Source organism: Osmerus mordax, chromosome 2 (assembly GCF_038355195.1).
Source record: "Osmerus mordax isolate fOsmMor3 chromosome 2, fOsmMor3.pri, whole genome shotgun sequence".
NCBI lineage: Eukaryota > Metazoa > Chordata > Actinopteri > Osmeriformes > Osmeridae > Osmerus > Osmerus mordax.
Genome location: NC_090051.1, coordinates 17872128 through 18012677, shown reverse-complemented (window position 1 = coordinate 18012677; position 140550 = coordinate 17872128). Strand labels below are relative to the sequence as shown.

At 44.3% G+C, this 140550-nt stretch overlaps 11 protein-coding genes across 14 annotated transcripts in view; 6 read left to right on the top strand and 5 right to left on the bottom strand.

The window, feature by feature from the left end:
* The window catches only part of kalrna (kalirin RhoGEF kinase a), a 107293-nt gene extending 93241 nt beyond the window's left edge, over window positions 1-14052 (top strand). Inside the window, exons 37-62 of the mRNA XM_067229403.1 lie at window positions 481-609; window positions 1151-1246; window positions 1996-2111; window positions 2354-2420; window positions 2828-2931; window positions 3052-3121; window positions 3230-3316; window positions 3419-3511; window positions 3627-3677; window positions 3798-3875; window positions 4742-4927; window positions 5102-5273; window positions 5512-5723; window positions 6089-6348; window positions 8066-8204; window positions 9388-9450; window positions 9982-10009; window positions 10123-10285; window positions 10520-10641; window positions 10731-10862; window positions 11076-11240; window positions 11376-11454; window positions 11590-11641; window positions 11745-11893; window positions 11979-12117; window positions 12223-14052. Coding sequence (XP_067085504.1) covers window positions 481-609; window positions 1151-1246; window positions 1996-2111; window positions 2354-2420; window positions 2828-2931; window positions 3052-3121; window positions 3230-3316; window positions 3419-3511; window positions 3627-3677; window positions 3798-3875; window positions 4742-4927; window positions 5102-5273; window positions 5512-5723; window positions 6089-6348; window positions 8066-8204; window positions 9388-9450; window positions 9982-10009; window positions 10123-10285; window positions 10520-10641; window positions 10731-10862; window positions 11076-11240; window positions 11376-11454; window positions 11590-11641; window positions 11745-11893; window positions 11979-12117; window positions 12223-12768 — 3498 coding nt within the window. The 3' untranslated portion in view covers window positions 12769-14052. The remainder of the gene's footprint in view (window positions 1-480; window positions 610-1150; window positions 1247-1995; window positions 2112-2353; window positions 2421-2827; window positions 2932-3051; window positions 3122-3229; window positions 3317-3418; window positions 3512-3626; window positions 3678-3797; window positions 3876-4741; window positions 4928-5101; window positions 5274-5511; window positions 5724-6088; window positions 6349-8065; window positions 8205-9387; window positions 9451-9981; window positions 10010-10122; window positions 10286-10519; window positions 10642-10730; window positions 10863-11075; window positions 11241-11375; window positions 11455-11589; window positions 11642-11744; window positions 11894-11978; window positions 12118-12222) is intronic.
* A 234-nt stretch (window positions 14053-14286) lies between these two features.
* On the top strand, window positions 14287-17858 carry umps (uridine monophosphate synthetase). Its single transcript, XM_067258698.1, has 6 exons — window positions 14287-14446; window positions 14573-14726; window positions 15085-15783; window positions 15873-16048; window positions 16748-16862; window positions 17001-17858. Exons 1-6 carry the CDS (start codon window positions 14297-14299, stop codon window positions 17177-17179), a joined length of 1473 nt encoding a protein of 490 aa, XP_067114799.1. The 5' UTR covers window positions 14287-14296; the 3' UTR covers window positions 17180-17858.
* Window positions 17859-24024: 6166 nt separating this feature from the next.
* LOC136962362 (beta-crystallin A2-like) lies at window positions 24025-26164 on the top strand. Its single transcript, XM_067256122.1, has 4 exons — window positions 24025-24182; window positions 25186-25327; window positions 25518-25660; window positions 25917-26164. The coding sequence occupies exons 1-4, from the start codon at window positions 24025-24027 to the stop codon at window positions 26062-26064; spliced, it is 591 nt and encodes a 196-aa protein (XP_067112223.1). The 3' UTR covers window positions 26065-26164.
* A 2934-nt stretch (window positions 26165-29098) lies between these two features.
* Window positions 29099-31503, top strand: fev (FEV transcription factor, ETS family member). The gene is made up of 3 exons (XM_067259292.1): window positions 29099-29147; window positions 29599-29670; window positions 30128-31503. The coding sequence occupies exons 1-3, from the start codon at window positions 29099-29101 to the stop codon at window positions 30664-30666; spliced, it is 660 nt and encodes a 219-aa protein (XP_067115393.1). The 3' UTR covers window positions 30667-31503.
* A 4771-nt stretch (window positions 31504-36274) lies between these two features.
* cdk5r2b (cyclin dependent kinase 5, regulatory subunit 2b (p39)) lies at window positions 36275-37162 on the bottom strand. The gene has a single exon (XM_067261070.1). The coding sequence runs from the start codon at window positions 37160-37162 to the stop codon at window positions 36275-36277; it is 888 nt and encodes a 295-aa protein (XP_067117171.1).
* Window positions 37163-62832: 25670 nt separating this feature from the next.
* On the bottom strand, window positions 62833-76645 carry wnt10a (wingless-type MMTV integration site family, member 10a). Its single transcript, XM_067251277.1, has 4 exons — window positions 76470-76645; window positions 74605-74870; window positions 71535-71908; window positions 62833-64868 (listed from the first exon to the last, which is right to left on the bottom strand). The coding sequence occupies exons 1-4, from the start codon at window positions 76553-76555 to the stop codon at window positions 64323-64325; spliced, it is 1272 nt and encodes a 423-aa protein (XP_067107378.1). The 5' UTR covers window positions 76556-76645; the 3' UTR covers window positions 62833-64322.
* Window positions 76646-86661: 10016 nt separating this feature from the next.
* On the bottom strand, window positions 86662-98502 carry wnt6b (wingless-type MMTV integration site family, member 6b). Its single transcript, XM_067255324.1, has 4 exons — window positions 98408-98502; window positions 93659-93879; window positions 88272-88573; window positions 86662-87263 (listed from the first exon to the last, which is right to left on the bottom strand). Exons 1-4 carry the CDS (start codon window positions 98485-98487, stop codon window positions 86802-86804), a joined length of 1065 nt encoding a protein of 354 aa, XP_067111425.1. The 5' UTR covers window positions 98488-98502; the 3' UTR covers window positions 86662-86801.
* A 4564-nt stretch (window positions 98503-103066) lies between these two features.
* Window positions 103067-106367, top strand: LOC136966290 (FAST kinase domain-containing protein 3, mitochondrial-like). The gene is made up of 6 exons (XM_067260765.1): window positions 103067-104522; window positions 104739-104824; window positions 105020-105194; window positions 105318-105387; window positions 105520-105634; window positions 105730-106367. The coding sequence occupies exons 1-6, from the start codon at window positions 103163-103165 to the stop codon at window positions 105826-105828; spliced, it is 1905 nt and encodes a 634-aa protein (XP_067116866.1). The 5' UTR covers window positions 103067-103162; the 3' UTR covers window positions 105829-106367.
* A 10806-nt stretch (window positions 106368-117173) lies between these two features.
* Window positions 117174-125210, bottom strand: ccnt2a (cyclin T2a). 4 transcript variants are annotated; one of them, XM_067255866.1, is made up of 10 exons: window positions 125053-125210; window positions 124293-124374; window positions 124062-124190; window positions 123515-123575; window positions 122904-122966; window positions 122396-122441; window positions 120536-120699; window positions 120338-120408; window positions 119021-120206; window positions 117174-118890 (listed from the first exon to the last, which is right to left on the bottom strand). In XM_067255866.1, the coding sequence occupies exons 1-10, from the start codon at window positions 125208-125210 to the stop codon at window positions 118823-118825; spliced, it is 2028 nt and encodes a 675-aa protein (XP_067111967.1). In that variant the 3' UTR covers window positions 117174-118822. The 4 variants fall into 4 exon arrangements, 2 of the variants coding, with proteins under 2 accessions (XP_067111967.1, XP_067111976.1); XM_067255875.1 differs by lacking the exons at window positions 124062-124190; window positions 124293-124374; window positions 125053-125210 and adding an exon at window positions 123060-123272 and having other exon boundaries at window positions 123515-124045; XR_010878889.1 differs by lacking the exons at window positions 117174-118890; window positions 119021-120206; window positions 120338-120408 and having other exon boundaries at window positions 120561-120699; window positions 122014-122441.
* Window positions 125211-125792: 582 nt separating this feature from the next.
* acmsd (aminocarboxymuconate semialdehyde decarboxylase) lies at window positions 125793-129063 on the bottom strand. Its single transcript, XM_067260575.1, has 10 exons — window positions 128968-129063; window positions 128176-128220; window positions 127483-127579; window positions 127345-127394; window positions 126980-127216; window positions 126787-126880; window positions 126517-126612; window positions 126234-126406; window positions 125958-126056; window positions 125793-125870 (listed from the first exon to the last, which is right to left on the bottom strand). Exons 1-10 carry the CDS (start codon window positions 129022-129024, stop codon window positions 125808-125810), a joined length of 1011 nt encoding a protein of 336 aa, XP_067116676.1. The 5' UTR covers window positions 129025-129063; the 3' UTR covers window positions 125793-125807.
* A 1658-nt stretch (window positions 129064-130721) lies between these two features.
* The window catches only part of LOC136967357 (transmembrane protein 163a-like), a 23404-nt gene continuing 13575 nt past the window's right edge, over window positions 130722-140550 (top strand). The window contains exons 1-3 of the mRNA XM_067261127.1: window positions 130722-131026; window positions 133259-133378; window positions 140088-140194. Of these exons, the coding sequence (XP_067117228.1) occupies window positions 130846-131026; window positions 133259-133378; window positions 140088-140194 (408 nt within the window). The 5' untranslated portion in view covers window positions 130722-130845. The remainder of the gene's footprint in view (window positions 131027-133258; window positions 133379-140087; window positions 140195-140550) is intronic.

Genomic DNA, 140550 nt, shown 5'->3' with positions numbered 1-140550 from the left:
GGGTTCAAAACAAGCCGGGCAATCTGGGTGTGATCGGGGGAACACGCATTTGTTGTGCTGTGATTTCCTGTTCCTGCGCACATGCATATACACACACTCGCTTGTGCGGAATCCCCCCCTCTCCACACACAGACACACTCACAATCATGGTGCCAGTGCGACAAAGAGGCTTTGTGAAGCAGGGCACCCTCTGTGAACCCAGAGACAATGGGCCCCATATCGAATAAGCCTCAGTATGGGGTTTCAATCTCTCTGTAGACCCAGTCACACTCCAAAGAGCTACATCTGCACAGATATGTAACCCCCCCATGGTACACCCTCATCTGATTCCCAGGCTGTGCTGCAGACAGAATCACCTAATGACTCATTAAGAAAACGATAAGTCCATCTCAGTGACCAATGTGAAGACCTCCGCCAATTAGTCTCCCACGGACGTCTTCATCTCCTGCTGTGCTGTCTCTCCTCCAGAGAGGCAGGAAGGAGGGCACGCTCTCCAAGTCCTCGTCCGGGGTGCCGAGCGGAGGGGAGGAGGAGCCGGAGGACGACGCCCACACACCCCTGCCGCCTCCGATGGAGATCATCAAGGACCCCTCTGCCCAGGACGAGAAGGTAGGAGTGGGAGACTGACTGCCATGCCTGCTCTCTCCAGGCCCCTTGTTCCCTTTGACAAACCTTTGTCATTCAGCACAGGCTTTGTAGCAGTGCCACCAACATACCACCTAACACATAATCTACATAATGGTCCTCAAAAGGTAATGCTAGCTTGGGCTTGGTTTCTAGCAGAGAGAAAGAGACTCTTAAAAGCTTCTAAATTACTAATTCTATCTCACACATGGGGCATAAGTGCATACCTGGAAATTGTCAAAAAGAAAAAAACGCAATTTGCTACGCCATAGCTGCTTCAAATGCTTTGTTCCAAAGGGCTTATCTTATCTAACAAGTGCTTTTGTCTCTCCACCTTGCCTCTTTCCCGTTCGCCTCCTCTCTCTTTTCACCCTCTCCATACATCTGTCTCTTTCCCATTCTCTTTTCCCTCCTACCCTTCTTCTCATTCCACCTTGCCTCCTTGATCTTCTCCGTCCTCTCCTCTGTGTTCTCCTCCCTGGTCCCATCCACTAACCCATTCTTCCTCCTAACCCGTGCCTTGCAGTCCTCGGCGTTGCTAAGCGCACGCCAGGCGTCCGCTGAGGTGCCTAGTGCTGCAGAGCTTGTCAGTGCTATTGAGAAACTGGTCAAAACCAAAATGGTGAGTCTGGAACCTGCAGCCTCATGAAGCAATGTGGCTGCGATGCTATGCAATGTTTCACTGCTGATAACGGTGCCATGACAATCTAACCACTAACCACCTCTTCCTCTTTTTTTTCTTTTTTTTTCTTGATCTAAATATCTGTGCGTCGAAACTGCTGTTTCCATCAAGATGATGAACAGTTTTGGCATAAGGGAGCTTTTTGTTGAGATTGTCATCACCTAGAACCTTAGAACAGTTAGTTCTTTGACACTGCACGATATCCAGTAGCGTAGAGGGTCATCCCGTTCCTTTAACACCCCCAGCTGTTGTGTACAGTATGAGCCTGCAGGACCAGCAGACCTGGCCAGAGGAGAGGGAACAGAGATGCTGTTGTAGTGCAGCTCATATGACAGACCCATCATGTGTATACTATCGAGATGCTTTTGGGGTCGTTCACAGAAAAAAAGTGGGCTCGCGTTAATGATTTACAACTCTGTTTATGATTTACGATTCACGTCGGACGATTTCCTACTCTGTTCATGATTTACAGCTACACTCTTTCGCTTTCAGCATTGTTGACGTGGATCCATGAAAATGTACTCATTATGCCGCTTTGAGGATCGTTTCACTATGCAACTTTAGGTGGTAGAATGTATGCGTGTGTCATTGGGATTCTGTTCAAATGGGTGACCCTTTGTGAACGAGTGTGTTTGTGTGTGTTGCCAGCTGTACAGTTCTGACATCCTGTTTTCTGTGCCCCTAATCAGACCCTGGAGCCAGGGAGCTACCCCAGCTTTGCCTCCCTGACCCCCCCAGAGCAGACCCCCACCCAGCCCAGGAACCCCGAGCTGGAACAAAGGGCCAAGGCCATGAGAGGACGCATGTAAGGACACACATGCACACTCACACACACGACAGTAGAAATATCTGAAGGTTAATTAACTGTAGGCTTGCTGTCAGTGGGTGCAACAGTATTTAAACGGAGACATAATGAGCTAGTATGTTGAGTTTAGCTACATCAAACGGCAGCCACAGGCTGGTCCCTTTGTCACCGGCAGCTCTACCTTCACTCACAGGCTTCTGAGGCTGTGTGTGAGAGTTTAGTAAACAGGCTGTTCTCCTCAGGTTTGTCCTCAATGAGCTGATACAGACAGAGAAGGACTACGTGAAGGACCTGGGCATCGTAGTAGAGGTGAGATACTATCAGTGTTCATAACAATCGTCTTTTTTTGTATATACGTATAGTTTCAGACTTGTTCCATCCTTAGTCAATAAACTCATCTCCATGGCTTCATCTAAATGAGAGATTCAAGATTGCTGACTGTGATCTATTTCTGAGTGTTGTGTAATGTTGTCCCCTGGTAGCTGGGTGAAATGTGACCCTGTGTTTCCCAGTGTTTGGAACATATAAATCACCTAGTGTTTGGTTTTGGAAGAGCCGCCTGTGTCCTTGAATCATGCCTATTTGCATAGTGTCCTGCGACATTAATGCTGTCATAGCCAGTCACGAAGAAGCCTCTTACTATTATTAACTAGCTACTATAGTACATGTAAACCCCCACATAATCATCATTAATTACTGGTCCCATGCTCTTCCAGGGGTTCATGAAGAAAATAGAGGAGAAGGGAGTTCCAGAAGACATGAAAGGAAAGGACAAGATTGTGTTTGGGAATATTCACCAGATCTACGACTGGCACAGAGAGTATGTTGCTTCCTGTTTGATTAATTGATTGAGTGGTTAATTAATTGTCCCACAGGGAGAGTCTTAGCCCATGGATCAAAAGTATTGTAAGTACTGATGCTGGATCATGTCTGTCTGCAGTTTCTTTGTTGGGGAGTTGGAAAAATGTCTTGAAGACAATGAGCACCTGCCGGAGCTCTTCATTAAACACGTACGTGACTGAAAGTAATCAAAGCATGATGCAAATTGTAAATGATTATTAGGATGAAAGATCAGCATACCGTGCCATTAATTGGTTGAATGATGTACCTGTTTCCAGGAGAGGCGCCTCTACATGTATGTTGTCTACTGTCAGAACAAGCCCAAGTCGGAGTTCATTGTAGCAGAGTACGACACATTCTTTGTGGTGAGTCACACTATGCAGTGTTGGGACATGTGGCTCCACTAGCAACTCTGTGGCATTCGGGTGATGAGTCCATGGTGTTCTGTTTTTCCATGTGGTCTACAGGGCATACAACAGGAAATTGCATCACGCCTAGGCATCAGTGACTTCCTGATCAAACCCATCCAGAGAATTACAAAGTACCAGCTTCTTCTAAAGGTGGGATCAACAAGGGGCATGTCCTCCCAAACACAGTCTTGTGTACACCACATACAGTACATGGTATGATAGAATGGCCCTTTTGAACCCAGAACTCTTGATTTTTTCTCTTCAGGACTTTCTAAAGTACAGTTCCAAGGCTGGAATAGACTGCCAAGAAATTGAGGTAGTATAACGTTAATAATGACCTTTCCATCCTGTCTGTTAATTTATGCACTATTCAATAAATGTTTTCCACATTGACAGTATGCTGACAGTTCTCAAGCAGCGCTGTTTTGTTTTACAGAAAGCGGTGAATCTGATGTCCCAGGTCCCAAAACTTTGCAACGACATGATGAACTTGGGCCGATTACAAGGCTACGAGGTACAGGCACATTACTTTCTCATTTTTAGTGAGTAGGACATGAACTGTTGAAGTAGGCTTTTGGCTTTGATTCCTAGATATGCATCAGTTGTTATTGTGGCCAGTTGATTCTCCCTACTAAAGAATATTCAGGCTACAGAATCTTTACCATACCATCTTTACCATTGCTGATTTTCCATTGTTTGTTTTCCCTCCTGCATAGTATAGCCACTCAAGCTACAGTATATGAAATCAACAGTATGTGGCCTACAACATAAGGTTCTCCTTGCAGTTGCTGAGAAAATTAAAGACCTATATTTGCCGACAGCCTGGTCAGAGATACAGTGCTCTGCTGTTAGGTTAACAAACTGGTGCTGAGAGAAGGAGCCGACACAGTGTAATGTCTGGGTGTTGACAGACAAAGATGACTGTGATAAAAACTGACATATGCTCTAGTGTTGAAAGACAAACCAGTAATGCCATGTTTGGGGACAATGTATGCCTTATCCAAAATGAAGGTTTCAACCTTGGGCAGAACCTTAGTGTAGAATCACAGTATCATCTGTGACAGACACAGGTTCCCAGTTATGTTATTTCCAACTAGTGAACTGTAGAATTGTTTCTTTCCTCTTGCATGTGATAGTTCAAATGCTAACAACCCTGAATCATGTACTTTGCCCTGTGTCTTACTGATACTGCTGTAATCTCAATGGGGCAGAGTTTACCTCAAGGTCTCCAGTACTGTAATCGTTGTGATAGTGTATTGTTAATGTAGGACTGTTTTTTTGGTATTAGTAAGCCTTAAGGAATGTCATATGATACCTGCTTATCCCTCTCTCTCTCTCTCTCTCTGTGTCTGCCACTCTCTCCTTCTGTCTCTCTACCAGGGGAAGCTGACGAGCCAGGGCAAGCTGCTGCAGCAGGAGACCTTCTATGTGACGGAGCAGGATACGGGCGTCCTGTCCCGCAGTAAAGAACGACGCGTCTTCCTCTTTGAGCAGATCGTCATCTTCAGTGAGCTCCTGAGGAAAGGCTCGTCCACCCCGGGCTACCAGTTCAAAAAGAGCATCAAGGTTGGTCCCCCTCCAGAGCCACCTGATGGAGCTGTCAGCACAGTCCTGTTGGTGCTGTCATAAAATACCCAAATAACTGTGTGTGTGTGTGTGTGTGTGTGTGTGTGTGTGTGTGTGTGTGTGTGTGTGTGTGTGTGTGTGTGTGTGTGTGTGTGTGTGTGTGTGTGTGAGCAGGTGAGCTTCCTAAGCCTGGAGGAAAACGTAGATAACGACCCATGTAAGTTCATCATGTCCTGCCGTGGGTCATCCGAGCGTTTCACGCTGCAGGCAGCCAACCTGGAGATCAAGCAAGTGTGGGTGCAGCACATCAACACAGTGCTGGATGCCCAGAGTAACTTCCTTTCCGGTGAGACAACGGCGAGTTTGATCAAACTGATTAAGAACCTCTTTCAACAGTGTAGTTACTCATCCATGTTTGTATGTTTTTGGAATTGATTGTTTTGGAAAGACGGATCCGTGTTTTAGACTGAGACACACCGCATGTACTTCCTGTTGCCATGTGATTGCCATTCCCAATGCTATAGGAACACGTACGCCTTCGAGGAGACTTCCGATCGCTCACGTGCGTGTGCCTCTCTCCACAGCCCTGCAGTCTCCTATAGAGTATCAGAAGGAGAAGGGGGGGTCCCACTCCCTGACCAGGAACGCGTCAGGCAGCAGCCGTCCCTCCCAGGACAAAAGTCGACCCCACTCCTCCTCCTCAGTAGGGGCAGAGAAGCCGCCCCTCACCGGGCGCACCTCCACCCCTCTGAAGATATCTACCTCCAATGGAAGCTCTTGCTTTGATTCCACTAGGGTGAGTCCACTTGTCTGTCCATCGGACCACTAGTGAAACCCTGCCCAGCCTAGTCCAGCGTAGTCCTGCCTAGTGTAGTCCCACACTAATGAGGGAGCCTCTCCTCTCTAACAGAGGACTGTAGCAGTGCAGATTTGGGAGGTTGGGGCTGCAGGTGAGAACCAGGCTATTCTTAGCTCTGTCGATGCCCTACTTTCTCTGCATATATACAGGGAGGCTTAGTTTTTGACTGAAAACTCAAAAGCAAAAGTTAGGCCTTGATTGCTGACGCGTTGCCAAATTTACAAAATGTGTTCTCCCCTGTGTTTTGAAACCTGCATCTACATCTCCTCCTCCCCTCCCATCCTTCTCCTGTTCCCCCTCAGCAGCATACAGACGGCGTGGGTTGTAACGGCATGTCCTCCACCATGATGGTCACGCAGGACTACAGTGCACTGAAGGAGAACGAGATCTGCGTCATCCAGGGAGAGACCGTTCAGATCCTAGCAACCAATCAGCAGAACATGTACCTGGTCTACCGCCCTGCAAACATCCAATCACCGGCCGCCGAGGGATGGGTCCCTGGTCACATCTTGGGCCCGGCCACTAAAACTCTGAAAGATAGTGCTGCAGACGCAAGCATCAAGTAAGTGCCCCTCTGCCCGGCCCTCACTGCAGAGCTCTGATTGGATGATAAAGATGTCAGTCTCTGCTTTTTGAGTTCGCTAATCCCAATCCCCCAATCCCCCAAAACCTCCACCCCCCACCCCCCCACCCTATCTGGGAACTAACTGGGAAATGTCGGACAACCAGGGCAAGTCTTGTACTGTTCCCCTTTTTTGTTGATGTATGTTTAAAAGCTTGCTGATTCATTCTCTAAAAAAAGAGTTCAAGGACTTAATAGAATGTGCTTCATGTAGAGAAAATGCAGTGAGAAACTTACATCCATGTGGAACTGACTGGTCTGGACTATTATTTCTGTTCCTAACACTCGTTATTTTCTTTTTCTTTTACACATTTTGAAAAGAAAATGGCCTTTTGATGGACTTAGGCCTGTTTCTCCAAATGGAGAAAGTTTATGTTATTGTCTATGGCAATTTGTACAGATTGTGTTATTCTTGTTTTCTTTTGATTTTCTTTTTGAAAGTTTAATTTGATCTTTCATTTGATTTGGCGATATCAGACATGTTGGCAGTTTACTGTAAAAAGTTAATTTGGTTTGTTTACTGATACTCGTTCCAGTACATTCCTGTATAAAGTCTTTTGCACTATTTAAGAGAATCCATATTAAATGAAGTCAGGTTGTGCAATATAATTGATTAGTCACAATGTTCAGCATTTTACTGGTAGTGTAACTAATCATTTAAAATGTATTTTAAATATGTAAAATAAACTTTTGACATGAGCATGTCTTAGCAAGGCAACTTAAGTTGAACTTGTTTTTTTGCATTAGGAAGAACATCCGTGATATTATTAATACTAGTAAATATTACAGCTGCAGTCCAACTGCACCTCCTATATGATCTTTATTGAGCAGCCTTAGACCTAGACTCCATTCTTATCTCACATTGAGCATAAAATTATAGAGAATTCAATCCAACCAATACTTTTTTATTGTTGATTTCTACTTGTAAATCTCTCTATGAAGTTTCATTGTGGCTTGCTCATTCATTCCCTCCAGTGATGGACCATTTCTAGATTGTGAGATTGATTAAAGGTGATCATTCTTCTTATGCAGATCTCATGGTGGTTTATCAGCTCCAGTAGTTGCAGTGGGGTTGGGTATGCCCGCGCCAAAAACAAACACCACTTGGGCTTCATCCCGGCACACACGACTGACCCGACATACAAACACCAGTTTGTGCACTTTATCTATGATTTAGTTTGGTTTCTTATTTTTGTTGTAGGCTGATGAAATAGAATTTTGTTTTATTTCTCTACTAACCATACTGGTCCTTGATAAAGCCAATTTGTGTACAAAGCAGTTTGGTTGAATATGCATTAAACTGAAGTGATGTAGGGCCAATAAATGTGTACGGTCAGTACAAAAACGATGCTGCTTTGACACAAATGGTCTGTCCACCATGGTGTAAGAAGAAAAAAAGTGTATTGTAGCATATGAAACAGTTGAGCATTTATTTCCCTCGTGTTTGTGAATTGGTAATACAAAGCTATACAGAATCTGACTAAATGTGTCTAAAATGTTTGTTACAGTGGAGGTTTACCACAGGGTTTATTTGAGCTTTTTCCCACGTTAGTTAGTTCCTTCTTCTTTCTTCTAATAAAGTTGAGCTGCCCCTTCTTTTTCTCCACTGTCCTCGCAAAAAGCTTGGATTTGATTGGTCAATGTTTTGGCACAACAGGAAATCTCTTTCGTGGAACACCCTGCGCTCCAGAAAGCGGGCAGAGAAGGATAGCTCTGGGGTCAAAGGTGACGCCAAGCTAGAGAACGGACTCCGTAAGCCCAAGGAGATCCTCAGCACCAGCAAGGTGACGGTCAAAGTGAGTAACAGGTGGCGCAGAGTGACAATGTCACACGCGCCCCTGCCACTCCCTCACCTGTGTGTCAACCTGCGATGCTGAAGCACAAAGATAATCCACCTCTAACTGCAACTGCACTAGCCACTGTTTGGTTTACCCTTCCTTTATGCATCCGAAAATGAACATATTATTTTGGTGAATTTATTAATCTTCCCTAAAGCATGCCACTAATTAGTAGCAAGAAATGACTGTGGAGTTTTGTTTCAGTTTTAAGTCCGTCCGTCCCCCGTCCGTCCCCCCATTCTCCCCTACTTTACCTATTTACTAGAACTACTAAGTTGCTTTGGTTAAACTAACAATATCTTTGTGTAAATGTCTATTGACTTTGCTTAAGGACAACTCATGCTGCAACTTACTATAATAAACCACAAATAAAGATATCATATAAGTAATATAAATACTACAATAAAAACAGACAAATTCATAATCAAGTATAATTTCAATAATATATTATTTGTAAATTATTTGAATTTAAGCTTTAATTGAAGGTTAAGTCAAGATAATATTGGTGTTTATTATTTTGAATTATTATTATTATTATTACTTTGTGTTGGTGCATCATAACAAACACAGTAAACTAGGCCTATTGGTGAAGTGATATTAGGAAAACGGTCCAACCTGCAAGATCTACTCAGAGAAATCACTCCATACTTACGGGATCTCACTGCACATGCCAATACTTTCAAGAACCATTTGCAGTATGCTTTGTACTGTGCGTTTCTCAGTTGTTGTTGTGTGAATCTAAACCACTTATCATTTCAAGCATGTCAATCATCTGTTTATTTGGCTCGATGTGTTCCCCATGTTGTGCTCTACCTCTTTTAGACCAGGTCATTACATTACATATTACGTAACTTTACATTAGGCAATAAAATAGGTTTGTAGCCTATATATCGATATATTTACCTGTGTTGAGCTAATTGTATGTACAGTAATGTTACTTTCTGGTCTTGCGCATACAGAATTGTGTATTACCAAATATTCCATGCTTATCACTGTCTATTGATGTCTTTCATAATGATTGGTTGGTGACTCGTCCTACCCACAACCCTCTCCACACACCGCTAAACTTGGCTTGGCAGCCATGTTGGGGCTGGGCTGTGCTGTCCTCTCTAACTCTGCCTTCTCTCATCCCCCATCACAGGAGTCTCACACCTCAGAGGAGTCTGATTGTGATGATGATCTAGAGCCCAAACCTAGCATGGAGGTAGTACTGCTCAGCTCTGTCCTGCTGCATGTTGCCCTGTCGGGACTTTTTAATCTGTGCGATTCGGAGAGAATTGTAGATCCTTGACTCTGGTCTAGGGGAGCTGGATTAAATCAGAGTTTAGCCATTATAAATAGAGCAGAGGTTTCAGCCTATTCCTCCCAATATCACTTGTCTGCTATACACATTCTCACAGGCAACTTGTGAGCACACTAATTCATGTCATTTTGTAAGGCTAATGTCTTCATCAGTTCATTCTGCAATAAGGAAGTTCATGTATGTCAAATGAGGATTCAAATACACTATGGTTGAAACACACGCTTCCCCATGTTGCTTATTATGTGGTTTGCTGCTCTTACCTGATCCGCTTTCAATCAAAGCAACACTGCCACCTAGTGGCTTTCCCTCGCTAAATGGGAATATGTTTCTAAAAGGGAAGGTTTGGACTATTTCACTCTAACATTATTAAAACTGAGACATTCAAATTAATTATGACTTACTGATTTCCATACGTTTAAATTTCCATTGCAGTTACTGAATCCAAATTTCATACAAGAAGGTAAGATAAAAACATATTACAGAAAAATAAATGAAGCTTTTCAACATTTGGTTCTCCAACCTAAAACATAAGGGTCTGTGTAGCTGAACTATATGTGTAACTTTGGTTCCAAGTGGCTCCTGAGTTCCTGATCTCTCTAGCTGATGTAACATGTGCCTTTGGAGAGACTGTGGTGTTGTGCTGTAAGGTCTGTGGGCGTCCCAAACCCAACATCACTCTGAAAGGACCCGATCAGAACCCTGTGGTCAACAGTAGCCGCTTCACCATAAACATCCGGTAAACTGGAAGTGTGTGTGTGTGCGTGCTTGTATGTGTGTGCAGGGATAGAGTAGATGTTGTCTGAGACCTCGGTAGCGCAGGAAGTAAGATCAAAGCAGTATGAGCAAGACAATTAGTCGGTCCCAGAGAGACTTATTAGCTTCCTGTCTGCTTGACAGATCCATTACTGTAGAACAGAACGGTGTGTGCACACACCACCCAATTATTACTCTTCCTCCGTCTGGTCTCCAGGGATACAGGTGACATCCTGTTAAAGATCTGTAACCTGATGCCTCAGGACACGGGCATCTATACCTGCGTTGCCGTTAACGACCACGGCTCGGCCTCCTCTTCGGCCTCCATTAAAGTGCAAGGTGAGGGGGAGGGATGCGAGGGCCCCCAAGGCTACACAAGCCCTAGCAGCACGTCTGAGTGGGACTGATGTGTTCCTCTCGCACGGCAGGCATCCCAGCAGCCCCTGCGCGGCCAGTGGCGCAGCAGGCCAGCAGCACAGCGGTGATCGTCCACTGGCTCCCCCCAGCCAGCTCAGCCAACTGTGCCGTTTCCAGTTACACTGTGGAGTACCGACAGGAAGGTAGGCTCGTCTCACGGACTGTCATCCGCTGGAGCTGTCGCATCAACTCTACACCAGACATCATATTTTCAGCTATACATTAAAACCGTGAATCACTTGCAGTGGATTCAAACTCGGTCACCAGCGGTGTATCCAGGTCGAAAAGTCTGACACAGGCACAGTATATGTTAATGTTCTGATGACACCCCCCCCCCCTCCCCCGCGTCTCTGCAGACTCGCTGATGTGGCAGCAGTCAGTGGTGTCCACAGCAGATGTGTGTGTGAAGATTGAGGAACTTATCCCTGGGGGGCACTACCAGTTCAGGGTCAGCGCCAGTAATCCCTGGGGGGTCAGTCCACCCAGCGAGCCGTCCAACATGGTGACCCTGCCCAGTGGGAGTGAGTGACACACACACCAACACGTTCATTGCAGGCTCCAGTCTTTGTCATTAATACACTAGTACATTAAACATTTTGGTAACATTTTATTGATGTACCAATAACAGTAGAATATTTCACTGTCTCTGGATTAAGATTCTACTTACGACGGCACAAGTATCCAGTGGAAAGACAACTTCGAATCAACGTTCTCTGAAATTTGTGAGATTGGACGGTAATGTTCTCTTGATCTCATGTCTATCGTTTCTCTTCCCTCTCTAAACAGCTGTATGTCTCTCTTTTTCTCTCTTACTTACACACACACCCACTGAGCTCACTAATTCTCCATTCTTATCTTCCCATCATGCAGAGGCAGGTTCTCAGTGGTGAGGAAGTGTCTCAACAAGACCACAAAGAAGGAGGTAAGTGGTTTATTCATGAGCGTGTTGATTGATCTCTTATGTTTGACAAAACGGAAAAAGCTAAATGAACACACTTCATGTCAACTGTTGTGTGTTCCTGCAGGTTGCCGTGAAGTTTGTCAGTAAGAAGATGCAGAAGAAGGAACAGGTGGCCCACGAGGCAGACATCCTCCGTCACGTTCAACACCATCAGCTAGTGGCTCTGCTTGACACTTACGAGACACCATCCTCCCTCATGCTAGTGCTAGAGCTGTAAGGAACTCTGATGGAATGAATATGCCATACGTACACAGTGGCACACTATTCTTTAGTGATGTTGGTGTGTGTGTTTCTCAAGGCTTGAGGATGGGAGGTTGCTGGACTACCTGGTGGCCCATGATGAGCTGATGGAGGAGAAAGTGGCGTTTTTCGTCAAGGAGACGCTCGAGGCTCTCCAGCACCTCCACACCTGCAAAGTGGCACACCTGGATCTGAAGGTGAACAATACTTTTGCACTCTACAATCTTTCCTTCCTCGCTTTATCTTACCTGAATAAGACCCATTCACTAAGACTTTGCACTCGTGTGTTCCACCCTGAACAGCCGGAGAACCTCCTTGTGGACCTTCATGTTCCTGTTCCCTGCGTCAAGCTGGTGGATTTTGGGGACGCCGTCCAGGTCTCTGCTCATCGCTACGTCCACCTGCTCCTGGGGAACCCTGAGTTTGCTGCCCCCGAGCTGATCCAGGGCACGCCCGTCTCCCTGACGACAGACGTGTGGAGTGCAGGGGTGCTGGCCTACGTCATGCTGAGCGGTGTTTCACCCTTCTTGGACGAGAGCTTGGAGGAGACCTGTGTCAACATCTGCCGGCTGGACTTCTGCTTCCCTGAGGAATATTTCAAGGGTGTGAGCCAGGCAGCCAGAGACTTCATCAGCTCCACGTTGCAGCAAGACCCGAGGAAACGCCCCAGTGCCACTTCCTGCCTGCAGCATCCCTGGGTGGGGGCGCACAGCGGCGACTACTCCAAGACCCCTCTGGACACGGGCCGCCTGGCCTCGTTTATAGACAGACGCAGACAGTTGCATGACGTCCGGCCTGTCACCAACATTAAAGGCCTGGTAACCAGCAGTATGGGACACACGCTTTAAGAGGATCTCAATGCCTACCCTAATACAGGTGTGGTCTTGAGGCACACAAATCCAGATCAGGGATGCTAGCTAGTTAGCATCTCAGTAGCCTTCTCACTCATTCACTTTGCCTGCAATACGACATAAAGCCACAGTCTGGAGTCTAGTTTTTCCACACATCTGAAGTGTCTAACAACACAGCACTGACCTACCTTGACAAAGGCTCGAGAGAGACTTTCTGAAGTCTGTCTCTCAATTGTGTCCGACTATTATGAATGCCAACGTTTAAAAATAATTGTTAGGTAACGTTCAAAGAAAGTTCCATGAAGAACTTAGCGTAACTGTTGAATGTAATTTATTGTTGAATGTGGTCAACTCTTGAAGTTCTATAGTTTGTGACATTATCAGCAAGATCACTTAAAATATGCATCGATTGTGCATCATCTGTAGATAAGCTGTGACTGCTATTTTTCAAAGGTTTCAGAGTGTAAATTGAAGATAAATTGATAACCTTTTCACCCTAAGATTTAGTAGTGTGCACTCAGGACATAATGTCATGATTGAATCCCTCATCCATAAATGTATATCCTCTCTTTTCCATTAATTTAATAATTGGAATCTGTTGCACCTCAGACTAGTACAGTTCAGTAGCCATCACACAGTAGTCTAGAAACGGAAAACCCCAGGCCTTAAACAAGCAGTCATTGTTTGATGTCAACTATAATTTATTAATTTATTCATATTATGTAATGAGTATGAGTGTCTTTTCCACAACACAGTTGTTTTTAACGTGTAAACCAAACACTAGTTGTCCATCTGCCAGTGGACTAATATGTTTGGCCATCATTTATTGGGTGCAGAAGACATTCTGTGTATTACATTTGGATCACAGACCGACAACCAATGAAATGTCACCACCACTTTGAAGTGTGTTAGTCAAATTTATTTAGCTTATTCAGCCTTAATTGTATTTACCCGTAGGCCAAGATTCAGGAAGTGGATGGTGTACATGGTGTATACCGTATCACCAAACCTAAGTATGCTAGCTAGCTATGTGGTGTAATCCAACTTCAAACCCAGTTCAGTTGAACATATCGCTGGCCTTTCATTAGTTTCGCTCAATGTCATTGTGACTAGATGCCACCTACCTGACATGTAAATGCTTGTAATTATATTAACTACCGCAGCAGCATTGTTCATTACATTAGCAGACATTGTATCACACGTATCACAAAATTGTATAAAATGCCTAGCATCTTTTCTTACTCCATGTGGGCTGTTTGTTACTGAATGTTTACGAATAAAAAGTGCTTGTTTCTAGAAAACCTTGGTCTGTAGTTGTCTCTTTAAAAGTGTAAGGGATTTTTGCCTTCATTGCTTCAAACGCACGATACTTCTTTCAACAGTAAACTTTCAAATAGCTAGCAGCCTGGCACATCTGTCAGGCACGTAAACTACTAATCCCACTATGCATTGCGCTACATCGGCGCACATATTATACGGAAGAAGGGAGTTTTGGGAGAAACGTGATTTCAATCGGCTTGCAATAATGGATAGCATTTGCCTCGAAAGTTTAATTTTGAAGCTGCATGATGTTCAAGCAGTAAAATTTGGCGAATACAAACTGAAGAGTGGAATGATGACTCCGATCTATATTGATCTTCGAGTAATAGTTTCACACCCATCTCTCATGAATCAGGTACATCTAAATCTTGTACAGCTAAACACGTGTTCCCTGTACGAGGTATGCGACGATGTTTGGTTTTTCACCAACAACAGATTAACGCAGTGACGCAGCTAACAAGTTATTGTGTTTGACTTGTAGGTGTCAACAGTTATTTATCAACGTGCAAAGGCTGAAGAGCTGGAATATAACTCCGTTTGTGGTGTACCTTACACGGCTCTACCCCTAGCAACAATCATTTGTTCCCGACATGAACTCCCCATGCTCATTCGGCGTAAAGAAGCAAAGGACTATGGTGGGATTTCATGACTTTTGGAATGTATTGTTTCTTTTTGGCTATGCTGTTCTGATGCAGAGCAGCATTAATTCCCAGCCCACCGTCCGTTTCATAGTATAGTATAATTTAGTTTTGGGGCATATTTAAGGCATCAAAGACTGTGAACTGTGTTTCCTTACCATTCATGCCTAACTTTGTTATCTTTCTGGCTGTGATGCTGTAGAGCAGCATTAATGCATAGCCCACCGTTTCATAGTGTAGTATAATTTAGTTTTGGGGCATATATAAGGCATCAAAGACTGAACTGTGTTTCCTTTCATGCCTAACTTTCTGTTATGTTCCATGCTACCCGTGTTCTGTCATGTTCTGTTGTCAGGAACCAAGCGGATGGTTGAAGGAACCATCCATCCTGGGGACACCTGCCTGATCATCGAGGATGTGGTAACTACTGGCAGCAGTATCCTGGAGACGGCTGTGGTGCTTCAGAAGGAGGGCTTAAAAGTCACAGATGCCATCGTCCTGATGGACCGGGATCAGGGGGGTATTGACATGCTAGGGTCAGAGGGCATCACACTCCACCCCGTCATCTCCATGGCCAAACTCGTCAACGTCCTGCTCAAGGCGGAACGCATCGACACCGACACCGCCCAGAGGGTCCGCAAATTCATCCAGGAGAACAACGTCTTTACGTCTGCCCGAGGGAAGAACGGATCCAGTGGGAATGGCTCGCCTGCCACTAAAAAGCCCTGTATGAAGGAGGCGGAGATGAGTTACGGGACACGGGCCCAGCTCCCACACACGCACCCCGTGGCCGCTCGGCTCCTGAAGGTGATGGAGGAGAAGAAGAGCAACCTGTGTGTGTCTGCGGACGTGATGAAATGTGAGGAGCTGCTGTTGCTGGCTGACTCCCTGGGCCCATTCATCTGCCTCCTGAAGACCCATGTAGACATCCTGCAGGACTTTACCCCTGCGTTCTGCCAGTCACTGACGGAACTGGCCACCAAACACAACTTCCTCATCTTCGAGGACCGCAAGTTTGCCGACATTGGCAACACTGTCAAACATCAATACGAAGGTGCGTAGGCTGAAAGTGGAGGAATTGAGATTTCTGTTCAATAAAGGCACGTTGAAAGCTATGAAATGTAACGAAAGGATGTGTCACAGGTGGGCTGTATCAGATCTCCTCGTGGTCGAACATGGTGAACGCCCATGCTGTGCCGGGACCTGGTGTGGTGAGGGGACTGAGCGAGGTGGGCCGGCCTCTAGAGCGGGGCTGCCTCCTCATAGCTGAGATGAGCTCTCAGGGTTCCCTAGCAACGGGAGACTACACCCAGGCAGTGGTAAGATGGCTGCTTGTCACATGGCTCTGAATGTAGCAGAGGTGTTTTGATGACCTTCCCATCAGTGTGGGTGATTTACCTGACCCTCAGGTCTGCATTCATGCAGAGGGTTTATGATCCACAGTCGGTCTGACAGCCAATTGTGTATTGCCACAACAACAATGTGTCAATGTTATGTTGGTACAACTGGGGCTGCTTGGCACTGCATTAGAACTCAAAGTCAAGGACACATTCTTAAATTATGTGGGCTATGCAAGAAAGAGATTTTCAATGTCTTTGGTCACATGAGTGCAGGATGGTTTTTCTTTGTATACTTCAATCCTTCTCAATGTGATATTGGAACACAAATTTTACTTTAGCGAGATTACTTGTACTTCAGGGAGACCTGTTTTATTTAATTTCAAGGGGGAATTAGGTTTACTAAAATATCATGTGGAGGTCTGATGGCTGAGCGGTTAGGGAATCGGGCTAGTAATCATAAGGTTGCCGGTTCGATTCCGGCTGTGAAAATGACATTGTGTCCTTGGGCAAGGCACTTCACCCTACTTGCCTCGGGGGAATGTCCCTGTACTTACTGTAAGTCGCTCTGGATAAGAGCGTCTGCTAAATGTAAAATGTAAATGTCAATCTACCGGATTAGTGCACTGATTAGTAAACTCAAATACATTTCTCATAAGGGTTTTTGTTCTATGCCTGCAGGTGAAGATGGCAGAGGACCACTCTGAGTTTGTGTTTGGTTTCATCTGTGGGTCCAAGATCAGCCAGAAGCCAGAGTTCCTCCACTTGACCCCTGGAGTCCAGATGCAGTCAGGAGGTAGGTGTCCTTTAGCTAAAGTAGGTCATAGGTCCTGTGTGCCACAAGGTGGTGCTATTCTCAAAGACATGAACACCAGACACCTTATCAGTTTTAGGTTCCTCCATTAGTAATGTCTTTGTTTGTGCTGCTTTTCAGGTGACAGTCTGGGCCAGCAGTACACCAGTCCTGAGGATGTGATTCTGAAAAAGGGCTCTGATGTCATCATCGTGGGACGGGGTGTACTGGGTTCCCCTGACAGGAGGAAGGCTGCTGAGGAGTACAGAAAATCAGGATGGGATGCCTATACCAAGAGGCTGACTTCTGTTACCCATTAAAAAACAGGAAGGACATTATTTAGGGGTTTGTTCAGAAGGGTGAAATTTTACAGAAATTAAAAATTGAATTTGTGAAAGATTCTATACATTAAAAATACAGAATTAAGTAGCATCGGGTGATGTGAACATTTCACTTTCATGAAGGCACTCTTGCTGAATGTCCAATCTGCTATCCAGACACACCTGTAGACTTTATTTAGACTTTTTTTTTCAGTATTAAAAACCTTACTCTGTAGCTGTTTTGTCTCAAAAAGCAGTTGTTGGTGGTTTGTTTTGGGGTAGATGTGTTAATGTGAATCCATGTGACAATTACCATTCCATCCTAATCAGCTGGAACACCTGTTGGGGTCTTTTGCTGCTAGCTTTCCAACTCTACTGAGAATCCTGCCACTAAAGGCCTAAAGAGCAGAATGGTGATTGCATTATTATTTTATTTTTTTACTTTTTACATCCTTTTATGTCTACACAAGACTTGCGTGTAAAAGATGGCCAAAGCTGGAATATTAGGATGGAGGTTTAATGTCGACAAATTGATATTTTCCGTCCATATTTTCTTTCTGGTGGCAATAAGATTAAGGGTATTTCACCATGATCTTCGTGTTAGATTGACTTGTGTTCCTTTAATGATTTGTAAAAGATTGGTGTACAATGGTTGTACAGTGAATTCTATAAATAAAGTCTCTGGTTTTTTATGTACTAACCTACTTATTTCAAGTTCAGTAATCAGCGAGTTGTTCAGGCTCAAAATGAACATGCAAGTTATGTTGAAAATGATTTCACTGTGCCATTAACAGTTAAGGTTGTGACCTATTTGCAAGACATGATATATAACACGCATAATATAACATATACACGCATAAAAGTGTAAGGAGATTGACTTCCTCTATACCTACCTACAAAAATAAATGTCACCTACAAAGACCACTTCTGGTTCCTGAGCACTAAGGCTTGGAGCTTTTGCCATCTCGTCGATTCAAGGTAGGACGAGGCATAGTTGGTTTGCATAGAGTGTGTCAGAGAAAGAGAGACGTTGTGATAATGGAGAGGCGCGAGCTAATCTACTTTTGCACCTCCCACCTCTGACCCTTGAGTCAATATTGGATCAGAGCAACGCACCGTGCGACAGGTGTCCACAGACAGAGGGGGAGGATGGTCTCTTTTGGAACCAATCAAAAAAAAAAGAGAGAGAGTAAAGATAGAGAGAGATCGGAGATAAATGGAAGGATGGCTTTCCGCGGCACAGGTATATAAAGACCTACCTGTCACTGGCCACGCACATTCTGTCTCACTTCAAGGTGGGCCCCATCGTGCAGTGCCCAGGTGTGACCATAGGCTAACTTTTAGCGCGATAAACACCTGGTCCTGGCCTGACTGGATAGCTATTGTGGTAAGTTTATTTTGGAAAGACTGAACGAAGTTGTGGATTGACTTATTATTGATTCTTTAATACACATTTCGTTGATATTAATCTTTCTATTGTTTGTCAAGGTGTTTCGATGGAGCCATGGATGGAGCGCTTCTTGGTATGGCGTTGACAATGATTCCTCCTGACTGGATCATCATATTTGGAATGTTTTAAAATGTTTTCTCTGTATTTGCCTCACGTTGAGCCACACGCACAATACCTGAAGATGAAGTTTTGTTCGTTCGGCTCGCGTTAAGCAGGTACAGGTTTTCTGCAGAGAAAGAAGAGTTCCGTTGTATGAGAAGAAGTGCTTGGCTATGTGACAGCTGTCGCTGATAAATGATAATTTGGCAGCTTTGATTGAAAGTTGGGCTACAGCAATAAGGCTGCGTACTACTACTGCATAAGTTCGATAATTGATTTAGGTCCCACTTTCAACGGATGCTCTTTTAATGGACGCTTTTCGTGTAAGCTGATGAGGACATGATAAACAATGGCTTCTGAACATGACAATGTCCTCAAGGGTTGGAAAACGTTAAAGGACACGTTTGACTTGACTGTTCACTAAAGGTATTACATAGCTTTAAGAATTGACCAAATATTTATACTCAAGCATTAAAAGTATGCATGATATCCAGTATGCCTGTGTCTTTTACCATATTAGTAGGAAGCTACTGTAGTACTCTGAAAGCCTCCACTACAAGCTAAGTTGTTTGTACAGTAATGATGCATAGGCCTACCTATTCAGGATCACATAGGACGATGAAGTTGGTGGAGAAGAGAAGATGACGTTGATGCTGTACGTTTGTTCATCTAACGTCCAGGCCTCTTTCCAGCTCATGTCTTCATGGATCCTGCCTTTTAGTTGAACTAATATGCTACCCCTAATCAAGTTACATTCGATTTTCCCATTGGGACATATGGATGAAAATGAATTTGCCATGAAGGCCTTTCATTAGAGTGTACTGTACGTCACTCAGCGCACCAGAGAAAGGGAACCTGGTCCTAATTGAAGTGTAGTTAACAATTAACCAACACCAACCCCTTCCAGACCATATATCTGATATGACCCAGCTGCCGTGAGAACCTTTCGTTGTCCCCAACAACAAATGCATCAGTTACTTAGCTAAGCAGTGTTCACATTTGTACCAAAATACACATTTGAGTTGATGTGTACACATGACAGCCCCATTTTAGTCAGGCACAAGACACATTTATTTATATTTGAATTTTCCTTGCTGAACATGGCAAGCACTATCCCTTCTGATGAGTGTTTAACATTAAGACATCTGAAATGGATATTCATGAGATTACATTCTAAACTGGTAGCTCAGGTGCTCCAACACACATATGCTAGAATGTGCTTTTTATGAACCAGTACGCAGTGCATAAGGGAAAGCTGTTCCATTACATTACAACAACTCCAGCTCCCTGCCTATTTGACTATGCTCCAGTAAATATTTGTTTAGAGCCAGAGGAAGGAGCTCTTCTAGCCTGCTGTATCCTGGTTACCTCCACTGCTCTTAGGACTGCCAGACTACACCCTACAGTACACCTCCAATTGAAAACCTCCACATATTCGTTCCACGAGGAACCTGTCCCCGTGTACCAGAAGGATGGACACACAAGAATTGAAAACATAATGGCCATAGTTTGAACAGACTAAGTCATTTTTCGGTATCAAAAATGAACGTGACCAACTACATATCTTTGTTGTCTCACTGGTCCAGGCCACATACAGTACCACAACCACCAACAAAAATATAGCAAGCACACTTTTGACAAAAAAGGCCATGCAACCTGTACACACACCATAATCTAATATGTTGTACCTTACAGAACTCTCTTTTGCTTCATAACTGACATAATATTTTGATAATCGTTGTTGTGGGTAGAAAAACATGATTGCATCTGTGCTGCCTGTTAAACTGCTAGTGCTGTTCTAGTGCTGGCCCCGGGCTGTCTGTTCTGTTCCTCATGACAGTTAAAGAGGTTACTGATGAAATATGCAAATGCCTGGGGCTTGTCTTTCCTGAATGACTGTTGATTAGATGTAACTGCCTCGTTCTACCTGGGAGACAGAGGCCTGCTCAAGAGGCTGAAAATGTAGAACACTGATGTAGAAATGACTACAACAGTGCTACAAATGCACTTCCTCTTTTCAATGGAACTGGATCCATTCTACACATTAGATAGATGTTTTGAAAAAGGATCTGGATGGGAGAAGCCCTTCTTGTCTACCTACCTACCTGCCCCCAGCCTCCTCTTTGTCTGCTGGGAAACATTGCCTGTCTGCCTTCCTGCCCCCAGCCCCCTCTCTGTCCTCGGGTAAAGCCTGCTTGTCTGCAGTCCACTCCAACGCAAGGCTTTCAGACCAGATGTCACCTGCGTGGAGCCGTCGAGGCCTGTTCAAATCTGTCCTTAGCAGGATCAGTTTCTATAGCAACAAAGAAAAAAAGGGAGGAAAAGCCCCCCCCCCCCCCCCCAACACACACACACACACCTGGATCAGGTCATTCTGTATGTCGGCTTGCTGACTATTCAAATATGAGCCACGCACATAGAACCAGAGAGCACAAAACAGCCTCGTCCATAACTGTATAACCTTCCTGGAACTGGTCCCAGACAAAGAACCTATCCTGTATGACTAGAACTAAGCATATCACTGTGTCCTCAACACACCTAACACTGTTACATACTGCCCATGTATCTTGTTTTCTATGTTGAATAACTCAAACAGTGCTAAACAGAACATTTCCATGGATATTTTAATCATACAGGATTGCATGTTGGAAGATCTGTCTTGTCTTTATCTTGTCTATCTTTAACTACTCTTGTGCCTGTGAGTTTTCTACATTTGCTGTTCAAATACATGGTAGGAGAGGAAAACACATTCTCTGGAGTACAGGTCCTGTCCTTCACAGGCTCAGAGACCTGGTCTGTTTCCCAGGGAAACAGCTGCATCGCAACCAGTCTGTTTATTGATGCTTATGCAACATCTCTGAGTAAGAGAAGAGGAGGGTGTAACCATGGAGAACACTGGACATTAGCGCTTTAGCATACACACACACACACACATTGTATTTTAAAGGTACCGATGTACAAGACAGTCTTAAATATCTAACCACTCACATACTAATGTAAAAATCATTCAGATAAAAAGTTATCTCATACTGCAAATGTAATTTGGGAACAATGTGAGGACAAGAATGAAATGAGAGACTGGGGTGGCAGATGCTCAAACAGCAGTGTTTGCTCTGGGTGCTGCCTTGAGTACGTATAGATCCACCTACCCACACCTAGGACTAGTGATTAGCTTATTAGCAAACTGTCATTATCACGGCTTTATACAGTGTATGTATAAAGTAAATAAAGACAATTATTTTTAGTCTCTCCCCTTTTCATGACCAACATCCTTGGTATCCTATCAGGGACCTACTGTATCTGATCCTTGTAGAAGAATAACCTGTTGTCCTATATTGACTGCAACAGAGATAAGATTCAAAGTAGGACTCTGAGTAGGTACTGGACTGCAGTCCACTGTTGAGACCAGATGCAAATGGATGGAGCTGAATTTCCCTGTAAAATTAGGCTTGAGCGTCAGCTGACAAAGAGACAATTCTAATCTTACCTACAGGGAATCAAAGACCAGCAGCTGGGTTGTCTTGTCTGTCACCTGGCTGTCAAGGGCCACACACACGCACCTACACACACACTCACCCACACACACCTACACACACACACACACACACACACACACACACACACACACACACACACATACACACACACACACACACACACACACAGGTACATAGTAACAATGAACCAGTTTTACACCCACAATAGGACCATTGTATACACGCATTCAGGGACAAATACTTTTTTCATCTACGTTTTCAGCTTCACACTTTTTCTTTGATACACAGATGAAAATAGAGGGAAAATCAACTAAACGAAAACTAAACAAAATTGAGCAGCCAAATTAAATGCAGAATATTGTAATATCTAGTTACTATGCTTACAATGTACATATCTCTGCCAATAGCATCAGTGAGACATATCCATGTGTGTATGCGTCGCGTTCGTATGAAACCATGCTTACATTTTCATTGTTGGTGACCAATGACTGAGTTGAACTACATTATACCACTAGATGTCGCCAGAGACAAGTGCTAAACAGAAGTTAAATTACAAATCATTCATTTCCACTCAGACAAACTGACATTTCAAAGCCGACACAAAGTTCCATGAGAACTTACAGTACACACGTCTAAATATGAGTGATACCTAAACAGAGATTACGTTTTACAAAACAGAAACAACTATAACTAAACATTCTACAACTGAAAAGCACAAAACATAGAACAATTGGTATTGTACAATTTGCTGCCAGAAACGTAGGGCAGAATCCCGCTGTAAGGAAATTCATGGATGGAATAGAAATAAGAGCCAGTACCTTGAACATTTAAATGAATGATTAATAATTACTGATGCCAATATTGGCTGCAAATATAGAATAAAAACAGTACTTGTAAGTCCACTCATACTATACAATCATAACAAAATCAAGTGACAAAGACAATGTGTGATGAAGATACATAATGTATCTTCATCACACATTGTCTTTCCAACGTTGATCCAATAGAATTCAGTGTTGACACTGTAGCCATGATGGTGAGACCTGAGGTTGCGACCTGGGCTGGGCTGGGCTTGACAAGGTCCACGACCAGGGAGATGGCTGTGCCCTTGTCCCTATCCCTGCAGAGGATAATCTCCCAGAATGCAGCCATTATCCCCACACTCCAATCAAACTGTCGTGTCAGTGTGTTGCCATTGTGGCTGTCCGTCATTTAGGCATGGGCCCAGGCTGCTGTATTGATGAGTCAGAGGTTCTAAGCTCTGTCACAATGGGCCTGTGGAGCCTCCACAAAGGCCTAGGCTAATACACGCTTTCAGCCACACGCTGCTGAGTGTGCAAGGCTTGTGCGTATGGTGCACTAAATGAGGGGCTGGGTCCTATAAAAACACTGCCGGGGGTCCTGTCCCCGACATTGATTATACAGGATCTGTCCCACCTCAGTACATCTGTAAGTATCACTACACCTGCTTGCTTGGGCAGTCAGCATCCAATGCTGCTCACCCAGGTGTAGTAGCCCGCAGCCTACCTACCTGGAGTGCTGGCACACACAAGGAGAGAATATCTAGCTAGACTTTTCTCAATGTAGTAACTGGGTATGGTGCCTCATTTAGGAATGGGTTGTTCATTCCCTGTAGCAGCATAGCCTAAAAAAACACAGTCAGTCAGTTAGCCAGTTATTTATAGCCAGTCAGTCAGTCAATCAGATTGAATGGTTCAGTTTCCTCACCTCTGCCTTGTTATCCCCCTCCTCCACCTCCTCCTCTGGTAGTGAGTGAAAACACGGTGGAAACAGCAACCATGAATACCCAACAGATGGAGCAGATGGGACAGTTCAGAATCACTGTCTGGGAGGAGGAGAACTTCCAGGGCAAGCGTTGTGAGTTCATGCTGGAGTGCCAGAACATCATGGAGAGGGGTTTCTGCAAGATCCGCTCCATCAAGGTCGAGAATGGGCCGTAAGTCAAAGTTTCTCATTGCACTCTCTGTTTGTTTTGACATTTGAGAGTAGTTCATGTCTTACGGATGAGAGTTCCACGAGTTAACATGCATTGTTACTGCCCATGCTGACATGGCATTTACTATCATAAACCGGGCACATCATTGTTTAAAAATGCTTTTATTATTGGTGCATTAAATTAGATTGGATTGGTTACTTGAATATCATAGGCTCCTAGACAAGGCATGAACATAATTGTGGGTGAAAGGGGTAGGTTGTTTGCATATGAAGTCATCACAGGCCAAAGGACAGTAGATTACTGGTAGGTGACGTGAACAGGGGAACATTTGTTGCAGTGTTGGCATTGGCACTGGCATTATACAGTGGCATTAGTAGCAGGCAATCACCTCTTTGCTTGGAGACAATAGTGCTTCTATAAAGAGTCTAAGATCTAAGAAAGACGCTATAATGAATCCTCCACATTTTTCATAGTAATTGATAAAATGGTTTATTGAGCCCTCCAGCCATTACAGCTTGTAAATTGTTGAATTATTGCATTGCCAAGATATGTTTGACCCTGGCTCCAGCTGTAATCTGCATTGGCCCTGTGCAGCTGGCTTATGTGAGTCAGAATGGCTAACTGACGGATGATCTGATAAAGAGACGAGGGTGCACCATGTGATGTTTGCTTTAGCCTTTGTGCTGCCGCCAACAAAAGGCTCTCTGCAATACATGGGGCGTTGAGCTATTGTCTATCTAATGTGACTCTCTCTTTCTCTACATTTCTTTTTCTCTCTCTCTCTATTTCTTTTGTTCATTATCGTCCTTTCTCTTTAATTATCTTTTTTCTCATTGTTCCTAACCTACTCCCTTTCCCATTTTCTCCCTCCCTCTCTGTGTTCTCTCACTGTTTTCTATCCTCTCTCCCATCTCCATCTCCCTCCATCTGTCTCTCCTCCATCTCTTCCTCTTCTCTCCTCTATCTCTCCCTGTCCTCTCCCCCATCTCTCCCTGTGGTGTAGCTGGGTGGGTTATGAGTACCCTGAGTTCCAGGGCCAGCAGTTCATCCTGGAGAAGGGAGATTATCCCCGCTATGAGGCCTGGAGCGGCAACAGCAGCTACAGAACCGAGCACATGCTCTCCTTCAGACCTATCAAGTGCGCTGTAAGTCTTGCCTCCGACTGCACGCTCTTTCCACGGTAGATGAGAATCATCTGAGAAACTGAGGGATAATGTCTTTGAGCAAATCCATCTAGTTTTTTCAATTATTCACAGCTGACCATATTGTAATTAATAAATATATAGTAAGTTACCATGGTGACTGATCTGGGCTTCTTCCTCCTCCGATGCTCAGAACCATAGTGACAGCAAGGTGACCCTGTACGAGTGTGAAGACTTCATGGGCCGCAAGTTCGAGATGTGCGATGACTACCCTTCCCTACAGGCCATGGGCTGGTGCAGCAAGGAGGTCCCCTCAATCAAAATCAACTCTGGAGCGTAAGACACACTCTTCTTTCGCCCCACTTATGGCCCCTCTTGTTTCAGATTTTGCTGTGACATTCAGGCCATAATAATACACTGTGATGTGCAGGATTTAATAGCATACAATGGCCTAAGTGTACCTTTTGCAGTAGGGTTTTAGCAGTTCCTTTATCAAAATCCCAGACCAATGCTTCAGGTGTGCTTGAATTGTGGCTGTTATTCCAATATTTCCTGATTGGCTGTTAAACAACGCTTGTGCCTATCTTCTCAGTTGGGTGGCCTACCAGTTCCCCGGCTACCGTGGCTACCAGTACATCCTGGAGAGAGACAGACGCCAAGGAGAGTTCAGACACTACAACGAGTACAGCACCCAGGCTCACACTAACCAGGTCCAGTCTATGCGCAGAATTCAGCACTAAGTCCCCGACACTTCATCCTCCAACGGCTACTATGTACCGACCATGCTATGACATGTATTGAAATAGGCAATAAAAGCTTTATTCAAACTATGGAAACAGAGTGCTTGTGGCAATTCATTGCTTTTTGGCAAGACATTTTATAACGTCTTTCTGTAGAGGGACGTAACATGTAAAACAACAAGCCTGTGATTTTACGTAAAATCCTACCACCACAGCGCTGAAAAGACACAAGCTTTTGTTGAGACAATACAACAATACATCGCCTAGGGTTTGTTTTCAGAGCAAGTATGCTTTGTATTCAGTAAAACAGATTGATTTAGCTTTTTAGGTTATTATAACTGAAAACATCTCATTGAAATACAAATCTTCCTGTTAGGCTGTATTGTTCTTGTCAGATTGTATCTTATTTCCAATAAACAAGAGCAAGCTATCACGTTTGTTTTCACCATTTGTTAATGCGATGTTGTGTTGTCACAGCTTAAAAAGCAACCCGCGGGGGGTGCACCTTTCGATAGTTTTAATTTTAAAAATATATTTGTGAAAGTCCATACTGAAACTGTCTGGGATTATGCTGCAGAATTATTCTGCATATGTGGAGCGTGATTTGCTGTGGTGTAATTTCATCAAAATATTAAATTATTGGGTTATTTATAATGGAATTAATCACACAAAAGATAATGCGTATATAGCATATAGCGTATAGGCTAATAGGCCTAGTCTAAAAACAAAAATGGCATCGGTCTTTTAACATCCAATTTGAAGATGTAGGCTACCTATACTTGACCTATAGCCTTAACGAAACAGTTTTGTTTCCTTTTAAGGGTTAGGCTAAGTTAAGTTAGGCTTTAAGTTAGGCTTACTCCTAACTTGTATTGAATTAATTCAAGTCGGGTAATCGTAATAGCCTGCGTTTAATAGGATGGCTGTAGAGATTCCTACAGATTTATGATTTAAATGCCTAAAATGAGGTGAACGTGGCAATTCTTCACTCAGGCCCACATATGACGTATACACAAAATATACAGACTACCTGAGGCTAAGGTAAATAGGCCTACAAAACATGCTCAGCGGCCTGCTTTGATCCCCTCCGTGAGCTGTCCAAGGTGCCGACCTCAGTCCGACTGTTTGACCGGGCCCCATAAAATTAAATGAGAGACACACGAATATGTCCTTATAACAGACTTAGGCCAAAAGCCCTACCATCCATTGTTATTTGTAGGCTAGCCTACTTTATGTACATAAACTGCTACATTTAGACGCAATGTTTCACACTGCAACATCCTGGATGGAATCCGTTGCCAGGTATGTTTACCAAGTCGGATAACCGCTCTAACACCAGGACATAATTCCGCCTTACACACCCACACAACCTGAACCTGATCATGAGCCTTACGGCAGAAAAGGAAAACACAGTCCCACACCCAAACCAGGATCTTTTAATAAATGTTCAACCATACACACCTTTCTCAAATATACATGTAGGCTAAGTCTCGACTGATTAAAACGGCAGCACAGTGCAATGCAGAGGTGTAAACCGTGCGTTTCGCATTGGTAGGTCATGCTGATCCTGCTTTCAGCTTTGAGGAAAACAAGGATACGGGCTATTAATGGACTAAATGCAAGAAGAGAAATAATAGGCTATGCTTTAAGTAATTATGCGTGAGGTAGGATATAACGAGGCAATTTCTCTTTTAATATGAATGTCATGTAAATTCATTGTATAGATTATGCTTGAAAACGACACTAATAATGTCGGTTCTTCAATAAATAGGCTACCGAATGTAATAATCGCGTTCGTGATTACGCAGAAAATAAACCTAATGTCCAAACCATCGCCTATAGTGCTAGTAACCAAATTACAAGTAATGTTTCAAATTTGAATTTACTTTGTTTATGCAATTGTAGGCCATTGTTCGTGAATATCTGCCATTCGAGGCTTGTTTTAAGTTGCCTGCGACCTGTTTAAAGACACAGGCAGCTAAAGCAAGTCTTGGACGCCAGAGACAGATCAACTTAACACAGAACAGCGGCCATAGGCTACAGGACGAGCAGAGTGAAGGAAGCCTGAAGGAAGCCTGCTTTATAACACAGCACAACGAGATATAGGCCTTGCAGTTACATTTTGTAATAGGTTACAGGGCTACGGTTGGGCTTGTTCTATTTGACTGCAAAACACCACTGACCATTCAAATGTCCGTCTGTTCAATAAAAAATCTAAATATTCAGTCCACGTCTTGTCAATATATAATGTTTTGGAATTTAATGTTAGGCTATGTTAGGTATGTTATGTTTCTGATTTAAAATGGGTTGTGTTTTTCATACATTTGTTTTAACCCACGGTGAATTTGACTACTGGGTAATTAGGCCTACAAATGTATTGATAGTGGCAGACACGATAATACATGTCATTTAGATTAAATGACTCTTTTCTAAAATGCGGCCTCTCACCAAACATAGGCCTATAGCTAATAGGTTATATTAATGACATAATCAGAAATGGTTTTAAATGTACAACATCATCACGCTCTGATAGACCAATAGCCTTACGCCTACTGACAGAAGGTGAGGGATAACATGTTCTTGTTTTCCTCCAATGCATTGAAGCGTGCTTTCTAAGGTAAATATTATTTTCCAACATGAAATAGGGCTTTCTGTTTGCAAAGAAGTAAAGAGGCGGAAAAGTGCGAGGATCTGAACTGGTTTCCATGTCAAACACTTCAATTCACCATAGAAACTCAGATCTTAACGCGGAAACTTTATTAAACTCTGATGGTGGATTGATAAGGCCGAATTTCTATCGGCCTCTTTTTATTGTGGAGACCGGGCGGGATGACAGAGGTAAATTGCTCTTTTAATTAAAGCAATGCACCAAAGGAAATTGCTGTCTGAATATTGTCTCAGAGATGGGGTTTGTGACAGTTGCCTGGAAACTTCAATCTGTCCCACATTTATTCCAGATCACAGTTATGAGATAAAGTTTAATAAAAATCTTTCCCCGAAATGAAATCCAACCCTTTCTGAGCAAGCAGCCACAATGAGACAGAACTTCGGAGGAAACCTTATGTTCAACATGTATCTCTCAGGTTCGTGCTTTTGTTCGTTAAATTATTAAAAGGTGATTTACACTTTTATTCTACTAAGGAAAAGGATATTTAGTCCGGCCGTCCAGTGGTGATGATGCCTCTTGCCAGCGACGACACCTTTTCAATTTGAAACACGTCTGCTCTTTTGTCGGAAATCGGATATCCTCTTTCCTGAACGCGTTTCCTGGCTTCCCCGGTGAAGCTTGGAGGAGAAACCACAAAAAGAAGAAAACATTATAGGCTCTCTATTGAAGAACGATTTGGTTTTACCAATCTGAGAGATTTGTGTACATTGTTTGTCATCCAAACATTGATAATAGTAAAACTTCTGAAAATGCCATTGTTTCAGCGTCAATAATTTTAAACAATATTATTAATAAGAATGTTCATTAAACCAACTTTTTTTTGCAGACTATATTGTGTTTATCAATTCTACATTTGTTTTTTTCAGATCCAACAGATACTCTGTTGAAAGAAGGTAAAGGCACTACTTGGGGTCCTATAAATTCAGGAGTGCAGAAAGGTAAGTAATTACATTTAATCATGGCAATGTTGTCTTGTCATGAAGCTATAGTGATGAACTTTGTTCAATTTTGTGCATTTTTTACAGGCAGATGTATGCTAAACTGTGGGATATGGTCTTTAGTTCGTGAATGAGAAATACAAATGCAAATTGGCCTATTGGTCTTGTGATCGTAGCTGAGGACATAATCGTTTTTAGAATTTCACAATCAAGCTACGATTTTTTTTGTAAGCTATTTGTTTTACATTTAAAACAGATAGCAATGTTAAATTAATCTATTGTAATCAATATTCCTATAAATGAATTAATTCAGAAAATATAGGCTAGTCTTAAAGTAGTCTTCGTATTATGTAGACGTACACATTGTTGTTAGGGTTAGTGTTTTTAAATAAATAGGCTGTGGTAGGCCTATCCACATTTCCATTATTTCCGTTATGCCCATTGTGTTTTGCATTAGGAAGTGGACAGATTCAGCTATGGCAGTTTCTCCTGGAGCTCCTATCAGACAGCGCGAACATGACCTGCATTGCCTGGGAAGGAACGAACGGCGAATTCAAGTTGATTGACCCAGACGAGGTGGCACGGAGATGGGGGGAGCGCAAAAGCAAACCCAACATGAATTACGACAAATTGAGCCGTGCGCTCCGCTATTACTACGACAAGAATATAATGACGAAAGTCCACGGGAAGCGTTACGCGTACAAATTCGACTTTCACGGCTTGGCACAAGTGTGTCAGCCTTCGTCGACAGAGCAAGCACTGTACAAATTCCAAAGTAATTTCGCCCCTATTCCTTTTTCGGGGATCTCCAAGCTAAACCTTGTTGCGCCCGGAGTGGGTCCGTCCGGGTTCTCCTACTGGCCGGGTTCACCACCGACTCTTTACCACAGTCACAATCTCCAACCTCCCGGACCATTCGGGGCTGTGTCTGCTTCGCATATCAGCTGTGTTAACAACATTAACAACTTGAATAATATAAATACTCATTATAACTGACTTGCATCAACCTATTCTAGACATGGCTTATATGGACCGTTCCATGCGCTACCGTTATAACCGTCCAGCCAACACATTTATTATGGGCATATATCTGTGTGAAAATAATTATACCGAATTGTACACCTATTTGTATCAATTTCTGACTGCTGTGATATGAACAAATTATCTTACCTAATTATCTGAGGAAAGGGAGAGTAGGCCTATAATATAAATGTAGGCTATTTTACGTAAGGCACACTTGAAAGGTAGCGCTGTGGTTAAGAACATGATCCTTTGTCCTTTTTTTACTGTATATTATTTTAATTAAATTACACAATGTAGGCTACATTGCCTGTATTTTCCACAAGCTGACTGCCTTTCTGTAAATCTACGATTAACAGGTCATCAGCGCCATCTGATGGGTCTTTGGAAGCTATTGAAAATATTTTGAACAGATTACGCTGCTTTGTGTTAATGTATTTACGTTTTTGTTGTTGACCAATTGAGATGAAATAGGTAAAAAAGTACATAATGCATACGTTTACAACTATTTGTTCATATGACATACGTGACATACAGTCGGCCTGAAAAATAATAACCTAATCAACGTGGAATCAATCCATTTGGAATCAATCCACTTTTTCTCAAAGTGCGCCCATTTTGTATTGACACTACACCACACTACCATTACTCAATTTCGTTATAGGCTTTTATTACAATTAAAATGTCATTTTTACTCTTGTGTTTTTGTTTGTGTGCCTTTGTCCAGGATCAGGAATCGCACTAGACTTGGCATCCAATAGTAAATTATATTTTAATTTTAATTTTATTACAAGCAAGTGTCATACTGTTTGTCTGTCAGTGTCTTTTATAAATGATTATTGTAAATGATTATCGCGTCTTGGTAGTCACATGCATGAACCACTCGAGGGCGCTATACCTCTTCGGACGGTCAGCCACCGTTGGCAACTGTACGATACCTTCTGCTAATCAGGAGCCTGTGCGTCATGCGGAAGACTGTCCTGCTTTAGGCCTACTTCTGGGGAGAGAAGGCCTGGTAACATGGTTTCTTTCCTGTAGACAGGCTGTGTTTATTTTAAGGACATTTGTTGTTCACAGCCTAATTTCTCCACATCCTGTTTGACAGGAGTTGTAATTACACAGTCCTCCATACAGTGACAGAGTGTGTACAGAAGCCTAAAACCCATGTGGGTGTTGAACTAATTTGGTGTCATAGGTGGAGAATTCCCGCATGGTGGTGTATTGTACATCGAGTCTTGATCAGAACGACACAGCAGTGTGTGTGTGTGTGACCTGCATATCAATGGAGCCCCTAGAGACCCAGAGAGAGGCTTCTATTGACGGGGTGGCAGCTCTGCTGCTCCTGCTTGCCCTGGAGACACAGGACGCATTTCAAAATACCCCCCCCCCCCTCTCTCTCTCTGTCTCAATCTTTCTCTCGTTCTCTCTCCTTTACTCTAGTCAGCAGTAGCTTTAGCATCCCTGTCACCATGCCATCTTTTGCATGCACAGCCTGGCTACTTGATCAGCAAAATCAGTTACTAAACCGTAAATTAGATGCACATTTCGAGCAAAGATTTTAATGTATGTCCAATGTCATGTGAGCATTGGAGCATCTCAACTTTGTACTTTATATTTTTTTAACATATGGGTGCCACCACACTGCACATACAACAACATTGCTTGAATGGTCTTGATTATGCAACATTGAACTGACACCGTAGGAATATAATTGTGCTGAGTTGTTACGATAAGTGGGTCTTCAAGGCCTAATTCATGATCTCCCTCCTCCCTCAGTCTGCCTCCAAGGAAGAGCTATTTAGAGAACAGGTAGGAGTGTGTCTGTGCTGGTGACAGAGCTTAACCCTGTGAGCGTTCAATACCACCCACTGAAGTGTTAGTCATCGTTTTCACGCAGGCACACATTTACAGCACTCATTTCATTCCACATGGCAGATTCACCTACAGTTGAATGTAAACATTTGCTACTGTCATCTATAAGATACCAACTCCCTATAGAGTACTGAGCTAGAATTGAAACGCTGCAGTTTTGTTTTTCAATCCTCCCCATGTAAGTCTTAAGCCCTGAGGGAAACAATTGCATCCTGCCTCCCACCTGTATGTTATGTAAGGGTGGGGAGGGTGAATCCTGCTTAGCCGAGATAATGCGCAGCTTAAGTCAGCAGCATACTGTGTAACAGAGGAACATAATAACAGTTACACGTACACAGAGAAGCTTCCAAGACCAATGCCCTGCCATGAACTTTTACTGTTTTCATCAACATTTCTCACTCCTCATGGATCTCTAGAAAAAGGGGCAGAATCGTTTGACAAACCTGCAGTCCAGTGTCTGAAATTTGAAATTCATTTTACAAGTGTGATTCTCTCATGTTAATATATAATTTAATCTGGTTGTGATGTGATGAACATTGTAACCGTACAGATTTATTACATCAGATAAAGATTTTGAGCAGAAAGGAAAAAGATGAAGACAGTGTTAAATCTTTCTCCAACCTATTCATTCAGTCAATTTAACATTTTGATCTCTCTTCTGAAATGGAGTCTCTACCAAAGATCAGTTGTGACTGCATCAGTGCGACTGTCATGAAAAGGAACTTATTGTGTCTTCAAGCCTAAATCCGCTCAGTCATCATGCTTATGGAAACACCTTTGCTCGAAGATCGTCCTCTGTTGTGCGATGACATCATTCATGTTGAGAAGATGCTTTGTAGGTTAAAAGATCAACAGTAACGATCACATGGATGCTGATGACGATCGCCACAGTCCAGGGCAGAGCAGCAGCAGCAGTAGTAGCACTGTCGTCACAGTACCTTATTAGACGGGTTCCCCAGTCTCCTGGTGAACCTGACCTGTCAAAGGATTGGTAGTAGCCTTTGCCTTCATTCACTGTGCTATCTACAGTACCTCCAGGGTCCTCCACCTGGCCCAGGTCTTTCCCTGTAAGCTGTTTTAAGGCGGATTAAGTTCCCCACATTTAGATGGGGCTTGGTGAGATGAACTAAATGACAGTCACTGTAGGAGAATAATCTGGTTGACCAGATTAGGGTTTGATGTAGTGAGTGCAAAAAATAGCTCTGATGGCCAGATTTGCAGGACCAGTGTGGTTGACAAACTTTGTATTTGGGTAATTCCTGGTTTAGGTTGGACACATCCAGTCATGTAATTTACAGTATGTGCACAGTAAAAAACAAATAAACGTTTATTTATGGAATAACCCACTTTTGTGTTGTTGTAAACAAAATGCTAAAGGTGATTTCAGACAATCTAAAATCCCAGATTATCAGATGATGGGTGTGTAATAAAGCTGTGACTAGTCAGCACAACACATCTTGTTCACCTGGCACTGATCCTGTTCCTGTAGTACTACAGGTTGAGTAACAATTGTGTAGCTGCATCGCCTTCTTTGCCTGTGAAGTGGAACATGAATGAAATTGTCTGTAGTGTAAAAACATCTGGCTGTTGCTTTATGCCTGGGTGTTTTCCATTATGGGGGAAGAATGGAGAATCAGGACATATTTTCCATTCTACTTTTCCATGAGTAAATTATTCTATTTTATTTGCATTTCATTGATGTTCTAAGAGTCTCACATCAAAACATTCTGCAGGTGGGGATCTCTGCTTTGTCAGAACACCACTGCAAAATAAACAAGATTCTTCAGGCATCATACAACAAATGAGTCATCTCACATACAGATACAGTGAAATATCTGATATTGATTTGGATGTGTGTGTCTGCAGTGGTTCTAACCAGCCAACACGATGTGTGGGCAACACTCATTCAGTCGTCTACTGGTTACTATAGCGACGTGACAAGAGGAATGCGGCAGACAGGCAACACACACCAACATCACCAAGTCTCAACAGTCTAGACTGGCTACCTTCCCTGGTCTCATCCTTTCCATTTGCACTCGGTTGTTCACCTGTCTAGCATGCTCTTGCTTAAGTTATGGGTTGGAGAAAGGGAAAGGAAGCCACTGAAGATTATTGAGATGTGTCCCAGAATACTAAGTTTAACCAGGCACTGTGTAGATTACCATTACAGCCGGACAGACAGTTCTATCAGACTGCAGAAAATTCTAACGAATCAACTAGGAGACCTTGGGGCCACGTGCTCCATTCACAAAATCAGGGGAAATTCCCTAATTAGGCTCTCCCTTTTTCATTGATAATTTAGCCTGCTAATGCTTAGACATCAAGGTTGCCATGATCATTCAATTAAATAGCTTTCTGAACTCTACACATTTTCAAGGAATGTAAAAGTTAAGGTTTGACTTATAGGTGTGAAAGCACCCAAGTTTCATGACATTAGTTTCAATTTTTTTAATAGAAAATATATATTTTGTTTAAAAAACAAGAATGTGGATTTCATAAAAATGACCATTTCAGCCTAAATGTTACCTTTGTGGCTGTTATACCACTCCCTTATGTGATCCAACCAGGCTTTAAAACATACATTAATGTATCCTTCAAGGTCATTACTGCCTCACCACACTCACATGCACACAAAGGAAAATAACGCAAACAATACTTTTAATACTTGTTTTATTTCCTGAAGAAGACTGTTTTGACAGTGTATAATGTTGTGACAGTTCAGACATGTATTGTTTACACCTCAGAAAGGACATGTAGATTTCCATTGTGACACCAGACAGTGGTCTGCTGGGTCTGAGCACTTGTTATCAAATGAAGGAGGTGAGGCATGTGCAGTAGGCTTCCTGTAATAAACTATCTGGATGATACATGTTTTACAAGGAAAACTTGGAAATCACCCAAACACTGAAATTGTAACAATTATAACATGTGCAAGACAAAAAAAAGCTTCACTGTAAGTTTGATTCTTTGACAGTTTAAATACCTGCATATCTACTATTCAAGTCAATTCAAGGTACAACAATTACAGTTACCACGTAAAAATATGAAACTGGCTTCTTTTACCTTTGTATTGCTTTAACATATCAGCAACATCAAATATGGTTATACATATTTGTAAACCTTTAATCCAGGCTTAATAATTACTAAAATGTAAATTATTGGCACATATTGGGAAAGATAATCTCTGCGTGCGCACCCATTTAGTGTCTAAACTCTAAAGTCTAAACCATGTAGGTTGCAACTGTGCGGTGCAGAAGTAGGCCTAAATGCTACTAGGCAGGTCAGCACCTTGGATAGCTCCTCCCTTTGACGCTTCAAATACTGCTATTTCCTGGCCCACGTGACCTGCAATCGTTACATCCAGACAATTTTAAAATCCTACTCAAATGTATGTGTGGTCTATTATCCAGAATTGTGTTTTTCCATCGTTTTCTTATAGCCTGTGCCCACCTTCACACACACACACAAACACACAAACACACACCCAGTATAATAGGCTATTGCTGTATTCAATTGAACGACGGCTCCAAATACCCGTAAACGACGTGACAATTTGAACACTTTAGGTTTGAATGATTTTAGACAGTAGGTTGCTGATCAAGTATATAATGTGATTATAAAGAGGCAATTTCTTGTCAATGATTCCAATTTAGGGTACCCTTTACATTCATTTTAACATTTTGTGTTGAAAGAAGCTATATTACTTCTCGATTTAACGGTCTACGCTATTGTCCCGATCTCCTTCCTCTTTAAGGTCTTGAAATACTTCAGTGAAAAAGTGCGGGTCAGAATTTAACTGTAACATTTTGGCACTCATTTTATCAATTATGGTCAGTGCTGTATCCCAAAAAACGTCTTCGTTAGCTTCGATAACGAAGGGTTTGAGAGGGTAGGAGATCTCGTTGCCCATGTAGGAGTAGGCCAGGTAGAGGCAGCTCAGGAAGGTGCCGTGTAATTCGGAGGCGCTGTCGATGTCCTCGGTTACTATATCCTTGCAGAGCAGGTAAACGAAGACCAGGTTAGCTGGCGTGATAAACCCATGGTCCTGCCAGCCTTGGATGAGCAGGGTTCGGTCTACGTTTCGAAACCATAGGACAACCTCCCCACTGCTGAGCTCTTTCAGTTTGTAACATCTCCGGCACAAAAAATCTCCCAGACAACGTAACAGCTCCCCAGTCGATGCCTGGATGATTACCCGTCTGGGTGAAAGGACTGACAAACGGCTCGGTTGCTTTTTGATGGACAAGATAGTTACTGCAGTTGTCTGACTGGGTTGAAGGCTTTGGGTGGGAACCGTTGGCACCGGAACAGCGAGCGGTGCTTTAACTTTGGGTTCGGACTCAGACTGTTGTGATTTCTTATGATTTTCTTGATTAAGATGTTCCACTTGGTTGTTGCTGACTTGTGACGCAGGGGGATCTGGGCTGACTTTCTTGGCACTTTTTTTCTTACTCGATGCGGCAACCGATTTCGTCCATACTAGAGCTGAGACGAGCATGGACTGTCGTTTGACCGTCCCCTCATTGTTGTTGATTCCATTTCCATCGTCCAACACAGCGCCCTTACTTGCTGTTGGCGAAAACGAAAGGACTGTCCCCATCCCGGCAACGTTGAATCGGCACCCCACAGTTAGATTTTTCTTGAGGACTATTCCTCGTCCACCAGATATTCACTGTGGTGGGATTTGGTCAAATTCAGAGCAACAGATTTAGCTCCATTGAGTGTATTGCTCCATTCATTTAGTGGTACAAATTGGATGCTGCGTTATGTAAGTCGGGGGTTGAAATTCCAGGAGGCTTGCACACCAACACTCCACAGCTCTTACGCACCACAGCCTCGCCGCGACTGCACAATCAGTTAGAAGAGGACAGACAGAACCTCTCTCTTGGTCACAGATTCTCCGACAAGTGAAAGCAATATAGGTAATTCAGTAAAGTGGATTAGTAACCCAGGGAAACAGCCAACCCCTAGATTTACTGGATAAGACTGGCAACTGTTTAGGCCAATGAGAGGCAATATCAGTGACCAAATCAGAGTTCTTCACCCACCCCCCTCCCCTCGAGGTTATCATTTGATATATTTCCGATTTGTTCGTTGATAGGCCATCAGCATTGATGAAGCATTAACATATAGCCAATCTCAGTTTGTACATTTGAAGACTTTTCCCATAACTCCAATTGTAAAGTATTGAAGTTATATTTTTTGTAGTAAATTTCAAAATGTGCTCCATAGCCCAAAAACCCAACAATTATGGTTTAGAAAACAGACCTAAAAAGATATTAAAAGGTTCATTCTATTGAATGCATAGTTACAACTATATAATGTAAACATAATGCATGTGCAGTATCTGCCCCAATTGTCTGACAATTAATCTGAGTGACTGGGGCTGATTTAGTAAATCCAAGTTAAAATAAGACTGCACTCAAAGGACCTATATAGCTGATCCTATTACAGAAGAGAGTTCAGACTTTAGGGAACCTCTAATCGAGCAATGTTTCCACTGTGCATGCGTGGTATATTTGAAACTTGACTGACAATCCCACGTCAAATGCCAAAGTAGATAATTATGCTAAGTTCCTAACATCATTATCTTTATATAAGAGGTAGGTTAGAGTAGCCAAGGTTGAAGGAATGTTTTAGTGCAACACAGAGAGGTCACATGGTTATGGATGAAGAAGGATACTACCCATTTTGTAAAAATCGAAACAACGTGACCTGGATCTAAGACTGGAAGTCCGCCTCAATATGGTTGTGGCCACAAATACTGAATATTAAATTATTGGCCAAATAAAGTTCTGCAAACTGATCTTGAGGTCTTCATGTTGAGGTCAGGGGTTTTGCTAAGGTTGCTGTTCACTGGCTTATCGCTGTTCTTACTGTAATGACTTACTGTAACAAGGCCCATCTTTGAGTCAGCGTGTGTCGCACTCAAAGCATTGATCAATATTTTGTCATCTCTCAAAGGGTTAATGAGGACAGCAAGAGGAAAAGTGAAGGGAAGTCTGTTAAAATGGTTCTGATCAGAGGAATGTCCAGAAACCTTTGACAGAGGACATATATGTGGGTTGAAACAAATTGGATGTGCTATCATGTACCCTGTCATGTATCATGATTGGTCTTTGGAATTTTCAAAGACAACAAGTTTTAATTTTGTTGCTTGATGTTGATCAATGTATATTTGGCGGGCAGGCAGATGGTCATACAGACGGACATACAGACAGGCAGACAGACAGACAGACAGACAGACAGGCAGACAGGCAGGCAGGCAGGCAGGCAGGCAGGCAGGCAGGCAGGCAGGCAGGCAGGCAGGCAGGCAGGCAGGCAGGCAGGCAGGCAGGCAGGCAGGCAGAAACTCAACTAGTGGTGTTCCTTTAACAAACCCAAACAAAGGGAAATAAATATTCATTGTTGTGGTTACACTGCCTTTCACCTCTCAATAGATACACTCTTCCACCCTGTGGCTAGTTGATGGCACTGCAATATATTGGTGTCACTTATGTGTGCCTATATGCCTATGCCTATATGAACAGTTTGATATTGTATGCATCATACTTTTTATACTTAAAAAAAACATAACCTAAAAAAGAAAACGTTATGTTTTGCACTGACTTATATCTGGAGAGAGATTCATTCCACACGATCAGAAGTTGAACAGATATTCACCATCTGCAATACTGCTGGTGTACTTGGAGTGATCATCAGGGGGCAGCCAAGTATAACAGTTGACATAGCAGTGTGAAGTTTTAGAAGAGTCTAATATTTTCCATGAAGGTCATTTGGTGATAAGTTCTGTCACCAGAAGTCTTCTGACTAGCATTTAATTACTCCTGACAGTCAGATGGAATGATGGTGGAGCAGCGAAGCCTCTATCTTTGTAATATTGCGCATAGTGACAGAATCCTGCTTTCAACTCTTTAACAACTGCCGTCTAGCAGTCCAGTCACACACTAATGGAAACTCCCAAGTGCCAACACTTATGAAGGAAACAGTGGTCTCCTTTACTAAAACCAATCATTTAGTCAACTTAGTTTGACTGTCGGTGGTGGGAATATTTCAACCGACATTTCCTTGAAAACTTGATTAGAAAAGTAAAACGGACAGAACATGGTGCTAATTCCTACCAAGCCAGACCTTTCTCCCTCTGCTTGACTAGACCCAGGACCTTCTGTGAAGAGTCCCCCCCATCCGTTGTCATGGTGCCGCACATCAAAAGGCATCAGAAGGATCGTGTGTCGTGTCTTATCGAGGGTTTGCCCGTCAAGGCCGTCAGCAAGGGCTTAGCACCACGGCTAGAAGCAGGTGGGCTGCTGGACAGATCACAGTTCCCCTTGGGAGCTGCCTGTGCAGCTGGCGGCCGAGGGCCTGATAAGGTGCAGAGACACACTCACACACACACACACACACACACACACACACACACACACACACACACACACACACACACACACACATGCACACAGATAGATACACACATGCGCACACACTAGGACCCTATTTTCCCATCACTGAAAAGGAGGGATTGTTGAGAACATGGAGGAGTTATCCAAGACACAAGGCTATGGATTCATTGAGAAAACTGACCATTCTCACTACTGTTGTTGCCAAGGTCATCATGGGCACCAAGCCTGTGCTCTTCAGCTGTAAACTACACAGAGACGTTCACACCTGGTGAGTGGCAATGAAATGAAGATCAAACCAACATCTGGAGCCAACCAATCTCTATAACTGTACTGTATGGAACACAAAGTAAACAACACATCAATGGATCCCAACAACGCTTCAATGAAGCAGCAGCTGATTAAAGCCCTGTAATCAGCGTGAGAGAGAAACAGAGAGAGAAAGAGATGGAGAGGAGAGAAAGAGTGAAAGAGAGAGACAAATATAGCTGTAGAGAGAGAAAGAGAGTGAAAGAGAAAGACAAAAAGGGAGAGAGAAAAGAGAATGGAACACAGGCAGCTTCCACTTTCCTCATGTTAACCAACCTATGACCTGCTATATTTAGGCTGCAGCAGATAGGAGTCAAAGAGCTCTGATGTTCTTATCAAAGCAGTCTGGCTGGCGGAGGACTTCAGCTGCATTGTCATAGCAACACAAGCAGACAAGAGGAGGAAGAGGACACACACATTGGTTAACATGAGATACTTTAGACACTGCATTGCATGGAAAAGTAAAGGGACTGTACTGAGCGTATGATATTCCTCTAAAAAGGGCCTCTTTTAAAAAAAGAGTTGGGAAAGACTGGCAGGGTATCTCCCTCTCTATGGCCTTGACTGATTTGTCTGTCGGAAGAGATACCTTGTAAAGAGCGCCTTTGAGAAGGAGAGCAGCAGGCCAAGAACACACATCATCTCTCTGTCTGTCATCTTCATCTCATGAAAGCATCCATTCACAATGCTCTTCTCCTCCAGCAAAATACCTCAGGAGGGAGAGATTCATCAGCTATGTGGGGCAGTGCGAATGTCTCTCCACGTTCACATGATCCACTGTGATTCTGGGAAGGATGCATACACCAAATTACATCAACCCTGTTTTGTTTACCATATTTCATACATACAGGGACTGTGAAAAGAGTTGTTTTTGTGAGCATGTCAGAGCCAAGGTAACCTTTTGTACAAGTTCGGATTACTCGCACGATTTTGATTTTACAAGCTACAGTGTGGACAGTATGAGTCATGGAAATCCAAAGTCAAATTAACATCATAGCACAACATAGCAAGTTTATCAAAATAACGTCACAAATCTGGCACTGTCTACCAAAATAACCTAATGGCAGTACCCTCCATATCATCCAGGTGGCACCCTTGTCTGTACCCTGTCCTGGCTGTGCTGTAGGATAGTGGGCTGGTCTTTAGTATATTATTGTCTGTATAGATCTTGCTCCAGTCTCAGCAGGAGGAGGTAAGGATCACCCTTAATGTGCAGTGTCTGCCAAGACAAACACCCAGAAACCCTGATTACACTGAACCAGAGCGTTCCCCGAAAGGCCCGAGCCGGCAGATAAATACATTACACACAACTCCTACTGTCATCAGCCTGGGGGCAGTGATGACCTGCTGTCCGCGCGGTGCTATTCTCTCTCTCATCCCACTCTTTCTCTCTTCTCTGTCTTCCTCTCTCTCTCTTTCTCTGTCTCCCCCCTTTTCTTTTCGGCTTCCCAAAATAAACCCTTTCTTTCTTAGGTCTGGGGGCCTCCCTCGGACGTCCGATTAGCCCGTAGAAACCCTCAACGCTTGATTTGAGGGCGGATAGAGATAAATCTGTTGGTGTGATCATCACCAGGCGCCCTGCAGTGGTTTTATGACAAGAGGGAGCGACGGGAGAGACCTGCTCTGACCCTGTGTTCACGGCAAGAGGATTCCTGCACCACACGACCACATTCACCCACCTTTGATGTTTAGGGATGGTAGAACAGCTGCAGAGTAGAGTGAACCTTCTGTCTCTGCTCTGAGGGGAGGAAATTCAAGACTTCAGGCGATGACCCACTTCCAGTACATTTTCATTTTGTGTATAGGCTACACATTTGTGCTTGTCTCTGTCCATATCAGACTTGCAGGACAAAGTACTTCAAAATAGTCAATTTAAAAAATAAAACAAAACGATTAAAATGTTCCCAGTTATACTGACATCCACTACACACTTTCTGTTAGAGAAAGTTCTTAAAACGAATAGAGCCACAGTGCTCCTTACACACATTTTGATTGTAAATTCATGCAAATATATACATCTGGATGAAGTGTTACAGAGATCTTCTAGGTAATTCAGTACATTTGGCAGTAGGTACAGGGACATTCCCCCGAGGCAAGTAGGGTGAAGTGCCTTGCCCAAGGACACAACGTCAGTTGGCATGACCGGGAATCGAACTGGCAACCTTCGGATTACTAGCCCGACTCCCTCACCGCTCAGCCAACTGACTCCCTCACATGCACAGATGGTAGTGGAGGCCTGCTATCTCTAGTTCCCTCCCACCTCCCTGACTAAAACTCCCTGCGTCTCCCCCAGCCTACCTCCCCCAGCCAGCTTCCCCCTGCCTGCCTCCCTCAACCTGCCTCTCCCTGGCCTCAGAGACCCCTTGTTCCCTAGCAGACCAGGCTGACAGCAGCAACACACACCTGGGCCAAGATCAACAGCACATGTTGACAAGACTGTGTTCCGTACTGGGGGTGATGTAACTCCATCCCACCACCCAACCTGTCAATTTAATTAATTTAGGTCATTTTATTTTTGGATAGAAGGTCTGTATATCCACTTTTGTCAGACATCAATGGGAGAGATCACTAGATGAAATGAACTGATGGCAAGACCTTGTTGTTCAATCATTGTTCTATAATAACCTGTACTCCTATATAGTTCATCCACAAACTTTGAGGTGACATCTGAAGCTGCGCATTGTATTCTTTTGAATGACAGATTTATCTTACACATTAATCTTTTCCATTTAAACAAAATAGTACGATCACAGAACCTCCAACAGGGGGCAACAAAGTATCCTACATTTATCTCTCTTTTCCTCTCTCTCTCTCTCCCTCCCTCTCTCCCTCTCTCCCTTGCTCTCTCTCTCTCTCTCCTTCTTTCTCTTTCTCTCTCTCCCTCTCTCTCTGCTTCTCTCAACCTATGACATCAACTCCCTGGTCTCCTTAGTGAATTACCAAAGTCTTCACCCAAGAGGAAAAAGCCATCCAATGAAAACAAACCAACCAAACCAAATGGTCTATTACAGGAATAGTGCTTATTTGATCCACACCCATCATTCCAGATCTCTAGAACAGGTGCTACGCATACGCTTCCTAAATATTGCTAAATTGCTGGAGCTTATCATGTAAAAGGACGTTTTACAGTAAACTTTTAACAAAACAATACACAGGAAAGTGTTCATTCATCCCATTGTGTTGTTCTTGTTTAAACGGCTGGTTTGTTATTGTTTTACAGAAATATCTCACCATGGGCTTGCTGATAGATCACACGGCTACTGCTAATATGGTTGCTGTTATTTCAGGGGGACCCAGAGGAGCGTTTAGTCCCAGCAGCGGGCCTCCCTCCCTGGTCTGCTATCGTCCCACATCAGCCTCCCCTTCATGTGGTTTTATAAGACATGACGAGGCCGCTCAGGCCCAAAGTGATCAGCCACGCAGCAACATCTGAAACCCATTTCCCACAATTAAAGGGAAAAACTATCAGCTCTAAACATCACTTGTTTCCACGGTATCGGCTCATTTGCGTGCACGGACACACACCCATGCATACACACACACACACACACACACACACACACACACACACACACACACACACACACACACACACACACACACACACACACACACAACAGTCAGGCAAGCACTCACACACTGGCAAACACACACACACACACCATTCCCACCATAAACAGTGACAGAACATTTCCAAATCTATTTGTTTATAGAGAAAGCAAAGTCCTGGCAGCAGAGCGAGAGAGGGGTGGCCAGGGATCAGAAGAGAGACCAGTCGCTGACAGGGGATAATGTGTGAACGCAGTCACAACGTCTACACCTGTGCTGGTGTAAAAATGGAGAAGCCAGTGTGTGTGTGTGTGTGTGTGTTTGTTGGAGACAGAGAAAGAGAGAGAGGTAGAGTCAACGAGCAGGAGAAAGAGAGAAAAGAAGAGACAAAAAAAGAGAGAAATTTGAGTGATCTGGTATTATTTTGTATCCGTGTGAGCATATGTTTTTGTGTATGCGTGTGTGTATGCGTGTGTGTATGCGTGTGTGCATGCGTGTGCTTGCTTGTCGATACGATTGGATGCTCATCAAACTTCAAACGCAACGCAACTGAAAACAGACAGACCTGATTGCTATCTACAGATGCAATCAAACCAGGTCGACTCACCAAAACGCATGGTTACAACTCCAACCCCTGAGAGCACATATGAGTCCTCTCTGTGTCAACTGCTCCAGTGGATTGGTCATGGTGTACTAGACAAGCCTCTGGCACATGCTTTGGAGTAAGTGCTGCTTTTGTGTGGCATTGGTGGTTCACCATTTACAAACACATTTTCCCTCTGTCAGTAAACTCTCGATCTCTTCCAGATATGGCCATGCATCCCAAAGCATCTCCAACACTGTCGTCTTTCTGCCACTGACCCTTCATGATCCAAAAATGACCTTATTATGAGGAATATCCCTTGAAAGTCACGCCAGACTAGCTGAAGTCTGTTCTGCATCACATCTTTCCCTAGTGATAATAACAGATTATAGTCTGAACATGCAGTTCTTCTGTGACAATCCACAGGGTTTATCTGACCACCTTCATGGCATCAGTCCTGTGGGATCTAATCGGATCTAATCGAATCTAACATGATCCCTTCTGAGGGGAAGGCCCAGCAAGGGAGGCCAGACAGGGCATGCGTTGCACATTACAATCTGTGCATTTCAGTGGCTTTCGTCTGTTCAGTGAGCATACTGTATAAGGTCACGGCCGTGAGATCTAAGGGATCAATGTCTTTCAAAAAGGATTGTTGAAATCATTAACAACAAGGATGGTGTGTTCAAGAGCAGTGTTGTTGGAAACACGGCTTCTGGCAGTAACAGTGTTACATAATTAGGAGCATGGATTTCCAGAGACTTCTCTGAGACCCAACAGGAATGGAGGGATACTCCATTGCTACAGGGTTGAGGGTTGTTTCACCCCAAACGAAAAGGAATCGGACAGGCCTGGAAGGAAAGCAGAGCAACTTTACGCTCAAGGAAAATATGGTTGGAAGCACCTTTGACCTTCTGTGACTTGGCAACGTCCAACTATCATCTTCAATTCCCTCCCAATAGAATAGAGCAAGACAAGAATGGTATCAACTTGAGGGATGACAAATTCGGACATAAATGTACATTGTTCTCCGCGCAAAAGTCTGACATTTATCAAAATCCTCCATGTTGGCATGATTACCATTTCTGATGTAAGCCTTTGAATTAATTTAGAAACGTCCGATTATTTGCCTTGTTTCAACTTTCCAGGTACCAAAAAACAACCATGGTGAGAAAGAGAAAAAGAGAAGGAGAGAGAAAAAGAGAGAATGACTGCAGACATAAAGCTGCAGGCCTGCTAGGTTTAAGAAAGAGAGAGATTAGATTCAAAGCTTTAATGACCACCATGATACAGTGCAACATGAAATACTACAGCATGTCATGTGTGAATCATAAGAAAGAGGAACATAAAGGAGGTTTAATCCCAGCATGCTGGAGGTGGGGGAGCAGGGGTTTCGAGCTAAACCCTAGGAGACCTCTGGACAGTCATATGAAACAGATTTCTCTACGTTGGGCAAAGAGCAGCACTAGGCCAGCAAATGTGTCTGCCAGGTCCACTGCTTGATAGTAAATGGCAAATATGTCAAAAGTGAATATATCAAACAGGACTGATTCTAGTTCATCTTTGGGCAAAGCATTGTAAAGCTCATTACCTCCTATAAGCTGAAGGCCAGACCCAGACCTGTACAGGCAAGAGCTGACTGTCAATAGTCATAATGTGACAGGAGAGAACACTGACGACCCACAAAAATATAATAACAGTGCTTTGTTGGCCTGTTAGAGATAGCTGAAAACAGTTTAGAAGAGATATAAACATTTCCAAGTGATTATTTCTACACATGCATGCATCTTTAAGAAGGTTGCACAAACCGTATGTGCTAGATACCCCCTCCCCCTTAAAATGAAGTGTTAACCATTTTTCTTTTCAAATGTGATGCTTTAACTGTTTTATTCTGTACTGCCTTTGATTTGTTTTAGAGCGTAAAGAACGAGTCAACGTCGAAAACAAATGGTGGGGTTTGAAGTGAGGTTTGAAATCAACATCAGAGAACCACACATAAAAAAGGCTTTATTTGGCTGTTTTATGTGCATTTTCTCATCAAAGTTTAAGGAAGTTTAATCAAGTATACGAATATTGGTGTGGGTGCCACCAACAGTCCTAACCCCAAAAGTTGGCTGCTTTTGTAATTAACTTTCATGATTTATTTCAGTCTTCATCAATACCAAATGTAGCATTTTCTTGAAAAGAAATGAATTTGTTAATGTGGTCTCATAAAATGCCTGTTCCTTCTTTTTGTGATTCATGGGGTTTGTTAATTCTGAAACCGGACCAACAATGTTGACAAAGGATGTCAGGGACAAGGTCAGTGTTTGCTGTTGCCAGGTAAAGAGGTGGGGCACTCATCATGGAGGCCCTTTGGAACCATCCATCCTAAACTACTAGGCTTTTTGTTCCTGACCACAGGAGGCCCAGTGATGGTCTCACACTAACCCTGGAACACTGTTCCTGTCTCTGTTTAATCATTGACTACGGCTTAATAAGATGAGAGCATGTTTTAAAGTGTAAAAGACCTCCTAACGGAATTCTCAGACATGCTGAAAATCGTTTTTTCCCTTTCTGTTCCATTCCTAATCGTTGTGATCGCAGCAGTTACATCACATGACTGGTAGGAGTCTCAGCATTGCCATCAGGTTAAATCTGCTATCGTTAAAAGAAAGAAAGGGGCCGTTAAGGCACAAGCCTGCTTTCTCAGTGTCTGTGAATGATCAGTTAAAGAGCTAAAAGTAGGAGTTGAATATTATTGAGGTTCAAGAAGGAAAAGAACACACCACACAAATTCCACCTGCTATCTTGTGCACACACTTTCAGTCATTCCCGTCACAACATGCTGCATACCTGAAGCCAGTTAATAGGTGAGCATCAAGACAATTATGCTCTATACGTGTCACCTGTGTGTGTTTTTAATTGTAACACACTACCATCCCCTCCTCCTCTCTCCATCTATTCACCATCCACTTCCTCTTCATCCCAGACAGGACATTTGGAGAGAAAGGATGAACACAAAGAAGCCCGGGACTCATTAGCGACATCCAAAGACATCTTCATGGATCATTCATTCATTACTTCACTACTGAATTACTTCAGTCAACTCTTTTCCTTCCTGTAAATAAATACAAAACTTATTGAGTTTTGGGGGTTTCAGTGTTGTCTTGGACTTGTGAAAAAGACAGTTAGGTGACTTGTTTGTGTCACATGACCTGTCAGAGCAGCAATGTGTGAGCTTTTAAAGCAGGGCAATCATTGGAGATACTCTTCTTTAAACAGAGAAAGGCCACCCGCACGGTGTACTGTTATTAGTTTAGTTCAAATGGGCTGCATGTACTCAGATCCTCGCTTGTTTTTATTGGACACTGTTCTCTCCTAACCTTTCCTGGTTCTCTTCAATCACTGCGAAACACAAGTAGAGTGAGTTTAAAGTACAGAGAGGACTCCAAGGATGACTGTACATAACATTGACCCACGTGGTTCAATTATCCAAGGCATTTTCTCCAGCATAAATGTGGGAGTGATGCATGGAGCACAGTCACGTTATGCTCTCTTTTTTGACTTTTTAAAAAGATGGTTGTTGGTTAGTTATGACTAGGACAAGGAATGAAATCCTTTTTTTTTCCACGTCTGTGCCTATATTTGTCCTTTCTCCTGAGGTACTTCAGCACATATCTGAGCCGTTGTGTCTGTTGTTGACCTGTAGGGGGAGCAGCGGCCCAACTTCCCTCTCCCCACACACTCACAGCTGGTCACACACCTGTTTGCCAGATGTCACAGACAGAAGAAAATGAGCTTGACGTGGAACTTCTTTTTTCACCTCTGTCTCTTTTTTAACTTTCTGGTAAATGTTGGCCAGGGACATTATTTCTCTTTCCCCCGATGTCTGTTTACACAAGCTGAGATTAGTGCTGAAGAAGGTGAGGTGAAGGAAACAGCACCTGATGACAGTCTGCAGGAGGCACCAGGGAATCCCCTCAGCGTCACTCTCCAAGACACTCCTGGGCCGTTGTGAGGGATATGCCCTATCAGGATCAGGTCCATGATGACATGTCAGACTTTTGTGTGTTTTTGCACCTTAGTGCTTACAGTTGAATGGTATATTTAGTTTGGGCCTACAGTATGTTATTGTGATTTTTAGCTTCGAGGCAAACTGCCAGTTTAAGAAGACGCAAAAAATACACATCAGTTTGGTTGTAACTTGTGAAATGGTAAATTATGTGATGAATGTTTTTGTCTTTGCGTCAATATCATGAGTTGTAACAATAAAGTGATATGGGCACCACTGAGGTGTCATCTTGTCTTTCTGCAGGTAAACAGTGTTCCGGTTCTGGTCGGGTGCAGTGCAAAGCAAGGCCTTTGGCTTAATTAGCACCTGTGTTGGGACTAAATCTGCTCACACATTTGCCTGGCTTTGAAGAACAGAGCCGCTAATCCTCAACCTGTCAGCCAGAGAGAGAGAGAGACAGTGAGAGGGAGAGAGAGTGTGTGAGAGAGAGGGAGAGATAGAGAGTTGTAGTTTTAACACACAGGATAAAGATAAAAAATCCCCCTTAAATTTGTTCCTGTATTGCTCCTTGTGAACATTGAGAGTACTGAATTCCACTTTAGGTCAACACAAGAATGCAGCACCATATTTGACAGTAAAAAAAGACTTCACCAGCTATTGAAAGTATTTCGACAGATGGCAAGTTGAATATGTGCATGTCTTCTTGTGTATATTTTGGGATTTCAGTAGATTCTCAGATATTAAACGCACAAATGAATGAGTGCATGGCAGTTTTTATTTATGCAACCACAAAATGGCACGCAAATAAAGAAAGCAGAAATGTCCAAACGAAAGTACAGGTCTTTAATATTTGTCAAGCAAGCCACAAAGAGGGTGTTCCCTCTGACACAAGGGCCAGCAGTGGTGGTGGCTGGAGCTCAGGCTGTTTGATCCCTTTGCCGGGTTCCCTGGAAAAGCTCAACTCTTCTCCTCTCCAACTCTGATGCTCTGGGTCACCCGCTGGAAGCAGTACAGTCAAGTCAGCATAGAGCCACTGGCCGACCATTCGTTCAGCTGCTCACTGGGACACCGTAAGAACCACCGCAGAACTACCGCAGAACCGCCGGAGAACCACTCGAGGACCTCGACATGTGTCATAGCCACAATTTACCGATAGCTATGTTGTGAAACAGATACACGATACCATAGTACTTAGCAAAGTTATTTTTGAAATCCTAAGTCATATATCTTCTGTTCCTGAACTGGCAACAGTAAGGCAAATCACATTAGAAGATGAGATCAGCTATGTAGAAGAAATGGTTGAGGATGAATGAATTGAAGGAGATATTCAGAGGCTTTCCTTACACCATCCTAGATGGCGTACTTGTGTGAAACCTCAGGATTGTGATTTTAAAACAACCTCACCAAGGCAAATCTGGGTCCAAATCTGAATTGGGGTGCCACAGTACTTAGCTTCCCACCATGTCACCATAGATGTCTGTAAAAGTAGCTATAATCAGGACCTATCAGAGCAGCAACGGTGCCACGCTAGCAGTCAGTCTCAGTGGGATGACCCTTGTGATGGCTAGGTGCTCCACCTCTCCATCTGTGACCAGTGGGAAGCTGAATCCTCCACGGACCACAGCAGATATGTTTCTGACAGCGGAGTGGTGGTGGTGTGACGTCGTCGGAATGTTCTCAGGTTGTTCTCAGGACGAGCCCAGGACGTGGTTCTGATAGGCTGTTCTGGCCACAGAGCTCCATCCCCATGTGTGAAGTAGCACAGCAGGAACCACATCAGGGGCCCAGCCCCGCCCAGAGCACCCACAGCTCCCAGTCACACGCAGATACAGATACAGGAATGCTGTAAGACCGCGCCCTGCCTAGCACCCGCTATCACTGACACACACATACATGCACACACGCACTCACACACACATACACGCATATGCACTTACACACACATTCACACACCCTAGTCATCCAAGGGATCATGTCAATCAAGTTTGGTTGAAAATGTGTTTTTAGAATCTGGTTGATTTTCAATGTGGTGTAAGTCAGTGGGAAATTATTCATGAAAATCTAAAATAAAACACATGGGAAAGGAATGTTCTAGGAATTAATCGGAATCTTCAGCAAAGAAAACTCTAAACACCATATTTATAATTTCTAAAAAGTTCTGGGGTTCTTTAAAATATATAATTTCTATGTGTTCCTCAAATAACTAAAGAGACATGTATCAATGTCACCTTGGAAAGAAGAAAAGAATACCAGTATACTTACCCAATTCTGAAGAGTGATGAACCTCTGTGACTCTCTGGTGAACTGTTAAGCCATTTGTCTAAGTGGTTGTAAAACTTCTATGCTGCTTTTTCTACTCGTAATTAAAGCAGTAAATTATTTCGTGTTTTCGACAGGGTGTTAATGGTGACTTTATGGGGCTATAACATGCAGGTGCTCTCTTTCTTGTTGCCTTTTTCTAGTTGTCTTGGGTTGTCTCTACGTCACTGGGTGCTCGCCAGGAATACAGCCATGCTACACTGATGGTACTAAAACTCCAATGGAGCGTGATCTGAAATAACAGATCGACAGAATGGAAATATTGAACAGCCTGTCATCGTCTTGCCCTCAGTTTGGAGGTCGGTCAATAAACAGACCCATGATGACATCTTGACTTGAACCATATTTCTATCACAGTGTATCTGGCCATGACTTGCCGGCTCCACATTGCTTGCGTGTGTATTCCCCATTTGATCATTATCCATCTGACCGACAACAAATACTCTGATGGAGTTGCATTGCTGTGAGAAGCACATTGAGGCCCACACACTGCCATTCTCTGGAATGATGGTGAAGCTGATGTCAGACACTGATCTCAAGTCAGTTTTTGTTCCTCCGTCTGGGAGTGAAGTTTAGGAGGACGAGTGTATTGGCTGATCCTAGTTCATTGCATAAGAGACTGAGCAGCACAAGAGGCCTATCAGGCAGGGTGGAAGCCCTGATCCAGTCTCCATGCTACAGTCCAGTGGAAGATGAAAGTCAGTGTTTAGTACTGATGCCTATCTCAGTCCCGTGGTTCAGGCCAGTATGTCAGGTTAGCTTAGCAGTGTGTGTGTGAGTTTGTGTGTGTGCTTGTGTGTGTGTGTGTGTGTGGTAGCTGAGGACTTTAAAGAGCCTGCTGATCATCTGGATACAATTGTGCCATTACTGTTTTCTTCTGTGTGGGGTGTGGGGACACAAAATACTTAGCCGATAATGATTGAAACGTCTCTTTGCTCTCTCTTACTCATTCTCTTTCTCTCTCTCTCTTTCTTTCTTTTTCTCTCTTTCTCTCTCTCTCTCTCTCTCTCTCTCTCTCTCTCTCTCTCTCTCTCTCTTGTTATTTCTCAGACACAGACATACTCACACACACACACACCCACACACACATACAAATACTGAGGGAAAAAATAATTTGAAGACCCACAAGAAGTGACCAGACAGGAAATGGGGTTCCTGTCATCCAAGTTAGACCTCATTTGAACTTTGACCTTTCTCTGTGATTGGCTGCGGGGTGATTACTAAACACTGGTGAATACACATTTAGCCTACACGGTTACCGTAACTCAGCTCCCCACTTCCCATAATGTTTGATTTTTGTAGGTCATTTGTTGCAGAGTTTGGTAAATACGCCTTAAACACATTAGACATAATGGATGGTTTTTACTGGAAGGAACTTATCTACTGGAGGAACCCATTAAAAATGACTTGTTATACGAACACACCTGGGTGGCATCAGATCTCCAGACATTCTCAAACAACCAAACAGCTTTGCTGAAAAAATCTGCCTGTCTAAAAAGTACTTCGAAAACCTCCAATTTTCCCTCCACACTCTTTAAATTCATTTCGCCTGTCTAATCTTAACGAAAGGCAATGATGACTCAATTCACAGGAGATTTTGAACTCTTCTCAACAGTGCAAGTCCTTTTCCCTCTGATGTGTCTTGAGGTTACTCCCACCTGAGTATAAAACGAAGTAGTCATTACCTCATCAGAGGACAACATAAATAAGTCTCTGTCGTTTCCTCCCCTGGAGGATCTAGCATCCTGCCCCTAGTGAGTCATTAAAACACTCATTTTCTCTTTAGTCTGTGAGGTGACAACCCCTCATTCCCCAGTCCAGGAGGGGAGCAGCGTCACCCTGTCATTTTGCCCAGTATATAGTCTCACCCCGGCCCGCACACAGGACATGTCCCAATCAGGCCCTGACTGCTTTACTCTCCAACATGTGGTCATCACTCACAGGCCACAATCAAAGGATTCTACCGCACGCAAACCAACTGACTCCTCCTTGCTACTGTGTTTGACAGCTGAGCAAGGAGGGGACGCAGACAGCAGTTGTGAGAGTTTACTTCTCTTTGCTGTGCACTCTTTAATCTGTGAGTACACATGTGAGCAGGAGGAGGTGATGTAGGGAGACGAACCCGCCTCTCTCTGTGTGTTTGTGTGTTTGCTCCACACTGAGAGACAACTAACCTAAATGGTAACTACCTGACCCATGAACATTATTTTCAATCCATAATCTGTGATGTCAACTTCCGTTGAATTGTAGGTGAATCTGGAAGTGAAAAAAAGAGCATGAGGGGATTTCAACAACCCCTCGTAAGAACTTCCAGCTAAACGTGCCACACAGCTGCATGTCCCAGCCATGAGCAGACTTCTCTTGTAAAAACTGGGCCTACCATGGGCCCGTTCCTCCTGCCACCCTCACCCACCCACAGCAGCAGTAGTACCAGCAATAAGAGCATGTTGAGATCCTGGCCCAGCACTAATTAGTACCCTGCGAGGGCCTGGCAGCTCCCGGGCTCCCAGCTCTGAGGTCAGCCGCCCTCCCGCCCCTCCAGTAGCTACCGCTCCTGATTAACTGCATCCTGGCACTCAGGGCCAGCACGCTCGGACAGCCTTTGATCTTCAGCTCCCGTCCCGGGGACAGACATGGGCCGTCTGCAGGCCTCCGGACGGTAGACATTACAGTAACTTTCAAGTGCAGCAGGGCACGTCCCCTCGCGTGGAGTTTTTTTATAGTCAATATATTTATCGTGAGTACAGCTAAATATAAGCGGAAATGCAGCGAGTAATGTATTTATAGAGCACTGTTCAAAGCTCAAAGAGACCTCAGTGAAATTAGGAAAAAGGCCAACCCTCACTTCAGGCAATAAACCAATTAACTAAATGTGTTGGTAACAGTTTAGGGTGTGCTTGTGTCTCTTTTTGTTTGTTAGTCTCAGACTAACGTCGACTAACATTGATTCTCCGTGTTCCTGCTGCATTAGCGAAGAGGAGAAAACGGCTTTATAAATCCACACATTCTCTCACACCCTGCTTTATCGCCGTCCGCCCGGGGCTCATATGTGTTCTAAACCCTGGCCGGAGCGCTGCCTCAGCCTAATGGAATGTGGAACATACAGGGACATCACTCCTCATTGGCTTTAATAGCCACTTCAGGCCCTAGAAACTCAGAAAATAAAGGTCTTCCACCCAACCACACCAACACTGACAGTACACCAAGCCATCGGAAACCGCAACACTGAGGAGAATAACCGTTTTTTATGAACTCAATAGGGCTCATTTCATCCAATTGACTATGACTCTCTCCTGGAGCTTGACCCCCCTATGAATGAGATTGTCTTCCATGCGAACATGCTGAGGCTGGGGCCTTAATGTAACTTTTTGAGTCTTATTGAACTGAAGACAGTCTTCTGTATCAACACATTCACAGTTAGCTGAGAAAGCCGTGGGGGTGGATAGTATGTAAATGAGCCCGCTGTCACTGGGGAACATATGAGAGATATTAGCCTGTTGTCTTTATATAGCCCTGGCAGGCCTCAGACCTGAGGAGCTCTTAGAGAGGGAGAAACCACAGGGCCCTCAGAGGCATCCATCATCCTAACCAGGGGTGAGGAGATCACTGACCTCAGGCCAGATGTGCTGGGCTGAGCCGGGTTGGGCAGAGCTGGGCTGGGCCGGGCTGTGCTAGGTTGGTCAGGAGCTGGTGCGTCACTAACATAGATGTTACAAAACGCTTAATCCTCAAAAGAATGAAGACATATCAGGTAAACCAAGTCTTAGTTAATTCCATTCAGATAAATTAACTTGTTGGTTTTTGCCAACATAATCTGAGGCTAGCTGGTAAAAGAGTGGCTTGGTAATGCAGAACAGCTCATCTCACAGTCTGACAGGAACCATCTCCTTCCACCCTAGTGTTTGCATCAGCAGGACTCTACAAACTGTGTATTGCAACTCCATATTTACTGTGATCAAGTCAATAACAGTTTATAGTTAGTTTCTCTCTCTCTCTCCCCCCTCCCTCTCTCTCTCCTTAAATGCCCGATCTCTATACGCGGTCTTTCTTCTTTCTTTCTCCCAAATCCTCCCACCCTCTCGTTCCCCCTCTGTCGCCCTATCACACTCTCTCTATCACCCCCACCTAACCTTTGTTACCCCACTCCTAGTCGGAAAGTCCCCCCAGTTTGGGAGCGATGGAGAGGAGGCACGCCACTGGCAGCTGCTCGACCACATGAGAGGGCTGAGCAGAGGAGAAGCAGCCAGATAATGGGAACCTCGCTGCTGTCAGCCACGACCAGCTGCTCTGCTCCACACAGATTAAAGACCTGCCTTAACAGTCCGCCTCTCTGGTCTACGCTAGACTGGAGGAGCTCTGCTCTGTTTCATGCTGGGTGCTTGTGCTTCATACGCTGTGCCTCTGTCATACTCAAGCACACACACACACACACACAGTCCCCGTGTCTCGCTAACACACACACACAGTCCCCGTGTCTCGCTAACACCCACACACAGTCCCCGTGTCTCGCTAACATTTACATTTACATTACATTTACATTTATTCATTTAGCAGACGCTTTTATCCAAAGCGACTTCCAAGAGAGAGCTTTACAAAGTGCATAGGTCACTGATCATAACAACAAGATAGCCAAAAAACATCGCGAGTAGCCAAAACATGAAGCACACATTGTGAACAACCAAAGTAAGTGCCAAAGGGAAGAACCATAAGAGCATGTAGTTAAACAAGTTACAATTAAACAACATGAACCGCTATAAGTGCAAGTGTACCTGTGGAAAAAAGCAAGCAACAGTAATAAAAACAATATATCACAGCGAGAACACACACGCTAACACACACACACAGTCCCCGTGTCTCGCTAACACACACACACAGTCCCCGTATCTCGCTAACACACACACACACACACACTGATTTGTTCGAGGCTGTTTAGTTTTCTGTACTGGGCCTAACCCCTACCTGCATGTTCATACAGCATGTCCATCTACTGGTCATCCGACAGGGACTCGGCTGGTCTCTATGGTAGACAGTTTGCATGGATGATAGGGTGAAGCTAGTGTAGTTACTTCAGATGCTCTGTACCAGTTGTCAATTGAATCCACCTATATTATGTTACATGTCACACAGTAGTATTAAAAGACATCTGTATTCAAAGGAATCAAGTACCAGTACGGTATAGGGCTTTCTAGTGGGATTCCTTACAATTCACTTAACAATGCCTCACTGCTGATTCAGATCATCAAAGGCCTCCCCATACAGTACTCTGCCCCACATCACATTACACTGAGGGCTCTCTCTCTCTCTATCTCTCTCTCTCTCTCTCTCTCTCTCTCTCTCTCTCTCTCTCTCTCTCTCTCTCTCTCTCTCTCTCTCTCTCTCTCTCTCTCTCTCTTTCTGTCTCTCTCTCTTTCTCTGTCTCTCTCTCTCTGAGCTCCATGCTGTTTTGTTTTTTGGCTGTTTTATGCAGGCAGCATGTCATGATTGTCTGCTTCTTACTAAACACTAAAAGAATGTGGGTAGTGACTCACTTGTCTTCATGGTAACCACTGAGGCTTGCCGCAATGTGTAAGAAAGAGAGATAGAAAGAGAGTGAGAGAGAGAGAGCGAGGGAGAGGTAGGGGGAGAGTTTCTTCTATTTGAAGAAACATTAAAACGAAAATAGCAATAAAGATTTGGCTGAAAGTCTAACCAGAAAAGAGAAAGAGAGGTTTGGTAATCATTTTCAAACCAAATCTTCCGTGAAGAGAGTGTCTCTGTCTTTATACACCAGGGTGTGCATGTACCCCAAAACACTCACATCGAGAGGAGTTTATTCCAGGGCCCCTGCAGCCAGGTAACATTGGAAGCTAACATATCACTCACACACCACAGAGCCACCAGCTCTTCAGTTGTGGTTAGCAGGTTTTAGATGAAGAGTATTACTATATCACTGGGTGGTTGTAGCGCCTCCCAGCCGTCCTCCCCGGCTTTGTGCTTTTGTAATTTGTGTAATAGAATACCCTGATGTCATAACCCCAATAAAAGCGGCCTGTGACAGATGTCTGGCTGGCATTATTTCATAGAGGTGTGTGTCATTGTCTTGGAAGATCGCGCAAGAAAATGGAAGGAGCATGACATTAAGAGAGAGCTGGAGTCACCTCCCCACATGAAAGGGGCCCCGCATCTCAAGCGCTCTGAGCAGAAATGAAAGAGTGCTGTCAACTCACGGCACTAGTGTACGTACAACACACCTGTACAATGGGGTGTCACTTCCTTCGATTGTATGTCATCTGCTTCAAATGTTGTGTTTACTGAAAGGGGAGCACACACATACACTCACACAGGAAAAACCTGGCACACACACACACATACCCACAGACGCATACTCACAAGAACATGATCACACACACACACACCTGCAGATAAACACACAGACGCACCAGAAGGGGCAGGTTTGAACATAAAAGACACAGAGTAACTGTAACACTCCCCTTGAGACAAGTTCTAATCTGTCTCTGGGTTTTTGTCTGCTTAATCTCAACTGATTGCTCCCTTGACAGATCACACAGGCAGAGAAAGAGAAAGGGACACTGCTATGGCACCAGTGACATGGACTTAGCCAGCCTCCCAGGTGACCAAGGTGAAAGGGCGGTGGGAGTGGGATTCTCTCCTGACGAGTTGGTAGCGAGATTATTCGCAGGCAGAGGTGTGTCCCCAAACATACCAGTACACATGTGCCACAAGCAGCAGACATGGTTCCCGGCAGAATCCTGGCAGCCGAGGAAGGCGGGAAAAATGTCAGGAATGATCTGTGAGCTCAGTTCTGCAGGTCTGAGCGAGCAGGGAGCAGTGAACTTTAGTTAAGGTAGCAGAAATGGCCAGAGGCCTTGTCTTTCTTTACTACTCAAGGAAGACAGATTTCTGATGGACCCAAATGTGTCTGTAGACATCACTGCTCTCAAGCTGTGCTGTGTTGATTAGGCCACGCAGCAGAGCTGCCATTAGAGATGTCAGCCATGCCTTTCGATAAATGACTTCTACTACAACATGCAATCATACTGCGGCCTGCCTGCCATCATGAGGGACTATAAAGGCTTAAACCAAAGACTGTCTGAATTACTGCAGTTGGTAACAATTAACATCAAGCTGCTTTTGTATCTGTGTAATAACAGTGCAATTACTTTGCCAGCCACTGTGTATTAACATGTTATTACATGATGCATTAAAAATTGGTACGAGGGGATTCCTAAGAGACCCACTCCTTCCTACACAAATTAGCCAGGCAACCTTCTTGTGACAAATCACACTGACACTAATGCGGCTAAACTTTCGTAGTAACAATCGTATGGGTCAGTGTGACAAAGCACAATGGAAAAGTCCTCTCAGTGTGCATAGAGCCAAACCACATTTGTTAAATTCACAGACACTTTGAAGCTTACCTTCCCTGAGTGATCTACCCAGAGGTAGACAGCAATGTACCTGACAGAGCTCCAACCACAGCTCCATGTTCCAAAACCGTCAGCTGGCTACACATCATCTTCAGATCTGTCTGATGTTATGGCCCTAGGTTCTTTGACTTCATGTTATGGGACCAAACTCGGAAACCGTGGCTTTGTGGCTTCCTGTGGGTCAAAGACTTAAAAAGAACAGAGCACAAGAAGAAGAAGAGAAAAAGGAGGAGGAGAAGGAGGGAGGAGGAACAAGATTAAAGGGTAACGTTGTGCGTAGGTTTTATGTTATTAATGCCGAAATTGCTAATTTTACTCTTTAGAACTTCTGAAGGGTTGGTTGGTGATGCAGCAATTTACCTCATTTGGGGAAGATAACACTGATCAAAGCAGAAGAACATGGGGTTAGTAGTGGGAGTCTGCCAGAGCTTACCGGGGAGGGTTCAGGGGGCACGGGTTGGTGGGGGCTGCGGCGGGTGTGTTTGAGGAGGTTGGGGGGTGGACAAAGATTTTAATGGTGACCGAGTGTCAGCGTTCTCCGATCTGACTCAAGGACACGGAGGTGGGGAGGTGGGCAGGAGAACGTAGGAGAGAGGGTCTGACATGTTGGGCCCCAGCTGTCTACGTTCTAGAGAATGTAAGACAGATGACTCAAATATGCGCCCCAGACATGACAGATAAAAGATTGTTTTCTAATGACATTTTAAGTACATTCCTCAGTTTAAGAGCAATCACGAATACCAACGACCTAAGATCTGCCTGTAAAAAAGCACTTCCTTTATGTAAAGCCAGTAGTATGAGGACATGAGGGAGTTTTACTGAGGTTCCATTTGAAGGGATGTAAAAGATTTTGAAATATTTGCCTTTAGTCAAAGTCATCCAGCACAGCAATGGTCAAACAGCGCAGCTTGAGATAACTCCCAACTTCCAAAGCAACAAAACTTTCCTCGGTGTCCCTCTCCATTAGATGAATCCCATTGCACGACAGTAGCCTAAGGACGCAATGTTCTATGAAAGATGCAACAAGTGTCTAAAGGAAGCCCCTTTTTAAGTAGCAGTCATGCAGTATTCAGCGAGCTTCAATTTGGGGGGCCCACTTAAACAGGGCCCAGATTGGATCTAATGACAGACAGGGGAGCAGGGGAGCGTGGAAGGCTGTCAGGCTAAAGGTGTTCCCCCATAGAGACCCTGCTGGACCCTGGGCTTCTGGCTTCAGACCATTTATAGCTGCGCTGGGGAGGAAATATTTAACCCTGCAGATGAATATTTCAGTGGATTGCTCCTCGTGTCACTCCTCATCTCTCTGCTCGTGGAGACACGGCCACAGAGCTTACAGCAAGTGGAAAGTGGAACAGTCGCTAGGGTGGGCAGGCGTCATGACTACCGGCTCTCACAGCCTTCATGAAAATGGAACTAAATCCACTCTGTGGTCTCGGCTGAGGTTGGACAGAACATGCTCCAAATGGTGTTAAAAGCATGTTCTTGCTGGCCTCTTTTCAATATTTCATGAAGTAAGGCCCACAAAATTATCCCTCTTTCCTCCTCAATACCATTCATGCTGACACAGGCCATGAATAAGTGATATGGATCAAACTGGAACGTTAGCACAGATCAAGTATTTGTAAAGAAGCTGACAGATGGAGGCAGGAGGTCCTATGAGATAATGTGAAGTGGGCTTTGCGATGTGTTCTTTCCTGTCACACTGAATTTCAATGTGGACTTAAGTAACTCTGCAGACACAAACTAGGCCCATTGTATGTTTATTATAGGGTCAGTGTTTCAGTCCTATAGCAATGTACTTCCATGAGAACCATATTTCAAATGGGCTGGGATGAAGAGGAGAGGTGTCCCATAGAGCAAGTTTTATTATCAAGCATATATGTAAAGTAAATACATTTTCACTTGATTATACAGCTTCCTATTATTTTTAACCTCAGAACAAATTGGATGACGTAAGCAGAAATCAAAGTGAATTGCACCAGTGTAATCTCCAGGGTAAACTCTTAGTCCTAATGGGATTAAAGCTCGGTGTGGGAGTTCTCATCGGACCTGACCTGAGCTGCTCATTCTCCTCAGGCCTCTCCCGGACAGGACACCCAGCTGCAGCTAATCACCACCACCTCCTGACCTGGGGGCAGAATAACAACCTATTTAAATCAGATTTATGTATCCACTGTATGTCACGTGGGAAACGTGTTACACAACTCCCAACTTCAGTCCCACTTGGACGGGTCATTTCTGAAGTCTATTTGCTGGCCACGTTCAGCCTCTTAAAGCCTTGAGACGCCTGAAAGGACACCTATGAGGATGTGGAGATCAAGACACTTGGCTGTGCCACACTGGGAAGGTCTCTTCCTGGACGCAAATAGGAGTGGCTGTAAACAACATCTGTGCCAATCACGAAGCCAGTGCCTGTGCTGATAAGGACACTAATACGGCCAGAAGTGGAAGATGGGAAAAAGAGAGAGGAAAGGGAGTGGGAAGCGAAACACAGACTGCGTTTTGCGCCTCTGTGCTTTCTCCTCAGCCCTCAGAAGAGCTGCTTCTGCCAAACACCTCACAAGGCTGGAATACCACACCTGTACTGTGACAGCACTCACGTGTGGTCTTTCACGTCGATTAGGAGGTCAAAGTTCAGTTTGTGTTTTGGAGTTTCCATCAATGAAACCAACAAGCCTGAGATGGGTCCTCTAAGATAACAAACCCTACCCTATGCGTGCATGGCCAAACATGCAGGGCTGAATCATGTCCCTCTCTCAATAGACACGCCACAGCGATTACCTGTGGATTTCACTGTGCATTTGTGTTCAACAAAAGAAATCACGATTACTTCTTTCGCCCCGCAATGGAGTGCATGCAGTCGATCCACCTTATTTTGCGTGTGTGCGTATAATCGTGTGCATGCTAAAGATGCATATGTTTGTGTGTGTGTGCGTGTGTGTACGGTACTGCACTCTCCCTCAGTTGCTTGTATGGACTGGTCTACTGTGATCTTCTGTGCTCTATTCACCCTTGAGAAAAAATGCACGAAGAAGACTAACGTTTATTTCTCATCAGGCGTTCCAGGCGGTTCAGTTCAGGAGGCAGCGATGTAGTAAAGTCAGTGCAGCTGCAGTGGCAGCTCTGCCCAGCTTTATGGGTGCAGACTGCTGCACCACAGAGGCTAGGCTAGCTTAGGCTCATTTGACCAGAGCAATGCACCAGAGTCTTTGGTCTCGTGCATTTTTTGGGTAGAGTCAAGATCTTGATCCCACTCTCAAAATACAGTATATGGCTGGCTAGCGTTGACACGGCTCTGGTTTTTAATTCGATGCTTTCCAGGGTGTAACCCAACAAGGTCAGACATGGGGCACCAGATTTGCTCAGATGTTCACAAGTGTTGCGGGGGTGGTTTGGATCAGATCTGTAGAGATGAACCTAAGAATTACGAAGGAATTTGTGTGTCCTGGCTTGGGAATTGAACCCTGGTCTCACTTATTAAAAGACATGCACAAACTCCTATCAAGCAACTTGGGAGCCAGTGCATGTTTTCAGGTAACAGATAAGATTAGCCTTCAAGAGCAGTGTCATCAAACCACTTTTCCTACACTTCTGTATCCTGGGTGTCCTCTGATCTACTGCAATCTCAGACAGTTTCTTCAAGTTCAGCCTACACACGCCCTGCTAGTTCAAAACAACAATCTCAATCACAAAAAATATTTCATACCTACTTGAATAACGTTAGGGTCTTTGAATTCCAGATTCTGTTCTGATAAATTATGATGAAGTCCAGACATGTTATCCTTGAGATATGAAGTCGATTAAAAAAAATGATTGATTATGTTTGTTATCTACAGAAATACTCTTTATTATGTCACACCATTCATGAATCAAATGGTTATGGCATGGGTTCTTTTTGTCAGATAAAAAGGAAGACAAAGTTGTAATCAAAGCTAGGCTTGAGGTGATCTTGCACGAATGCTTTTTTGATTAATTTATGAGACGGAATGTTTACACAAGGCACAAATGATCAGCAGTTCACTGCATTTTGGCCGCAGATAAAAGTGACTGTCTGTGGAGGAAGGGCCCGGGGACATTTTTGTTCAGGTTGCAAAACGTCAAACGTCAACCCAGGATTCTGAGGAGAGGACAAGTTCTCACAACACAAACTGCTAGTACCTTGGCGTCAATGCACTAAGAAGATACAGCATTCTAACTGCTACTGTAGGTCTACCAAGGAGGGAGAGGGAGAGGGGGAAAGAGAGATAGAGAAGGGGGAAGGGTACTCAGCTTGTATGTTTGGATAAGAATAGTTCTGTATGACTCTGCACATAAATAGTGCACATCTATTTACTTTGAGAGCGTATCTCTCACATTTTTACACTTGACTTGGTGACTTCACCCCACACAGGGGGAGCTGAGCCGAGGAACACATCAGTGAGCTAGAACGCACAGGCAAGCTTCTCTGGAGCTGCCGCTTGCACGCAAACAGAAACCGCTGACTGTGGACTTGAAGTGCCCTCTCATGAAGTCTCACATGGTTTTACACCAACACTAACACCTCCCAATGGAGGTAATTGGAGGCTCTTTCAGGGTATTTCCTATATGGGGATATCCTGCATCATGTATACAGCAAGGCATGCACAATACAGAAAAGGAGCCTGGACGGTGGCCGACTCATGAAATACTTTTCAACTGTTTATTAAATGCCTTTTACCAATTTCGTATATTCCGTCTTCTTTTTTCATTAATTCAAAGTCCCTTTTATAATTACACTCTTTATTGTTTTACAGATATTAAGTTATCAATGAAAAATAACTTAGAGAATTACCATTCAACAAAAAATAATACATTTATGACAAGATGCATATCGCTATGAAATGGTATCCCCAAATTATAAGTTATCTGGAACAAAATGCATGTGCCAACATCTTGTCTGCAGCAACATCACATGTGCCAGCACACCTGCCATAGATGATCAGTTGTTCTGAACAGTCACAGAAAACGGTAAAGCACCTGATTGGTCAGATGCAGTGCAGTAGGATGGAATGCAGTTTGACAGTTACGAGGATGTTACACGTGAAGAACACAATACAAGACACACACAAATAACAGACAAAACCAACTGGGAAATAAGATGACATCCACACATTTGAACAGATTCTTTGGGGTTGGGAATTAAATACAACAAAACAATGAATCCGTCCAACCACTAATGGTAGTCCAGTATAATGATTGATTCATGACATTTAAATTGAATAGATGGATGATATAATAGTGGTGCTTTGTTGAAATGAGCTGTGCAACAGCAGTGCAGTACACTGACATGGACTCTGCCATTGAGGGGATGACAAGAGGAGGGTGGTTAACAGGAGCAGCATTGATTATTTGTCCATGTTGTGTTTTGATTGGGTTAGTCTATACTTATTCCACTCTGTCTTCAGTCTTTTGATTGGCTTAGCCCGCTATCACTTAGTTCCATTAGTGTTAAAAGGTAGGGAGTCGACACTTCATCTCTGATGCAGCTGTCCTCTGGCCCTTTTCATTTAATCTTCTTCAAGGTGCCACTGAGGAGGATTCATTCGATTCAAATACTGCAGTCCACATTTTTACACTGTAAGAAAGGTAGTATGGCACGCGGGATGGAAGGACGTGACATGACCAAACTTTCTGGTACCGATACAATTTGTAACGGGTGAGTAAAATGAAATGCAGTTACATTTTCTTTCTGAACCAAGCACTGGAAGACCAAATTATTTATTTTCACTCTTTTTCTTCTTAAATGACCAGAATTCCATACATTTACAATCAACACAGAATAGATTGAATCAGGTATTTTATCAGTTTAGGAATCCCAGTTTAAATGATAGAGAGCTCAGTTATCAATCCTGTCCATGGTCATGTTACTGATGTTCCTATGGTTTCTATCTACCTAATCCTGTGAATCCACTCTCAGGGAGTGAAGACAGTGCAGATCCAGACTCTCTGAGCTGATGTGGTAGGACTCATGCTGCTGTGCACGCTCTCTTCGTGCACGCCTCTGGTTCTGGCCCTGGATCTACTCCGGTCTCCTCTGGTGCTTTCCATTCAACCACCAGTGGAAACGGCAGTCCGTCGCAAAAAGGGAAAGGGTGTATTGCAGTCTCTCCCTGTTTGTTAAAAAATAAAAACAAAGTCTTTGTCTTTCGTGGTCTCCGCTGTTTTCTTCATTTGCAGACACTGACCCACTCTGTTATCCTGCACTCCTCACACACCACATAGCAGCACCAGTGGAACTTGCAGTTGCAGCGCTCGCTACGTGTCTGCTGTAAGATGTTGTGGCCCCTGCCACAGCACAGACTCTCACAGTTGTCCATCCCAGGGCTGGTCTTGTTACAGATCCGGCCCTGTGTCCCTGCCGCGTCCGAGCCCAAATCCCGCTCGCAGAAGTCGGGTGACTTCTCGAAGTAGACCAGCTCGTTGATGTTGGCACGGCGCCGGTGTGGGTGGTGGTGATGGTTGTGGTGGTTGTGGTGATTCTGGTGGTTCTGGTGGCTGTTGTGGTGGTTCTGGTGGCTGTTGTGGTGGTTCTGGTGGTCCAGCTGACCAGTGTTCCGGTTGTGGGCTTTGATGAGCGCGGCGATTTGGAAGCGTTCCTTGAGCAGCGAACCCACCGCCCGGAACTCTGGGGTTACCTGCCAACAAGTCTTCAGCTGGCAGCTTCCCGACGTACCATGGCACTTGCATTTCCTCCTCATGTGATCCATCACCACCTGGGAGGAGGGGAAAGGGAACGAGAGATGAAGAGAGGCAGATAAAGAGAGGGGGTGCAGGTGAAATGTGGGGCTGCTGGGGTTGGGGTTTATCCCCAATGGATTTCAGACTGTATTCCCAAAGGGAATAGTATCCTCATTTCCCTCACAGACACTCATGTTAAAGGTGGATACAGAGACATGCAGGCATGTCCTTAGCATGTACTGTAGTCACATGGTGGTGTCGTATTACTTTTCGGATGTTTGAACATGGAGGAATAGACCAGTAGAGACATGGGCCTCTTTCGGTAAAATGCCAAGTTCAAGTCCCTGTTGAGGATGTCCCTCCCACACTCTGGGAGACCTCCCTGTTCTCTCCACAATACACTCGTCTGTCAGCCTGAGTTATAAACTTTTAGATCCAATTACCGCCAGGAACAGGGGGCCACCCAGAGCACTGACAGATGCTCCTACAGACACCCCTATCAACAGGCGCAGGCGCGGGCACAAACACACACCTCAGGGCCAGCAGTCCCACACACAGCACTCTGGCTCTACTTTTTCTTACTCTCCCCTCCAAAAATAATAGAAATTCTAAAGATGTGATCTGTGATTTTTTTTTACTGTCCAAGGACAGCTTGTTTGAGCACTAAGTGGGCCCACTTCTACAAGACAACACACTTACTTCTACAATAAAGAAGGAAAAACAAGAGTTTCATCTCTGGTTTCAGCTAAACTTCATAATAATTTAACCGTGTCTTCAACAGACATGTTGGAGCTGATGGCTCCAGTCCTTCACTCACCCACTGTTCTAATATAAAGGTCCTTTTGAACAAATGCCAAAGGCAGATCCTCAGAGGTGGAGTGAATGATGAATTGTTAAAGGCTTGGTTTGCGTGCAGTGGGTCTCCTTTAAAGGGTCTGTCGTGGGTGTTCCCACTGAAGAGCGAGAAAGTGCTCTCTCTCTCTCCCTCCCCCCCCCCCTCTCTTTCTCTCTCTCTCTCTCTCATCCTCCCTCTCTCTCCCCTCCCCTGCTCACTCTCTCCTTCGTCTGTGAATGAATGGATATGGTAAGGAGTGATAAATGGGACCACTTGACTCATCTGTTAGGAATGACGGGTAAAGGAAAACAACCCTCTTGAATTGACGGAAGAGTCCAAACCTGACATCAATCGATCAGAGGCTCAACAGACCACCGGTGCAAACCTGAAGAGAAGCCCTCATGCCTTCTACTGATCTTAGTCTCTACATCAGGGTTTAGTCCGTAAGGCTTTACACAAAGCACACCCTGTCATTATTTCATCGTAACCCACTTTAAACACTTTAAGATACAAACCAAATTGGGCATTATAATTGTGTCCGTACTGCTCTGGTTTTCATGATGTGTTGCGATCAAATATAGAGCTGTTTCAAGAGAAGGGACGTGGTTGTTACTGTGCACTGAGAGATGTCAAAGGTAGGTACCCTCCTGAGGTCCGGGCATATTTGTTCCGTGACAGATATGGAAGGTTGGATAAGTAGGGGAATTTTCAAACCCAGGAGGTTGAAAACCTCCGCTGTCACAGAGCAGGAAACAGGAGCTGTCTGCTCTTTGCCATAAGTGGCCCAGTCAATCTGACATGAAGAGAGAGCGTTTCGTCCGTGGTCTGATGGGAGATTGTGGCGTCTGACACTGTTCCTTTTCCTCCCTGTTGTTTTCCTAGGGTGCACCTGGGGGCATGACCGGCATGGATGTGCCTGTGGCACAAACAGAGGAAATGTGTGTGTGCTTGTGTGACTGTTAGAGAAAGAAAAGAGAGAGAGAGGGAGATCGAAACAGAGAGTGATTGAAAAAAGAGAGATCAAGGAAAAGAAAGACAAGAGACAGGAGACAAGAGCTCCAGACTAGACTAGCTATCTAGTCTGACAATAGACGCTGATATGGCTGTGATTTATTGGCTGTTCTGGAAGAGGAACTAGGCTTTAAAATCCATCTGAGGCCTGAGGCCGTACAGGCCATTGGGGATGTCAGTTCGGGAGGGGGAGTGAAGGGGGGGTTTGGGTAGATGTAATGCTAAGCGTACTGATAACACAGTCAGATATTTGTTTGTGCCCCTATGCTATAACGGAACTGAACACTGTTATACAAGTACACCAACAGAGCCGCTCTTTATAGGAATAGAGACATGCGTCATGTCTGGGTCAGCCTTTCTCAATGAAAACTGCTTGTAACATAGGTCTGACACTACATTTGAGTAAAGGAGGAAAAAAACTTGTTTTAAGGTAATTGCTCCCAAATTCATTGGTAGACCACTGTTGGAAACCCACATCTGGCCTGTTTTAATTGGAGAAGAGTGAGACAGACCCCTCTATAAAGCAGGAACCAACTGAGATCAAAACAGACATATTGGAGGCAGATTAGGACCACGACCTGTACTAGGCATTGCATGTGTAGTAGAGGTGGTTTGGAACTACAATATGATTTACTGATGATTTCCCTCTCTGAAACTCACCAGTTTTTATTGTATCGTTACACAGAGTGAGCCATATATTTACCCTCAAACCACAAGAAGCGTGTGTCTTTTTGGTCTCATGGGAGATGCTTTGTATTAACCATGGGAGGCTTGGGTCTTATTCCTTGTCAGTCACCGCAGAGCTCCCACTCGCAATGGAGTCTGCATGAACTCTTACGATTCAGTGAAGATAGGCTAGACTACATGCAGCATTGCTCTGTTCAAAGTCATGCACCAGCAGCTATTAACGAGACTCCAAAGACGCTATTTCAAAGAACACAAACAAAACCCACATAGGCACATAAAGAGTCACAGCATCACTTCAATCAAACAGCCCATCAAAGAACAGTTAAACAAGGACACGCAATAACTGACACAGAACAATCATGTATTCAGAGGGAAACAAATAGACCAAACTGCAACCATCTCTAACTGCACCATAACCATCATGTGCAAAAGTATTACTCTCGGTTAATTGTACACAACATCCACAGCTCTCATTTGGGCCCTCTAATAAAACGTTATTACGACCATAAGCACTTCCACCTGCTGTGCCTTTTACAGTGCAGAGCATTTGTTGTGGTTCGGAGTCTGTCTGAACCGGGGCCAGAAGGCTAGAACAGATTAAATAGCATCGAACGTCAAAGCTGTACTCTCAGACCCCGAGGAATGCTTCATGCCCCTCCAATGATGTGAAATGCTCTCAATGAGAAGGGCCACCGATGTGTCGACCAGGAGACATTTATGGTAGCTGTTATATCACACACAAGCAGTTCCCCAAGACACATGGTTAACCTGGTCATGGACTCTTGAAGTACCTTCAATGTGGACACCATTTGAAGATTATATTTAATCCAAGTGAATTTAACCACAGCTGTCATTGTGCTGTAGAGCCTGGATATGATCTCATCCTAGTCCACGCCACACCTACCACTAAGATACAGGTGTGAGGAGAGAGACCTGAGAGAAGTGAGTTTGTGTTAGTGGGTTAGTTGTGTTGGGAAATGAACTGTTTGAGTTGTTGCTTATCTTGGCATTCATACAAGGTACTATATTGTATATTAATTGATGGTGACTGTTTGTTCTAGGGTGTATACTGTAGTTTCAATAGCCTGGTTCCAATATAATTCTGTTGAAGGAATTTACCACTTAAGCAACAAAAGAATTCTTGACATTGATAGCTATTGTAAACAATGAGATAGAATCACACAGGTGATGGAACTTAAATTATGTTCAGAACTTGAACACTGCTAACCCTGATGACAAACTTGAGGCTGCTAAACAAGTATAATAGAGGAAATTGTTAAAATGAGATGGAATTCTTTTGGGGACAAATCAATACTATTTTCTGGAAGACATCTCTTTCCCTTATAAACTTGTCTGAAAATCTATATTTTTTAAGTAGGGGAAGGAAGGGCAAATCTCTTTCTACTTTGCGTCGTGTTTGATGTCTAAAATCTTTTTCAGGGTTTAAACATCTGTTTCCAAACAGCCAGCAGCCACTAATTAGAGCTTTTAACAAGACTGAACGTCGTGAGAACCTGAGGGTGGGCATGAGGCGACATGTATACCCTACTAAAACCACCACATTCCTGCACAAAACAGCTTCCTAGGGTGGAGGGGAGGAGGTGGATAAGAAGGAGGAGGGTTAGAGGCCTCACCTGTCAAGTGTTTTCTGTTTGATTCTGGGGGGCTGGTAGAGGTAGGGGGCTCTTTGCTGTGTTTGAAGTCATCAAGGCGCAAGCCTTTTGTATAGCAGCGTCTAACTGAGTAATACTCCTGGCTATCTGTGATGTCTGCAGCCTTTGCTATATTACATTTCCACACAGCCATTGTTTTCCTAAGCTTTAGTCTCATTAGTGAGGTGATATACGGGCTGTGCTGTGACAACTTTGGCGGCCCTGAGCACGTGCAACCTGATCTCAGAGAGACCAGCAGCAGGCCAAAGCTTTGAACCAATATACAGTCACTAGGCTTGATCAATTCAGCGCAGAAACACAAGTGGAGCTCAATAGTATTTATTTACAAGACTGAGGTATTGATGTTGATGATTTAATAAAAGATGGGAAGCAAATGGTTATTTATTTGAACTGTCCTCAAAAGATCATTTGAACCATGATGTGCCACATGCACATGATGGTTGTTTGATATCAAGATGCCTTTGAAGCTATATTACAGTTCAACATTCTCATAATGCAGAACTCCAGCCTGTGGTTGAGGAAGCACAGTAGCTACTAAATAAACTTGTAATGGTCGTTTTTGCTTCAACTCCTGCCTCTGTTGTTAGTTTTGGTTTCCTTGTATCTTCTTGTGAATCAAGTCTTGACAGAATTGAGACATGTCCCAGTAGCTAATAGGTTTATAACACACAATTACTCCTTTGTTGGTAAATGGGGCTCTTGGCAAAAACACAGGTGAAATGTGCCCAAACGAAGAAACTCATCTCTTTAATTTCACAGCCAATCTGACAGCTGTTGTAGATTAAAAGTAACATTTATTCTGAACCTGAATTACTGTTTAGTTAAGTTCAAATCATTAACTCACGCCTGTATTTCAAAGTAAACGATCACCAACCACATAAACCCACAAACAAATATGAACTTCTTTAACAATCAATCTCTCCAAAGTTATACTTGTATAGTTTATTGCTAGTTTTCATCTATATGTCTAGTTCTCCTCTATGAGGGTCTGGGTCATCTAACGCATCTGAGGTCTGTGGCGGGGCTTGGCCAACCAGCTCCACATTTGTGTTTTGTCTGAATAATCAAGGAAACCAGAAGTAAACTGATGGAGAGATACACGACCAAATTACACAGGAGGAAGCGCTGAACAATGAGCAATTTACTCCTGCTTCTGTTGTGTGTGTCACAACGCTGGGAGCAATCACTGCTTATCCATTTCATTTACATCACTGGCCACACAAACGATAGCCCTCATGGTGAATGGAGACAGGCAGACAGGCAGGAGGATATTTCACAATCTATGGCAATGTTGGAGACTTAAATCTTGTTATATCGTTAACTGAAATCATTCATTTACGTTCATGACTGGTCACATCTGCTGTCACACCCACTTCTATATATAGACAGCTTTTTCAATGAACAGGTGGGAAGTCGAGAGGGAACCAGACATTGAAACAGATGCAAGGCGTGGGATCCTATTGGCCTGAGGTGATACATCTCATGAATACAGAGGCACAGCAGACCCAACACTGGGCTTTCTACGTAGGCAAGTTGTGGTCAAGGTCTAACTTACAGGAACGACTGAACTTATTTCTTCACGATCTCACTCCACCTGAAACTCCACCTGTCAGCTTTCAGCTGTAGGCATACTAGTCACAGTCACATTATCCAATTAGTCCAATTCCAGAGCAACAATGACAGGGCAATCACACAAAGCACAGCGTGAAATCAATTTAGTAAAACTGTCCAAAGAACACAATGGGAACAATTTGCTTTCATTTAGATAAATCAAGTCCACCATTTTTATATAATAATACTTTATCAGGTCTACACAACACACATTGCTTATCAACGTGCATACAAGTATACAGGGTTTGCTGTTATTTAATACGAAGCTGTTAATTTTCCTGGACTGATGGACTGTTCTGGCTGTGTTAAATCCTATAGCTATGAGACAGAGCAGTACGGAGGCTCCCTCTAAGCTCAAAGGTAGATTAAATTGAGCATGCATAGATCCAAAATGCTTGAATGGGTAAGAGCTATGGCTTTGACCATAACAACCATGTAAGGAGAAAGGGGGTCTGGTTAGAAAAGTGTGCCTAATTTAGAAAGACCACACACACACACACAAACAAATGGTAAATGGACTGCATTTATATAGCACTTTTCTACCTTAGCGGTACTCAAAGCGCTTTCAATTCTTTGCCTCTCAATCACCCATTCACACTCACACTAAACACCGATGGCGGCAGAACTGCCGTGCATGGGGCTAGCCTGCCCATCGGGAGCAACTTGGTGTTCAGAGTCTTGCTCAAGGACACTTCAGCAAATGGGCTGGAGGAGTCAGGGATCGTACTGCCAACCTTGTGTTTAACAGATGACCCTCTCTACCCCCTGAGCCACAGTCCCACACACACACACACACACACACACACACACACACACACACACAGACAGACACACAGTCACACAGTCACACACATGGCCACTCTCAGCAAGCCGACTCCTCTCACCTGCCTGCCAACTCTGTTGTTGTGCAGCCTCATCCTGGCATGGATGTCCTTATATGTCTCACGGGCATCCAGGAAATCGCGGGAGAATCTCTCTCCAAAGTCCACATCAGGGCTACAGCCACCCCACTCCCAGGAGTCCTGGGGTCCGGGGAGGTCCGCGGGGAAGTGCTCCATGACGCCGTGAACCATGCCTTTACCCCTGTGGAAGGCCTCCTGCTCCAGACGACTCAGCTTGATCCGGAACCCCTCCTCGTCCCCGCGCCTCTTCTCGTCACAGCCGCAGGCCTTCAGCTTGCCCATGGAGCAGGCGTTCGCCACGGCGTGGACCACCCCCGCGGCCGCGATGGCGTATGCAAACGCACTCTCTCGGAAACCTGCGGACCAGTGGTGGAGAAAGGGTGAATGGGTTGGTCTCTATAGTGCGTGTTCTGTTTAGTTGATGCTGTTGCTCATTATTGGCTGGATAAGACTGATTGCTGAAGAACCACATGCAAGTACATACACACACTTACATACAGTACATACTGTAGCCTTGTAAAAGAGGCAGACACAGGAACATCTGGGACAATAGCAATTAGGGGGGAAATGTGTCTCATGTGAGAGTTGAAAGTGAGCGGCCACCCTCCTGACACACAGATCTGATAGTGATTACAGGCCAGTGATCCTACTGTCTGTCTGCCATGTTTATCTACCTCTTCTCATCTGTTTGCTTGCCTGCCGGCCTTCTCGTCTGTCTGTCCTTAACTGAAATGTCCTGCTACCATGCAAGCCCACCTGAGCCACCCTGTCTGCCAGTGCCAGCCAGCCTTCCTGCCTACCTGCCCTCTGCCAGCCCCCTACTTGCCCCCTACCTGCCCCTGGCTGCCCCCTACTTTCCCCCTACCTGCCCCCTACCTGCCCCCTGCCTGCCCCCTACTTGCCCCCTGCCTGCCAGCCTGCCTGCCAGCCTGCCTGCCTACCTGCCCCCTACTTGCCCCCTGCCTGCCTGCCTGCCTGCCAGCCTGCCAGCCTGCCAGCCTGCCTTCCTACCAGCCTCCCTGCCTGCCTGTGTGTCGGCCTGCTGAAGACATGAAGCACCCCTGTTAATCCTCTTTTAAGCTTCCCCCTTTAAGGAGGCCCTCCAACATGTTTACCATCAACCTGGCTAGCTAGCTACCGTTGGCAGTCGTTTGATCTGCTGTGGCTATAATCACACGCAGTGCTGCCTACTGCCTCACAGCTCTAATCATCCCAGTATGGCTGCTACCTCTGGACAGCTGTAACAGAGGTGGTTTGGTGAGGCATGCTGGTCTGATGAGTAGTCTTGCCGGACAAATGAAAGCTGGTTCTGTTTCGGCTTGGGCTTTGCAGAGTAAGCAGATCTTTGAAGTCATCTTTACAAGACCTGGGTTTGAAACAGCCGGCCAATTATAATTAGTGACAGTGTCCACGTTGAACAAGGTGGCTGTGACCTTGTGACAGCGTTGACTGCAGATTGGGGCTTGTTTCTCTAGACTACAGAACATGGGTCGATCTCACCTCTGTTGCCTCTGTAGCCCACCTTGTATGAAGTATGAATAACAAATACATAAATAACACTTTATTGGTCCTAATGTGGGAAAATTCAGGTCAATTACCTTGACTTATACCTGGTCACTGAATCAACAAGCACCTGGAATTTGAAGTGTCAAAGAATATAGTTTGTCTGGTGCTCAAACTGATCATCGCAAACACACACCCGCACTGATACTCTCTTCACGTCTATCTCACACTTACTCTTATACAAATCCCATACACACTCTGGTCCGTTTTTTTTATCCCCATCTTGCCATGATTCCATTGGGGACAGATGGCACTTAGATGCAGCCCAGAGACACAGACATGAAAATGCTGTTTTAGATTTCTTCCCTAGCAGGCGGGAGCCCTGGAACAAATCAATCTAACAAATAATTTACAGTGAGAGGCACGCCCGGCTGAACTGATGGCAGAAGAAGTGGGAAAATGAATTAAAGATTAAAGAAAACTGTCACTTTGTGTTACAGAAACCAACTAAACAGGTTTATGCTTTTGCCACTGAGAGTTGGGAAAGTGCTGAGAGCAAATTCACAGCACTTGCACTGGCAGATAGTAAAAGCATTAGGCCAGCCCCGGGAAGGCTTGGGCACTTCAAGTGTCTCAATGGGTTTTTTAAGCCTAGTTTTAATTCAACCTAACGTGGATACAGGGTCCCATAAAACTTGTCAGAATGAATCAACAAATAAATACATTTTTGATGTAAAAAGGACGTGACATCAGTTTCCTGTCGTAAAATTAGATACCAAAACAAACAACTAGACTGGGGAATGCATGTCACGAGCAATCCGTAAAAGACATTCATGAAAAGTAAATAAGACTTAACCTGTATTCATTTCATAATGACCACTTGCCAAAGTTCTTTTTAAACAAAGAATAACACAGGCTATTAATCAAACCGACTAAATGCACTTTTGCAATAAGTGTTTACAGATTTCAGATTAAGTTCAATAACACATGTTTGATATACAGTATTACAGTCTCGCCTCAACTATAAGATTGTTAATAGTTTCTATGCCTGGGGCCAAACATCCCCAGCTGTATGTGAATGCCAGAAAACCAGCCTTCTAATAATGATAACAGCTTAGAATGAGTCAGAGCAGACTGAGAGTTGGTCTGACCCATGTGGTGTACTTAGTGTATATTAGTTCAGTCATTGAGAACAAATATTCCTTTCTTGATGATTAATCCTAGATTCATTTTCAAAAAGCTTTTAAAATAAGCAATTAAAGTGTTTCACCAAGATGTTGGTTATTTTCTTGAAGTTTCATATACCTTTTCAAGGGTGATAATAATAGTTTAACAATTGCTTCAGGTTCAGAGTACATTTTCACACTTAGTGCACATAGTTACTCGTGTCTCTCTTGTAGTTCCCAGGTGTATTTATTCAACATAATCAGTGCTCTCTAACTTATTTAAATGACCACATTTCTAGGGTATGAGCGAAGTCGATCCACTTCTGTTAAATATCATACTCGTTATTTGGCAGGGTGTGTGGTGGGTGGTGTGCAGTACCGACCTCTTTTAAAGACCACACTGTCGTATGGGATCTTGTTCCGGGTCTCCAGACTGGAGCAGTTCCAGCGGTGCCCTCTGAACTGGTGCTGACACTCGTGGATGGCAATTTGGATGCCCTGGATGGCCGAGGCCGTTACGTCTGGATTCCGCATGCACACCTCCAACTGTCGCCGGTTGAGACCAGGGAGGGTCAGACACACGGTGTTGGCGTTCAATATGGGGTCAATATTGGGGATCTTCAAACCTAAGATCTCATTGGAGTCTACCCTGAAACGAGAGGGAGAGGAATTGGGGTGTTAGATATAGTTCAAGCTATCAAGTCTGTCATGGTAAGAACATGGTTGTACTTATTTGGACACAATCTGATGATTCTTGAGGAGAGACACTTGTTTTAGTTGTCACAGTGTCTTCAAGTTGTCAAGTAATCTTAGGGTAGGACTGTCTGCAGAAAAGAAGGTCAAAGAGATTCGGTGTAGCAGAAGGGGTTAGTAGCCTTAACCTTCTCTTGATGAAGTCAGCCTAAGTCTGAGTCAAACAGTGGAGACTAAAGCTTGGCCAGGCCTTGGATCGACCCCCATCACCGTTACTTGTGTTCCACACCTGTAACCCCGGTCTAGTCTCAGCTAAGAAACAGCCTCCAGATTGTGGCTTTAAGCAAGGTATGTCTAGCAACTGAGGAATGATTGATGCCCCTGTAGAAATCAATCATGAGTACTGGGCTACAGTAGCCATTGAAGTGACAGAAACCTGGTGTTTGGTACATTTTGGAGAGTTTAGATAGTGTAAATACAATACTATTATAAATCACAGATGATGGACCAGGTGTGGTGCATGTAAGAAGTGTAATTACAAATACTTTGCTAGGTTAAACTGCTTAATGTACATGATGATGTATAGTGTTGGATTTTGTGGGGCAAACAAATAAAGTTCTAAATTACCCATTGTCATTATATTACATCTATTTCTTGACATTTGTCTAAATATTTCTAATGTAGGCAATTAAATTAAATTGTATTAGAAAATAAATACTATCGAATGAAAATCAAGTGCATTAAATAATCACATATTTCATGAACATTACATCTGTAGCTAATTTCAAACTTCACTCAAAAGTCAACTGCTCACTAAATTTAAGTCTAATTCAATTTATACCTTTAATGCATTATGGAAGTTGGCTCAACCAAACTGTATTTGTTTTATTGTAATAAGAAAAGTATAATACCCTTTTGGGTGAGATTAACAATGTAAAACCAAAGACAATACTTTTTAAATAGCCTAACTTTGTACACAAGACCCCAGTGTTAGAAGGAGTTAGTGTCTTTATTTCAAGTGATTAATTGCAATTGACTCTATGCTATATGGAGTAGGTCTGCAATTCTGATCACAAGCTAACATTCACATAAAGAATCCCTTCTGCATGTTTCCACTTTGATTCAAGCTACAGTACATGTTCTGACAGATGAGAATTCGACATTTCTTCTACAACACAGTCTCCATAAAACAAGTGTAACAACTGTATCAGACAAACACTTTCAAGCATTCAATAAGACATTATGAAATGTTTCATGTGAACTAAATTATACACACAATACAAGTTGAATAAAAACAATATGCCTCTAATATAAATGATCAAATATCGATTTTACATTCTTCACAGTGCAGACACAAAGTTGATAAGTGAATGAGTGAATGAATTCAGTAAATTCAAACAAATAGCCAAGTGCAATAGTGACAGCTTCCAGACATAAACGTGAACATTAATTGTTAACTACCGGTGAAGTGTCAGACAAAGTTTTGAGGCATCCACCATTATTCAAAAATAATTCTTAAGTATACCATTCAAGAGTACCATCACTAGCAGCTCACCTTTCATCGAAAAGAGACATGACCACCACGATGCACATCAGACGAGTGATTGAAAATTCCATTATGATCGCTTTTTGACGCCACATAGCCTAACTGAGATGGAGTGCGTGAAAGAAGTTAAATATTCCTTCTAAAAAGCGAGCGCTTTTTTGTGTGGTCCAAGTTCGTGCAGGCGCGCTTTATAGATGACAGGTCCAATTCAGATTAAGTGCGGATCAAATTTTAGATCTGATACAAGCCAAATCGCCCTACGAGTTGAGGGCAAGTGGCTAGTGGAACGACAAAGTTAAGAAGCGGGATATATAAACTTACTGAATCAAGAGATCTAAGTTGGCAGAGATGTCTGAACGCTCATATATGCTATCTTAGAGTACATCTGCACATTGTCCAACAGCTCCGCCAAGATATTTGCATAGAAATACATCCGAAAGCGATGAGTCAACAGCAGCGCACTATCTCGAGTCTCCTTGACTAGTGTGATGTTTTGCTTATGCTGATAGCATTCTAAACTACAGCACTTACTTACTTTGCCAGCCCACTTCTACGTCACTGTATGGAGTAGAGGAGCAGTAAGGTCAAGTGTTTTAAGTTGAGGGAGAGATCTCCCAGATAGAAGTTCCTCACTTCAGGCTACTAAGCAGCAGAAAGATTTTTAGTGATCATGAAGATGATGATGATGATAATGATAATGCAGGATAGTTCAAATGTATATTAATTAACATACATAAACGTTTTAACTTCACAAACGGTAAACCATTTCCATAAATGTTGTGCAATATCATCAAGCATGAAGCAACCAATTTAAGGCATGATATTAACTATGATGTCCTGTTCACTAAATCCGCTATAGGATGGTTTTCCTCAAAGGTTTATTTTTTCTTTAATTTTGATGAGGTTGAAGGTATAATGATAGAATGCTACAAAAAAAGCCTTTACCACTTTTAAGCTCATGGCAGGAAGTAGATGGGGGGGCCCATTGGTCTAGTCTTTTTGGGGCCACAACAGTCATAAACCACAGAGTACAATTAGCTTGTGAATCACAACCCAGTGTCTATGACTCTGTTACAACCCTACTCTCCAAATCCCATCAGACACATTGTGCTGGATGTGTATATTTCCTCCCCAAGAACTAACAGCAAGATGTTGATGCAAGCGGGAGAAAAACAGAAAAATACGTCTCCCCATCTGGTGTGGATGGGGCCTCTGCCAGGAGATCTGTGGTAAATACACACACACACACACACACACGTGCACAAACACACTCTTTTAATAATTTGAATTCGCTCACTGGAGTATCTGTTTGATTAACTTGATCGTGAGTGCTGTGGGAACGTTACAGTTAGTCCCAAATCAACCCTTGCCTCGATGTCCAGAGACCTTGACTTGGCAGTTGTGTTCACAGTCCCATTATGTGAAGGTCTCTTCCAGTGGAAGACGTGCCTTTGACCAGATGGATAGTTTGCTGTCTCAGTATCGCTCCAGCCAGGCTCGTAGGATGTATGCTAGTTCAGGAAATGAAACATATATTTTCTATGTCCTCTTGTCCCTGGACTAGAGCACCTTTGATTTCAGTCCGCAGTAAATCTGAAGGCAACAATGTGAGCTGACTTTATAAATGTCACAGGGGGGGAAAAAGAACTTAAGCTTCCTGATTTCTGGCCTTTTTCATTCAGATACAAAAACATGCTGCATTATGTGGGAATATTTTCTTTATACAATACAAACATGCGACAACGTTTCCATGTGTGTCCTCTTCAAACTTCTACTGACTTTGTTATTCTCAAAACTTCAGTAGTCCTTCAGATGTTTATGTGTCTGATTACGAATTTACGACAGGTCTTTGTTAAAGAGAAACTCTAGTTTGCGTAAGACTTGGCATCTAGAGAAGACAATTCCCATGAAGTACAAGCTTAGACAGTACTGTTTCTCAGATAGCAAGACGAATGTCATGGTAACTCCCACTATAAAATAGACATCTCTAACATATAAAGCCACACAAATGTGCTATTACTTCCGTGAATAGAAAGGAATTTATGGATTTTTAGAAAGGAATTTATAGACACATCATGGATTAAGTTACATTGTTATAATGTATTGCCATTACGTCAGCTTGAAGGCCCATTGAACTGCCAGTAATTAAGTTTGTACTGCGTTACTACTGAGACACCAAGAGTGATGTTATCTACGTGACTACATAAACGTGTCTATAACATACTGTACACACAGTGACTAGCCAAGGCAAATATGTGTACCATATGTCTGCACTCAACTCACACTTGAATTTGCATATACCCATAACTGTAAAATACCCCTCCAGTTCAATAACAAGGAATAATGCCTTCAATGCCCCATCCACACATTACCTACAACCTGTCAGCTGACACTCTGCTCAGACCTGAGTTCAGGTCAAGTTCGTGTTTCATGGAGAGTTTTGACGGGAGTAGAGAGCGGCAGAGCAGAGGTTAGCCAATTACAAGCCTCTCCTCCGAAGAACTATTTTTGGTTTTTCTAACGCGCAAATACCTGAGTGATTGCAGCTGAAGGTTGAGAAACCACTCAGGAAGGAGCACAGGACAATGTGTAGAAGCAGAACAGAGGAGAAGAAAGCCAGGGTCCAATTATAGGAGCATGCACAAATAATGACGGGGTCTCGAGGAACAATCTTTAACTACAATGGATGTTTATCATTCAGGCAGCACTGTTGAAATGAGAGAAAGCTGTTGTGCACGTTCCAAGATCCATAATATTTAAATTGCATGTGCAGCCTCAGAATATACAGCCAGTAGATATTAGCAGTAGCTTCTAGACCAGGTTGGCAAGTTATTTGACATAAACTGAGATACTGTGGCACTTGCTGTTTAAATTTGTTCAGATATAACTGCAATACTCTCTTGTGCAAAAACATTGTGAAATTGGTTGAGAGAGGAGCTACACCTACAGAAATTCTTCACCACAGAAAAACGTAATTGTTTCTAGACATCGCACTGCTGAACTGCTTATGCCGGGTGGAATCCAAAGGTTAGGCCGCCCTTGTTGTTGTATCCTGAAGCTGTGTCGCAATCCTCTGGGTGGAAGCACAGTATGGTCTTAATCAATTAACCAGTGGCAACAGAAAATATCTGGGGGATGAGAGGAGCTTTATTTTGGACGTTCTTAACGGCACACAGAAGGGACACAAATCTGACGCCTGGGGGGGAATCTTCAACTTCATGTGATTTTTTTAAACAATGGGTTGTGCTTGGTTTTGTTTTCGTTCGTAGTGAGAGGAAAAGAGAGAGCGAGACAGAGAGAAAGACAGAGGAAGAGAGAGAGAGAGAGAGAGAGAGAGACTGAGAGAAAAGACTGAGAAATAGAGAAAGATACAGAAAGAGAGATAGACTGTCTAAGCTGATGTCCAGAATAGTACTCTATCTCGGGGGTGGACATGCTTGAGGCTATGAAGTCCCCATGTGGCTCTGTTGGTATGTGCATGGCACACAGCCGGGGGCGTTGTCCATGTCATTCGACAGCAAAGCTTGGCCTCGCAAATCAAATGCAGGGTCACACCATGGGGCTAAACCACTTCGGCTCCAAATACAAGGTGTTGTTACGTGACTGTTAGGCCACTTGCCACGATGAGGCATCCTCTTTGGATACTTTGCTAGTAAGGACTCACTGTATCCAGGGGACTATGTGATCCAGCTTTTTGCGGAACTGAGGACAATGCCTCTCTCCAGCTCCGTGTACCCTCTATCCAGCTGAGAGCGGTTGGGGCCCATGGTTGGCTATTACACCCCAGTGGAAGATTAGGATGTGAGAGTACTCTGTTCAGTAGAACGAGAGGTGATGAGACTACAGCTGGGCCTTGGGGAGCGCAGTTGTGAAAACTGAAGCTCCCCCTTCTGGACAGTACAGAAACATCGAAAGGCATTTGTCTGATGTGTCAGATGGTGTGTTATCGGTACAGTTGAGATGTTTCACAATGCACAAATCAAACTGTTAGTCAGTCTGTGTAAGAGTAATGATGCTGTTTTCGGGAATCTCACAGTTAGCATAGCTAACTCCAGTAAAGTCCATTCATCATGTTTTATTGACCTAAACCCCTACGGACTTGGCTATGAAAGGAAGTAGAATTCTCTGGTATTCAATAGCGTTGCAGGTAAAGCCTGCATGATCCAAATTTCAGAGACAAATATTGTTTAGTTCCTTGTGACTGTAAAGCCTCAGCTCTGCCTCATGCCCAGGAAGGTGCTTGTGGTTAGAGCCAAGTGGTGTTCTTCTTTTCTAGGAAGTTGGGGGGTCCTTCTGGGTTGCTGTTAACCTGTTGTACTAGCTCTCTCATGCACCCTGAAATGCTATGCAAGGAAATCAGACCATTGCTTATTTTCTTTACCGCTTAACTTATTCCTGGGTATCCCTAATTGAGCGCAATTACACCATGCATGCATGGCTTCAGTTGTTGTTTTGTAAGAACATCTGTGTGTGTGTGGGGGTGTGGGTGTGTGTGTGGTGTGTGTGCAGTTAGAGCTGTTTAAGTGTGTGTGTGTGTGTGTTTGTGGCGTTATGCCATGTAACAATCAGCAAGTCAATAATTTTGGCATCTTCTGCTTTTGGCATAGAGATACAGATATGTGTTGGTCATTTCAAAAGTGCAATTCCTGCCTCCTCTCAGTGATTCTCGTGTTCTAGAGACCACAGGCAGTCTGTGTTTCCGTGACTCATCCAATAACATCTTGGTTATCACCACAGAGATCACAACAAAAACAAGGACTGGCACTCATACCGGTAACGGCAAGCATTAACCAGGAACCAGGTAGAGAGAGGAGGCCAGAGAAGGGGCTGCTGGAAGCCGAGAGAGAGAGAGAGAGAGAGAGAGAGAGAGAGAGAGAGAGAGAGAGAGAGAGAGAGAGAGAGAGAGAGAGAGAGATGAGAGTGGAGATAAAGATCTCAAGAGGAAATTAGTGAGAGTAGGCATCCTTGTGGAAGGCACTGAGTGGAGTTGGAGTGCTCTGAGGACACAGAGATGAAGATTAGAATGAGGGAGAAGCCGCAGGTTCAGAATTGATGACCATTGGGGCCACCATGGCTGAGAGTAGACTGTCTACAGCTGAACAGGCAATGTCCTCCTAGATAATGTTGATTCGACAATAAAACATAACAATTGAAAAAAGAGAAGATAACTGAATATGTTTGAATACAGCTGAACTTGGCCAATCTGTATAGTTGTGTGGATGGTCCTTTACCCAAGAGCTAAGGGAAGTCCTTTACCAAGTGTTGACATTCTTAAGCTCTGAAGTACTAACCAGGAGCCATTGTTTCATGATATGGGCTATTTCCATGTGTGGACTGTGAAGCACAACGCTGGGAACAAAACAACAACATCCTGTTCAAACATCGCCATCTTGTGTTTGAAAGGACGTAGTGTAGTCAGAGCTGGATCCCTACACCTGACAGGCCTTCATGAGTATCATTTTCATTTTCATTCTCTGTTCATACATTTGATTAACCTAATAGCGTTAATAGTATTACATTTTATTGCAATGCTGTGCATCCCCTGCTTGAATGGTGCTCCATGTAGCCTCATTTCTCATCATCCTTCACTTGTACATTACACGGATCATAATAAACCCTTCAATAAGTTTCAGTAACAAGTTTCCTGTCAGGGAATACCGGCATTGAGCACACCACAAACAACGGCTGTTTATTGACTCAGACCTGGAGAGAGCAGAGCAGCGCTGTTTTCCTTCATGCAGTCACTGGGCCACATCAACACAGGACAGCAGGTCTCTCAACCACCCACTGGTTAGGCAGCAGTGTTTTCACAGGAAAGGATAACAATGAGGACATCTTCATTTACCGGCAGAGTGCTCATCTGTACACTCATTTGCAACGGATGTTACTTAAGTCGAAGCCTTTTCCAACTGATAGTGATCACGAAAGTACACGTTTCTGTGGTGAGCCAACTTTGATACAGTCGGGTCGTTTAGTTCCAAGCCGATTGGCCTCCGAGAAGGAAGACAAGTCCCTTTGTCATCCCAAAAAGCAAAGAAATACAGGACCACAGTCTGCGCCAGGCGGGTTAGCACCGGTGTAGGTAATCATCTCCTTGTAAATCTATGGTCACGAGCCATGCTGGGTGGGCCGGGGGAGAGAGAGCCCTCACGGCCACGCAGACAAGAGCCGAACCTCCACCTCCAGCCATGTCTTTCATAAATACCACCGTCTCATTCTCCAAACACACTCTGGGTTCCCTGCTAGAATGGTGGTCTAGGAGCTCTCTGTGGTTTATAATTAAAGTCGTTACCATCAGATAAAGCCCCACACATAGTTTGGGAACAGATTTACTCTGAGTAAGCAACAACTCAGAGAAGATTGATAGAGGATTGCAGAAGTGCACTGCGCTGTAGGGACATTATAGTGTCAGGTTACCTGAAGCTGTTCTCTCTCTTTCTAGCCCTCACCCCCCACCCCTTATCTGTGTCTTTGTTCCTGCAGTTCTGATTCTAGCAATCTGACAACAAGAAAAAGTATGTTATTGATCAAAGGACACATTAAGAGGACATTTAAGAGGTTCTGAATGCATTCTGCTATTCAAAACGGATTCAGTTGACATGCTGCATGTTTCGATATAGTATGAATGTATCCAGCCAGAGAGAAACTCCACTAGATAACAGATGATCAGTCAGATCACTAGACACACACTAACCATTCTGGAATTCAAAGGGACCTGCTGAGTACCGTGGGTCTGATCAACTGTCTTAATCCTGACAGGCCTTAATTAATGCTCCACGGGTGCGTATGTGTGTGTGCATGCCTGCATGTCTGTGTGTTTAACAGTCAGCAGGCAGAGACAGACATCACTGGGACACACAGCATACCTCAGACACTGCTCAGAGGGACACAGTACAACACCTCTCTGTTCAAATCCTGCAGAGAGAGAGTCAGACTTACAGACATGCAGCCACGTTAATACCAGAGCTTCTATAAATCTATCCTCTGTCTGGTGTAGTTCATATGGTCACGTCTACAGCCTCCCTGCATACCCTTTTTGACAGTCTGCCTGCCGGTTTGTCTGCCTCCCAGCTTGCCTACCTACCTCCCTACCTCCCTACCTACCTACCTCCCTGCCTCCCTGCCTACCTCTCTGCCTACCTACCTCTCTGCCTGCCTACCTCTCTGCCTGCCTACCTCTCTGCCTGCCTACCTCTCTGCCTGCCTACCTCTCTGCCTGCCTACCTCTCTGCCTACCTACCTCTCTGCCTGCCTACCTCTCTGCCTGCCTACCTCTCTGCCTGTCTACCTCTCTGCCTGCCTACCTCTCTGCCTGCCTACCTCTCTGCCTACCTACCTCTCTGCCTGCCTACCTCTCTGCCTGCCTACCTCTCTGCCTGCCTACCTCTCTGCCTACCTACCTCTCTGCCTGCCTACCTCTCTGCCTGCCTACCTCTCTGCCTGCCTACCTCCCTGCCTACCTCTCTGCCTGCCTACCTCTCTGCCTGCCTCCCTCCCTCCCTGCCTACCTCCCTGCCTGCCTACCTCTCTGCCTACACTGTACGTGGCAGCTTGGCATGTTCCCCGTCTGTGGCGTACCTCTCTGTCTTCAACACTACTGCTGGCTGGCTCTGCTCCGCGCAACAAATTCCTGGAAAACTTGTGTCGACATGTGAGGCAGCCGACAGTTATCCAGTTTTTTTCTTTGAACAGCATAAATAACTCAAAACAACACCTTTTTTTGCTAAGTTGCAGAGGTATATACTTTGAATAGAAGTGTTTAAAATATATCTTACAAGGAAATGGTCCTTTGGATTGGCTGAGCTAAAACTCACGCCTTGACCCAGCCTGAAGTTAAATCAACATTTGCATGATGTGTTCAATGGAAGGAAAGAGTGACAAATGTTTTATTGAATACTCTGTATAAATATCCTCCATTTATGAAAAGAGACATGCATGGGGCTCTTCGTCATAGTCTAGTATTTGTTTTAGATATGAAAACTGTAAAAAAAAAAAAACATAATCTTGTAGTTGCTTTGCAAGTTTTCTTAAAAACACTTGCAAACCCACAACAACTTAAAACCCTTCAAGTCATGAAAAGTTGAGATTTTATTTGACATGTACTTAGTGAGTTCACTCCACTGTTTTACATCCGCATGAAACATAACAAATGAATATGCAATGAATTTGAGCACGGTTAACTAATCAGCAGAGTATCAAGAAAGTCCATATCTTGTGTCTGAATCTAAATAAACACTGAAACATGATTTGAAATGTCACAACAAAAACGTGTTTTACAGACTGGAAAACAAAACTTGGACTTCAGTCTGTAAAATAATCAAACAAAGCACTGACAGGAACCTCCACAGTGATTTACACAGATAAATTACACAGTCCAACTTGGAAAGGGTTGTTTAAAGCATAGAGCTGTGTTCAGTCAAAATATGTTGTTTAATATGATTTAGATTATCAATCCTTTAACCTGGCTCACAATCATGAAATAAAAACAACTAAATATCTAGATGTGAAAAAACTACACAGACTGGCTGCGCAAGACAATAAGCGAAGGATTCTTCAAAGGTTCAGTCTTCTACAAAGGTTCCTTTGCAGTGTGTAGTCACTGTCATGGTAACAATATTAAAACTATGAACCCTCTGGCGTGGAATGGTCTGGTAATAAAACTGGGTACATTGGCAATAAATCACAGCGATGTCATCTCTCATCGTGCGCTCTTGCTTCGTATTGTCCTCTGCTTTCTTGTAACACAGATCACTACACACGTATGCAACCAAGCACAAACACAGGTTCTTCTAGTCACAACTTCGGACTCGACCAAGGGAGAAGGCATGGTGCCGTTGTTTCAAAAGAAAATCCCTGTATTCCAGAGGCCCGTCTAGTGGTTTGTGTCTGAGGAGTTCGGGGGGAAACACACTTCAAAGTGATAGATTACAAAGAGTGAAAACTTGGAGACAGAAGGTTTTATTCCCACAAAACAAGCAACAAAACAAGAAAGTCTGATCTGCCTGTCATATAGAACTTTGACAGAGGGTCATGTCAGAGGAAGTGTGCTTTCAAAAAACAACATTTATCAACTCAACCACACAAATGTCTGGGTCTATTGGATGTGAAAACAACTGGCCATTCTGCAGAATATGACTACACACACCAAAAGCTTGATTGAAAGTGCATTACAAAAGCCCTGTATATCAAACGAATAAACAAAATATAATATCATACTTTCTTTATACTGAACCTCATATAAAAAAAACAAAAAAACATTCTCTTTTCATCTACAAACTACTCAAACGAATAGAAACAATGTTAACATATGGTTTACACTCCCATATCCAAAGTGCTTTTAAAAGAGATGGTAGGCACGTTCCTCATGTTACCACTATGAGTAGTCTTGTTATCGAAGGTTTATAAATAAACAGTCTTTGGTGTCAACCAAACTCATCAGCATCCAGCAAGTTGGTAGTCCTTGGACAACCCTGGGATTCCCTTTTTTTCAAATTGTCATTGATACAAGAAAAGCTGTCCTCCATGTTGGGTATGTTCAAATGCTAACGTCCATTTGTCTTAAATTATGATTTGTTATATGAAAAATATGGCACTATCAATCTAGTACTGTATAAGTCATAGCATTTGTATCTGATATTAGTCCTAGCTAACTTCATTCAAAGTCTGTGTCTTAGTGGCACTTAAATCTTTGGTTACAACTGCCACCACAGTAACATGACTGACTCTGTGTGCTTTACAGCAATATTTACAGTATCTAATGACAGATTGCTGCTCATTTCTCTTTGGGCCTGACTTGTTCTTGGGTTGAAGTGAGAAAATTTGGTTCAGGTTTTAGTCTGGGTCGATGGAAAATTCTAAAGGTTCAATGTGGGGGAATTTAGTGAAGTGGTTTGAGAAGAAGCTTCCGTTCTACATGTGAAACGATCTGTCCCAAATGCTGAGAACCTTGTGGGAAAACAAGTCTCCCGCTAGTCTTCTATGAGAAGTTCCCCAACATTCTGTTCTGGGAGATGAGATTTGGGGTATAAGGTGATATTCAGCATCCCACTGAGCAGAGCTTAGTCAGCGGTAGATGTGGGGTCCAGAAGAGTAGGAGGTCCAGCTGTCAGGTTTCTAGAACCCATATGGATGGAGCCTCACTCTCTCAGTGAGCGCAGGGACCACGTAGAACAGCTCCCCTGAAGAGTCACAGCCCGGGGGATCCTAGATCAGACACTGTTCTCCCAGGGCTCTCCTGTTCAACGACTGAAGTGTGGAAGCTTGTTTCTCAGAGCGTAATTCTAGTTAACAGAGGAGACTCCCAACTCTTCACATGTTTCTCGGGTTGCAGATGGAGGTCTCCTAGTGACACAGGCTGAGCTCCTTCCTCACAGAACACTTCTTGCACTGCACCACGCAGCACCAGTGGAACCGGCACAGACAGTTCTCCTCAAACACCACCGTCTCCTCCCTGTAGCCGCGCTCACAGCACAGCAGGTCACAGCCACTCACGTCCATCGCGGTGCTGTTGCACATGCGGCCCCTCGTGCCCAGTGAGCCTGTCTTGCGGTTGGGCAGGCAAAAGTCAGGTGACTCCGCCGAGTAGATAAGGTCCTGTTTGTCCGGGGGTTTGATGTTCTGGCCCACCGGGATGAGGGTCTTGCCGTCGTTGCCACCCATCACTTTGGAGGCGCCGTTGAAGCGCTCCAGCAGGCGGTCGCCCACCTCCCGGAAGTGGGGCATCTTCTTCCAGCATGTTCTGAGAGTACAGGAGCCAGACAGCCCATGGCACTTACACTCAGTCCTCATGTAGTTCTTGACCGCCTGTGGTGGAACACACAAACGCAGCCAAACACACACACACACACATGAATACGCGCACACATGCACACACACACAGACACAGATAGGTAAGATAAAAGCAGACGCTATTCAGAAGGAATTTCCCCCCTACTCTCCCTCCTTCCCGCTTACCTTGCCTCTGGCCTTCCTTCATCTACCCTACCTTGACAACAAACTATCACTCACCTCTACACTCACCAGGGAACGACGGACGCATTCTGCATGCCTCTGCACTTTTATCTCGTCTTCTCTTTAATCCAAAAGTTTGTTTTTCAATATACTACATCTTCACGGTGGTTGTGTTCAAATAGCTGCTCCTAATGCTATAATTGGGTTGACTACCTACAGCCCAGTCCCTCCTCCACTTTTACCTGTGTCTGACCTTTCGGAGGAGGTTGAGGCTGTGTGACAGACAGTGTATCAAACTGGGACGCATACCAACACCGGAGAAGCAAATGGGACACCCAGGACATTTTAAGCAATAACGTGTAATTAACTTCTTAAGAGGGCAGACCAGCTCAGAACAAGAGTGCTGCAGTGTCGCTATCTCCTCTTTGTCAACAAGAAGGCCCTCGTCAGTCCCATAATTCACTCTGCCTACAAGTGCATGGAGTGAGCAACAAAGGAAAACGTTGCACCTTTACAAGGAAAAGATATATTAGCAGCTACTTGCCTTAAAGGCTTGAAAACCAAATGTGTGGCACACTTGTGTTTTCTTGTTTCAGAAACATGATTCTTGTTCAAATATCAGTTTACAGTGTAACACAAATATGGCTAGGGGCTGTCTCTTTCTGATACATGGGCAGAATGAGACAACATCCATCTACACAGGCAACACTTTCTCAGAAATCCTTTTCCCCTTTGCACTGTCAAATGAAATAAAAAGCCGTGGGTTATTTTGATCCCGTCTTCAACAGTAACATTGTCACAAATTCAAAACAATAGAAAATCGTATCATTTCTGAGTTGCAGACGGACACTGTAGACTTACCAAGCGGCCGGCCTCGTTGTTGTGCAGATCGATCAGCGTTCGGATGTCGCTCTTCCCCTTCTTTCTCTTGGCGTCCATGAACTGCTTGGACTTCTCGTAGCCGAACTCCACGTCGTCCCCACAGCCGCCCCACTCCCACTTGACGCCCTCGCCGGAGGCGGGGGAGGCGGGCCGGGGAGGCGCTCGGCTGCGGGTGGCCTCGCAGCCGCACTGGAGTAGGTCTCCCATGCTGCAGGCCTGGGTCACCGCGTGGGTCACCCCCGCCGCTGTGATGGCGTACACGAACGCTGTTTCGCGGATGTCTGGAAGACACCGAAATCGAAAAAAACAAGCATTTGCAAGGGTGTATTTGTTCATGTGTTTATTCACGTCGTTTTGGAAATGGTTTTCTTCTGCCATCAAAGAACGATGCTCTACACTGGACTACAGCAGAGAGGGACCCCGGGGTCACTGTCAGCATGTACAACTAATACTGCTGCTATCTCTCACTTTCTTTCTCTCTGCTTCTCTCTCACACAAAGCACAGCTGCTGGGTTATTTCTGGCTCAGGGCTTACCCCATAGACCCTGGGGATGTACAACTACAACTGCAAATTGATCCTGTGTCTTAACCTAATGCATAGCACAACTTTCAAGGCTGTGCCGTCTTCTGGGAAAGAAACATATCCCGATTAGAACTCTTAATACAAGAGACTGCTGGTTCTATACCAATAAAGTATTTGTTTTTAAGTTTTAAGTGTCGCTGAATCCACTACATCTATACATTTGTTATTTCTTCTCAATTTGTTTGAAAACCGATAGCTGCAAAGCGCCAAACACACAATTCCCATGCAGCAGTGTGTCCAGCTCTGCCTGTATTACATCAAGCAGAGGGAAGGGTGGGGAAGGAGGCAGTTAGCAGTCCATTGTGTCGAAGATGAAATGAATGACTTTTATTTTGTGGAGCTGGAAGACGTGAGAGTGCAGTCACCGCTCAGTCTGGTGCCAATTCCATATCGCATGATTCAGTGAATGGGATTCATTAAATCTGGTGAAACGGAATCGGTGCCGTGCGAGAGGGGCTGCAGACCAGCACACTGTGATATCAATACCAGCTGTCCAACCATCTGCACACCCAAAGATGTCTCCATGCTGGCCTGTGTGTGTGTGTGTGTGGCGACAGTGTGTGTGTGTTCATGTGTGGGCGTGCGTGCGTTCACGCCCGTGTGTGTGTGCGTCTCTCCATACCGGCCAGGGTGTTTGTGTGTGGGCGTGCGTGTGTGTGCGTGCCTCCAGTCCAGTCTACAGTTTAGATCGGAACACACACCTGACCTCACAGACTAGCCACTATGTAGATGTAGTTCTCAGGTCCATGGCCTAACCCTGTTTCTCTCCCTGTCTGTTCCTCCCCATTGACAGAGGGGCTTGAGGGCCTCTAGCGAGCATCCATCTGTCTGCATGGTCGAAGCCCATGCTGCCCTGGACCTGACCCTGCAGCCCTCCCCTCCTCCTGGATCCAACCTGGGGCTGTCTCTCGGCTCTGACCCCCTCTCCTCTGCTGCCCACTAGACAAGGGGAACATGATATTACTGTATGCTCTTACTATAAGGGGTAGTTTAAAAGTTCAAAAGCAACAGCATTACAAATCAGCAATCCATATCAATGGATGTTTTCCAGTCCTCTCTTTGTTCTCGATATGCAAATGTTTGATGAGTCACAGAAAGTGAAGAGGAGTAAGTGGTAAAAAAAATAAATACCATATCGAAAGAATCTCTTAATTTGAGCAACCCTCTTTTATATTTTCCTCCGAGACACAAATTCCAAACAAATTTCTGCTGCAGCCTGTGTCTGGGCCTGTCTGAGAGTGCTCAGTATGCCAGAAGGGCCTTCGACAGGAATTAGCAAATATTTTTTTAATACTCTAACTTTGAGTCAATGATGCATGGGTCCCGGGTTTTACGAAGCACTAGGGGACCGTCTGGGCCCCTCTGCGGCATGGCGTGGCGGCAGCTCCATCTGACACATGCTGATGGGCATGAACTCTGCTGATTGATTGATCTGGCCTGGCTGAGTCCGAGTCAGGGAGAAGCTGAGCTCATGTGCTCTTGAGCACATGTCTGCTGCCTGGCTGGCATACCTGTCTTCCACTCTGTTAACCTGAGCCTCACACAGCTACCACAGACAGACATAATCCCTTACTATGCATCAAACACACTCTGGATGTTTCACACACCTACTGTACATGCTGCATCCTATGCTTACACTTGTGGGGATTCTGTCTGGGATATCTGGGGATAAACTGTCCACAGCTGTTAAATTGGGTATTTTCATACCAATGCATTTGGCTGGTATAAAACAGCTCTTTGGTTAATCTGCTAAGAGCTTGGTGGACGGTGAAGACACACCTCTGCTTCATCTCCCTCTCTGAGAGAGAGAGAGAGAGAGAGAGAGAGAGAGAGAGAGAGAGAGAGAGAGAGAGAGAGAGAGAGAGAGAGAGAGAGAGAGAAAGAGAGAGAGAGCAACACCACATGACTCACAACCACTATCAAGTTCAACAGGGAGACGGGTGAAGGAATGTTAGGAGGGGTACTCTCTCTCTCTCTGTCCTTCTCTGTCTCTCTATATCAGAGTATCACTGGGTACATGACTACTTCATGGTTGCCAGCTGGGTGCACAGGGGTGAGAAATAACCCAATAAGTAAAGTCATCAATAGAGTTGTGGAAGACTCTGATTTGTTATTGACAAGACAGACGATTAGTTTGTGAGTGTTCCCGCCACCCCCTCCACCCTCAGGGGAGCTGTCGAGAGCTGTATTGTATTACCTAATAACACAACCAGGACATTCAACCCTCATTCTATGAGAATAAAACACAGAGGAAAACAACACACTCCGCCTTGATTGTGTCAGATCTGATACTGGCATGCGCACAATCCACTCCTTGAACCATCAGTGTAATTAGAGAAGTACCAAATTGGTTATTTGAACATAGCAGATATCAAGATTATACTTGTAATGACTACCAATGACTACCCAATCTCACAGAGGAGAAGCTGCATAAATCTCATTGCTAAATAAATTGACTGGATTAAAAAATAACTTGTTCCTTCTCTGAGAGAACATGTTCATTCATACTTGAACCTTTTCCGACTAGGGTCTTTTCTATGATAAGCATGACTTACCATGTCCAAAGAGGAATGCATGTTCAATAAGTGGGTCATCTTCATTAGGACAGCTACTATACTGCTGACACAGAGGGCTACTCAGTCTATGATTAAAGGAAATACATGGTGTCCAATCTTTCCTCATAGTACCACAAATCATAAGCATGGAGATAAAAATAGCTTTTTGGTGCATATATTAATATTTATGTTTTAAACCCGTTTCAATTGCTGCTTGGTTTTGTCGCATAACTACACATGTTAAAACTCAAAAGTCATTCATTATCGAAAGAGTTCAACTTGTGAATGTATCAGGATGTTTTAGCAGTGTCTATGGACAAGACACTGGCGGTTACGTTTCTCCAACCTCATCACTCAGCTTTATAGGAAACCCCAGTGACAGGACTGTCATTTATTGTTTTCTGAATTACAGAATGTGGCTTCAGCCATAAACGAGTGTCTTTGCTTGTGAATTGCTTCGTAACTCAGAACATCTCTGTATCCACTGTGGACTGAGCACTGCCAGGGAGCGTGGCGCTCTGACCATGACGGACAGAGCAGAAGACAGAAGGAAGAGAGGTTAACAGACAGAGCAACGAATCACATTCCTAAAGTGGCATAAGAAATGACATGGCAGCCTGGGTATTTGTTATAATACATTTAAATTAGAACCACACTTTGCGTCTCTGAGCATTTTCGAATTGCTTCATTAAAACCAGGAGACATGTTCAATCTCTCCCGGGAGCTCCCCTGGTCTGTCTCGTGAGCCCAACGCGGAGCCTGGAGCGCCAGGACGACAGCAGTTAGGGTTTTTCATGTTTGAAAAGGCAGGAGAAAACAGCCTTCTGGTTATTTTTGCACCGACAAATAGGAGTCGGAGTGAGCTCGTTCTGGCGATGCGGCGGTGGCCATGTGAGGAAGTGGTCCTGTCTTCGCTGGGCTCTCGGCGCTGACAGACGGTCCTTAAAGGCTGATCTGGGTAATTGTGCTGACTATTTTCAATGGAACAGCACTTTAAAACCCATCTACTGCGCAGACACGCTGGAATTCATGATTAATCACCGTTGAGGGCTGTCAGACTCCTGCTCCTCCGTGAGAGGAGAGGTGTTGTAATACTGACGGTGCACCATCCAAGCACAGGCATGACAATCAGCCCCAACACTCTCAGATCCTCATATACCTGGTGAAAAGTGAGTGTTACTAGCTGAACCACATAAGGTCCTACTCTCCAACAGTTAGATGGACGTAGCTGACAGCTTTCAGCATTCTTTGGCTTTTCTGACTGAATCTGGCTCGTCAAACTAAGTGAGATACATCGATGTTTGACGGAAGATAATGTTTATCTTCTAGCCCTTCTGAGGGTTTCATCGTGGTACCAATATCTTCCTCATCCAGCCACCACAGTCTGTCTCAAGTAACCACACGCTATTTAGCTAGGCCACGGAGGATTACAGTCTTGCTGAGGAATGGCTCATAAGGCCTGACTGTGGCAGATGATACCATGAGTTTAGTCAGACACACCACACAGACATTCTTCTAGTCATAAAGTCTTTGAGTGGATGCTTTAATGGACATTTCTCAGCTCTGCTAGCCAAGTTCCTTCAGTGGCAGTGCTGTCATCACTATCAAGATGGCTCATAAAGATTCAAAGAGAGCTGTGAGCATGCATTAGCTAGATAGCTCAATAAAAACCAGGAGAGGATATATACAATTAATATTGGAGCAACTCCCAGTGGTTTGTTGACAAAACACTTCATTGTTGGGCCACAGAGAGTGGTTTCTATGGAGTAATGGAGTAGTCAGATAGTGCTGGAGCACGGGCAGGGACAACAGACCGAAATATGCTTGGTAATTGCAGAGTAGCAGGGCCCTACATTAGTTATATTACTGAACTTCAAAGAGATGGGAAAAATTTTGAGATCAATGATTAGGAGAGGCAATTTCAGAAGATAATTTTGAGAGTGCAATCTGATGCAGAAGAGAGTCAGTCAAGTGTAAATCTGTCTTGTTAAGACACAACAGCTGTCCTTGTTCTGAGTTGAGAGGCCACTGCCTCAGCCTCTGCAGGTCATGGGTTCACGTCTTCAAAATAGACACTAGTGAATCATGAGAGAGATACTTAGATCATCTTCTTTCATAATCACACAGCTTGGAAGAAGATTTAGGGAAAAGTTAGTCGTGCTGAGTAACCATAGATAGGAACAGTTTGGGATTCTGTTTAAACAGAATTAATCCATTTTGTTACTCACCTTGTTGGAGTATTTTGCCAAAGTACTTGTTCTGACTGGTGCAGTTCCACCGACGATAGCGAAACTGGTACTGACATTCCCGGACGCCTAGCTTGGCGCCCTTGGCCACCTCGCTGACAATCTCTGGCTGGGTCTGGCACAGCTCTGCCTGTTTGCCAGCCAGGCGCTTTGTCTTCCTGCAGATACTGTTGGGATCCATGACCAGAGGACTGCCCACCGCCCTGAAGAACAGGACACACACACACACATCATTCATAGCACCACTGGGAATCTTAGGTGTATTACCAGAGAGAGGTAGACCCATCTTAATTGCCAGGTTTCTTCTCTTGTGATGACAGACATCTGTTTACACTTCAGGTAAATTGTTTATTTCTCTCCTTAACGGGAGAAAAAGTAGGCCTCTGGTCCAGCACTGTGAGCTTTTTCCAGAATGTTCCAAACTGTTGTCATGACATAATGTGAGATCGGTCCCATTTGAGTTCACCTCCACTTAATAATCTATAATATCTGACTTTACAGATTAGCGGTGTGATCTTGTAAGGCGTAAACCAGGTGTTATTGTTAAGCGGTAGTAGGGAAAGGAGTGTATATGTCTGTGTGCATGGTCTATGTGTCTTAATGCACGCTCATGCCTGCCTATGTGTGTGTGTGTGTGTGTGTGTGCATATTTGTGCACGTGTGTAAGAACGCCTCACTGCTTTTCATTCACCCCTTGCCGTTGTGTTCCATCTCTATGTCTAATAACTTTCATCTGCGGAGTGAGTTTGTTTTAAGAAGTCAAAGCAGCTCTCTTGCCAATCCTGTCTCATGCCGGTCTGATAAGACAAGGAGCCACAGGATAGTGGCATTCTGCTCACAGGACCCATCCCCCATCGAACTAAGTCTATTATTTTATTACAGTGGGGCCATTTATATTTTGATTTAAAATGTCACCCTATACCTCTGATTAAATCAAAATACCATTTATTTTTAGCCGCAAGTACGACCTTTATAGTTTTGTAGCGTCATGGAAAAAAGAAGACAGCAGACAAACTGCCAACACACGGTTATCCTCGAGGACAGAAATATATGATAATGGCAAGCGGCGTGGATTAAGCTTACAAAACTACTCAAATCCACCCTAATAATTCAGTCTGTCTTCCTGGAAAGGAGAGAACAGTACTGTAACAAGCTCCCATGAAGTAAATTATGTCAACTGTGGTGCGAGGTCCTGATTCCAAAACTCCAGCTCAGAAGAATGGTTACAGTATTCTGACAACCAATCCCCTTCTTCTACCAGTTATTGACGATGTATTGACAACGTCTCCTTGGCAACGGCTTTGGAAAGAACACTCAATGAGCGTGCTCCTTTGAGCAGTATCCATGAAGAAAGAAGAATAAAACCCGTAGCCTTCCCTGCTGTGTCATTCGGATGTTCACATGTAGTGATTAGCAGGCAGACTCTGCCTCTACAACCACTGATTATCTCTGTCATCACAGCCTCCAAACCTGTGAGCGAGTGTGTCCGGATCAGAGCCATGAAACTGGCTCTTCTCACAGCTTGCAAAAGAAATGACCAGGTTTTACAACAGGAGGTGTAGGCTCGTAAAAAAGCAGACTATGTTGGACAGACTTTCTCTCGTCCAAGTTCTGTGTCATTGTAAGAAGCGACAATTGACAACAAAAAAAACGTGTGATAAAAGTATTTTGATAAAGCACTCAGGATAAATGAATAAGATGTCATAGTAACCCACTATAAAGTACCTTGTTCTAAATGCTAATGCTTAGGCTTTAGGAGAGCTAGCTCATACAGTCTTGTGTAGTGAGCAGTATTTCAATGTAACTCAGACAGTTGGACTGTCAACATAGCTGGAGTGAGCATTGTGTATGTAAATGAGGCTTTTGTCTGTATGACCAAGTTGCATTGCAAAATGTACCAGAACCAGCACTGACCTCAAACACATCCCTGAGCTGCCAAAATCACACACAGACATCTTCATTAAAACATACACACACAAGGAACTCCAATGTCAGATAAGCAATCAATCTTCCTATTCCTACAATGTCACAGATTCAGCCTCTATCAGTTCTAGTTAAAGCTCCTGGTGGTGATAACGTTGAAACAGGGTCTAACCAAAACATCAACGAGGATGTACCGCCATGGATGCAATCAAGAACCTCTCCAAACCCTACCTCGCATGAAATATCAGAAAGATAATAGAGACCAAAATAGAGAAGGAAACAGAGATAAAGAACCACATATCCAAATAATCAGTCCCTGTGGAGCAGCAGACATGATCTGTGTAGGATAAGCTGTTTTTCTAGCCTGGCCGACCTCAGGTTTCATTACCACTCGCACGGCCACAGATATGGGCCTTTATTCACTTTGCGAAACGAGTGAATTTCATCCTCCTTAATCCTCCAAGTATGCTGTATATGAAGTCAGTCACGACAAGGCCAGGGACTAGGACGCCAGCTAGGGAGGGAGGGGGGGGGAAGAGAGAATGAGAGAGAGACACAGAGAGATAGAGAGAGAGAGGGAGAGGGAGAGAAAGGGACGCTGGATGAGGCCTGTGGTCCATGGCTTTGAGCCATGGCATAATCTTCTCTAGGCTTCAACACTAAATCAAGTGACAGTCTAGGACTGACACAGGCAGCGCCACAGCAGTCTGTCACATGTTGATCTCACAGTGAGAGGGAAGGAAAGAATAAGAACATAGTACGCAAGTACCCAGCAGGAATCCAACTCAAGTCTCCCACTATGCCAGCTCCAATTATCTACCAATTCACCAAGAATACATCCTTAAGATTTGAGTATAATATTGTGCCTTTAAAGTCTCAGACAGGGATTATCTGACTCCCTCTGCCACACAGAGACAAGACTTGTCCCAGTCTAGGAAGCATCTGTTGCACAGCACATGCTCTGCAAAGGAACACTGTAACATCCTGCAGACTCCAGCCCTGGCTGGCGCAGGCATCTCGCTCTTCATCTCATCTTTATCTGACCACATCTCTCTGATCCTTGATTGTACATCTCACCACTCTCAGACAAAAACAAAACAAAAAAACATGTATTGCTTTTTGATTCGTGAGTGGGGAAAGATAAGATCTAGTATAATTAAGTGCTTTTCAACTGGTGATTGATGTTTCAACTGGTGCGGAGCAGAAGCGGAGGGCCAGGGCTGGGGGGGGGGGCTATGTTGGCTCTGGCCCCATTCGGCCTGGATGACTGGGACTGACACTTGTGCATGTGCACCTGTGAGGTTGAGACACGCTCCTCACTGCCTGCCATGCCAGCCTATGCCCCACACAAACAAAACACAAGACACACAAAACTATCTGATGGCGATTTAACACCCAGCCTCATGTTCAATGGTCAGTTAGTATCTGTCATTAGAAAAAACACTCTTAAGAACCACTGTACATTTAGGCGGGAAGGGTACATATGAACACACCCACCCACCCACCCACACACACACACACACGGCATATAACTACTTGTGCTGGACCCTGTTTTAGAGCAAAGGCATTCCACACTCCCTGAATCTCACTGCTCAGCACCCGGCCCAAATGATTAGACTCTAATCAACAGAGGCTCTGAAAGGACAGGGTTATCTCTAAGCGTTTCATCTCTCCCTCTCTCTCCCTCTCGCCAGTGATATCCTGTCTGAATGACAACTATTTGCCTTTAAAGAGAAGACGGAGAGAGAGAAAGAGAGAAGTGATGGTATGTCGAGAAACTCTCAACAGAAAGCGTCATTGTCCTGTCCGTGTCTGCCAGACCTACAGGTGTGCTCACCTTTAGCCCACCCTTCTAGGCCTGTCTTAGTGTAGCAGAGGTGGTTCAGTGACCCATGCACTATTGATGAGTGGCTTAACCTTGCCTGTGACCCGAGGACATCCATTATCTCCCCTAGTTTTAGCTCAGCAGGCCAACAACATGCAGCCTGTGATTCAGCACCGTTGGTCAGACCAGTTCAGTGATTATAGGTGACCTTGATAAAGATGGAAAGGGGGGGAAGAGCTCGAAAAATGCTGAAAGGGGATGTGATCTAAACATCCCCCTGCAGATGAGTGTGTGTGTAGAATATGTTATCAACAGATCTCTCCCTGTCTCTCTGACTGTCACACACCTCTGAGCGCTGAACACGGGATTGTTTTATGATGACATATCCACTGCCTCAAGGTCCACCTAAAATTCCAACTCTGACCCCTTTCATACGTCTGCTTTTACCACAGGCCATGCCAGACCTCAATGAGGTTCAGCATGCAAGACCACCATAGCCCTGCAACCCTAAGACATTTATCTCTATCAATTGCTGTTGGTTTCACGTTCAATTGCAGTTTAAATACCTTTTAAATGTTATTTAGAATGTGCTCAAAAAGTTGTTAGATAAATTCAAAACAATTATTGTTGATTATATATCATAAAGGTTTTTTTCAACACTAGATAATAGGCAACTAATATTCCCCAGGGGGATAGGAGAGTAGTACTACAATAAGTTATTAAAATGAATTAAAATGATATTATCTTAGACTAGTCCCTTGGTATACTGCTGCTTTAAAACGTAAATGGGAAAATGCGTCTGTATATTGGATAGGCTATTGGATGACATGTTTAATTCAAATATATCAGAATAAACGAGTTGCCGCTATAATCGTTTAGTTTCATTGATATCTGAGGTCACACTATTAAGAAAACCCCTTACTAACACATTTTCTACTGCTATCCAATAGCACGTGTCAATTATTAATGTACCAAAGACTTACCACCATAGTCCGATGATATTGACAGGACAAAGAAGGATGAAGAACAGAGCAAGTTGAATCCGAGATAATGGAATCGTCATGATGAGTGTATCCTTGAGAAAGAGCAACAACAACTCTATATCAAAGTTCCAAACCGAGCACCGCCTCTCCCAAATACAATTAAGGTGTTGTTTGTTTTTCATGGGATGTCTCGCGGACTCGGTCGACCACACTGCAGGAGTCAGCAGCACCGCCAAATACTGGTGCGCAGGAAACCCGACTGGATCTTCTCCGGTCTCATCACTAACGTTTGATAACTTGGTCAGAGTATGGCGATTTCCGTGATGGAATGCGTTAACCTCTTCATTGTCGTGTCTCTGGCAAACAATTTCAAACTTTAAACCCCAAAGGAAAAGGTGACAAAAACCTTGCGTCTTACACCCAAATTCCAATAGCACAGCGATTTTAATCTGGCAGCAAGGATACTGGAGCCTGAGGGTGATGGAATGGAGCCAGAGCCAGGGCAGGGAAGTAAACCCCAGAAGATTCCAGGAGGACTATCGATGTTGACGTTATGGCGCAAAAGCATTAACTGAAATTGGCCTCAGTATCAGCGTTTTTTTGTCTTTTCTTTTTTTGCGTAGCTCTCACGCATTCAAATAGGATGACGGTTATTTTTCTATACGAAGGCCACAGGTAGGCGTCGGCAGGCGTAAACGTTGCCCTGCTGTCTAGTTTTTTTTTTTTTTTTTGCCCTGCTCTCTAGTATTTAAGTGAAAATGCGTTTGCCTTGGTTAACAGATGCGCTCATCTTCAACCGTGACGTCGCTCCGGGCCAAGTGAAATCCTCACTGTCACTCAGGGAAAAAATGGATAATTACTTGGAAAAGCTTGACTGATTACAAACTGTTGAAACTGAGGGTGGGGGAGAGGCAAAGAAACATTTTCCCGACGTGTTTACAGTAAAGAAATCACAGCCTATGGAATTATATGAGCTCATCACAGGTGTTGCAAATACCTCTCCCTGAGTTGCCATTGTTGATTAGAGGAACATGCAACTAGTAGGTGGAAAAATACTTGGTTAAACAATAACTTGTGGACAGTAAAATTTAACTTCCATCTACTGTGTTCTGTTTTAGGGAAAGTGTTTAATTGACATTATTATTATTATACCTCCTGAATTTCTCAATAACGGCAAATACACAATAAATATAAAAAGGAATGTCCTACATTCCAGCCAGCGATACTGGTTTCTTATTTACCCGTAGATTTATAAACGTAATCAGTGCCAAAATATCTCTGTTTCCACTATTATTCTTGTAAATTAGAACACCTGCTCTGTGCTGAGTTAGCACTCGTTTGATTATAATAGTGTCATCACTGCAGTGGACTGTAGCTTCTCACTCTTGCCAACAAAAGGGCAATCTATGTCCATGTGTCAGGCATGTCTTGCATAGGTAGGATTACAACATAACCCCTTTATTTGAAGTGGCCAAAGGCACGCATTGAAATCCAATAGCTGTGCTCTGTAGTTGCCCATCAAAAGATCAACCCACTACATTCCTGGACAGTGATGCAATCAATCACAACACAAACACAAGGCTCATTTTACAGCTGCAAGTCTCATCTGCATTTATCAACAACCCCCTGCCACCCCTCCCTCCTCCCTGACCCCACCCAGAATGCAGGAGTGATAAGTGCAGATTTTATTTTCTGGTTATCTCATGGTCAGGTCTCTTTGATTCATATTCCATTGTTTCCCACCAACATCAAAGGAGGAATTTGAAACACATCTCTTTATGCTCCAGGTGTTTCAGTAAAACTTCAGTTTATCATGGCAGAAGAGAACAGTTTAACTGGATTTATAGATTTTTCCTGCTACTAACCTCGGATGAGAACCAAAAACTAATGTGGGACATTTTCACTCATCAGGCACATTAGTTGGAGAGTTTATGATTGTGGGGTGAAATTTAACACCAAAACTAGTAGAATTCTTTCTCTTTTTTTGTTCTGATTCTGAGTCTGCATTGTTCTGTGTAAGCACAAATTCATATGACATTGGTATGAATCGGGCCCCCTTAGGAGGCTACGTTTATTGAGAAATGATTCCGAAAATGCATGAATACGTGACTTACGACTTTTCCACAGGGAATTAGAAAGAGATAAAGAGTTATAGTTATAACAGCATAATTGTGAACGTGTCTGACAACATTGCTCGTTTTGTGGTATTCTCTCTTTCTCAGTATGGGAGGGTATGTTTTGTTAGGGAGGGCTGATTCTTCATACTTGGCTTAAACTTTATGGACAATAAAGATCTGATTTCAAAGTCCAGCAGGGTGTTGAGCCTGGGGTCTTGGCTGAGCGTTCCCTGGGAACAGCCGCTAAAGACCCAGAGTGTGCCTGGCTCACTAGTGCTTCACAATACCAACAAACTCCTATCTCCTTTATACACTCTACCCTACCAAGAGTAGCCAGCACACTCTGTACTTACACCCTTTCCAGTTCACACTACTTTTCCTATTAGTAGTATACCTTACGTATGCTTCTACCCATTCTACCCAACTCCAGCATACCACTGTTATACAGATGAGACACACTCCTCTTGATACACTGTTTTCATCCTGCCGTGAAACATCTCCCCGCAGCCTGCCTGGAGGCTGGACACAGCTTCTACATAGTCCTCTCTCTTTAGGCCTAACACACAAAAGAGAAAACAACTTACAATCTTCACTCCTTGGCCAAAATGCAAGTGATACATTCCCCAGGCATTATCATTTCAAAATGATTAGAAATCCAATCACACATAATATTTTATATGCCGAGTTGAATTAAGGCTAAATCAGAAACACATGACGGCAAACATGAGGCTCTTAACCTTTTTAAACGAGCCACAGTCATCCTTGGAATCCCCTGGAGCTTGCTCCATGACATTTCTTGTGAACCGGCAGAAGTATTCTATAATAAAACATCTATACTGTCCCATGATTTCTATGTCTGCAAACCTCCACATCCTCCCCCCCTGTCTGCTCTGGGATAATGAGATTGAGTCATCATGATGCATGATGCAACAACTAAGGGAAAATTAAGTGTTTCGGACAGAATTATGTCACTTTTCAGGGTGTAGACAGCCAGAGTATTGTCCAGAATGAGATACATGTGGATCTCTGTGTAGGCCGCAGTATCTGCAGAAGCTTTCAGTTATCACATCCAGACAACCTGCTTCCGAGACCCAAACCTTCATTACAGTGCAGATTACGCATTTTGACTGTAAAAATGTGTTAAAAGTTTTAATGATCATGAGATCACCCCCTCAGTCACAAAAAAGGGTCCCCAGAAACAAGTTATCGGGGACATAATTAAACCCAGCCATTGTGCCATCTTCCAAGTGCGTCACATTAAGCACTTTATAACAGCATCACTGTTGAACTTTTCTTTATTAGATTAGATTTGGCCCCATTGATGGTGCCATCCATGTGTGCCGGAGGGGCCATCAGGGAGTTGACTTGTGTGTGTATGTGTGTGTTTGTGTGTACATGTGTTTGTGTGTGCGTGCATACTGTATATGTGTGGGCACGTGCATTTATTTGTGTGCTAAGTGACATTTCACTGTCGGATTAACAAAAGACTACTGCAATCCACATCCTTTCCGTGTAATGTAGAAATAATTTCATCCGTTTTGCATATGTGTCTTGATGGACTCCCCCACGACTGTTAACAACAGCTCCCTCAAGACTTCAAAGTTCCAAAACGAACATGCTGCTATATTGATGGATCCCCGAAGAGAAATGCGACATGGGAGAAGAGAGGCTGTGCTCCCTAGAGCCTGTGGAGCTCATCTTTGAGATGTTCTGGGAAGATAGAGGGTTGGGGGGTGGGGGGGCGGGTGGGGGGGGCAGGATGATGGATAACCCTTAGTTATCCACGTTGCTCCACATCAGACACAGCGAAAGCAAAGAAATGTATGTTTACCATTGTATGTTTATTAATAACAACATAAAAATAGAGAAGCAAACACAAGGATGAATTAACTAACATTTTCTCAATCCCTTTACTCTATAACTACAAATACAGTCTGTAATAAGATTATAAAATGTTATTTATTTTGCACTTCTTAACATGTTTGAAGATTCATGAGAAATATCGTCAGGGGAAACAAGACATGGTATATTGGTACATTGCGCCACCTGGTGTAAAATAAGTGAAATAAGAATTGGTGTCAATTTGATCAGTCGATGCGTTGTAAATCAAACTTTACGGTCCTTTGTTGCCAAATGAGCAGCTTACCCAATCTGAAAATACAAAAGGTTGAATAATCAAACAACTATGGTGAAATGTCCACTTTGGTTTGACTGAATTGTAGTGCATGTCCAAAAAATCATGATGTAATACGATAATACACATGTATGACTTACGGCCCGGTCACATCTGTTAAGTAATGAATAGTAGTGGACGCGAGAAAGTTTTTAGTTTTGTATAGTTCAGCAAAAGATTTTCATGCTGTCATACTTACTATCACCAGTAGATGGAAGCAAATGTTAGACATTTGGCATTACACAAGCTGTTACCAAACACACCACGTTTGTTTTGTAAGTCTCCGTAGAGTATATCATAAACATCTTTCTATTGCATGGTGAGTACGCATTAGTTTGAATGGATTGTTGACTTATACCTGAAATACAGTTGCTAGTTATTTGCAGCCTACTGTTTTCACTACTGTCTTGTAGAGACGTTATTATTATCTGACTTTTAGGGGGAATCGTTATAATTACAACAATTATGAAGTCAATTGCCAGCATATCTTCTGTGAGAGCTATGTGTCAGTATTCCGCTTACGCGTTGGTCTTAAGTCGTGGTTTAATGGAAAGTCATACACATCTGCTTGCACGTCTTTTTACTGGGCAAATACCATGCAAACGTAGTCTAGCACCACCGTGCATTTCAACTTTGCGCCGCTACCATACCACAAGTGAGAGAGGGGCGATGGCACATCAGTTATGCAACCTGCCATCGACAGAGGAAAAAGACCATGAACTGATGTTGCATCTTGAGAGATGCCTTTCATGTACCGGTAATACAGCAACAGGTGCTGTGGTCACACAAACAGTATCTCCTATTTCTCCAAACAAGACTCAAGCCATAAGAGATTCCCTCACGATGAAGGCCCTATTTGAAGGCGAGGTCTTGCCGGAACTCTGCACCAGGTTGACCGAGGCCCCTAGTAATCAAGAGAGAATCAAACATCTAGCCATTTTACTGGGAGTGTGTGTGGAGTTTGGTGTGGACCCTTACAGTCCAGTAGTTTCCAGGTTAAAAGAGGAGTGCAGAGCACAACTCTCACGAACAGACATCAAGCTACCACACTTGTGCCACCTTGGAGAGGTGGCCTACAGGCTGGAAGGCAGGAGATCTGAGATTGTGGTGCAGGTCCTTGACTCTGTGAGCGCTAGCATGGACAAGGCTCTCTCTCCTGACGATGCTGCCCAGGTGTACTCCCTCCTGGCTCTATGCCAGGACACCCACCAGTGGATGCTTGGCCTACACAGGCAAACAGAGCGGCTGATCCACAGACTGACTGCCAGCAACATCAGTGACATCCTCCACTCCCTGGGGGCCCTGCAGCAGAGCCAGGCCATCTCTCTGATCCTCAAGCTCAGCCGCAGGGCCTCCAGGCTCTTCCAGGACTTCACAGGGCAGGAGCTGCTACGGGTCCTGGCCAGTCTCATGCACTTTGGACATCATGATCAGGGGTTCCTGGCAGCCATGGAGAAGCACCTCCCAGGCAGGATAGCAGAAGGTGACGTGGAGCTCATCAGCACGGCGATGGAGTTCTGCCTACAGATGAGGTGGCGCTCTGAGCCCATCTTTGAGGCCGTAGCAGAGGGCTTCGTCAGCAATGCGGAGAAGTACAGCACTCCCCAGATCGCATGCCAGATCGTAGCCATGGGGAGGCTGAACTACCTCCCGGAGTGCTCCAGTCAGATGTTTAGCAAGCTGGAGAGCATCCTGCAGTCCCGGTTCTCCCAGTTCCAGCCCCGGGCTGTGATCGAGGTGCTCCACTCATGCATCCACCTAGAGAGGTTCCCAATCAACTTTGTTTCCAAGGTTTTCAACCCCTACTTCCTGCAGAGGCTGCAAGGTATTGCATATCTCTCTCTCCCTGTGAGTGTTTGTTTATATATGTGTGAATGTGCATGACACAGGACCTTTTCCCCCAGTTGTGTCCCTCCTGAGGTGTGGGATTCAAGGTCTGCTTGGTTATGTCATACCTGCATGTGATGTACAATGTGTGTGTGTGTAAAGTATATGAATGCTGTGTATCTGCTATGTAACCGTGTCTTTCTCTCCCTCACAGCACAAGGGGAGCCCCTGGATAAGAATTCCCTAGGTCAGCTAACCCAGCTCAACCTGTCCACCTCACTGGAGTGCACTCACTACAGGGTGAGTGTGCACTGAGCATCCATGAATACATCCATGAATACATCCATGAATGGGAAATGAACCCACAAGCGCAGCTTTTTTTCCAGACATGACCACACTGGGCCTCCATAGAGTTTCGATGGAGATCATCTTTCTAGAACTACACATTTTAAACTTAATTGTACAATATACCACATTATGTGTATGTCATTCCAGGGTCGCAGGCTGCCTTACGACTATCACATAAAGAAGTTCTCCTCTGTGGACCACTCCTTTGAGACACCCATGGACAGATATCTCTACAGCCAGGTTAAAGGGCCTCTCAGCACTCTACTTGGGGGCAAGGACCACTACACCACCAGAGTTTTCACACAGGCTGGATACACTATAGGTGATTCACTGCTGCTCTCTTTTATTCTAAATTGTAATATGGACTACAGTATGTTGACTTTACTACAGTTTAATGACAGGATTAAACAGGTGACGGATTCCGATTGTTGTTTTTGTTGGCCAGACTTGGAGATCAATCTGGATGAAGATGGCTTTGTCCTGCCTCTCTCTCAATGGGAACACACTCAGAGGAGGTAAGTCACACAGGTAGACTGAACTCATACAATGAATAAATAGAGTACGTTATTTATGTTTGTTTAAAAAATTCATACACAAAGTGTGCGCATGTAGACGTGGTTAAGATGATGTGTGTTTGTGTGCTGTAGGATGGCCTTGTGTCTGGATGGTAAGGACCGGTTCTGCAGTAACACCCAGCACCTGCTGGGGAAGGAGGCCACCAAGAGGCGTCACCTTCGTAGATTGGGCTACCAGGTGGTACAGGTACCGACATGACGACTGCAAATGCTCCTGAACCTCGATGGAACTTAACTAGAAAGCCCCGTCAGTGACCCTGTCGTTGCTTCGTTCTTCTCCAGATCCCCTACTATGAGTTTGAGAAGCAGAGAAGGCCGGAGGACCAGGTGCGCTACCTCCACAAGAAGATCTTCCCCACCATCTTCAAGTTTAGCCGCTGATCTGACGGACTTAACTCTATATGGACATTTGGCCGACATCAGCAAACAAACACGACAAGTCGACAACCTGCTGGGAAGACAAGACAACCTGCTGAGGAACACAAGATGGAGAATGTTTGCTCCTAAACTGTCTGTCAATCATCTCTTGAGGCATTGGGTAACCCTGCTGTTTGTGTTATGGATATATCGGTTGAACTTGAAGGCCTAAGGGTTGCCAAACATAGTATAGTACATTTTACGCAAGAGAGGAAGGCATAACGGGCTGCTTGGATGTAATAGATAAGCTGTGTGCTTCCAAGCTTCCTCTGCCGGGTACTAATTACCATGAATAATCATCGACAGACCATTTATTTTTGTTCCAAGTGGGAGATTGTGTATGTTGTGCAATATTTAGTTCATTTGAACATAACTGTAATGTAATCTAAATGATTGAATATGAACTGTAACTGGTGTGCTGGAAGTACTGCAAAACAAGTTATACATGTATGGGGGAAACTCAAAGTCTCGTAACTGTACAATAAAAAACAAAGTTTGTATATTGCCCTTATTCTTTATTAAAAAAGGACATAAAAAAAACTGAAGAAAGAATCATGCCATTTCTTTTGAGTGCCAATTGTAGCAGCTTTCTTTTTGTCTTCCTCTTGCAGGGCATAAAGCTTGTTGGCATTTAATCCACTCTTGGCCTGCTGGGCTGACAATATCTCCTAGGCAACAGAGTGTAAACTCAGACCTGCCCAGGGAAGAGGGAGGCATGTGGAGAGAAGTGCAATGAGTGTAGACACTGGAGAGGCTGTTGAAATACAAAAAACATGAACTTCTCGATCGATGCATAGTGATACATGTCTCTAATAGAGCACTGGATTGTATGTGAAGCAAGCATGGAAATACAGAAAATGATGGAAGAAAATGTTTCAAATCAAGAGGAAATACAGCTCAAGTCTAAAGGTGAGTTCAGTTTAGCGTTTAGTCCTTTTCACAGACATCCGGCTTTATCTGAGTCCATGTTGTTTGGGTTTCTCCATATATGTGTTCCTCACACTATCCGTAGAACATTACTTGGTTTGTTGGTTGCATAATAACTTAGAAATCCTCCCTCTTGACTTTGTTGTGGTGTTTTAATGTAAGTAGTTGTCACTCATTATTCCAATGCAAAGCTGGGGAATGGGGTGACACCAGCTAGATTTTATTGTGAAGCCAGTTAGGGCTGTCAGGGATATTAACTAGTGTTAATATGTTCATTAATGCCTCCATCTGCGTCTTAATAATTCACACCACGAGACAATGTTGTAATGTGAGAGGAAATTTACTCCACACCCCTTTACCCATCGGGGACCAGGTCACCAGGGTCTTGCACTGACATTCACAACAAACATCCCCTGATATAATATTGCACCCACACAGGTACTGAGACTAGACCAGTTCTAGAGAAAGGAGAGTAAGCACGTGATCGTTTCCACAGCAAACCAACCACCTCATCCACCCATGTCTCTAGACATCCATCAGCACAGCTTTGGGGAGGCAAACTGATCATTGGGAGAGCAGACGAGAGCTAAGGAGAGCCATAGTGACAGATTAGCAGCTACAGCCAATCTGACAGTCTCATCTTTATCCTGCTGGCTGCTGTTCACACAGACCTGCCAAGGACCTGGTGGACTATGGAGAGGATGGAGGGAAGGGGGAGTGGTGACGACATGCTGAGGGCTGAGCTGGAGGAGCCAGGCCGGGACTTGGGCCTAGGGCTAGAGTTGGAAGACTGTCCCTGGGAGGAAGTGGATGTTCCCCAGACAGAGGAGGGCTGCACTCCACTCATCACCGCCTGCCAGAGGGGTATGACTGAGGTAAATTCAAGTTTTAGGGAGGAGATTGACTTGGTTGGGCGGTTCTTTTGTAGCTTGCTGCGTTCAATAATGAGACTCCCTAATCAGGCGAGTGTAGCTGGACTGATATGATGTTGTCTTTGTTCTCATTGTTGAGTGACTGATGCTAGTGATTATTGAAAAAGGCATAAAAGTGAATTAAGTAGGTCATGTTTTATCATTCTTTGTGTTTGTTAATGTAATTTCATAAAAGCTATATAAACATTATAAATCACACAAGTGGCTATAATTAGTAAATGATTGAATCAAGCGTCAATAATAAATAATTATTCCTTGTTATCAATTTGATATAGCGTGGTAGTTTCACATATGAACTCATCCATTATGATCTCCTGTTGATATGACAGGGCTGTTCATTATTGTACACGAGTTATCTATTCAGTTGTATTTTTCCTCACAATCACAATAACATGAAGAGATCCATGTGATGGCTCCCAGGAGTGGAAAATCTGATGACCTCAGTGTTATGCAAGATTCAAATAAGCTGGTGACTTACTGGTAGTGTTGATGACGAGGGATGCCATAGGGATCTCCCTACACCTGTCCCCCAGGTGGACAAACCCAGCACAGAGACACCTGTTGTTGGTAGATCAGGGAAGATATGGAAAATGACAATTACAGAACAACAATGATTCATTAATGTATTTGCTTGACCTGAAATCAAATGTCAATGAACCAACCAAGACATCAATACAAAGCTACACAGAATCTACCTCTGTGATGACATGCATCTCTCTGTTTTCAGGTCGTGTACTTCCTCTTGAGAAAGGGAGCTGATGTCACGCTGTGCAACCGCAGCAACCAGACTGCGTTACACGTGAGTCCTCCTGCCCTGCAGAGGGAGCTGCTCTGGTCCATGTCCAGGCCTCTGCCCCACCACACCCAGCTCCTCCAGGCTGCCTGGCAGGGAGAGCTCCACTCACTGCAGCACCTGCTGGTAGGACTCACACTACAACGAGGCTCAGATTGTGTGCATGTGTGTGTGTGTGTCTATACTCAATGTTTACTTTGCACCCTGGCTCCAGATTTGTAGACTGTTGACATTTTGAATGCAGTCTGGCTCGACTGTAGTCACACTCGGACATTGTGTGTGTTTCAGGCTCAGAGTGATCTTGTGGATGTGAACTGTCAGAACAGGGACGGCCTGACTCCACTGATGCTGGCGATCCGTGATATCGACATGTTCGAAGAGCTTGGCTCCCAGTTTCCATGGGAATACAGGCCCGTAGAAGTGGTGAGGGAGCTGCTAGCGGCCTCAGCGTAAGAAAAGCAGCTTTATAGAATGACTCTAACCTCCAGTCCAGTCCAGCCAACATTTACCTCACGCGTGGTGGTTAAGTTAAATTAGACATGCAGTCTAATCAACACCATCAACAAATTCGAATGTTCTCTAAGAGACCCTAAATATGTCTCGAGAGCACCATGGTCCATGTTGTTCTGACTGTATTGTGGTGGTGTATACATCACATCCCTGTTCCTTGTCTCCTCCCATTCCAGTGACGTGAAGGTGTGTGACCACCAGGCATGCTCTGCTTTGCACTACGTCTCTCACATCAGTAGTCCTATGAAGGAGGAACTCCTCCACATGCTGTTCCAGGCCCTCACACCAACTGGTAAATACCACACCGAACCGTGGAATCCTATGCAGTAGATTGACATAATATACATACCATTGTGTAATATTATGTCTGCGTTTACATATACATTATAATAAGAGGCTTTTATAACGACCTTATACACTGTACGTCTAGTTATTAGCATATTATGTTTAGTGGTACCATATTTTACATTGTGCAACAGGCCTTCATGTTCATTTGATCCTACCCAGAAAAAGACACAGCTTCTCATGTAGTTACCTATTAGAACGGAACGGTCACTCATTCTAAAGCCTGGCTGCTGATGTGCTGACTGTGTGTGTGTGTGTGTGTGTGCACAGTATATAGGAGCACATCAGCTTCCCTCAAAACCAACTCCCATTTAGGAAACCCTCTAGGATTCCAGGGAGAGAGGGCGGTTTGTAGATAAACGCGTGTGTGTGTGAGAGGAGGCCTTGTGGGCTCCTTGTTGCCCTCAAACTCCCCCCTTAACTCCACATCTCCGTCTCATTCTGCTGGGTAAACACACAGCTGCCACGCCCCTGGACCTGCAGAGCTTCCCCCCCGAGGAGCTGTGGGCTCCAGGCCACCCCCCGAACCCCGCTCTCTCACACAGCCTTCTCCTCCAGTCCTCAGCAGAGGTAAGCGGACCGTCGCTGTTATATAATAGCTTTTCTGGGTACAATTCTGCCATTGAAAATGTTACGGTTTTAGACTGGTTAGACGTTGTACTATTTAGTTTGTACTCACTGTCTGTGCTGTGTTCTTTTTTAAGTTTGTGTTACTATTTATGAATGTGTGAGGTCAGGTCTGTTTGTTGAAAGAAGTATTTCCTACACGAGATCACAAAATAGGCTTGGTTGTAGGGCATCAATAGTGCCTGTATACCCACACAGGCATCATTTATCACACCCTTAAATCACCAATCTATCCAAATGGCTTGACGCCATAGTGGCCACACTTGACTTAATCTATGGGTCCCAGAGGCCCCCGGTGGGAGTGCTATATTGGGGTAATTGGCGCGGCAGGGATGTTCTATGTGGCTGAGTCTTAGCTACATCCTGATGGGATGAGTGAATGCCTCGCAGGTGAGAAGCAAAGAGGGCAGCTGCTCACCGGCTAATGACCGAGCCCACTGATTGCATGGAAGACAGCCAGATGGTTAATACAAACTAGGGCCATATAAACACACACAACAATTTAAGAGACAATGTGCTGATGAACTGAAGGCCTTAGTTTCAATTTCCTTTAGGGTTGTGTGAGTTAATCAGTGGCCGGAGCAATTCACTGTGTCCTCCCTTATGGATAATGTTTAGTCACATGGAAATCAACACAGCCACTTTGATAATAACAAGACAGACGTTTTGTGTCAGCCGTTTCAACATGGTTGAGGAAGTCAACATAGTGTAGGCAATGTCAATGTTAAGAGTGCATACTTATGTCACAACAATCTTAATTTTGTGTATTGCAGGATGACCCGGAATATTTGGATCCGGTTCTGTTATCAGAACCCCATAAGCCCAACAATCAAGGTGAAACATACTTCCTACAAGCTTTGACAGTTGGGTACTAATTGATAAGAGAAAAAAACATTTAGATGACCACTCCATTTGGTGTTTGAACTCCCAATAATACTTATTAATACTTGTCTGGGTTTATAGACTAATACGCAGTTTATGGGACGAAATACGGTTCTTCTGGACATTCCCTCTATTTCCACCCCTCCCTCACACTCTTAGCCCCTCCCACCTAGGGACAGTGACAGTGGCAAGCCTGTCCCTGTCCTCAGCTGATTGGGCAAGCCCTCTGGGCTCTAAAGCACCCCCTCTTATCAGAGGTAGGCACATACAACTGCCCCCAGCTGAGAAACCTGCCTGCCCCTGTCAGATGCACCGCAGCCCTGCTCAGAGAGAGAGGGGAGAGAAGAGAGGTGGTTAAGATACACACACTCTGTCTCTGTGTCATATAAGCTGGGTATACTAAGATGAGGGTGGACTGGACAGACTGGCTCAGGAACAGGTAACAGCTATTGTTTTCTGTTGTGGTTTGAGGATCATGTACCAACTGTTTTGTTTGACCTCAACGTCTGCTGACGTTGTCATGGGACTGCCTTGAATTCTATCAATATGTGTTCTTTTAGAACTTGTTTTTTTAGAGGTGAATGTCTTCAATTTCACTTTGTTCAGCCTCCCATCCTGTGCAGTACGGAATGTTATAGATTATGTCTGCTCTTATCAGACTCTGGAAGACATTAACATTGTTTAATGGTGAAGAACGGTATCAACAGTGAAAAGGAACACTGATCCTTGACCTTAAGAGGAAACTTCTGTGAAACACTGATGATGAGTGAACCCCTGCTAACACCATACTATTATACTTGTGTGTGTCTGTGTGTGTGTGCACGATGTAGATAAGGGAACCCCACTCTGTTTCCGGGGCGCCATGGAAACCCTGAGAGACCTGAGGCAAGCCTACCAGGATGTGGGGAAGGGGAGCAGGTGGGCGTACGGACAAACCGACAGACACACACACGCAAACATACACACACCCACACACATTCCTTGTATTTTAGGACAACTGTAAAGGAAACCTTCAATACAGCAAACCAGGGGATATATTGACAGGAGCAGAAACACAAACACCACCATATGTTCACACAAACACACACTTGAGTACAAACAAAACTATTCATACTTCCATCCCCGCCCCCTTCAACACCTTCCTCCCACTTTTACACCAAAACAGAGAGTGACAGATCCAGTTACACAGATAGGCCAGAAGTTGGCCTGTCACTGTGTCTCAAGGGCATGCTGTTCTACAGTGTAGGGGGAAGGGGGGGGGGCAGAAAGAGAGGAGAGAGTCTGTGAAGCAGACCATTGTTTGTGGAGCTCTGTAGTGAAAGAAGTCCAAGTCATCTGCTGGATAGAAAGAAAAAAACCTTTGAAAAGATCTCTCACTTTACAGCATCAACTTTCAGAGCCACCGTCCCCCTGCTGTGGCCAGAGAAAGAGAGAGATCCATGAAAGAAAGACACAGGAAAGAAATGTAGAGGAAATCACCACATAATGGATAACACCTGACATTTGTTTGTCCGGAATTTGTTTGTTCACATTCATCAAATCATCTGTATCTTCTTCACCTCCTTCAGCCAAAGTGGTTCCTTACCCGGCTTGTGGACGGACAGAAGCCGCCATTTGGACAGATTGGCTACATTGGACCCCTCTCTGGCTTCCCCTGGCCCGTTGAGAACCACAGGAACAGCCTGCCTTCTTGTGCCCCCCAAACCCAGGGGCAGGAGTGAGTCGGTGGCAGTCCACAGCCTGGCTGCTCCTCAGCCCAGCCAGCTCAGCCAATCTGCCCCCAGCCTCATGGAGCCTCTCATGGACCCAAACTCACTGCTCCAGGCCCGCGCACACATCCAGACACGTAAGCATAGACCACAAGGTGCCAAAACTTTCTGTCAAGTGATCAATGTACAGCATGTAAAGCCTGCTCATTTATTCATTTTCTCCTATATTGCAGGTCTTGTTGGGTGTAGTGAAACAGAGAGAAGTTTTCAAGGTCGAAAGGTAGGTTACCAAATAAATATTTTCAGCAAAGTATGAAATGTCTTAAGTTTTAACATGGCAACACCGTTTTTTCCTCTACTCATTCGTTTCTGTCCATCCAGGGCTCATTGCCTTCCCTGCACCCAACATGCTCCATGCCAAGAACCCCTAAGCACCTGGCCCCTCTGGAGGGGAGGCAAGGAGACCGAGCAGCCCTCCCCAGGCTCAGGCACCCTCCTCCCCTGAAGCCTATCAGCCTGACCCCTTTGAGCTCCAGGGCCAGACTGAGGCGGGACAGGCTCTCCTGGGCAGGTGTCTGGGGACCTCCGGCCACCAGGGGGGGTAGCGAGGAGAGCAGCTCAAGCAGCACCAGCAGCCACAGCTCCATCGACCTGGAGGAGGATATAGACGATAAGGACGATGGTGATTTGCTCAAGTCCCCATTGGGACAGTCAGGACAGAATATCAAAAACATAATGCACTTGCAGAGTGACAAAGTTCACAGTCAGACTAGAGGGCCATTGGAGATTCAGCGGGGCACCACTGAACACATCTATCACAGAGAGCCAGTCAAATGTCCCTCTGTAGAGAGACAGACAGTACAAACCAGTAAATCTGTGAAAGAGATAAGGCCCAGTCATTCTTCAGACCTCGAGGCACACAATGATGTAAAGGATGAACCAGGAGTTATGGTGCAGGAACTGATAAAGAAGACTTCCCAGAATACGTCAAGAGAACTGACATCAGATCAGCCACCAGTCATAACATCCCCAGCACTTGAAACACATAAGGGATGCAGAGAAGTCCAGATCATGGAGGACAATTGCAAGGTCAGCACAGTGGACACCCAGCATCCGTGTCTTCCTGCTACGGTGAACATCACTCTGACGGAGGAGAAGATGAAGCCCGTCAAGCCCGTCAAGATCAAAGAAAGAAGAGGCAGCACTAGTTCGCAAACGAACCAGTCTTTTAACGTACTAGCCCGCAAAGACCATGCACGAGGACGAGCCAAGTCCAAAAGCAACCTGAGAACTTCCTCTGTTCCCTCCCTAATCAAAGCCAAGGTCAGACACACTCCTGATCTCGTCGTCTGTGGGGAGGCAACAGAAAACCCAGTCAAATCCAGATCCGGTTCTTCCATGGCTGGTCCAAAAATCATGGACACTTCCAGCTCTCCGCGCAAGAGGGTTATCGAGCCCCCGAGGCCTTGCATCAAAAGATCAAATCTTGAGAAGAGGACGTTAAACAATAAAAAGGTGTCCACTCAGAAGCAGGCAGCCCCAGGGGAGCCTAAGAGTGTCAGGCAGCCTAAGAAGCCAGGGACCCTGGGGACACCCAGAGCCAAGTCTGCGGTGGACTACATACCTTACAGTGACATGTTCAAGGAGATCCACAGTGGAGACGAGGGGCCGGCCATCTATGAGATGTTTGCAGGCCCCGTCTACGACAACCTCCGAGTGTCCAGCTCATGTGAAAGGTGCAGAACAGTTCAGTCCGCCCCCCCTAAGAAGACCCCAACACACAGAGCAAAGTACAAATACCCCAAGAAACCACTTGAGGCCAGCAGACGGAAGAAAAGCCCGGTAGAAAAGCTGATTTCTTGCAAAGGTAAACAGAGGGCCATGCTGCCCAGAGCGGAGCCTCCCACAACACCGGCTTCCCCTGAAGAAACTGGCATTGAGGTGGCTGCGTCTGGCCAGGACTGGCTTATCCAGCCCAACAGGAACGAAATAAACCCGAGTGAGGACGATGATGACGTGAGGAATTCTCCAAACACAGCAGAGCTGCAGGTGGACGACCACACATTGTCCGTTATTGAGGAAGTTCTGTCCAGCTTCAGCTCTAAGACGCTCACTCCAAACTGCAATCGACGGGGTAAGACCGCTCCCCCTTCGCCAGGAAAAAGCAGCCACACAAACAGAAACAACAGTGAGGAGGCATCAGACACTGATGATGAGGGTCTCTATGTCTGGGAATATATGAGAGGGAAGCTGTCAGAGAGTGACAACGATGATAACAGAAGGAGTGCACGACACCTGGACCATCCTGTACCTATTCCCTCAGCCAGCCCGGTGCAGCCCAAGATCAACACATGGACCTCCAGCAGCTGTGACGGGACTATGTCCCCCGTGTTCCAGAAGTTTCTGGACGAAGCAGGGAAGGGGCCTCTGACGGACGAACTGCTAAGGTGCCTCGCAGAAGAGTTGATCTCATTGGATGAGGGGGATGCGTCAGAGAACTACGATTCACATAGGAGAGAACTCAGAGATCACCCTGCTCACAGAGAGGAGAAATCACTAGTGGGGGTAAATGTAATCCATGTATTATGTACCTTGTCTTGCTAAATCTCTCTATGACTGTACTGAACAGCCTAACCACACTCACTACAGTTAAAAGTATATTGTCTATTGACACTGGTAATAACCTATACTTTTGGTAACAGTCGACCTTGTGTTTTCTACCAGGATGCAACATCACCTGAGGTAGCACTCAGTGGGTCAGGAGAGGTAATGGATGATGCCATCACCTGGACGAAGGGGGAAGTGCTGGGAAGAGGCGCGTATGGGACGGTGAGTCTTGTTTGATAGAAAAGGTTATCTTCTCTCAGAGCCCCTTATGACATTGACACTAGTGTAGGGAATGATGTGGACAGCTGTAAGTCAGGTGATGAATTTACCTTGAGGAGGCCTCGAGTTTAAGCTGAGACACTCTCTGAGTAACCCATGGCCTGTGTGTGGTCGTAGGTATACTGCGGGCTGACCAGCCACGGGCAGCTGATCGCTGTGAAGCAGGTGACCCTGGATGTTGCCGACCCTGAAACAGCAGACAAGGAATACAAGCGCCTACAGGAGGAAGTGGATCTGCTCAAAACCCTGCGGCACCACAACATCGTGGGCTATCTAGGCACCTTGCTGAGGCAACACGTGGTCAGCATCTTCATGGAGTACGTTCCCGGGGGGTCCATTGCCAGCATTCTCCACCGGTTCGGCCCTCTGCCTGAGCGGGTACTGGCCCTGTACACCCAGCAGATCCTGGAGGGCGTGTCCTTCCTGCACCTCAACCGAGTCATCCACCGGGACCTGAAGGGCAACAACGTCATGTTGATGCCCACGGGCGTGGTCAAGCTCATTGACTTTGGCTGCGCTCGGCGTCTCAGCTGCCTCAATCACAGCGCAAGTCGCAGCGAGCTGCTCAAGTCCGTCCACGGCACCCCCTACTGGATGGCACCGGAGGTGATCAACGAGAGCGGCCATGGCAGGAAGTCCGACATCTGGAGCGTGGGCTGCACCGTGTTCGAGATGGCAACTGGGAAGCCCCCACTGTCACACATGGACAAGATGGCCGCCCTCTTCTATATCGGGGCACGGAGGGGGCTGATGCCCTCCCTGCCTGATGGCTTCTCAAAAGACGCCAGGGACTTCGTACAAGTGTGCCTGACCAGGTATGGACTTATGGGTCAATATGTGTTAAAGGCTACGCTTTGCTATGTTGTTAAGCTACATACTGTTAACTGTCAATCATATCATAAACTCATATCTTAACCCATTGTGCTGCCTTCGGGTCACATGACCCAAAGGTTCATAACGAACCATGTGTTTACCCAATACAAAATAAATATTTTAACCTTTGCAATGTGTGTGTGGGGGGGGGGGCTGAGACAGCCCAACGGTTAAAAGAAAATGCTTCACTTTGTTTTTGTATGCTGTAAAGTTGTTGCAATACGACGGTGGGTCACAATGACTGATGGGTCAGAATGACCCGAAGATAACACAAGGGTTAAGTAAATAAATGGAGAGGATCACCCTTCTCACGCATGACTCTCTCCCCTCTCTGCAGTGATCAGAAGCTAAGACCTACTGCAGAACAACTACTGGAGCACACCTTCATCCCCAAGGAGAGGGGACTCAGCCTCAGATGAAGCGAGCGTTCTGCCACTTCTACATGAAGACAATGGACTCTTCTGGCCCTTGTTTAGCATACACGCTCCTCCTGTGGAACAGACACAGGGGGAACATTATGGTCTGGACAACATGCACAGGTTAGGATGACTCACTCCAGATGCAGACATAGAAGGAAGTTCTCTGAGGATGTGGATCCTATTGGTAACATGTTCTTTATTAATGAAGTGCCATTCTGAATTACCTATCAACAACGAATGTAAATATGGACTTGAACGTCTCGTGTAGTGACACATTTAAAATATAGCAGTATGTTGCAGTCACAACATATGGCCGAGGACATAAATAGGTGGGTCTTCTGCTTTCCCAATCACTTCACGTACATGTTTATGGTAGCAGTGACACCAAAAACACACACGTCTATCATATAGTTAAGGTAGTGAGAACCTTTTAAGATTTATTTGTAGAATTGAAATGAAAAAAGAAACAAAAACAACTGGATGTCAAGATCTGCTCTTGCTCTTATTATGAAACCAGTCATCTTGACAACACACGAGAGTTGACACACTACCAGCGGTGAAGGGGAACATAATGTGTTGGTCTTGGTTACTGCACGCTGAAATAAAGGGCTAAACAGTCTGGAACTGAACAGAGGCTACGTCGCGTCTACACTTGAGGACGACATCTTCCGCACAGTAGGAAATTAACGTGGAAAACTGCATAAGCGCCCCGGTATCAACAACACTGGTGGGGCTTTTATTGAACCCAGCGCCAGGCCTTCCACTGCATTTCAACGGACATGGATGTACGGTCCTACTACGGCCCAACAGGACTGACAGCACTGTTCAGCATCTAGGGGCTACAGCGCCAAGCCAACAACAAGTTTAAATGCACTTCACAGCAAAGGTTATGTAAACTTTTATAGATTATAGTCCTCTTCTCGTGTCTTTTTTTTTGTTTTTCTTGGAGGCACAACCTTTGGCATCCAGCTTAAGGTCTTCTCGGAGGTCCGGAAAAAATTAAACATAACTCGTACAAATTTGCATGGCCTCTGACAACATGCCAGGTGTGTTGGTTTGTAGGAGCCTCGACTTCCCTACGGGTGGGAATGGGGGGGTGGGGGGGGGGTCGGTAGAACCCCCCCCCCCTGGCAGCCAAGCCAAGTACAGGCTCAAAGCACATCACTGGAATGCTGCAGTCAGAATCACCTGATGATGCTGGACTTCCTACATCCTTACAATAGTCTTTTTCTATGTTTTCATATATAATATCTTGTTATAATTACAAGCAGCTCCAAACCTGAGTATTTATGGTATAGCTTTTTAAACATACAAAAATGTATGTACATTTATCTCCACTTTCTGTAAACAGTCAGCATTCTGCTTTATCCCTTTGATGATTGAAACATGCAGATCATACATACAGTATTGAGTATAAAACAAAAGGAGAGAGACTCATTCCAGAAAAAAAAAACATTACTAAAAATATCCAGCCTTCATTAGCATCCATGTTAGGACCACCGGTCGCGACAGAATCAAACCTCTCTTACACCTTGCAGAGGTAACGCCCGTTTCGTCACCACAGTGTGTTAAGTTGTGTTTAAATGACCATTAAAATAATGGAAACAGAAACATAATAAAGAAAAGAGAAATTGCACCTTTCATGCTTTTTTTTCAGTATTTATAATACTTCCCCCCCCCCCTCTCCCACGGAGATTCAAACTAGGAAGGATGACGCCATCCTCCGAACACGGCCACCCCGAGACCCATCCAGATTGTGGAGGACGCAGCAAGGGAAGCTAATGCTAACCACGACGGGCCACAGCAGCTCTTGCCAAAATGATCAGGAAGCATCAAATGTATCTCTTTACTCTCAAGACGAGATGTCCTTTTAACACTTTCATGTTTACGTTTTTCTTGTTGCCGTCTCACCTCCCTTTCTCCTGCCTCGCTAAAGGCTTCTATGAGTTCATTTCCTTGGGCACTTGACAGGGAGGAGGCGCGTGTGAGAACGTGTGAGTGTCTGTGTGGTCTGTATAGTACTAGTAGCAGTGCTGGCCGCTGGTTCCCTGAGCCTCAGGTTCTTGGCTCCCCCCCGGCCTCCTGTCCAGTTTCACTAGGGTGCTGAGAGGTCCGCAGCCCACCTGAGGTGTGACAGGAGGAGGGGGAGAGGGGGATGGGAGTAGGGGGGGGGGAGGGAGGGTTAGGCACACAGCTGTGAGAGAACACGGGACACTGCAGTACAGAGGAACTGGAAGGAGGAGGGTCAACTACCTGCCGAGCCCTTGGATCTCCGGCTTGATTTAGAGGAGTGGTGGTTGTGGCTCGCCTCAGGGTACGGCCTCTTGCGGGAGGAGGCTGAGGAGCTGGGGCCAAGAGGCAGGCCCACCCCCTCACTAGTGAGGCCCAGAGGGCTCCTGAGGAGGGCTGCCGCCGGCGGCCCTTCTGGGCCCCCGCGGCCGTTGCCGCTGTGGGCGTGTCCGTGCTTGTGGTGGCGGTGGGCATGGGAGTGGGCAATGTGTTCCCGATCCCGATGCTTCTCCTTGCTTACCAGCGGGCTGGAATGTTTGCTCTTGGCTCCGCCCTCGTCTGAGGAACTGTGCCTATCGGACGACACTTTGATTTTCATCTTCAGCTCCTCCTTGCTGGAACCACCCTGGGACGGGACGGGGAGGCGGAGTTTCAGAGAGCCCGCCCCTTTCTCCCGGCGGTCGCTGGGGGGTTTGTTGTGGCCTGGCGTGGCAAGCTTCATTTTCAGCGGGGAGGCAGTGCTGCTGCTGCCGCCGCCCCCCAAAGCCTGTTGGGAAAAGGGGTGGGCCTGCGAGTGTTTTCTGTGTTCTGATTGGGCAGAGGGTGTGTACCCCAAGTCCCTCCCCTCAGAGTCCATGCCCTGCTGTTCCTGCCGCCGTTTCTGCCCGGCTGCCATCTCTGCCGCCTGCTGCTTCTCCCGGTACTTGTCCAGAGACAGTTTCTGGGCAGGGACGGTTGGAGGAGGAGGAGGAGGAGGAGGAGGAGGAGGGGGGTAGGCAGGCTGCTGCTTCCCCCCTCCACCCCCACCCTTGTGTTCGTGTTTGACGGGGTTGAACTCCACCCCTTTGTCAGGTCTGTGTGGCGGGTGGTGTAGGGAGCCTTGCAGAGACAGTGGCGCCCCCTGCTGAAGGCCGAGTGCGTCTTGTTTCAGAGGCGGGTAGACCCCCTCTGAGCCTCGGCCCTGTTCCTGGGGCCAGTCGCTGGGGGCGGTGAAGGTGTATGAGCTGCCCTGCAGGCTGCCCATGGTGTCCAGGGAGAGGGGTCCTCCTGGCAGAGGGACAGGGAAGGCGGCAGCAGCTTTGGAGAAGGCCGGGTTGGAGACCCCCGGAAGGGAGTCGCCCAGGGAATGCTCATCCACCAGGGAGGGACCTGCAAAAGAGATGTCCAACGACTGTCCATCCCCCTTGGGCTTCTTGGCAGCTTGTGTGGCCTAGTGGGGAGGGAATCGAAAAACACAAAAGTTGTGAGTGGGTTTAGTAGGTGGAGCTAGACCTAGGTCAACAGTGGTTTGCAAATGACTCAAACAGCAATCGTGTACAAGGCGATCAAGGAAGCCTTTACCCTCCAGTTCCTTATCCTCTTCAATCTGCTCGGCGTTTTCTCCAGGATCTGCAGGAACTCGTGGGTCAGCTCTGAGGAGAGAGCCACGGTCAGGGTGGGTTTCCCCTCGGCCAATGGACACGCGTGTCTCTGCTACGCTACTACGGCTCAGTGCCACGCACCCGAGCAGCGCTGATCTAACTCAACCAATCAGCTCACCATCCAGCAGCTCAAGCGTGACCGAGTGGTCCACGTACTCCCACCAGTGCTTGCCGTCCGTGGAGACGGGGATCTCCCAGTTGGACCACTTGCAGGCCAGGTGGATGCAGACGCAGGCGATGACGGTGGGCTTGTGCTGCAGGCAGAAGGTGGTGAGGTGCAGGCTGGACATCGGGCAAACACAGGGGGGGCACACATGGGGAAGAGAAGGAGGGGGGGGGGGGGGGGGGGGGGCGGGAAGAGAGGGGGCAAACACTGTTAGTGCCCAGAACTTTTAGTTTGTATCAGCACTACACAACAGTACCTAAAGTTATTAGACATGTTATGACAAGATTTGGTTCAGTGTACTATATATATATATTTCACGTCAAGTTACTTTATTTCAAAAAGTTAATTAGGTTAATATGGTTTTTTGTTGATATGATTGACATTTATGCTACATGACCCAAACATTCAGGTAAAATAGATTGGGGTTAAGCATATGATATTGAAGCCTTACAGAAAACAAATGGCTACCATCCAAATGTTGACCACAATCAGCAGATGTCAATAGTATAAGAATGCTACATAATATATCACCCCTAGCACACTAAGCCATTGAATAAGCTCAGTCAACATTAAACATTCAGATATACTTTTCTATGGTGATGAGCAAAGAATTGCCCTGTTTTTCAGCACTATAAGCACATCTTAAAAGATTAGTACATTTAAAAATACAAGTAAGGGCTGGCTGGTAACCTATTGACCTCATGCTACCACAAGTACAATGTCTGGAAGTCTCAGTCTCCAACCAATGCAGAGAAGAGTAAATTCGTAAACATTGCGGATAGCAAAGCCCCAGAAGGACCCGGAATCATTGCTGATGGTTCTTCACACAGCCTGGTGTTGGATGTAACATGTGTGACCGCTCCACAACGCTGTGCCGAGCTCAACATGCCCCAGGTTTACTACAACACTGTGGCTTACTAGAATGCTATTCATCTCCGAAATAACACTGTTGGCACGTTAACAGGTTTGGAAAGTTAGTTCCAGACATTGTATTATCTAGGTTCACTGGGTTCTATAGGACCATACAAGGCTGATTTACTAGATGAAATATTCATCCTGACCCAATACAACCCGGCACTACAAAGAACCAACCCGTTAAGGACCTAATCAGATAAACACAATCTGAAAATTTGGAACATGAACAACCTAAACCAATAACTAAGGACATAAAGAAAGAAAAGAACCAATTTAGTGTCAAGAGACAATAGACAGAATTGTTTGCCTCAAATAGGATTGTAAGACAGTACATGTAGGTCCTTAACGGGTTCGGAAAAGATGTCATAACATAATTGCATATTTGGTTAAAATGACAACTACAAAAATGCATGTTTTACACTAGCTTAAATCGACAATTTGTTGGCGAGATTGGATAAAATAAAAAAATTTAAAACACAATGAATTTAAAAAGAGAAAGTAGTCGCGGTACTTACCGGAAGAACTTCTATGTAATGTATACATCTTTGTAATCTTTAGCTGCTACTCAGGCTACCAAAGTGTCTCTTTTTTAGACATATGCACTTTCGCAACCGAGCAAACGTGTGGGTTCAAGCACACCACTACACTTCACATTGTGCATTCAACCCCACTGTGCCAACATTGGTCCCTTGTACAATACACCGCACTGCGGCCGGGGCTGGCAACGCCACACTCCCCCGTCCCACCCCCCGGCAAAAGGGGGCACCTCGGGAGGGGGTAGGGGTCACGGTGGCCACCGGCACACGTAGGGGCCGTTGGACACTGAAAGGGTACCCTGCATTACAGGAAGCTATAGTGTGCAGTCACAGTGCAACAAAGGAGGGTCTGGATAACAACCTGTTGGTAGCCATGAAATAGGAAGTCTGTGCCAGATCCTTGCTTGCTGTGAGGGGGAGAAACAAGAGAAAAATATGTGTTACACTTTTGATGCACGGCACTGAGGTTTGATAATGGAAGTTCACACAGGAGGTTGACCCTTTAAGTGCCAGTTTCCCAGACACAGAATGCGTTTACTCTTTACATTAAAGTGGTTTGGAAAAGAGTATGCACTGCTCAGAACCAAAAAGGTGTTTTGATCACGATTCAAGACATTTTGTAAATTGGAATTACGTTTTAACAGTGTCAGTAACGGTGTAGAAAATAACTTTTAATCAATCAATCTAGGTTGGGCTCAATCTGTGTCTTGAAAACCACTCAAACCACTAGAAACATCATATTCAGTCAGAGTGAATAAAGGTCATCCATGTTACATAAGCATTAAGTCAGTAGTTTTCCCTCCTATCACCCACACCAGTCTAGGATGTGGGAGAGAGAGGGCAAGAAAAGCAAAGAAGGAAGCCTCTACCTCGCACTAGCTGGGAACATTTCACCACATCTGTGTGTGGATGTTCAATAGTTATTTCAAAGCCTGTAACAAAATACATGACAGGTGAGTAGAACAAGTACAGCACACAGGTGACATGTCATTTATTCAAACATCAATCAGCCCGCCCCCACTCACTCTTCATAGAAACAACAGGAGGGACTGCAGTAAGGGTGTAAGGACCAAATCAAGAGTGATGTTGGACATCATTTTGAGCTCATGGGGTTGATAAGGGACCAGCCTTCTGATGTCATAATCTCGGATGCCGCGTTATTAAAAAAACTACCACAGATGGTAACAGACTGAGGATTCAGTTGCCATAGAGACTATGGATCTGAACATTACAGAAGTCTGTTTGGCAGGATTTCAGGAATGTACCAGAACAGTAAGAAAGGTAAAATAAGAATCCTGGCAGTGAGCAATAGATTACCATTACAAGCATCTAACAGACTGGATGAATTAATATGAACTGCTGACTGAAAATAATGTTGACATGCTGCAAGTGGTACAGCTAACTGTCAATCATAAAACACCCTTATTGATTACATTCTTTCTCTCGCTCTCTCTCTCTCCACATCCACTCTGCTACTTACCCAGAGTCTGCAGCACTATGGTTTCAAGTATCACCAGCTCTTGGGCTTGCTGGAGGTATGCCTGAAGTTTGATAGACAATCATTACATGATGTCTGTAATGTGTCTTTTATTCTTACCCCTACTAATCAACTGCAAAGCAACCATGTAGCCTCTCTGGTCCATCAGGGCAAATAACATTTTGTCCAGGACAAAGACATCTGTCTCCCCAAAAGCACTGCTGTGCCATTGCCTACCTGGTCTCTCCTGCAGGAAGCTCAGTAGCAAGATTCCCAGACACAGACTAAGCTCAGTTGCTTTGGAACTTGGGCACTGGCTTGGTATGAAGATATTCTACAATCGTGCCAATTTGTACACCCAATGGAATTGACAGACTTTCAATGAGAGAGGGCTTCATCGGGGTCTGGGGAACTTGCCCACGGTTTGTCTTTATCTATGCACACCACTTAAAAGTACCTCAAAACCAACTGAACACATGCAACTGAAGTAAGAAAAGAAGTTAAGAGGAATTGTGACCAGACCTCAGTACCCAGTCCTACCCAGACTTACATTACTCTTTGTGTCTAGGGGGGCTTCTTGTGGGTTTAGACAGGCGTGTGCAACTTTAATGACATGCTCGAGTTTCCGAGGTTGTTCTTCAACCTTTGCAGCCAAAAATAAGGTGGTTGGAGAAATGATCTGTTATGAAGAGACAAACACCGCATGTCAAGCTTCTGTAAAGCTCTGAAGGGACTATGAAAAATGACAACAACTGTAAAATTTGAGTGCGTTTATACTTACATTTCTGTGGAATTTGGTGAAAGAGTGGTTCATATAAAATCTATGCATGTAAACAATAGCTGTGTTAATTGTAAGTTGGGAGCTGGGAAATTAGTTAAGGAGAGTATTCAGAATCCATCGCAAACCATTTCATAACTATAACTTACTTAACTATAACTCATAGCATTAGAATGTTTGGACGTTACACCAGCAATGTTGACGGCTATAGCTAGCAAGCTAGCAAAGTGACAGCAACCGCTTGACGCCACTTCTAGCTGGCAAGATACACCAGCTAGCTAGCTTTAAATTATGTATAGTGACAGGCTGATGAAGTCATATAAAACATATGATTATATTCAAAGCTAAGATCAAGCACTATAAGACATTATCTAACCGCTTATCTTGAGCCTTGGAAGCTAGCGACGCTAGTTTGTCGGCTCCTGCAGTCAGCTAGCTAGCTAGCTAGCTATAGGCCATGCACACGGCAATGCGAGATAAACAGTATTGAGAAAGTTCATTGATGGCTTTCGAGCATTTGGATCATCCTAAGTAACAGGCTAGCCTCGTCAGATGTTCTGTGTTGATGGAAATGTATCGCAGCCAGCCACTTTGATTGTTATTTCTAAATATCTAGCGAGTTAGATAACCCCATATTGCACAGGCCCAAGACCCATGACTCCAACCCATGCATGCCACTACTACAAGTAGCTAGCTATATAACATTAGCAAGCTCGCACTAGATTAGCTGTGTGACGATGTTGTGCTAGTTTAAAAGGGATACACATTGAGTCTCTGGCCCATGTCTTGGATGAGATTTGCCGCCTGTTGACGATATGACAGCTCCCTGTCCGGTTCAACTCCACAACGGCGAGACGGCGTGGTTTCGAGCTGCTCCCGGGTGAAAAACCATTTAGACGAAGATCCCCGGCACGCCGCCATAGCTATCCAGAACACGTACAGGAGGATACCGAGGAACGGATGCACGTAAACAGGGCACACAGGGTCTTCAAAGTTGCCAGGTTATACTCTCACCGATCCCCTCTCATAGTGGTGTAAAACGCTTTGTGATACTGTATACATTCACCAAGAAGTACCCTCCTTGCTTTTAGAGTTTCTTAACGTTAAAATTTAATTTTACTAATGTGTAAGGCAATTGTACGAGACACACACTTGTATGTCCATACATACAGTATACCTCAGAAAGTTCCGTTCCAAAATTACCCAAAGCATGAATATTGTAAAATTGTTCTCATGCTGCTTACTCACTTGACTGATACCACTGCTTTTGAAGTGTTTTAACATCAAAACATAATCTTTCTCACGTGCTTATAGTCAAGACAATATATGAAAGTGCGGTGGTTATCTTTTAACCTGGCAACCCTAGTTTTATTTGATTGCCCCTGTTCGTAGCAGACTGTAATTTTAATCATTATCCTTAATTTGATCAACAATACCACAATCACACTCTTTTATCTGTGTCATTACACATGCAAATATTTTATTGATATTCATCATCTGGCCTGTATCTTTTACAAATCATTCAAACTGATCTCTTTTAATTCCCAAAAAGTCCAATGCATTGCCTGCAAGCAGTTTATCCTGCAACAGAACACAAAAGCATATTATGGCAACCCAGCTCATCCATCAGAAGATAAAAGATAATGCTTACGATTAAATTACGATTACCTTTAAAGAAACATCAAACTCATCCATAGACTCAATTAGTGATCCAGGCTGCAGCTCACCAAGAGGGAAAGGATAGTCTGTTCCTAACATCACTTTATCCTTTGAGTTTAAATGAAAAGAAAAAGTCAAGTCACAGAATAAAACTCAAGGTTACAGACGCCTGATATAAATTTCGTTAAATTATTCATTTGGCAGCCATACTGTGTAGCCTAATCCCCAAAACGTAACTATATACGTTATGGTATGAAATATACATCAAAAGAAAATCTTGCTTACTTTTCCAATCACATCCATCAGAAGTTTGAGGGAGATGGGGTCATGCACTAAGGAATCTGTGTAGAAGGAGCCGAGGTATTTGCGGGGGCTGATTTTGTTGTCCACAGCACATAGATCAGGGCGCACCTGAAACCCATGTTCAATTCTGCCAACAGTGAATGGGAAAGAACCACCTAAAAATGTAATCAAACAAACAGACAAACAAATCAAATGAGACTTCACATTGCTATAGGAATGTCAAAAGAGAATAATTTCACTTCAATGTATATTGTGTTCAACATACCACCATGAGCAAAGCAGACTTTCAGTTTTGGGAACCTTTCAAAGATGCCTCCAAATATCATTGAGCAAATTGCCATTGTAGTCTCTGAAGGCATGCCTATAGTGTATTGTGAAGAAAAGAACATTCAAATACCCAACAATCTTACAATAACAATAATGTACAAGGTTATGAGTTTGTGCAGCACTCTCAAATAGAAGACCACGGTTTGAATCTTATCTAAGTTATTCAAAAGCATAATCAATTGCATTTCTTGTCATTCCTTACACTCACCCACAAGCCACGGAAGCCAATACTTGGCCATTCTCTCATCTACCTGCATATCCCATGGATGAATAAACAGGGAGCAGTTTAATTCCTCTGCTGCCTGTTTGGAAGAGAGACAGAGAAGGAAATTCAATCATTTTTTTCTCTAAACACTGATTAAACAAAACAGTCTTTCTGCCGTGAAACAGTATTCCCTTACAGCAAAGACAGGGTAAAGTTCAGGAGCATTGAGGTCCCAGTTGTTGACGTGAGAGCCTATCTGCACCCCAGGGAAGCCTAGCTCCTTCACACATCGCTTCATCTCCAGGACTGCCAGGTCGGGTGCCTGCATTGGCAAGGTACCCAGGCCCACAAAACGGCGTGGATGCCTCCGGACTGTCTGTGCTAGGTCATCATTCAAGATGCCACACAGGTCTAGAGTATCATGTGGTTTGGCCTATAAAAGCAAGGATGGAAAACAACAATGTGTTGTGAGGATAGAGACATACATTAGGTAGTAGATTGGGCACAAACTATTCATTTCTCTGAATGTCAAAGAATCCTTGCTCCATGATACACACGTACCCAGTAGTTGAACATGACTGGGACAGTAGACAGGGCTTGAACAGTCACGCCTAAATTACAGGGAAAAGGTCACAACCCAATCTGGTGTGTTACATTTTCCAATTCAAATACAACTTGAAAACGTGACAAGCATCCTACCATGTTGATCCATGTCTCGTATACGTGCTTCTGCGTCCCAGCAGTTCTCCTGGATTACACGAAACAGCTTCCCATCCTTCATCATTTGAGCCTCCCCCTGAGAGGGTATAAAGTTGTATGTACTAACCACACAACATTTTCAGCCTGAGGAAACTAAAATCACTTTTGAAATTGATGACGTGATGGTTAGAGAATGCTCAAAGTGTGATATTTCATCGGTTCAAATGATTCGTGAATGACTTCTGAATGTCAGAGATGCACGTCAGAGTGTGCTTGTAGTGTAGGCAAGCATATGTCCATCTATGCAGTTGCTGATGCCAATGGTTTCACTTCCCAGGCAGATGCCTCAGCCCATAGTGTTCTGGCTCGTTTGAAATGGCTTGTTCTGCTTATCAGTACACCATGCTGGTTTCTACAGCTGCTCACACAGCAAGGCCCAGGCAGACCCTGCAGTGTATGCGACATGTTCATGCAGGCTTAAACATTCACACCCATAGAACACATCCGGATTACACACAAACACACACACACACACAACTCAGTAAAAGTATGGTATTCAGTTCTATATTGACCAGAGCCAGAAACAATGCTTTTGTGTTGTTTACTCACTTTCCACATGGGGGCGCCATAAGGCAGGACTGTCTCAATTAATTTGTCTGAACTATAAACCTGTGAAACCAGCAAGACACTCACCTTACAGTGATGATGAAGCTGAATGAACCCATCATATCCATACCTCTGAAACACAGTGTGGTTGATAGATGACATATTATATACTATGTATATCTTGTCACTTACTGTAATTACAATTGAAAATATCTGCTTGGTGTTATACTGTATATAATTAAATAGAACAATCATGATCTTCATCTATTTATACATTTTTGTAACATCTTCATGCTCTATATGAATGGAAGTGGACTACAATCTTACATACTTTAGGCTCAGCAGACAGTGGTGGTTGGGAACAGCATTTCTTTTTGTGAAACTTCCTATCTCAAACCTTTGACTATGACTTAGCCATTAGACTTGGTCTAATGGTGAAGGCTCCGTTAGGTGAGCTTGTCCACCATAGCCTTCTGTCTACACAATATGTCCCCTTCCACAGGAGCCACAGTGAACATGGGAAATGATTATCCAAGACCAGGCCTTTAGACTAAGAGCCTGACTCGAATCAACGAGGTCATTGCCAGCTATTGATTCTTTTTAAGCAAAGCATACGGTTGATTTATAGGGTGGTAAAAACCCTTTACACCGCTTCCAAAGTAACTCACTGTACTAAATGTCAAATTAACTTTCCCTTATAGGAGGTTGCATAGCCATTATACCATACAACCTGAATTATTCCCTATATTGTCATCTCAGTACTTTAAATACAATGCACTGAGGATTGCTATGAGGGTGCTGTCCGTCACCTGCAACTCTGCGTAATGACGCAAAAGAAGAATCAGGTAGGCCCACTGGTTAACCATTCTTTTAACCTACCTCTTTTAGATTAGGCCAGTCCTTTGGCAAAATGTGATTATGAATATCAATCTTCATCCTGACCTGAATGAAAGATATCCCTTTAAGAAATGTTTCCACACTAATCGCCCACTGTCAAAAATATTGTTTACGCACGCGAGTCGGTCTTTTTCTCCGCCCCACAGTTCTGCCCCCGGGAGCAAACCAATAGCAGCAGAAGAATGATATTGTGCACAAAGGGCAAAATACACCTTCTGAGTCACCTGCGGCGCCATAATAAAACGTATCTTCCATAAACAACTCAGTCTCGTTTGTGTAAATGTGGCTTACACTACTGAAGACTAAAATATGATGATGATGATGTAGGCTACCCATTCGCCCTCCTAAATATACTCAGTAGCCCATGCTGAAGCAGCATCATTCCGCCAGCAGTTTTAGGAACAATTCATATCTGGTGCATTAAACTGTCAAGAAACAAGCTTACAATAGCAAGACATTGATTATGGTGCTGAAATGAAAATAGGTCGTTTTTTCTTTCATTACGATAAAAGTAGAGGCCCAGTTGTCTGTATTTATGGTCAATGAACACGTAAACTAAAACAAGGCATACCCAATCTGGTCATATAGGCTACATTTAGGACACACTACAGAGGTTCCTTGCAAGGTAAGGTAACGAAAACACTTTCACTTTCTACCCCCCGTGTTAATAACGACACCTGGTGGCCTTGTGATATAACGTATTGCCACCATAGGCCTTTGTGTGAGGTGAGGTCCACTATAGGTCTAATTTAAGTACAAAATAATGTAAAGGTCATCCCATTCATCCCATCCCCTATTTGTTGCCATCTGAAACGACAGGGTGTGTGGGTTTTGGTTTTTCACTGTCTAGTATTTCGATTCTATGTCATGTGTTCTGGCTGTCATTTGGTTGTATTGATTTCACCTGTTAATCGTTAGCGTGCCTATTTAAATTGGACCATTTGTTTGTTTCATTGTGAGGTATTGTTTGTGTTAGCGACGTACTGAGCCTACGAATATTTAATATTTAGATCGTATAGGCTATAGACCTTTTCCCTGTATCTTTGACTTCGAATATTGCCTACCCCTTTGGATTCATTTTTGCCTTGTGGATTACCGACCTGTTTCTGGTAGACTGTACGATTATTGCCTTGTCCTTTTTGTGAGAAAAATAAACACATCGTCTAGGCTACTCTGCGTCTGGGTCCTCTTCCCTTTCTGGGATCGTGACACAGGGCATGCATGAAAGCCATAAATAAAGGCTTAACATAAACATAATGACGAGTTGAAAGCCTGTGAATCAGATTGAAAGCCAATAATGGAATGAAGTATTCCCCGTGTATTTAAATTAATGGAATAGACCTGTGTGTTTTTCAGTATATAGCATTAGTGTCAACCATTTGTGGATTTTTGGTGGAAAGTTTAAACAAAAGTAAGAAATGGTGGACATAATTGTCAAGTTTGAATATGATGTAAGTGATTTTCAGAATCAGAATAGAATTAAATGAAAACATTCTGCTAAAGGCCTATGATGCGCGAGACGGCAAGAGTGTAAAGGGAGGGGGGACTAGTGCCACCGCCTCCCATTGACGAAAACATCGTATCGCAGTTTGAATCTCTCAATTATCAACAGTAGTGAAGTGAAACTAATCAAAGTGGTCTCAAAAGCTGCTACTCCTGCAACCCATTCCGTACTAGTAGAGAGCTGTCATCGGAAAAGGAGGTCTGCTGCGGATGCTGGTGAGATAACGTTGATCTAAATCTCCTTGCCTCCCTTCTGCGAGAGTCAACACCGGTGGCATTCGCGCCCTGGATGGCTGGCTTTGGCACTCCGTTGTGACATTTATTTTCCGAGGATACTGACCTAAAAACTAAACTACAATGACCGACCCAGCGGCTCAAGACTATCCGGTCCCGGACCTCACAATTGTAGATCCCTCAGCTGTGCGAAACGGCCAGTGCGCTCCAGATGGCAATCTATCCAAAAGACCGAGTCAAGCCGATCCTTTTGGTATGGACCGGGACCAAGAGATGAAAATCACCGACAGTGTTGAGGGTCAAGGTATTTCAGGCATTACATATTGTTTTAAGACTGTATTTGTTTAGTTTTTTACAAATTGCACATTTTGGAAAGTTTTGATCATCTGTATAAACCCCTCACTAAGCAACTTGGAACACTTTATCGACCAACATAATAAACAAACAGTCTACAACATACAATAACTACGTTTTATCATTTGTATTCGTTTTATTTTTATTTTATCAGTCCCTGCCAGATGTTGTGCCACTGAAAGAAGTTGTGTCTGTTGCCTATAAATCTTTTCAGGGGATGAAAATCCCCAGGTCCAAAATCCACTAGGTTAAACGGTAAATTTTTTATTTTCACTACATGTGATCTTGTGATCAAGTTGTAGTAATGTTCCTGCTTTATCCCTCCATAGAATGCAAAGATCAAGTTCTAAACATTCCTGCATGGATATGAACATTTATCTTAGCCTACCCTTGTAATCCTTTTAGTCATCGACTCAATGTTCCTCCATGTCCATGTTGTTGACTGATATTATGTTTTTCTTGGCTCTGTATTTCGCTGGCATGAGTCCTATCGAGCGGGTGCCTCTAGACAGACTTGTTTTCAGTAGTACGACACTTAAAAGACTGAACAAAAACGGTTTATGAATAAGCAAGAGGCTAACACACATTGAACAAAATGTTAGTCTGCATTCAAAAGCCCTGACTCGCCCCCCCATCTCAACCCAAATATGCTGCTGCCTCCATCACCGTCAGCTTAGACTGTTTTAGACTGTTCTAGACTGTAGATTTTCACAGATCACTGCAATCGTTTTAATAGGTTTCTCCAAAACATACTGTAGTATGCAAGATACAAACAGGCCAGCCATCTTTCCATGTTGGTTGGTGCTGACACCGAAATGTCATGAGATGTCCCAGTCATTCCACCACTAGAGATTTCTGGTAAAGTTCACCACCCTACGCATCTGTTACCCGCAATAACCTTATGCAATCAATTCAAGGTTTTGAATAATTTATGCTTTTTATTGAGTGCTGGAATTCAGGACACTTTGAGAAAGAATACAATGTCAGGGTGAATACATGTGTGTTGGGGTAAATTATTTATTCATCTATCCAGTGTTTTTGTGTGTGTGTGTGGAGGGGTGTGTGTGTGTGTGTAGTGGGGGTAGAGCACATGCTCTCACTGCTGATCCTAGACATGTGAGTTGAGCAAGGCTGCATTCTCTTCTCCCTCACTTCCTCTCCGCCCCCTCCCCCTCCCCCCCAAACCTTACAAAGGCTCACTCATGGAAAACACAAAAAATATATATATATTTACACTTATATTTAAAAAGAAAAGTAATAGCATAACATTATACACTTCACACATTTACATCAGCCAAACAAAATACAATTATAGATGTATTAATATATAATTCATGCTAAATTCCCTACTAAATAAGTATTGCTGAACTTCATAGGTCCATGTTATTCTCTCCACTACCCACTTTTAAGATGACCAGAGATTTTGAGATAGTGGACAGATTTGACCCCTGGACTGTGCTTGTTTTCATCCCTAGGGAGACCTTGTTAACAGCACTCAATCTTTCAGCCAGAATAGGTGGTCCTCGGTCAGTGCATCTGATCCCCGTTTGAGCCCTGACCTATTCCGCAAGCATTCCCCTCAAATACTGATCAGAGATCTGTCACAAAACTTCAACATCTTCAATAGACACCTTCTATTAAGGCTAGGATAATATTCCGCTTAAGAAATAGGTGAAGGTTATTAGCTCTCTCTCGCTCTCTCTTTCTCTCTCACTCTCTCCGTATCTCTCTCTCTGTTTCTTTTTCTCGGTTCCATCTTCTGTTCCCTCTCTCCCTCGCCGATACTCATCTCTTTCTGTCTCTCTCTTTTTCTCTATTCGAGGAGACTCCCTTCCTGCCTGGGTGATCATTGTGCCACCTGTCAGCACTGCTCTTACTGCAGCATACTTAATTCAGCCCTATCACAGACTACAGCGAACAAGTCTACCCTGCCATGTATAACAGAGCTGTTTTGCTTAGGTATGACTGCCTTCTAGCTTGCAGTGTGTCATTTCTCATGTCGACTGCTAAATTAGATCCTCAACAGCCCGGTGCTTTCTGGGTGCATGAGGAAGAGGCATGGAACTAACCCAGAATGCTTCTGGAGGGAGTCTTAGCCTGCGGTTTCTTATTACTTACCGCTGATATACTACTTACTTCTTCACACTAGCATGAACTAATATGATGTGTCACCTGATCCCAGGTCTGCTGGAGAGCAGCATGAGGCTGAAGCCCCACGAGGCCCAGAGCTACAGGAAGAAGGCCCTGTGGGTGTCCTGGGTCTCCATCGTGGTCACCCTCATCCTGGCAGTGGCAGCTTTCAGTGAGTACAGAGCACTTCTTCAGTCAACACATGAATTCAACACATGAGTATCTGTTTCTTTAAGAGGCCGATGAACCTACTGCGTAAGTTGCCACTGTGGCCGAGGATGCAGTGTTCTTCAATCTTCATCTCAGAGGATGTTACATTGTTAGAGACACTTTCTGATTTGCATGTCATGTTTGGAGTGGTTTGTGGTCCTCCTCCATTGATATTCTCATAACTATGGCTTAGATGTGGCCTCAGGTCAAAATTCAGTGATTGCTGGATGCATGTCTGGTTTGTTGAAATGCAACCCATTTTAGTTCTCACGGAACATCTGGTATGAGTAAATCAGTGGTGCTCTTGAACCCTCCCCAAAGGCCAAAAGATAAAAAAATAATTAACCCACATAAAACCCTATTAAATTATAAATCCAACTAAATATTCTGGCTATGGCACAAATAATTGAGAAAAAATAGCCATATGGCTATATATATATATATATATATATATATATATATATATATTTGTTTTAAATAAAGTTTGCAGTTTTATAATTGATCAAATCTCTGTGAATAACACAGTCAGAGAGGGGGGAGGGAGGGTTTTCCTGGGTTTGAGATGGTACTTTACTGTAGGCCTGGAACCTCTCTCGTTCTGACATAAAATACTAGGAATAATGAGAGACAGACAGACAGACATTGGCCAATGATGTGTGACAATCCGTTTAGTCTGAGCTCCTAGAATATAGACCTCTCTCTTAGAACATGAACTTTGTTGCTTCTCTACACCCTATTGTTGCATTAGAAGAGGTTCAGGTCAACTGTTTTGGTGTTTCATATTCACTTAGAAGGATTGACTTTTCAGTGAACGGTAGCTAAGCTGCCCTGTAACCTTTTAAGCTCTGTCCCAAGAGGACACCCTTTATAGGATCTCACAAAGTGTCTTACTTCCATTTGGAGATGACTTTTTCTTTAGTCTGAAATGTGCAATTGAGTGTGGAGCGAAATACAACCCAATGTTTGATTCCTTTCATGATCCAGCTTTTTGAAGGGTAGCTGGCAAAATGGGGCATGGTTTAAGATAGTCTTCAGGAGATGTGGCTGGTAGATAGAGAAGAGGCCTGGGAGCAACACGAAGCAGAGACCTCGACCTGGACTATCAAGTTATGGAGAATCTTCTCTCTGCCTGTCTCTCTAGCTATCTTTATCTCTGTCGCTATCCTTGTCTTTCTGTGTGTGTGTGTATGTGTGTGTATCTTCTTCTTAGAAGTTCGCATCAGACTGCGGTGCATTTGGGGGAGTTGTTATTCGAGCCAAAGAGAATTTAAGTCTGTCATAGAGAGAGAGTAGTAAACAGAGAATCCTCATTTATATTCCACTGCGGTACCAATTAGCATAACATTTGGAATTGATTTGAAGTTAATGTCAATGAGCCAAACATCTGAATGTTATCTTAAATGAGATGCTGTTTTGATTTAGTTACTCTTTTATAATCATCCCTATCTACCTACTGCATATCTTTGTTAAATCTTTTCATTGTAACCCTATAAGCCTCACACCTCACACCCTAAGGGTGTGAGGCTTATAGGGTTACAATGAAAAACTATATGGATATTTGCCACGGGGCGAGGGCTTCAATTACCTCTCTCTTTTTTGACCATACATGCGTTTGCATCCCTGACCCTTACACTGCCGTAATGGAATAGACCTCATTAACTGAATATTAAATGGGGTATTCCGTTATGCAGAGAATACCATTAATGTGAACCATTTGTATTCTGCGTGCTAAGCAGACCTCAGCGAAGCTGCTCAATATTCAGAGAGAGCCTCCTCTAGCGGGGCTGGTTCCAGAGAGAATGCAGGCCCTTTAGCACTGTCGTAGAAATGGCCCAGTAACAAACAGGCTGCTGCTCGATCAATCTGTCCCCCTGCCAGCTCCCATTCGATGACATGTGAGGAGCTTGGGTGGAAGAAAAGGGAGGAAGGGAAGGATCTGGGGTGGAAAAAAACGAAACCTCGCATCCGAGGACTTTTTAAGCGTGGTCCGTGAACCCACATGAAACACGCAGGGAGCTAATTTGGCTGGGATACTAGCTGAGAGACCAGAGGAGCCCTCCTCTCCATCCTCTCACCCAGGCTACCATCTCTCAGAGCAGTCTAATTAGTTTGCTTTAACCTAGTTACACTCTTAACACGAGCACACAAGATAGAAATAAACACTGTAGTTTGGTTTATTGCTTATCCAGTTGAGCACCATGAGTGTACACGGGGGGGAAATGCTATCTCCATGGTTAGGTGGGCAAATGTTTGTCAATCTGTGAACTGAATGTCTGATGAGCATCGAAACAGCAAGCATCCTTTGGCTTCATATTTTTTGTCGTCAAAATGTGCCCAAATCATCATGGGAGGAGGCAGCCCGTTCCAGATGTCAAGGTCTTGTGCGCCGGTGTTGTGTTTCCTGGTCCGACAGCCGTCTGCCTGTTTCGAAATGAAACATTAGCCAGCTCTCACAAACCACCAGACAGGCGCTCCCGCCTTGCACCTTGTAGCCTCCTGCTGCTGCCTCTCCTCTCCACCTCCTCCTCCTCTACTTTTGCCCCCCCCCCTCATCCTCCTCCACCCACTACCCCTCTTCCCTTCACTCCATTCCCTCTGTGTTTCCTGTCAACTTCAAATCGAATGAGCTCACTTAAGGCAGAGGGCAGCCTCACAAGTGCTTTTAGAGAGGAGTGGTGGAGACTGAATATCAATCCATCTCTTACAGATGATCAGATAGCATTAAGTCTGTCCTACCTTCAACATGACAGTCTACAATATACTCTATGCATGCTGGATGAATAAGATGCTGGTCTCCAATTCTGAATAGAAAACAAAATATTGATGCTGTTAGAATTTTGGTTGATTGCACATATATTTTGAAATAATCTGTAGATGGTTATGTGTTTATGCTGCAGTGTTATTATTTAATTTGATACACATCTATACAGATAGCTTTTTCTCTGACAGGATGTGACATAGAAAGTGACGGTTATGGTGAAATAACTGCTTAACATGGCACAAAGGAGGAAATGCCAGACCATGACAGAAGTAACTATCTCTTCCCTTCTCGTCTCTCTAACTGATGTCTCTTGTCGACCGGTGGTGAATATTACAATGCTGTCTGTGACAGATGCTTTGGGAGGCTGGGAGACTCAGTTTTCTGAGAAGGAAAACACTCTCACCTGTTCTCTATTTCTCGATCATTCTTAATCTCTGTCTATTCCGGGGAGCAACACATCCTTATTTATTCATGTGTGTATTCATACGTATATGTTCCTGTAACCTATTTCTGTTGGTAAATGCCAAGCAGTGGGAAATGATGGAGAACTAGTCTTTGGAATACAAAATGGAATGCATTTGAAATGTTTCATATATGTATATGTTTTTCCTTAATAATAATAACATTTAAGTGTTTTTTACAATCAGCTACAGTACCTTGATTACAACATTATACATTAACTACTTTATGGAAAACGTCTGAGTGTCTTCTCAACAACCAACAGACCTTCCACAAGGTCTGCTTCTACACCGGACATCATCCCTTGACTGACCTACTACTTTGTTATTCTGGTGGATACCATGCTGAAATGTATAAAAAAAGCCCCATCCCTCTGTTGTTTTTCATCATGATTGGAGTAAAATGGATGGAAAGCTATGGATGTCCCACAGACGTGATGTGCAGTAATAAGCCTGAATAAGCCTTGCTGATCCTAGACCAGAGCCTGCAGGACAGCTTCTCCCTGCAGCTGCAGCTACTGTAGTTCTTTGCTGTGGAGAAGACAGGACTGACTGATGCAGCAGAGCTCATGATCAAAGCCTGTAGTGATGCCTCACCCTGAGCTAACTGAGGAGAAACATTATACCGCTTCTCGGTTTCTCTGTTCTACAAGCTGACGATCACTGGCATCGTATCATGTCCAGAGCCATGTCTGGACGGACAAGTTTCCTCTGAAACGTGTCTTTGTGTGCGTGAGATTGAGGTAGAAAGGAGCATACAAGCTCAAGTGTTTGGCGATCATTGACCATTTCTCATGCGTTATTGTAGCCATGCTGTTGTCGTTTAATAGAGATCGCAAGGAGTGATTTTCGTATAAAGGTAGCAATGTTCCTCACAATTTATGCAGAAGCCCCTGAGTCTGCTGTATGAATGAATATGTCTCTATTAGGTTGGCCTAGATTACTGGACTGCAGACAGATAAACTACCGCTGTTCTTTCTCTTACTCCCTGTAGAAAGATACACCAGTAACAATACGAGTGTCTCTGACTCCTACATTACTGAAGACACTAGCCAAGTCTCTCACAGGATATTTACTTATTAGAAATCTACTCTCACGTGGGATTTTTTTTTTTCAAACAGAGCTTGAGATACACTGTTGGGATTCATGTGGACAAGTGAATGAACTGGTTCACTTAAGGATATTGAAATGACCATTTTAGTTAGTTAAGGAATCACACAATAGACATTGGTCTGCTCATCTACATTCCTGGAGTGCATAAGGTCCCATCTGGTCAGTATTGTAACAGTGTACAATGCTTAGAGGGAATCAACCTGTGACTTTATGTTTGGTCATGGGTTTTCTCCCACATTGCTTGGGAGCTTAACAATGGAAATGAGAGGTTGTGCATGCCCGATTGAACATGCCTGTGTTGAGGAATGTTGCCGGATAGGTAACATTTTCATACACAGCGATTTGATGTGATGTGTATAGTATGTTATATCGATCAAAGTCAGAAATCCTCAGTGTAAAGAACAGAACAGCGGTGAGTGGCTGATACAGGAAGTACGACTCCTGCCAGGCGTCACGCGAAACATTTGCCTCTCTCCATGACGCCACAATGACACAGCAACAAAACAACCAGCCAAGTCATCCTTACAATGCAGACCAGAACCGGCAACAGGCATGGCTGTTTGTGTGTGTGTGTCTTGTTTATTGATTACACGGGCCTCTGACCATTAAACTTGTGTCTTTCCAAGAAGTGTGTGATGAGTTGTGCAAGGCCTCTGACCGTTAAACAGTGTTTCCTCATCTCACAAGCGGCAAGTCTCCATCCTGACACACAGTGTGGAACACTGGGCATGTGACTGTCCATGAGATCTCCAGATTCACAGGAACGTCCCTCTCCCTCACGTTACACGCTGCTGTAGCCTTCCCCTAATGTGTTCTTTATCGCTCCGGAGGGAGATTGGTGTGGCTCCTCAACATTTGGCTGGTAGTAGTTAGAAAGTCATTATCTATGTGTCAACCAAGATCAATGATAATGGCCACGTGGAAATTTCATAAGTAGTGACATTACTACACAAGTAGTATCTGGATGTGGTTTGAGACTGAAACCCTTATGTCTCCCACCCCTGGTAAATCTATTGAAGCACGTCATTGCAAATCAGGCCATCCCTGTTTTACAGCTATAAGTATTGTTTTTTGTCACACATAAAGCACAGTTTGTTACAAAGAAAGAGGTACACGTATTGTAGTAGAATAATGGCACCGTTTTGTCTCAGTGTTTTATTGTTTGTTGTATTTGTTGTAAGTAGTTTTAATCTGATACTTCAATAAATGGATCATAGGTTTTAAGGCCTTGGGTTTAGATTTACATTAATACCACACCCTGATGTACACTTCTTAGGGGATTAGTCACATTAGGTCTAATCTGGGGAGTCTGTGGGTAAGAATTCATCCCAGACTACTAACCACTGCCCACTAAAAGAACTCTGAGAGCACACTCATGCTAATCTCACCATCACACTCTAATTTACTCTTCCATGCTGTTACACTCAGAGAGCTTACACAGACGGAAATAGATACATTTACACGAAACAAACCCATGGCACAAATGTTCCCCACAGCACTAACTGCATGCGTGTTTGTACGAGCATGTGTGTGTGTTTGTTTGAGTCCATTGAGCAGCGAAGCGAGAGGTACTGTGTGTGTTCTGTACATTTAGTCAAGGTGCAGGTGTGCAAAGGTTGAGTAAGCTTCCTGCCGGAGGCGGGAGCCAAAGGCCCTATTTTCAGTGTGTGCTCTCGTTTGGTCCCCTTGGCAACAGTGTGCACCTGCACGGCGCCTTCCTATCAGAGTTGTCAGGCAGAGGCTACCCATCCTTTACCATCAGAAACCGGCCACGGTTGAACAATGGCAAACCTTGAAATCCTCTCTCCTCGCCTCCTCCTCCAGAGGACGAGCGAGGGTGGGAGGAATCAATAAGAGACCATGGAGACCCAGCCCTCAACTCCTGTGACTGGATTTGAGTAGGAGCTGATTAACCTGATTTACGCTCCGACAAAGCAGTGGTCTTACAATAGCAGCCTGAGTCACTATCACTTGGTCAGCTCTGTTTTGAAGTGGAAGCATGTACCAGTGCAGCTTTAAATGTGCGTTTTTATGCAGGTCATTTGAAACGCACGAGAATCCCTATTTGTGGGCATCTCAAACGTTTTCACTTGAGCTAATTATTAAATATTTCCCTTCTGTTCATCCATCTGTCGAAGATCATCCCAGTATTTTCTTTGCTCTTATCAGCACCAGCTATTTATATTCCTACCAGGCTGAATACAGAGTGAGAGTGTAGGGTGTGATGGGGGACGTGCCACAGGGGAGGGCGGTGTGTATGTGTGTGAATGCATGTGTGTGTGTTACACGTGCATCTGTGAGAGTTTGTGTAGTGTGTGGTTGTGCGATGTCCCACATAGCTGATGAGGAGGTGCAGAATTTCACACCCACTTTAGGTGGCCCGGATATCTCAGCCTTGTCTGGTATATCTGCTGGGGCTCTGCCCTCTCCTCTGAGTCCAGATCTGGCGAGTTTATCCATGATGCTGTTTCTCACCTCTCACCCTCAAGACCAGCTGCGTCATCAGATCAGAACCCACTCTTCTCACCTCCCCTGTCCCTCCACGGAGGGCAAGTCTGGAACACACAAACAAACTGCCACCGTCAACATGAAACTTATCCAATCACTCGGTATCTTTGTTGCTTTAACCCGTTAAGGAGTAGCGTCACACATATGTGATTCTGAACATTCCAACCGACTATTTTCCGATAGACAAAAACTATATGACAAAAGCTATAGTATGGCTTAAAAATGTACAATTAGGAGGCTAACAAGTAACACTAGCAGGTAGTAGCATTGCTACGAGTATTATGCTAGGTTGCT

What these genes read in the sequence shown, in the direction of transcription:
- LOC136966290 (XM_067260765.1), top strand. Translation starts at nt 103,163, where the DNA reads ATGAAGTCAATTGCCAGCATATCTTCTGTGAGAGCTATGTGTCAGTAT. An exon ending in ACAGGCTGGATACACTATAG is followed by an intron (nt 105,195 to 105,317) that starts GTGATTCACTGC and finishes TTTGTTGGCCAG; the next exon opens with ACTTGGAGATCAATCTGGAT. An exon ending in TGGGAACACACTCAGAGGAG is followed by an intron (nt 105,388 to 105,519) that starts GTAAGTCACACA and finishes TGTGTGCTGTAG; the next exon opens with GATGGCCTTGTGTCTGGATG.
- cdk5r2b (XM_067261070.1), bottom strand. Translation starts at nt 37,162, where the DNA reads ATGGGGACAGTCCTTTCGTTTTCGCCAACAGCAAGTAAGGGCGCTGTG.
- fev (XM_067259292.1), top strand. Translation starts at nt 29,099, where the DNA reads ATGAGACAGAACTTCGGAGGAAACCTTATGTTCAACATGTATCTCTCA. An exon ending in GTTCAACATGTATCTCTCAG is followed by an intron (nt 29,148 to 29,598) that starts GTTCGTGCTTTT and finishes TGTTTTTTTCAG; the next exon opens with ATCCAACAGATACTCTGTTG. An exon ending in AAATTCAGGAGTGCAGAAAG is followed by an intron (nt 29,671 to 30,127) that starts GTAAGTAATTAC and finishes GTTTTGCATTAG; the next exon opens with GAAGTGGACAGATTCAGCTA.
- LOC136962362 (XM_067256122.1), top strand. Translation starts at nt 24,025, where the DNA reads ATGAATACCCAACAGATGGAGCAGATGGGACAGTTCAGAATCACTGTC. An exon ending in TCAGACCTATCAAGTGCGCT is followed by an intron (nt 25,328 to 25,517) that starts GTAAGTCTTGCC and finishes TCCGATGCTCAG; the next exon opens with AACCATAGTGACAGCAAGGT. An exon ending in ATCAAAATCAACTCTGGAGC is followed by an intron (nt 25,661 to 25,916) that starts GTAAGACACACT and finishes CTATCTTCTCAG; the next exon opens with TTGGGTGGCCTACCAGTTCC.
- wnt6b (XM_067255324.1), bottom strand. Translation starts at nt 98,487, where the DNA reads ATGACGATTCCATTATCTCGGATTCAACTTGCTCTGTTCTTCATCCTT. An exon ending in AATATCATCGGACTATGGTG is followed by an intron (nt 93,880 to 98,407) that starts GTAAGTCTTTGG and finishes CCTGTTCTTCAG; the next exon opens with GGCGGTGGGCAGTCCTCTGG. An exon ending in TGGCAAAATACTCCAACAAG is followed by an intron (nt 88,574 to 93,658) that starts GTGAGTAACAAA and finishes GGTGTCTTCCAG; the next exon opens with ACATCCGCGAAACAGCGTTC.
- ccnt2a (XM_067255866.1), bottom strand. Translation starts at nt 125,210, where the DNA reads ATGGCGGCGTGCCGGGGATCTTCGTCTAAATGGTTTTTCACCCGGGAG. An exon ending in TCACCAAATTCCACAGAAAT is followed by an intron (nt 124,191 to 124,292) that starts GTAAGTATAAAC and finishes TCTTCATAACAG; the next exon opens with ATCATTTCTCCAACCACCTT. An exon ending in AGAGGATAAGGAACTGGAGG is followed by an intron (nt 120,207 to 120,337) that starts GTAAAGGCTTCC and finishes CCTCCCCACTAG; the next exon opens with GCCACACAAGCTGCCAAGAA.
- wnt10a (XM_067251277.1), bottom strand. Translation starts at nt 76,555, where the DNA reads ATGTGGCGTCAAAAAGCGATCATAATGGAATTTTCAATCACTCGTCTG. An exon ending in CAGTGTGGTCTTTAAAAGAG is followed by an intron (nt 71,909 to 74,604) that starts GTCGGTACTGCA and finishes ACTGGTCCGCAG; the next exon opens with GTTTCCGAGAGAGTGCGTTT. An exon ending in ACAACAGAGTTGGCAGGCAG is followed by an intron (nt 64,869 to 71,534) that starts GTGAGAGGAGTC and finishes CCCTCCTCCCAG; the next exon opens with GTGGTGATGGATCACATGAG.
- umps (XM_067258698.1), top strand. Translation starts at nt 14,297, where the DNA reads ATGGATAGCATTTGCCTCGAAAGTTTAATTTTGAAGCTGCATGATGTT. An exon ending in TAAAGAAGCAAAGGACTATG is followed by an intron (nt 14,727 to 15,084) that starts GTGGGATTTCAT and finishes TTCTGTTGTCAG; the next exon opens with GAACCAAGCGGATGGTTGAA. An exon ending in GAGACTACACCCAGGCAGTG is followed by an intron (nt 16,049 to 16,747) that starts GTAAGATGGCTG and finishes CTATGCCTGCAG; the next exon opens with GTGAAGATGGCAGAGGACCA.
- acmsd (XM_067260575.1), bottom strand. Translation starts at nt 129,024, where the DNA reads ATGAAGATTGATATTCATAATCACATTTTGCCAAAGGACTGGCCTAAT. An exon ending in ACTGGCCTAATCTAAAAGAG is followed by an intron (nt 128,221 to 128,967) that starts GTAGGTTAAAAG and finishes ACTGTGTTTCAG; the next exon opens with AGGTATGGATATGATGGGTT. An exon ending in TGATGGATGTGATTGGAAAA is followed by an intron (nt 126,057 to 126,233) that starts GTAAGCAAGATT and finishes TTAAACTCAAAG; the next exon opens with GATAAAGTGATGTTAGGAAC.